Below are 132249 nucleotides of genomic sequence, written 5' to 3' on the forward strand. Positions count from 1 at the left end.
AGATGAACGAGAAAATGCAGTCATTTTTCCCATAAAGAAACTGTGTTAAAGTCGTCTGTGGCTTTTCATGTATCAACAAGGGAACCAATCGCGAAATGGAAATTATTTTCAGAGAATGAACGTGACAGTGAATTTAATAAAATGCAATAAATCCCTTTTCCAACTTTGTTTCTGCAATGCACAGATTCTCGTTGTCCCAATGGTATTCTCGTTCCATTTGAGCAGAGAGAAACGGAAATGCCAGGATGATTTCAACCAATGCTCTTAAGCAGTGGTAAAGGTTAAATCATAAAGCGGATATTTCACGTAGGTGCAGTTTCTATGCATGACCATTTCGTCGGTCATGGTCACATTCAACCGAGCATGCCGGTACACGTTATCACCTCAAGGTTGATCTGAAATCCATTACAAATAGAGGCCAAGTACACATGGAATGTTCAAGGAAACAGGTCTTTGTACGTTTAAAAAAGTAATAACAAGCCTACCGTTCAGTGTATTGGTTAACATGTATTTTAGGGGGTGACAGTATCATATTCTGTAGTGAATTGCCAGAATAAATACAAACCTTTTCCAATTTGACATGATGGAGTTATATGGGCCTCTCTCAGCCAAACTCGATGATGACTAAAGCTAATTTCCATGTCAGCATTATATTATCTATGCAGTATGTATGCATGGTAATGGTTTGCAGTTCAAGTGTCAATTTAAAGAGCTGACGTAAAGGCTTCTATTTGTAGGAAACGTACTTTATACCCAGTTTAACCATTTATATTAAATGAGTTTTTTTTCTGTTAATGGTGCACATGATAACCTCATGTGATAGTGGACACAATGTGTTTTCTGAAAATCGTGAGCTCTGAATAAAGGAAAATGTTAATTAATATTTGTTTCTTTGGGGTTTTTGTTTCTCTTTTTGCTTTCTTTTAATGTAAACCCACATATCTCAAACGTTCACATAGGACATGATCCGATGCTCGCAGAACTGTTGTTGGACATCTCTGAAATTCCATTACTTGGACGGTTGACTTAGAATACAGGCAAAGAAGCGATTTCTATACACGCGTATGTGATGTAACTTATAGCGACGTACCTATGTGATATAGCTAGGATATTGCGGAATGCCTATTTGATATAGTTGGAGTATTTCGCTGTGCCCATGTAATATAACTAGAATACTGCCGTATGAGTATGTTATACAGACACAGTATTATGTGATACAGCTACAATAGTACAACATATCTCTGTAGTGCCTGTTTAATATCGCTAGAGGATGGTGCATACCTGAGCTACATTGCTCCATGTCTGTGCCATGTGTCCAGACGCGATTATTGACAGACACCCGCCAAATAGCTGGAATATTGCTGAGTGTGGTGTAAAACAAAACTCGCTCATTCACTGTGTCATGTTGCTATAAAATTGTGGTACACATATGTAATATATGTAATAATGGCGACAGCAGCTTTAAGTCAGCATTGACCATTCAGCGTTCCTCTAACTAAGGTTTTCCTGACAATTTATAGTAATATGGATTTCAAATCGATTATTAAGAAAAAAACTGACATTTTGGCAGTTTGTTGATATCAATCAAATTATCCCTGCGTATAAGTAGGATGGACCTTGGAAAGTTAATGGAACATGTGGTCAGCTGCTTCTTCCATGCAACTGTAAAGTTGTAAAGAATGGAACTTTCAGAATGCCTTGTCTCCCTAGCATATCTCCTTACATCAAATGTTATTACTTCAGCTGAGATTTTACTGAGAGATTTAAGCGAACAAGTTTCACAAACATACATAGCAATTAGACCAAAGTGTAATGGCAGGATGCGGGAATCTTGAAAAGATATTGCTTGAAATAGTCTTTGTTCTTGGGGTTTCTTGTTTGCCAAGAGAAAACATCTTGGTGTTTATTCTGCAAATGGCTCGTGTTGGAGAGGTTGCATGAGGCGTCGTTCTTGCCGCTTCAAGTAATCGCCTCGAGCTCCACAACTGCAACAGAAATAGTAGCAGGTTGCAGAATCAGCAAGCACAGGACTTGAATAATCAGTGTTTGACTGAACTCTTAAAACCTGATATTAGCTCTATTCCAGCAAACACATTAGACACGATCTCTGGTGACTGCTTGGGATTATTGCTCTTCGAATCATATCGTTGTTACACATGCTACTTGATGACATTTTAGTACAGTTAAACATTATTTAAACGTTTTCATTCACTTCATATGGATATTCTGAGTCATGGAGAAATTTAAATCTCTTAAACACGAGGAGTGGATGTATGTGCAGATACCATGTAAACGACTCCTTTATGTTGTATAAGTCTGAACGTGGCAGGTGGATATTGCCTATTTCATACTGTGTCAGTATTTCCACTATACTGATTATATGACTGTGTAATTGAAAGAAAAGCACAACCGTTCATTATTACCAGATCAACTGAGCTAGCTCATGCAGATATTATGATGGTTGAAAGGGCAGTCTTTGTGTGAATATTGACCTTAAGGAATTAAATAGAGTTTATTTCACACTGCTATTGATTTTCACGAAAGAAATTATAATCTGTGTCAGATCAAGTAAGTCGTAAGAGAAAAAAATAAATATTATTAGAATACTCACACAAATCTGAGATGTATACAGGGTCCAATACATCTAGAAGCGTTTTATGCAACCTTACTGCAATACCACAGGGAATGCGATCTCTACTTTATCCCCACACAAGAGAGAACAAGTGTTCTATCAGGCACATCAGACACGCTTTTAGTCAATGTGATTATTTCAGGTTGACAAGCATCTGCCAAATGTCTAACTTTTATATTAAGTAATTTGGACAGCACGTTGGTATTGTAGCCATGTGAAGCAGCATCATGTTCTCAGCTACCCTATGCCTTCGCATGTTCTCAGCTACCCTATGCCTTCGCATGTTCTCAGCTACCCTATGCCTTCGAATCATGTCACATTACTTGAATGGAATGGAATCATGACATAAATGCTAACTACTTACTCCTAGAAGAATGCAACTTGTACATTTATGTTGATAAAGGTGTTATATTTACTTCGTTCAGTACGCCTGATATGAAGATATACCCAAATGTCTACCCTCTGATCGCTGGTAAATGCCTGACATTACGAAAAACGTAAAATCATTTTCCGATAGTGTCTTTCATGGGTAAATACGACATGTATATTGACAATAATCCATTGGACATTAACCAGGAATATATGTGAAACCATCACTTACGAATATATTTTCTCGCCCATTTCTGGTCTGACATTGAAACCTTCACGATCATTCAAATAAATTGCAAAGCTAAATGTGTTTACGATGTCCAAATCCGATTTTTAGTTTAGGTTTGTTGTGTGATAAACACATATGTACAAATCAATACTGACAACAGCTTCTATTAGTTTGTTTACTTATTAGACAGCTGGATGCATATTCAGATGAGCTACAGTGTCGAAGCACCATCGATCCGTCTCTAAATAACAATGACTAACATGGTTATAATACAAGCTTCTTTAAACTCCTGATTTTAATGGATTATCTGTTCATCTTAGATAAATGTTCAAAGTTCTTCTCCAATGGTGGGGATTTCTTTTCGAGACAGAGGCGATAGGATGAAGGTTCTTGCAAACTCGTAATGCCGTCATTGTAACTTTATACTGACTTGTAAATATACATTTTTTTGAGATTTAATTGCTGCCATTTTGTCTTCACTCTTTTCATGTGATGTATATACGATGAAGACTGTCCCCATAGATTTGGCGTTATTCTCCACTGCCTTTATTCAGTGAAGGCAGATAATCCGTGAAGGCAGATAATCCGTATTTTCTATGATTCGTTACTAATTCTCAAAGCACGACGAGTAGGTACCAACAAAACGGGTGCAGGAGTTCCTTGCTGCTCTTGGAGAATCAGCAAAATAGAAAAAAAAAACGGATGAGGTTTTCAGTTTCCCACACGAATTTCCTTCACAATTAATATTTTCACATTACGCTAAATATTGACGCAGCAGTTTCTGTAAACACGCGTTTAACATGATACTGTGGGTTTTGCATTTAGGTTTCTATTCCTATGTCAGACGTCATGAACGACATCAGACAGCGTTGTGCCTGCTCTGGTTTGGATATGTCTACACTAACCTCACGAAATAATAATAATATCTTACAAGGTTAATATTTAACAATTCGATGCGTTTAAAGACGTTATAAGAAATATGAACGACCTCATGATGCCGTGTTCATTAAATTGTAAAAGTGTGTTGTTTAATTGATCTTGTATACTACAACTGGCTGGGGATATACACACTATAGTCATATAAGAGCTGGTCGGACAAATCGGTGCGAGAATATACAGTACCTGCTTTGCGAGCTCACCTCATCATACATGAATACGTATACGTTTGCAACTTGTAGACTCCGCAGTTCTTAACAGTTCTCTAATGGCTTTAACATTTCCTTTAGAAAACAACGTTGTTGGTGTTCACTGTTTTTCAGACAGTGTGGTACAAATCAACATCAACTTCTTTCGTAATCACACTGATTTCGTTTTCCGAAAACACGATCACAGGAAATACGCATAGCTGGCACTTCCAGCAAACTGAAAACATGCAGTGACAACGATGTTGCTAGTGATCGACTGTACAACGGACACTCAAACAGTGAGGTTATTAAACGTCTTGTGTCAGCTCGGAAGTGGGCTGCCAACACAGAGTTGTGAACGTTGATTTATTCAAGCTGACAAACTCTCAACATAAAGATAGTTCAAAGTGTCTTTTTTGTCAATCTTTAAAGGAAATTTTGAAACAGATTTTGCGGTTACGTCTTCAAATATCAGACAAAATATATTTATTTCATTAGACAAACAGACTGGCCCATGATACAATCAGATGACAATGTATTTTGGGGATGCGCAGTTTAGCTTTGCAGCTCCACGTCCAGGAGTTTATCAATTGTAAATGGTATAGGTATAGGCCAGTATTGTGTATAACATCATCATTTTCGTTTTACAAAAGACATAAATAAGTAATGAGTATGTGGTTATTTAGTCAGCTTTGTTATATATTTAGTTCTAAGTTTTAAAGCATTACAAATTAAGAGTACATTGTAGCCTTTTTGTATATAATGCTCTCTTGTGGTTTTCCAAATAGAGCATGGTCTTTCGTTGTATTCAATTCCATTATATCTACCACATGCAACAGCAGTACTACAAATGACTGCATCTAAACCTTGAAGTGCACAAAGATATCTCAACACAAATATCTTTCAGCCATTTACAGTTTGAAACTCCTTATAAAACATACATTTAGCAGATTGACTGATTGGTGAATACCGTTGGCAAGATAAAAGTATTTAAATATGTAACAAACACAACTGGGGAAAATTCAGTTATTTTGATATGTATGTATGTACTTTGTTTGCATAGGAAATCCTCCCTCCCGATGTGTTTGCAAACAACATCATGCAGCTGTAATACTGCTGAAACAAACATCTCCTTATGATATAGTCACAGCTATCGATCTACATTTTGGTAGATATTGTTTGTGAATGTAGAAGGGTCTTTGCCGCTTCTATTTCAAATTAAATTTTTGTGGGTTTTGCCTTCTTCGATAGAAGGCAGCAATTCACACGACAGCTATCGGCAATGCAGTGGCTTCTTAGCAGTGGCTTCTTAAAAGACTTCAGGTTTCAAGGCGTCAGTAATCCCTTTAGAACGTGCTATGAATATGGAGGCGATTATCCATATATATACACACACATTCACACACACACACACACACACACACATACACACATATATATATGTGTGTGTGTGTATGTATGTATGTATGTATGTATGTATGCATGTATGTATGTATGTATGCATGTATGTATGTATGTATGTATGTATGTATGTATACACATTTTGCGACCACCAAGTGCAATCTCTATGTAATAGTGATTCATAATCATATGCTATTGACAATGGAAGAATCGATCTTGTGTATTCTAAAGTCAAAACATTCTAGTGTTCGTTTCCGGTTAAGTATTGCAGCAGGTAGAAATGCATGCTTCTCTGTGAGTTGAGAATGAAATCTGAGGAAACACTAATCCGTGGACAAGGGTAATCTACGATGTGAACTGCTAGGTGGGTTTGATGTGGATCAGTATAACAAGCGCACACTATTATAGCATGAATTTATTACATAAGAACAATAACATCTCCAACAGCAGATATTACTGCAAACGAACAGCTTTTGGCAATGAATCTTAAACTAAAACTGAATACCCAAAGAAGACCCTACGTAATTAAAGCTTAATCCTAAATTCATTTTCCTTTATTAAAATAACAATTCAAAAACACCCATAGAATAATGCCAGAAAAAGCGTTTTAACCACACATGTGGTTAATGTCTGTAGTTTTTGCTGCAGTGTAATTTAGGTATATAGGTTAATACCGGAAGATGATAGGGAAGAATGAGCGAGCCAACGGATATCTCAGCTTCGGGGCTGCTTTGACTATTATCTGCAGGATAGAAACGTTCGAGGCATTGTAATTTTTCCATATATCATCGGCAGCGGCAATCGGGAAATGGAAATAATTTGGAGGAAATGGTCGTGGGATTAAATTCGAGCACGTATAATACTTTTTAAGATTTCTTTTCCTACTTCGTCTCCCGGGCGAAATACAGGCTGTGGCACAAGAAGATGTATTTCTTTCTCAGCTTGAGTAGATTGAAAGTGCTCCATTCGTTTTCCACTCACAGTGTGGTTGAAAAACGAAGAGAAAGGTTTTAAGGTGTAGGTCTATATATTGGCAGTGTGCGCAATGATAATGCGACAAAGTCATAGTAAAGTATTACATAGTGGATAATACACGTAACGCTTGCAACCTTGTAAGTGAATTACAATGAACGTACCTCAAAGGACAGATATGTACCTCCATTTAAAAATACAAAGCCTAAACATCAACGCCATGTTGTTAAACGCAACACTATCTTGAAGCTTTTAAGAGATCATGGAAATAGGGATAGGATTTACAGAAACACATAATACCCGTGTGTCAGTGTAACCTTTAAATAAGCGAGGAAAGCTCCACGGTACAGCGCCACAAGAACCGAATTTATTTTGTTCCATTCTAGCTATTGGATCATAAATATCACATGTGTGCCTGCATTATAGACGTATGAATTTTTCATAAGCAACTTATTATCACTTCATGTTTCTTACAGGAGAAAAAGACAATCAGCGACTGCCTACACGTATGGCATACGTTTTCGGTTTCATAAAATATGTTGTTGCAGAAGAACAACACCGACGTAAGGTCGGTCATTCAGTGATCTCCTGACAAAGGATCTTTTTCAAAAGAATGCCGGAATGTGTGTGAGAATGTTACAAAACTAGACGCCCACCATCATGTTTTGGGACAAGGATGTTCAATGTCATGTGACTAACAACTAATTGTATTGAAATGTTTCAGAATAAAACGATATCTAAACTAAGTCTCATGCGATCATTCTCGAAATTACGTAGTAGTTATCGTGGCATATGTTGAATAGCGAAGTTCTTCATATATTGTAGATAAAAAAACATCACGAGAAAACAACCCAAATATCGGTGTATGTGCATGTTACTATTGAATTAGAAAGCTATAATAGAATGATCATATGAGTTGCACATTGCGACAAACCTCTGTTTAGTAGAGTACATGCCACATGACAAATGCGGCTCACAGCGACACATGTACGCCCGTCATCAAACTAAAAGACAGAGACGTCAACTACATCACAAGATTGCAGAGAAATCGGCAATTAATTGGGATTAAATCAGAGAATACTTCAGAGGGAATCTTAATATACAATGAGCCATTTCTTTCTACGGTTGTAAAGTAAGCCTGGTGGATGAACTTCTGTTGGTTTTTTTGTTGTTTTTTCTTTGTTTGTTTTGTTTTGTTTTATATTGGCGCACTTAACGCTAGCATGGAAATGAAAGAGGGTTCAAGAAAGGCAGAACACAAATAGCTTTGTGTGTCTTATGTGTGTATTAGTTGAATTCACTTATCAAAATGAAAATGTCCACAGTATTTTTAAATTTCCTCCTCTGAAACTTTTCAGTTACTGTACCTTTTTTTAGATTTGTAGAAAGCTCATCAAGGGCCTGAATGTGCTCAAGGACTACGTAAAGGAAGTCGCAATAGCCTAACAGATTCAGCACAAATAACTTGGTCGGCTATACCAGCGTAAACAGGTTCCCCGTGAATAAAGTGAATTCTCGGTAGACCGGAACCGCCACTAAGGTCCTCCATAATTCCTTCCAGAACATTTTTATTGCAAGTTATGACACATTACCACACTCACATGACTGCAGACAATTCCACTCTTCACCGTACTGGTACCGGATTGGTCGATGCTGGCGGCATCAGACAACAAACAAACGCTTGCCATTTTACTGCCAAACTTTGGTGTCGGTTCGTTCACTAGGACAGGCGAGCTCATGCTTTACCCCAGGATGTGGTGTGTTGTATTCATAAATGAAGATGATACATTTCTCTTTTGTGAGTGATAATTTGGAAATAGTGAGGACTTCAGGTGTGCACTCAGTCAGCATGTACCATTTTGTGATAGTGAGATGTATCGTGAAACAATGTAATTCAAATTCCATTGTTACCGTTATGGATTCAGCAAAGGGGGCAATGTAAACTGTAAATTGCTGAAGTTACTTCTTACCACAAATGTACATCCACACACCTCAAAGGTTTGTATGGGGTGGGGGTACTCAGTGACGTAGACAGGTGAGGCTTTTGACCTTGCAAAGACATATTTTTTTTCAGATGTATGTAATATAACTACAATCTAGCTGTATACATATGTGATATAGGTGGACGTTTGAGGTATACTTTTGTGAGATACCTACAATATTGATGTCTTCCTATATGGCTATGGCTATATATGACTAGAATATTAAATGCTTTATGCCTGTAGCTTTATACTGTTATATATAGCTTGAATTTTGCGGAATGCCCATGTAGTGTTGTATATCCATGTGGTATAGCTAGACTACTGCTGCCTGCTGAAGTCTTACTGTATACCTGGAATATTCGCATTGTCGTATGAGTATGCTACTTAGATACAGTATTGCTGTGTGATATTCCTTGAGTATTGCGGCACGTGTATGTTGTATAGTTAAAATATTGCTGTATACCCGTGTAATATACCTAGAATATTGCTGTATATTTATGGCATGGGTTAAAATATTGCAATATACGTATTTGTAATGTAGGTAGAATATTGCCGACTTCAGCTTAAAGCCAGCTTTGACCGTGCACTGTTCTTCAAACTAAGGTACCCGTGAAGGTCCGGGTTATTGGCGTTCAGTATCTCATGCTTGTCGTAACAGGCGACTAACGGGATCGGGAGGTTGAGTTAGCTGACTTCTTTGACACATGTCATCGGTTTCCAATTGCGCTGATCGATGCTCATGCTTTTGATCACTGGATTGTCTGATCCACGTTCGATATTTACAGACAGACATCAAATAGCTGGAATATTGCTAATTGCGACGTAGAACACACTCACTCAACTAAGGTTTTCTTCTAGCATATTCATTTCTAATCACTTGTTAAGGAAGAACTGACAATTCGGCATGTTGTTGACATCAATCAAATTAACCAATATGTACCATGGACCTTGGACAGTTAATGGAACATATGGTCAGCAGATTCTTCCGTGTTACCGTAAAGTTGTCAAGAACGAAGTCTTCGGAACTCATTGTCTCACATGCATATCTCCTTACCTCGAATATTTTTCACTTTAGCTGAGATTTCGCAGAAATATATTAGCGAACACGTTTCAGCAAACACAGATGACAGTTAGGCGAAAGTGCAAAGGTAGGATGCAGGAACCTTCGAAAGATATTGCGTGAAATATTCACTGTTCTTGAGGTTTCTAGTTTGCCAAGAGAAAATATCTTGGTGTTTATTCTACAAATGGCTAGTGTTGTAGATGTTGCATGAGACGTCGTTCTTACCGCTTTAAGTAATCGCCTTGAGCTCCACTCCTGCAACAGAAATAACAGCACACAGATTCGGCAAGCACAGGACCTGAAACTGATAATCTTGAAAACTGACATTAGTCCTATTTCAACAAACCCATTAGACGCGGCATTTAGCGTATCGCCCTATGAATCGTATCATTGTTGTACATGATATTTTAATGACATCTTTGTATAGTTCAACTTGTGAAACTGATATCAGTTACTGAAACATGAAAAGAGAACGTTTATATGTTGTTTACGCTTGAACTTTTGTCAAAATATGTGCTGACTATATTTCTGTGTAATTGAAAGAACAACACCATTTGCACCTGATCAACAGAGCTAGCTGATACAAAGGACATTATGAAGGTTGACCTTGTGGAAACATTGATGTCAAGGAATTAACCTGACTTTTTCCAGACTCATTAATTTTCATGAAACAGATGATCGGTATCAGATCTAGATACGCGCACGTTCAATCAACTTTAAATGCAAAACAATGTATTGATAAATTAAGTATAATTGGTCTTACGAGTGTCCTCAATGCAATCTGAACTGCGAACCATACAATTTGCTGCAATGCAACTGGAATAAGATCCCCACTTTATCTCGTACCATGTAATTACACTTGTTCTGTCAGACACAAAATACACGGTTAAAGAGCATATCAGTATGCCGGCATTACATGTTTTAATCACCTGTCATATGCATTACCAATATTGCAATCTGAATAGTGCATCATGAATGCAAAGGTATCAAACGTTTATCAATATCTAGCAAATGGGTATGATATAAGTTGTAGCATTATGATGAGGGTATACAGGGTTTTATGTGTCTCGTGTTAGATTTTAACTAATTTATTCTCCCTTGCACAGATTCTTACCCCGTTTGACGGTGTACAGCTGTGCCCCGGCATGGTAATTTGCTCAAGGTCATGCGAACAAATCAGAAATGGACATTCTTTTATGAGGTAGGATAACAACTTTTATCACATCAGTATACGTCAGTACGGGTATGGTAAGTACTGACAATACTGAGACCTACTGTGGGGTATGTTTCTCAATTTAATTGTGAAACTAGCAAAATGGTGTTTGAACTCGGAAGTAGATTTTGTCCTTTCTTTCTAAGAGTTCTGTGTCACTTATGGGAGACCATTCTTCCCTTTATTGAGGGGAAACTGGAGCTCTTCAATCTCTGACTTTGAAGGATATTTTGCTTTTTTTCCGATGAGTCTGATGACTTTTGCTACCGTGTATCAGTGGTAATTTTTCTGCTCCTCTCCATTTTGTGAATTTGACTTCAGATCTGATTTCAAGTGAGGTGAAAGTTGGTGGTCTTGACTCTCTCCGAGTTCCGGGGGTCGACTTGTTGATCGGTAATGATCTTGTATTGGCCAAAGTTGGTGCTGATCCAACTGTCACTGTTCCTCCGGAAAGTTAAGTACAGTATAGTACAGAATCTTTCGTAAACAAAAGAGGTTGGGTCATGTAAACATGATTACTAAATATCATGACAGATTGGAAAACAAACAGGTTATTTGTATTGCCACACTCGTCCAAGCTACTGATCGTACTAAAGACAATGCTGAGCCTTTTGACAACATTGATGATGGTGGAGTGTGGTGACCTTCGTGATAAAAGTTAAGAAATTCTGATGTGTTAGCTCACATTAATGAGGAACTATCACATATATCCCCTGGGTAGAAAGTACAAATGTCAGATTTGATTCATGAATTTTCTCACTTATTTCCTCGAATACCTGTTCGGACTGATGTTGTTAGCCATGATGTAGATGTAGGTGATGTTGTGTCTGTAAAACAACACCCATATCAAATGAATCCTGTGAAACGTAAAATTCTGCGGAAAGAAGTGAAATGCTGGACAACGACATTATTGAACCCAGTGACAGTCCGTGGAGTGCACCATGCGTTCTTGTGCCGAAGAGTTGTGGAGGTGGTTGGCGCTGACATGAAAGCTGTCAATGCACTCTCACCAACTGATTGATATCCAATTCCGAGAGTGGACAACTGCATTGGTCGCATTGGTCAAACTAAATAAATAAGTAAGTTTGACTTATTGAAGGGCTTATGGCATATTTCACTCACAGACCATGCAGAAGAAAATATTAGCATTCGCTACACCAACTGGACTGTATCAGTACAGATGTCCTTTGGTCTGAAGAACGCACCAGAGACTCGTCAACTATGTCACATCTGGTCTTGATAGTGTCGAAGCTTACATGAATGTTGTCATCAGTTACGACATGGAGTGGGAAGACCATCTGAAAGGAACCCATGCTTTCTTCAAAAGACTATCTGAAGCAAAATTGACTGTGAATCTAGCAAAGTGTCAATTGGGGAAGACATAAGTTGAAGTTTTATGTTATGTTGTTGGACTCTGCCAGGTACCGTCAGTTCATGGTAAGGTTGAAGCATTTGTACATTTTCCAGCACCTCAGTCTAGGAGAAAACTCTTGGTGATTCTTGGTAAGGCTGGCTATTATGAAAAGTTTTGTCAAAGTTTCCCAGATGTTCTATCAACACTTACCAACCTTTTGTGGAGAAAGGTAAAGTTCCACTGGGAGAGCAGTTGTCAGACTGCATTTGAAAAGTCAAAGCCATACTCATGAATTCTCCAGTATTGCAGGCACCGACTTTGGAGAAAGCAGTTAAGTAATAAATCGATGTAGGTGCAGGTGCTGTCCTGATCCAAGAGGGTGATTCAGGAATTGGACACCCAGTTTGTTATTTTTCCAGGAAGTTTGACAAGGGTCAAATAAATTAATCCACCACTGAGAAAGAGACACTACGTCTTTTGCTACTTTACAGTATTTTGAAGTGTACCTAGGTACCACTACTTTGTTGAAGTGTTCACCACCCCTTGACTTTTCTTTATAAAAACACGAATCAAACACTTTTGAGGTGGAGTTTGACCTTGCAAGGGTCCAGTCTTGTGACTGCACTCACTAAGGGCAAAGGCAATGTTTGTGCTGCTGTTATAAATGCATGATGACTTGATGATGCTGTATGTTTGTATCTGCATATGCATTTATAAATATCATGGTAATTCTGCAACACGTTTCTCATGTTATTCATATTATTACATGTCAGCTTATTTATGTTAGGTATCTTGCTATAATTGTAACAGAAAGTGTCTGTGAAACGTATGGGTCACCTTTTTATCATATATGTTCAATGGCAATAGTATTTAGTCGCAGACCCTCTTGATATTTCTCCACCTACCTGTCCGTGGCAATCTGTTGTTTACTTCCAGTTCGAATGTTCCAGGCTCTGTGTCATTATATATAAAGGATGTTTGATGCGTTGACGGAATCACACATGAACTTACACTCGAAATTACTGTAGCTGAGTACAGTTCTGTATACCGTAATCGTCTCTCTGTCAGAACAACAAGATTCACACTCCGTGCGTGACTGCTCACTATATGTAGTATTTCAGTAAAATGCCAAGATTCTGTTGATATTTGTTGACCCATTACCTAATACTTGTGACTCAATTGCATTGCACTTGAAATCTGTATTGTGATACATTGTAACTTGCTCATTGTTTGCTCAATATATTATTGAGTATTTTAGACTTGTCTGTGTTATATTTTGCTTGTTCAAAGGACATTCTCATACCTTTTGTGATGGGTATCTATTAACCGTAACAATAGCAGTACAAATAAACACTAACTGTTATTGAGATCGGAGATCGCACTTATTTCTCTTTTCGAAAACGAACTTGAATTACACGAAGAACCTTCTACTGCCTCGTTCTAAACTAGGAAATAAAACGAGCAAAGGTTTGGACTGCAGGCAACCTAAATGCATTATTCACGTAAATCCTTATGTAAACCAAGAAGCGTTTTCAACTAGTACCTAGTGGCGGGCATCATTAAACTCATGTAAGGTTTTCATTAATACTATCGCGTTAGAAAAAACCAGGGAGCACTCAGCATTATTCCAGCAATTTGGTAGCGGTCTATAAACAATCGATTTTGGACCAGACAATCCACTGATCAACTGCATGATCCTCGATCGAAGCAAAATCGGATACGATGTATTAGCGGGTGAGTCTGACCAGCAAGAGTGTGTGTTGTAATACTGATTTCAATGGGGCAACAGAGCCAAATCATCGCAAGCAACCCCGGGGTTATATTGTCTCCCTGAAACTCTCTAAAACTTGATGCAGTAAGTTAATATGAATCATGTTTTATCCCTTTCTGTGCAATGGCATGCGTATGTTATTGACCCTGAAGAAGCTAATAGTATTGTATAACCCTTTTGCTTTACTTTTATCAGGCGGCGTAAAACTAAACTCACTCACTCATTGTTGAATTGTTGAATTGACCGTGCTGTAATTGCTATGATTCGAGATTTAGAAATACAACATATATAATAACATATTTTGTAAAAAAAAATACACAGTCGCAAACTGATAAAATCGTATTTTGTAAACAAACACGGCGAGTCAGTTACCTCCAATCAACGTCGAGGACGCATAACAGGTATAATACAACCACTAAATTCCTTTCGCGTGTATGTGTTAAACACTGAATATGGTGACAGGGTAGTCCCAAAGTACAGATTGAAAGTGTTGCCGGAAACGATACTGAGTGAGTCGGCAAAGTTCCCACTTATGACGTACTGCAAGAAGATTATTTAACCTCCAGTCGAAAACAAAGCTCATGACAGCTTTGTTCCTGTTTTTGACCATGGCATTGAAAACATTTTGGCTGCGAACGAAAACTATTGTCGACTCGGACTCGGACTAGATTTAGAGTTATCGGTCTTGATAAGGACATTGACATGAGCCTAAACTAGGTCACGGCAAAATGTTGACAAACGTTCATAATTGTGCATCGTCTTTTTATCTTTTTTGTTTGTTTTTATTTTTAAAAAACGGGTTCACCATTCTTGCGTTTTATTTTTCCCTAGCAGATTTTCAGTGTTTTGTAAGTTAATGTCAGATAACATTGGCAGGGTTTTGTTGTTTTTACGATCTACCACTGAATATTAAAAATGTGAAAACCGTGTTAAAATGAGTTAAACTTCAAGAGTGTGTGTGGTTAATAAAACTGACATCAGTCGAATTTGGAAACTGTTGACTTGTTGTTTTTCATATCGTTTTCTACATCCTGCTATATCGTGGATCGAATGGGATTAAGTTTGAGCAGTCTGGTTTCATCCGAACGTTAAGGTAGCTGATTCAGTTATAAACACTTGCATCAGAAGATGCGAGTTTGAGTTCGTAGATACTGGTTTCTCGGTTTAATTACAGAGTGGGTACTACATATATTAACCTACGAGGTACGAGTGGTTACAGGAAAAATGTCCCAAGTGAAATTAACGTTCTTTGTCTCTAGTGAAATTAATGGTCACGTCTCTCGCTAAAGCTCGTGTCAGTGTAACAATAATTTCTCTCGGGACACACCTCCCGTAATGACTGGTACCTCGTGGGTTATTCTCTGAGTGGGTATTTGTTTGCTTGAGACGCAGATGACAAATACACCTTTCAGTGTGTCATTCCTTATCAGTTTCATTGGTGGTGTGGTAATTATAATATGCCGAGGATCTGGGTATGATTCCCTAGAATATGTGAAACCCATTTGCGGTGTCCTTCACCGTGATATTGCTGGATTGTTCGAAAATTGTGTAAAGACCAAACTCACTCACTTTGTGCATCATGTACTTTCTTCATTGTCGACAATCGGTGGGTATTGAACATGAAACAGCAGATTATGTGCATTCTGTCAACTGCTGAAAAAAAATCTGAACTCACTTACTGAACAAATAATATTCAAGGATACAAGGTCAGGATTATGAAAAACATTCACTTTCCTTTAAACTAACGATCTCTTAATTCGTAGTATATTATTTTCCAATCACTTATTAAGAAAGAACTGACAATGTTGTTGACATCAATCAAATTCATTCATATGTATAATTGCGAGTCAGTGTGTGGACAAATGTTAACCTGCTTTGCAAGCTGTCCTCATCCTACCTACGAATAACCTTTGCAAAGAACAATCTCTGCAGTTCCTAACGGTTCACGGTGACCTCATCATTTCCTTTTGAAGGTTTTCTCAGTTTGTCAGATAGAGAGGTACAAATAAACATTAACTTCTTTCGTGATCACACTGATTTCGTTTTCCGAAAATGCTGATCACCGGAAATACGCACAGCTGATACGTCCAACGCACTGAAAACAGTCAGTGACAACGGTGATCGACTGTATGACCGACATTCAAACAGTGGGATTATTGGACCTCTTTAGTCAGCTTTGAATTGTTCTGCCCACACATAGCTGTGAACGTTGATTTATTCAAGTTGGCAAATTTACAACGCAAAGCTAATTCAAGGCGTCATTTATTCAATATTTCAAAGGAATTGAGAAAACAGCTTTTTGCCTTGAACTGTTAAACCTTCACACAATATTCGCATATGAAAATAACATTTAGAAGCAACATTGGATGAAACACTTTCCAAACACCTTTTGGGATAATTCAAGTTAGTTTGATATCTATGCACGTGTTTCCCAAGCCCTACTTTAAAAATATATAAAAGAAACCTTCCCTTGGCCCAGTAAAAGACAAAAAGGAACAATTTATTGGCAAGCTTTTATAAAAAATGAAATAAAATAAAATAAAAATCAGCAAATTCTTGCCTTTTGGATGTTGTTGCTAACCATAATATTCTTTCCATGTAGAAATAAATTTTGACAATTTCTAGCGCAATTTCAGGTTTTGTAGCCGTTGTATTACAGGAGAAGACCTCTACTACCTTCTGAAAGAAGACGAGGAAAAGTTTGAACCGCAGGCAACCTAACTGCGTCGTGGAAGTGAAAACGTATGTAAACCAAGAAGCAGGTTCAACTGCTTAGAACCAGGTATCATTAAATCCATGTGATGTTATCATTAACACCATCGCGTTAAGTAAAACAATGGATTCAACGTACAAAGCCTGTCCTTCAATTTCTGTTTCATGTCAGTGGTATAGGCTCTATTATTGGTGGATTGTTATGTCAACCCCCAACTGGCCGTAACATAGAAGAAAAAAACCATATCCGCTACACTAATTAATAAGTCAACAGAGGCTCCGACTCTCAAGAGCCAACGATATGCATGTTGTAACACTGATTTCAAAGTAGCAACGGAGCCAAATCACATCAAGCTACCATCGGGGATGCTGCTTTTCTCAAAATAATTTTGATGCACGTTTTATGACATGCGCAGCAACCTTTGTTATTTTGTTTACTTATTAGACATGGCTACATATTCAGATGAGCTACAATATCGAAACACCATTAAACTCCTGATTTCATGGAATATCTGTTCATCTTAGAAAATGTTGAAAATCATTTTCAAAATGGTGGCGAGTTCCGTTCGAGACGAGGACTGCAGGATAAAGGATCTTGCAAACTCGTTATGTCATCAATGCAGCTTTAGATTGATTTGTAAATGAAGAGTTTTTAAGAATTAATATGACGGCTCCTGTTTCCATACGAATTTTCCTCGAATGAAACATTTTCACATTAACCTCGATGTTGCCTGGTGAAATTCGCACCAATTCCTGCAAACAACTTTTTACATGATCCTTTGGGCATTTCGGTTGGTACCTGGCAGAAGATAAAAAAGAAATTGAATTTCAATGGGAATAATTAAATGAGGACCTGTCGCTCACGAACATAGCAAGGCGAGGAGTGAGTAATGTTATATGGGAAAATATTGAAAAAGGATTGTTTGAGAACTTTATGTTGTTTGAATATTGGGAGCAAGAACCACTCATCTTATTTACTCTTAGTGCAGTCAAAAGGGTCTCGGTCGGAAAAAGAACTTGTTTGGGGGAAATGTCGATTATATATATGGGGTATGTCAAGAAAAACGAAGCTTTCAGGACTACGAACATATAATTTCAAGGACATTTTATTGGAGCTGAGGTCACCCCATGTGTGTTGTAATATAGCATTTTTTGCAAGTGCGATCACGTTTGTATCTGGCATAAAAGTGGTTCATGGTAAACTGTATTTCTTTTCTAAAAATTGGAACATAAGAGTGATATTATATTTCATTCAACATGACTTTGAAACCAGTTATGTAAGGACTGGTGATAGCATCATATAAGGTTTCATCTTCAGTAGAGCTTTCGAAACGTTTCATGAATGTTGAGGAATTTATCTATAATATATTTGACATGTCACTGATAAAAAATATGTTCAATGCAATTTCAAATATGAACTGGAAAATATTTTATGTGTACAATCGACTAGCTTTGCATATATTTTACACAGGTGCCTATGGTGGAGCAGGATACCTTCACCTTTTCGTGACATCTGGTGTCACCACTATTACATGCTGATTTATAAACGGTCTAGTCGATCATACACTCGACTCTGAACTTGTGCGACATTCCTTGTGGATGTGAGGAAATGCGTTGTTCGCCTATAAGGTGAATAATGTGAAACACTGGCATGGTTTGGCGTCTTTTGACGGGTAACACTGAAAATGCACATGCTTAGTTACTGTTTGATAATGATTCATAAGCATATGCTATTGACATTACCACCATCGCGTTAAGTAAAACAATGGATGCAACGTACAAGGCCTGTCCTTCAATTTCTGTTTCATGTCAGTGGTATAGGTTCTATTATTGGTGGATTGTTGACATTGGCAAACAACATCGCACAATGGACCTCAGAAGAGACTTCATATGGATGAATAAATGGATCTTGTTTTGTTTTTTATTTTTCACCAAAAGACGTTGTAGGATCGTATACATAAGAGGGGGGTGGTTTTGCTTATGGACCATGAAAGTCACATGTTATAAAGCATTTTGTGTTCTAATTTAACAGCTGGGGAGGTATGCTTCTCAGTGAGTTAAGAATGATATCTGATGGAACACCGATCCTCGGATAAAGGTAGTCTGTTGTGTATATCAACATGAACTGTTAAGAAACATGGGTACGGTGCAATATAACATGCACCCGTTGTCATTATGTGCACAGGTACACAAGTACAGGAACATCTCCGACAGCAGAAATTACTGAAAACGAGGGCGTTGGAAGTCCACATGTAAATAATTCGAAATTAATTTTCCTTTATTAGAGGACGTCTATGAAAGATAAAACAATAACCATTCAATAACACCAATAGAACAATGCCAGGAATAACTGTCATTACTACACATCGTGACGTCAATAGTTTTCCAACATTCGGTATTTTTCCAGTGTTATATAGGTATAGGTTAATACCGGAAGATGATAAGGAAGAATGTTTGAGCGAGCCAAAGAATATCTCTGCTTCGGGGCTGCTTTGACTTTGACGTATATAATACTTTTCTTTTCCTACTTCTCCTCTCGGCAACATTCAGGCCGAGGCACAAGATAATGTATTCCTTTCTCAGTGGAGTAGAGTAGATTGAAAGTGCATCGTTTGTTTTCCTCTCACGATGTGATTGAAAAACAAAAACAAGACGTGTTTTAATGTGTAGGTCTATGAAATAGTAGTGTACACAGCGAGAACGGTATAGTGGTTGCGACAACTTCATAGTAACGTATTGCTAAACGGATAATACAAGCAGGACAAATTGTATGGATAACAACTTCTTTATTGCGTGATAGCGACGTTTCGGTACAGATTCTTCTACCGTTGTCAAGCAGGAATGATGCATAAAATCCAGAACTTGTATATATATACTAATACAAACAATGGGATAACATAGTATACAAAGAAAACACAATTGATAACCGGAGCAACATAATGCCATAATTGGGGAAGCAGAAAGCTGGAGAAGCCAGTAGTAGACAAAGGATAGTGAATGGAAGCCAGACATGTACAAATAAAGGGGGGTTACAATGAAGGAGGATGAGATGTTTATACAATAGATTGGGCTTGGTAGAGGAGTGCATCATAAGCAGATGGAATGAAGTATCCTTGGTCACGGTTGATCTTGGGCTTGTGGCGTTTGATGTGAATGGCTTCGGTGAGTTTGCGTTTGGTGAAGTCCGTTTGGTTGTTGGCTAGGATTGTGATGTCAGACCACTCTATTTGATGATTAGGGTTTTCTTTGATGTGGTCCGAGATGGCTGATTTGCTGTCCGAGTTAGTAACAGAGGTGCGATGTTCTTTGACTCGGGTTTTGATGGGTTGTGATGTTTCACCAATGCCGGCTCTTGAAACAACAAGCTAACACTGACACAACCTTCTCAGCATCCCCTAGCCTCAACAACCTCCTCAATGCCAACGGAAGAAAACAACCCACTGTCAACAGCAACAACCCCAAATGTGTTATATATAAAATTAACTGTGATTGTGGTCAAAGCTACATTGGTGAAACATCACGACCCATCAAAACCCGAGTCAAAGAACATCGCACCTCTGTTACTAACTCGGACAGCAAATCAGCCATCTCGGACCACATCAAAGAAAACCCTAATCATCAAATAGAGTGGTCTGACATCACAATCCTAGCCAGCAACCAAACGGACTTCACCAAACGCAAACTCACCGAAGTTTGCAGTTGCAGTTGCTCACAATCGTTCTGTAGGAACATTCAGACGTAATCTACGACTGTCATCAAACTGTATAGGAATGTTCTAGAACAGAAAACTAAATCTTTCTTGTCAAGTGTCTCTTTGGAATGGGTTTTCATGATGGCTCTACTAATGATCCGGACATCACAAAACCATTTGTACATTTTTTGAGAATGACAAGGGATATACTACGTCAAAAAAGGCTTTATTCATTGAAATATTATGCGACACATCGCAAACGTACGGAGTGGCTGGACACATAGTTCGTGACATGGTAGCAAAGCGTCCTCATATCCTGCAGATTAGAAAACCACCACGAGAAAAAGAACTCATGTCGTTGTATGCACATGTTATATTGAATTAGAGAGCTTGAATGGAATGACCATTTGAAGTTGCACATTGAGAGATCACAAAGAACGAACCTTTCTTTGAAAGAAGACGGTTTGATGCATGCCACGTGACAACCGCTGCTCACAGCGACTTAGCACCTATGCCGTCATCAAACTAAAAAACTAAGAAATCGACGACACCACAAGGTTGTGGAGAAATCTGCCATTAATTGGGATTAAATAAGAGAACTCTACAGAGGGATTTTCAGAATACAATAGGCCATTGCTACGGTTGTGAAGTAGGCCTGGTTGATGAACTACTGCTTTTTATGCTGAAGCGTTAAACACTGTCATGGAAATGTCAGAGAGTTCAAGAAGAGGAGAATACAAACGCGACACATGCCTAGAGCACTATTGTTGCTTGTCGATAAGAACATATAGCTTTCATTTACAGTTGTATTTTTTTGGTGGAATCTTATTCCGTTATTAAAACGAAAATGCCCTCCGGTGGTCTAATGCTCATGTACCGTTTGATTGCGAATGTATTTCAGTCTCGTTTTGTTTGATCTGTGGAAAGGATTACCGAGGACTCTTCGTTGTGCGGGGATTATGACTATGTAACATATACCGCAAGAACACAGCCTAAGAGAGGCACTACAAAGTCGGAACAATAAATACTTTCCCTTTATTCTGCATGACTGGAGTGTCGGCACTACCTGTTGTTCACGACGTGCCACCCTTGTAATCCAGGAGGTTCAGCGGTTAAGTGTCAGCACTTGTTCGTTTGGGCATTTTGTCCTTGCGGGTCGATCTCAACTGGTTATCGTCCATAGGAATGTTACTGCAGTACAAAATCGGGACCAGTCATTCTGCCATTCATGCATGTACATTGTCACGGGCTTGTATTTCATGACAGAGCTACGCTCCATGCAGAAATTCTGACGTCGGTGTTGATGGGCTGGTCTTCCGGTTCACCAGGGTAGAACCTGATTAAACGCTTTGGGGTTGGGTTGGGTAGAAGGGTGCTACAGCAGATGAATTAACCTCTTTGCCAGAAGGTGGCCAAATATTCGTTGACCAATGGCGAATTCCACTTACAGTGTCCCTACAGTTTCTCCTATCTGTCAGGAGACACTGTGTTGCAGCAATGACATCCCTTGGACGCAACTCGCGTTAGTCACTTCATTTCCAGCGTTATCAGTGTCAAGTTGGAAAGTCAGGAAGCGCTGAGCATAATGGTTCCAATACCAGTATTCATTAATCCTAATCCTAATAAATACACATTGTCAAATACTTCCACTATAGGAATCAATTCAAAGAGTGTCACGTTTTTCTTTAGTTTGACCATGCAACGTCCTTTAAGGACCGCTATACCCCAAATACGTTTTCATCGCATTATTTCTTCCAATTACACATGAGCTGACTTAATTTAGGTTAAGCAGTTGACATGACAGAACTGCCAGAGAATTACTCCCATGTAGACATGGTTATGTGTTTACTTACAACGGTGTGAGTATATGAGTACAATGTATAACGGTATCAAGGTTACTTCTTAAACATTTCTAGTGTGGACAAAACTTAAATAAAACCTTTAGGAATCGTTCTGCTTACAGGGGGCATTGTCAACTGACTGTAAGGATCCACAGTTGTTAAGTTCTAAATGCCCCTGTTTCAGTTATTACTTTATGGCTCTGCTACATTTAATTCATGTTGTCCATGCTATTTTTATGCTTTAGAGAGAAAACATATGAATACATAAATGAAGACTAATCATTATTTGATAGAAGAAGCTGAACATCATGTATTAATGAACATGATGGGTTATTTTCCATTATTTTGACACGCAACCGAATCACGGCATCTGACAAATAAGAAAGAATATTTTGAACTTCGGTTGAGTGAAGACTGATTGTTGTGGATTCAAGCTGTCTTAACCCGATGACAGTTACTCCAGAGTCGAGAACAGACCGTTGAAATGTGGAGTTGGTATTCAGTAGGGCCCAGCTATATGCAAACTGGCATATTCAGAAGTTTCAGGGGTCAAGGGCTGTCTGGAATGTTCTCGAGTACAATAGGTTAAGTCATCATATATATGGACATTTCCAAAAAATTAAGAGATTAAAGGGCAAGCGTTTATCTGTATCAAGTTACTGTTCATCGAGACCAGCAGTTGTTCTGCGGAACATATTTTCACTTAGCTCAATATCCAACCTGGAACTATTTTGGAAGCTTTCCTACAGAAGGTGCGAGATTTGGGTTGGGTTTGTTGTATTTTAACGCCTCACTCTACTATATCCATTCCAGCTATACGGCGACAGCATGATCATCGATCTGCGTAATTGTGATAAGATGACATTTGTGAACCAAGTCAGCGAGCCTGACCACCTTTCCATTCCTTTAGTCGCCGCTTAAGACATCTTGAAGACCAATTCTACCCCGGATCAACATTGGCGTAGCTCCAAGATATTACCACTGACGTCATTATACTGCTTTGACTGTTATAGGATTTCCACTGCTGCTCTATAATGACAACTGCCTATGTAATTACCGAGTGTATATTTTATAACAGAGTTGTTATTTTTGAAACTGAATTCAACAGTTCCGAAAGTATCCTCAAACAGAGTATATGTGTTTCCGAATATAGCTTTTCTGGATTGTTTGGTGATTTATTTAGTCAGATTTGTTGGAAATATTGTGTATTACACTGGGTATAGATTCGTCTGTTTTAAATTGGTGTAATTATATTTTCGTGCATGTTTGAACTATTGAATGATGTATCAAATCACAAATGAACAAGATGTGCTAGTATCAAATATGCGTGAATGAAACACCAAGATTTTACTGACAATATAAATAATACATTCCTGCTAATAAATTCAACCTAAACATTATGTAGTACACTTTAATAGTCGATAATTCAAGGAATGTTTATGGATCTTCGGTTGTGTAATCCATTGTGTTCCAGTTGATTGTGGACGAGAGAAATTTTGTACGAACAAACATTATATTTATTTTGTGAAACTGTTTTCTCTTTCCAAAAACGTCATCAATTACGAAGAACATTTTGTGCTGATTTGTTCATGATTTGAAAAATTCTGTGAAATGAATTTATAATTATATAGAATCATCAATATGTTGATTTACATTGACATTAATGTACTGAATGTAAAACGGGAACTTTCTTAAACACATTGTTTGTGAACTTCTGGTCGAATGGCCTATACTTTCTAAATAAAACAATACATTTTCAGTAGAAAACCAACAAACAACACGGAAGCGTTATACGATAGGCTCTACATTCAGGAGAGATTTTCATTTGATTGTGAAAACAGTTGCGTGTTTCGATTTCTTTTGTCGAATTCATAACGATAGAAGATGACATCTTACATTGCATATCGTGTTCCATGGAGCCACGTGTCTTGTAGTGTTTTGTATAACCGTAGTACGTTCTTAAAATCTACTGTTTCTTTTTAATCTGGCTCAGATTTTGTTATTCCACACTATTTGTTGGACATCATCAGTATCCACGCGAACAAGACGTCAGCGATATTTATAGCAACCCCCGAGGTTACCACTTGCCGTATCCTCGTTAATTATTACGTGTGCATTTCACAGGGAGAGGAAAGAGAGGGCGAAATGGAGTCACTGGAATGGTGCTGTTATTTTATGCGCTAGTGCCAGTCAGTTTCTCCATAATCCTGTCGGCACCAATGAATCTCGTCCCAAGGATGGACTTTATGTTCCCCGATGAGAAGATTGGAGATAAGAGCAGAGAGATGTGCTAGTAAACGATTGTTCGCATAACATAACTCATACCTTGACAAACAAATCGAACGTTATTAAGTTGGAAATGTCCTCATTAAAACTGAGCAAATCAGGGTCGGCATTGTAATACGATAGCGACTTGCGCTGCGTTGTAGGATTTCGTAAAAACAATGCTAAGAGAAGATTACACACTGAATGAAATTCGTGTTGGAATGTGATACCATATAGTTTCAGGACAGTTTATTTGACGACTGCATCTTGTTGGAATTGGTAGAGACATCAATGTTTGTGTGCAACTAGTGATGTCGTATTCAGCCCCCACCACAATCAGGTATGGTATCCCTATAATTGCATGCTTTACATAAGACATAAATTACTTATCTTATTCCAAAAATTAGACTTGATATAAAACAGGACTAAGTTAAGTTATACCTATGATTAGAGACGATATATGATATAGAAATTCATGTTGTCAGAACTTTTTTTATTCATTTATATTTTGTGATATATCAATCCTTTCTTAGTAAAGTATATTACAAAATATATTTGATTTCGTAACAAAACTACTGCTTTCATTCAATACAATTATTATTTTCATGATTCATTAATTACCATGAAACACCTTTTAGACACAAGATTACCAGCTTGTTCCCAGCCACACCAAACCACCCCATGTAGTCTTATCTTACAATCCGTAGGTCAGTGTGTTTGAGACCCCTAGTCTTATCAGCCGCACCCTACGTCTGTTACTGTTTCTTCCATTCAGCCCTGTCTGTCAGCCATGATGCACGTGGGGATCCTGTGCGCTCTGTTGGCGATAGTCACGCCCACAGCTGCCTCCAACTCACAGAAGCGTAAGTGACGTCCAGCATGTTCAGGATTTACACGACCTCTTATGTTCTTGAGGTCAGCATTTCTGTCAGTCAAATTACTCTAGAGATCCATATGCTGATACATTTATAAATCAAACATATGCTCTTTTCCCCCAGCATCAGGAATTGTTACCACCGCGGACATACCATGGCTAGTGCACGCGGGGTACACGAGATGAGATATACTACCCATCAAGAGTTTAGACTCACTAGTGTACATGTAGCCACTTACTTCAGTCATTTGTTGTAAACTAAATCTTGCAAGGTATCCCATGCTGTTTAAAGTACTGTTTAGACATGAACTGGTGTATTGTAAAACAAATTCGTAATGTTGATTATTGCCACGTGTTCAATAAATGATGGAACTCAGTGAAAAGTGCTGAATTCTTAACAAACCATGACAGCAAAACGCAGCTGTTCACATGCACGATAACTGCACGTGCGTTTCAGACATTTGCTGCATATTCATCGTGCAATTCATCCGCGCAGCGTTTGTAGTTGGTTCCCTTAAGTTAGTGGAGAAATTCATACATGTAACCACATACATGTACAGTATAACATATGTCATATTTGTGATTTCACTTTCTCAGTAAAGTACAAATTCTAGTACTTTTTTTGGGTGAGTCCCATCCGGGATTCGAACCCTCACCCTCAGAGTCAGGCACCTAATCGCCAGCACACAAAGTCAGCCGCCTAACCCGCTCAGCCACCGCGACTTCCACAAAAATGAAAGTCGGACAACTGGTAGTCTAGACTGTGTACTTTGTGTACCCCTCTGATAAGTGTGAACTGGCACGGCTCCCACGACCGAAAGCTATGATTACACGATGCCATTTAGTAAGTGGTCAAATGCAACATATGTCATATTGGGATTTCACTTTCTCAGTAAAGGGTGCGGGTTCGAATCCCGGATGGGACTCAACCAAAAAAAGTTCTAGAATTTGTACTTTACTGAGAAAGTGAATGGTTCGAATATTGCATCTTGTTGTTTTTCCTGCAGGTGTTGTCTGAGTTAAGTCGCTGCGATGTAATTTGCCCTCTAAATATTCACAGGGACTACATTTTAAGGTTTTGTCAAAATGTATTTATTGGAAAGAGAGTCAAATGTTTTCGTAGCCATCGCTAGATTTTGCGGACCACACAAGAAAACAAATTTAGAGTTATCTCCCTTCCATCGATTTGCATTCGCAAAACATATGTAATTTCCGTGCATCATGCGTGATTCAATGTTATTCGAGATACAGAAGTACTATCACGAAGTGTCGAATGAGTTGCCATTGGCAGCGGGGAACATTGCAATCTACCTCGCCTGTAAGTGGTATACATTGAAAATAACAGAACAGCGCTCAGCCAATCACAAAACGAAATTTATGTGCGAGGTAAGATCAAGTTTGTTATCCGGCGTTTGAAATTATTTCACTGAATCGAAATCAAAATCATTATGTGTTCTGTCTTTCAAAGGGGTGGTTTCGTCAGTACGATATGGAATTTCAAATCTCTATGTACTTCTGGCGTAGCCCGTTGAAGAGCGCTTTATACTTCAAACATTATTGTGATTTAAAGGCTGAATTCAAATGCAAATAAACAATTTTCTTGTGTTATACATGCCCTTTGTCACAGCAAACAGAAACCATATCGCCGGGCCTGTTTTGTTTTTAGGGGTATTTATTAGGCCTCAGCGTGACACGTGGTCATCTGCATTCGAATTTCTCCATCTGGTTATTTTCACATATCCAAGAAAAGCAGTTTCTCTTCGGTCTGTTGTTAAAACACTGAAAGCATTCTCTCCAAAGGGAATTGACAGTTTTTACACCTTTTCCCCATTAAGAAAGCTTTGAAATACTTTTCCGGAGAAACATCGTTAACCCATCCTTTCTTAGTATTTATTTTGCCATAAGCACGTCGTTCCGCTGACTAATAGAACAGCCGGTTCACAGAGGGAAGATTTGGGGTTTGTTTAATCAGGTCTCGCTTGCACAAACGCCAGGCTAAAGACCACTCAGGGGATGATTATCGATATTTATCGACGTTACGGCGACCGGCGCTAATTAAATCCAACTGAGTACAGCAATTTAGTGGAAAAGGCCAATAACAATGTCATATGAGAAACCGAATACAAAATAGCGAAATTACATGTTGAGTGTCATTAATGTCAAATTATAGGTCGTGTTTTATAGAGGAACACAATATGAAAACATTACTCATTGATGAGTCCATAACGCTATTACAAAGGGCGCCTTCTCTGCATGCAAGAGATTCTGTGCACAATGCAGAGAAGGTTCTCAGTGATATGAACATTATTTTAATGAACGTGACTGCGTCCACTAGTCCCAACACTTGAATATTCCATGGCAGCAGAATAGGTCCCTAGTACGCCACGCTTGTCGTACAAGCTAACGTATGTTGAATGGATGTATGACCTTTCCTCCACAGTGACCCGACGGTGTAAATCGGGTACGCAAAGGGTACCTGTCTAGGGTTGATCATTTTCTGGGTGCCGTTATACATAGCTGCGGAGTTTATGAGTGATTGAGTTGAGATTTGCGCCGCACTCAGCAATATTCCAACTAAATTGTGGCGGTCTGTAAATAATCGAGTGTGCACCAGACAATCCAGTGACCAACAACATGAGCATCAATCTGCGCTATTGGGAACCGATGACATGTGTCAACCAAGTCAGCGAGCCTGACCTCCCGATCCCGTTAGTCGCCTAATGCGACAACCATTGTCGCCTTTTATGGCAAGCATGGGTTGCTGAAGGCCTATTCTACCCCGGACCCGTGTCGCGAAGTTTATGAAATAACGTTAATTCATAGTTGGATACATAGTGTGATGTCTAACAGCGCATGAAGTGTGATAGATTCATCTTGGCTGTTTGTGGCTTCAAACGAGTGGCGTCCATTAAATTGTCATAATCCTGTTATCAGACACTTGCCGGTTATCGTTCTTGGTTTATGTAAGAACCACGTGTCGATGACGGTTACAGAATGCTGCCAATCAGATCTTGACTTTCAAAGTGGCCGGTTAATATTCTTAGTTTGTGTAAGAACCACGTGTCGATGAGGACGACATAATTTCGCCAATCAGATCTCGAGTCAAACTGATCAGACATTACATCTGGCTTGCCAACGTAGTTGATGGTTGACTAACGTGCGCTTATGCCTCACCGATTGGGTCGCACAAAAGACCGACACCTATATGTTGTATTTAGAGAAGAATTCACGCCACGTGTTCAATGTATATGTGTGTGTTTGTGTGTCTGTGTGTCTGTGTGTCTGTGTGTGTAACTTCAGATAGAAACACAAGGATATATTTACGTTGGTGTTAGTGTTAAGGACACTTTTCAAAACAACTAAAAGATTTGAGTCATATTTGACAACTATGTATTATCAACCACTATGACATCATCCCGGAAGGTACAACCGCTACGATAATTACTGTCCAGCCATCGGTTTGTTTGACAAATGAGATGGAAGCACAGTTGTCAATAGGTTTGTTAAGATTTGCAATAATGCCCATACATATTACTTCCTGACACCTGTGTCCTGAATGCAATGCCTACAAACCAGCCATGTTTCAGGATCAAATGTGTGCTATGATGGTCTGGGATGTTTCGACACCAACCCGCCGTTCTTCAGCCTGCAACGACCCCTAAACTTCCTCCCGCAGTCCCCCCTGCACATCCATGTGCAGTTCCTCCTGTACACAAGGTTGAACCCCGTCAAGGCCCAGTATCTTACTGCAGGTAGTCCTCAGTCGGTGACGTCGTCACACTTTGATCCCAAGAAGCCCACCAAAATGATTACCCACGGGTTCATCGATACAGGGAAGGAACCATGGCTTCATGTAAGACATCCAATGCCTCAGATTTACATAAGCACAAGTAAATAACTGGAGAGATACACAGAAAACAATGAACATTACGTTAACTTGCTACGGAGATATAGCGAGTATATGCCTGATATGAGCCAGGAAAGACACGAGACAGATATGTTGTGCTTAGATGTGTTACTTTTGAAATGTTTTGTTCGTAGTTGCATCCTGTCGCCCACAATAATGTATGTATAATTTAAAAACATATATCATTATTTGCTTGTAAGATAAATGATATTCAGTTACGTAAATTACAACATTCCATGTCCTAGCAGAGTTCCTTGGCAACTTAGTTGGCATTAATGAGAAGGCACGCTATCAGATGGGTGATTAGGCGCCATATCCTGTTTCTTGTTTGTTTGAATGAGTGTCATCGTACTTAGTTGTGTGGATTGCTGATACTAGTAGCATCAAGATATGTCAGCTCCATCAGTGTGATGTTTAACAGGCCATCGCCATATTACATTGTGGTGGAGCAACCGACCAGAAGGGTGGAAAGGTTCGACAGTGAACTAACTTCCTGTGATACTTTTTATCTAGACAATGAAGGATGAGTTTCTGAAAAACAACGACTACAACGTCATCATCATCGACTGGGGCGGCGGTTCGGCTCCTCCGTACACTCAGGCCACAGCCAACACCAGGGTGGTAGGAGCGATCATTGCTCAGCTTATCACATACCTCAAAGTGAGTATTTCAGCTCTCCCGCTCATTCCCAATGACAATCTCACCTTTGCCAATATTTAACTGGAACATTGCTCCAAACTCCAAAATCCCTCAACATTCCCAAACATGAGTCACGTCAAATTAACCATGGAGTCAGAAACCAACAACCTGATCCCATTCCTAGACATCCTTGTATCCCGCACCCATTCCAACCAGTTTCAGATAACAGTATACCGGAAACCCACCCACACTAACCATTACGTCCACTATCAGTCCAACCACCCTCCACTTGTGAAGACAGGTATTGTCTCCACGCTTACTAGAAGAGCTAAGAACGTATGTATGTTTAATAAAGCTGCACGAGGAAATCAACCACCTGAGAGATGTTTTTGTCAACCATAATAATTACCCACCCCAGTTAGTGAACAGGACAATTTTTGCAGCAACTTTATCCCCATCTACTACTACACCTCCTCAACCTGATTGGGCTCTTATAAAGATTTCCATGTCATACATCGGCAAAACTTCCCACCAGATCAGCAGGCTCCTTAAGCAACAAGCAGGAATAGACACCACCTTTACTACCTCTGCCATCATCAACAACCTGGTACAGGCCAATGGAAGAAAACACCCGCAAGCCATCTACAAAACTGACTGCAATTGTGAGCACTCATACATAGGAGAAACATCCAGGCCTGTCTACACCAGAATCAAGAAACATCAGACATAAACCATCAAATCGGACCAGATATCAGTCATTTCAGATCATATAGCAGCCCATTCCGATCACCAGATCAAATGGACTGACCACACCATCCTATCAAAGAACCAATCAGACTTTACCAAAAGATACCGACCCCTGATTAACAGAGACCAAGGCTACCCCATCCCCACGACACTCTAGCCTCCTGTACAAACATCTACTCTTCCTACCTCACTGGCTTACTTAGTTATCATCACATTGTTAACTTGTATTCATACTAGGCTCTGGCTTCTATGTTTATCGTTGTATCAATTATTACCCCCTTTTTTGTTATCATCACTAGGTAATTTGTTTTCCGTTGTATATATATATATATATATATATATATATATATATATATATATATATATATATATATATATATATATCGCCTGTTCTCTCCCTGTATCATTTACACTTGAAAACGATACAAGATCCTGTATCGAAACGTCATGTTCTAGCAATAAAGACGTTGTCATCTACATACACGTATTCTATTTGACTTCTAACTTCTAAATATGCCTCTCAAACAAGTCATGAGTCACTCTGCTTCTCCCACCAGGGATCTCCTCCTAGACGACCCACTGTCCTCTCCCCTGCTTTCTACTCGCAGACATCTACTATTTTTGTGTTCACAAGAAGATTCTGGTCATGTGTAACATCTTAGGATCCATGTCATAGCATTTTACCTCATATCAACCATCACTGTAAACAGTTAAAAGGTTACCACGTTTAAACAGAATGCGATCACTCGACGGTTGCCCCCATACTGAATGAAGTCTCACACTCGTGAAATCACATCATGAATGTTTTGGAGCTAACTTTAATATTTACTACCGCCCTTCACAATGTTCAGTACTCCCCACCCACCCTCTCCCAGCGTGTCCATCTCACAGGAACATTCAGATGACAAGGCTAGCGTGCGGAATAATGATTCCTGATGACTCTGCATTAGTTCCCCTGTCAGTCCGTCTAGAAATGAAAGACGTATTCTATAATAATTCCATTGGAGTTTTTAAGCCATAATGCCAATTCCACGTGGTTTCTTATTATTCCACAGACCATATTTCGCCAATGTTAGGAACTGATGGGCCACCAGCAATCTGGCGACAGCAAAGATAGTATCTCTAAAACGCAATCACGTATATCATAAAATATTTACTGGACGTCAGAATCCCAGGATGACGCATTTTAAACCCTGTCATAGCTTTGGAGCAATTGCTGAACGATGTCAAACATGTTTTAGTAGATCCATCCATGTATCAATTTTTCAAGACAATTAACCGTGTTCCATGCTTGAAATGGCACGAGACTGGCAGTTTCCTGTAATCAGGCGTAAAAAATGGCTAATTCAAGTACAAAAAATATCCAATCGATGGATGTACACACGGAATTTCGTAATTAAGGCTTAGGCTTCTTTAATATTTTAGAATCTATTCCAGATAGAAATCGTTTCGGTTATCGTCTACACAAATCAAATTCCCTGGAACTAGTAATCTTCCTAACGTCTATATCCGCGGGAGAAGATTAAGTAACCTAGAGCCAGCAATGCTGCTTTATGTTCAATATAAGTCTTTGACTGCAACCGACAGAGTGGCAGGCATTTTAGGCATCTGCCATGGCCAAATAAAACAATTATTTCAACGATAGATGCGCCTGTGCTGATAATGGGATTATTGTTCAGTACAAAAAGGGTATGTCTAATATCAAGTTTTTATGTGATTTTCTAGGATGAGACCTCAGACACCAGATATTAGACTAACATTTAGTCACAGATACAAATTTGTCGTATTTAAACGTGTATATCACCAGAACGCAAAAGTACAACACAGATGGAGCCAAGAAGAACGGTTTATTTCCCAAGTTGAGGCAATCTGGTCTTGCCAAATCATTCAAAAGTTGTTGGATGTCTTTTTAATGTATTTTCTGTTGTAGACTTCAATATCAGTTTGGTCATTCCTACACTTAGTCGATTGTAATCGTGTTTTCTTACAAAAATGTTGTTTTTTTAATACTTCTAGTAACCACCACATCAACATTCTACAACCTATATTTATTAATTCAATTTCTAAACGTATACAGATAATGGACTCGAAGGATTATAAATATTTGTTTCTACGATGCAATAAGTTGTTTCAGTCTTAGAGTACGGTTTTGCACATAAGATAAGTTCATAAAACATCTGTACAACGTGTAGTGTACACGGTGTACCTCGCTAGCTGTACAGTACGGCAGTACGAGTATGATTCATGTACCCTGATTAGCGTTACATCACTGTTTGGTAGTATGGTATATGTCCAAATCACCGTTTGCCATAAAAAGATGTTCATGGTATATGGTGCGTGTTCACACCCATTCTCTTTGTATAGTTGTTGTCTAACAATCAGCAACCTGACGGGAACAAGATGTTGTTTGGAGTTTTATTCACCGAGTTTTTCTATAGTCATTCATTATTGCAGACCGAGGCGGGGGCTAAACCTGAAGACTTCCACATACTCGGGCACAGTCTTGGAGCTCACGTGGCAGGCTATGCAGGGGAGAGAATCCAGTACGTGGGCAGAATCACGGGTACGATGTCTCTGTCGGTCTTGACGATGTCACACAACGCTGCCTGCTGTCGGGTCAAATGGGGAACATTTCACGAGCTGGGACCGTGGGGAACTAGCAAGCAGAAAGGAGTCGTTAATCTGATTTCACTGCCAATGCCTTGTCAAGTTGTGACGTCAGTGTTGTGATGGTGGGGTCAATGAGAATCCACTATTGTAAATAATCACTTCGAATACATTTACATGCAATTCCTCGTTTTTCTAAAAGGGATCGCTTCAGCTATTTCAGCATTATCATCTGTTCAACATGTTTCGTGTGGTCTTTCCAAGGTGCAGGTTTAATTGAAAGCACAATGCAATTTAATATCTGAATATTTAAATATTGATAAGATCTTGCAGAGACAAAACGGTCGATTCAGCTAATTCCAAGTCAGTGTGCTAACTATATTAAACCCATTGACGTCACTCCGTTGACAGGATTGGATCCAGCTGATCCCTACTTCCAGAACACAGCCACCAAAGTGAGGCTCGACCCCACGGATGCCCTGTTTGTGGATGTCATCCACACCGACGGTGAATCCATTCTCAAACTGGGTAAGCTACACTGCTGAAATTCACACCCAACCCAACCTTCATCAGGGAGTGAGTTAGTGAGTGAGTTAAGCGCTCTTTGAACGATACTCTACTTATACTTTTGTTAGAATAATGTGTGAGGAAATGAATCTATATGCAGTGGCTAGTTCAGTCATTTTGATAGGGGAACAATGTCTTCGACTACAAACAGTGACTAGGCCCTTCATCTTGATACATTTAGAACTCTCCCATCCTGATGCGCTATCTTCCCTCTGAAACTTTGTACAGTGATTTGTACACTCAACAAAATACCGGTAAAAAATTCCTGATCTTAACTGCTTTTATCATCTTACAGTGACTATTCTGCACGTCTTGATTTAGTGTCTAGTTTCCTCGTTTTTACACAAGGACTAGTCCCATCACGTTACCACTGTCAACACAGTTGATGTTCTCGCCGCTACCTCTAAACACAGTGCCTTGTTCCTTTATATGATACACTGACTATCTTGGTTACGCTAAGAGTGTGAAATGGAGGGTCGATATCGTTTGTCGTTGTGATGCCCCGACATATGTTGCTGTATTTTATCATCAAATTTAGGATTTAGCGTAAATAACGATTCTATAAGGTATTAAGTATAACTTTTTGCATTCTCCTTCATCTGATAAAGGAAACCTATCAAAACTTGCCCATAAAATTGATTCCCACTTTAGCAAAACCTCAGAGCGTCACTACTATACTAGAGACATGATTCTATGCATGTTAACAGTGTGGATGGTTGCGATCATCAATGCGCGAATGATTATTGCTTAACGCCGGATGAGCAGTTTTGCAGCTATTCAGTACGATTTAGGATAATGACTTGCCAAGGCGAGTTAATACGAAATGTTGTGTACCTAGGAGTTATGAGTGTTTTACTTGAAGGCTATGGGATGCGGCAGCCGTGTGGACACGTTGACTATTTCCCTAATGGTGGAATGACACAGCCAGGTTGTGACAAAGGTCCCATCACTCAAATCAACATTGGTGGACTAGCGGAAGGTCGGGTTTTCTCTTGCACTTGTTCTGATATACTACCCTATGACATACGGCCTACCTTCTTGTATACTTAAGAAATACAGTTCGTTCTACCACCATGCATAGTGTAATAAAGCACACTTTCGTCCTGAACAACTGACATCCATCGTGACGTCGGTTACATTGCGAGTAATGCAAAAAAGTTCGATTACGAGGGGCCAGATGGAATGGCGCAGTGACGTCAACACATTGTGACGTAATACAAAAAGTGCACATTATCGTCTGATAAAGTATTGTCGGCGCCTTTGATCTTTCACTGAAGCATCTTAGAAAAGCCTATGACATATGACTTTCCTTCTTGCATACTGACTTTTTCGCCTTATGCAATGTTTCATCCTCCGTGTATACTCCCCTTTGGCATATTGCGATCATCGTCGTAACGTAAGTCAGATGTGACGTATAACCACGCTTCTTTATGCTAGCAGTCACCTGAAACATTACCAAGCGATTATGGAAACCCACATGACATGTTTTCAAACGGGTATACTTGAATACAGTAAAAAAAACGTACACCATTTACTTTCTAACAACAACATGAAGATTCAGGCTTTTACATACAACCATATGACGCGTACAGCTCTTGCATACGACCATGTAACGTCCCCCAGTCTCTCAGGAACACAACCACATAATATGAGATATTACTGTGATTGCTGAGCATTACGTACAGTTGGTGTATACATCATCTGAGCTACGTTCAGCTGTTTTCCCAAAATCATATTGGCGTGCTTTCGCCTTTGATTGTGTTAATGCTAATGGTCTGTAAAATGGATACAAGAAAATGGGGCATGTTTACACATCAAGAGGCACGCTGTCAGTATTAATTTCAGTATAGATTTACACACTATAATTCACAATTGCAAATGTACACCTCTTCATGGTTTATTCGACAGCACCGAACATGATCAAAGAATGAAGCCCATCTGTGTGAAATGTACAACAACTCTTGGTGGGTAGCTAAACATCCTACCCAGTTCCTTTGGGAGACATCATCAATCGTAGCTGTTGCTGCCACTTAGACAGGTGACCTTTCCAGGTCTAATGGATAATCTCTGAGACATTTGCATGTTGCAGGTGTGAAACAGTTCGTTGCCTGCAACCACCTCCGTTCATACGCGCTATTCACTGAATCCATCAACTCCAAGTGCCCATTTGAAGGCTTCAAATGTAACAGCTATGACGATTTCAATGTGAGTAGTTCGAGGTCAAACTAAAATGTTCTAGTAGTGTGTACTCCCAGCTTATTCAATTTCCACATAACAGGACGTTCATCACAGCTGATCCATATTACATTGCCGAGTACATTTTGCTTAACACAGCATGAGAATAATTTCGCCCACTGAAAGCTATAGATTTCTTGCTGGATGAATGCCAGTATATTCCTCCTCGTATGCTTCTCTAACCTTGTAGAAAGTGCACAATATGTGATGGTAGGTGGTCAAAACAATTAGAAATGTCAAACGATAAAAATAGGAATTACAGGTATAAACAATACGTTTGAAGTGGAATAAAAATTCCAAATGTTTCAGTGATTCTGTAATGACACCGCATTAGAATAAGATGTATTTGGTTCCTGTGATAGGGCGTCGAGCATTCACAAATCCTCACAAGTCATGGCTTCTAGAAGCCATAAGAACGTAATTCTAAAAGAACCTGCACATTCGTCAAGTGAAAAAAGCCAGGCACCATTCTAATTGACGTAATATATTCTTAACGCTCTCGGAAGGGAAGGATTCAAGGGAATGAATGTCGTTCAACACCCAATTTGGTCACGGTGACAACTTCAGTGTGGAATACATAATCCGTAACTGACATCAGAATCCTCGGGTCAGTGCGCCATCGGGTCACGAGGTCCATGGTCCTGGGTCAAACCTCGAAGAGCTTGACTCCCAGTAGTTTCGAACGCTTCGTCCCTGCTCCATACATAAGCCGATGTAACTCGTGTGGCTCCTTAGTCATGTGAACTCTTTGTGCCTTTGTTCCCCAACACAAAATGTGTCCCTGCTGGGAAGAGGAGTGGTCCTGTGATGGCACAAGCAGACACAAAACCTTGGTAAAAGTTCAACCTTGAAATACGGTCTCAGGTGTGTAAATGTTTGTTCATGGGGCAGGGAATACTGTAACTCAAAGTAACCATCCCCTGACATAGAGAGACATCATGGTAATTCAGAGGAAAAACGTAATAAGAACAGAACAGTTTTAAGGCATTTCCACCACTTAATCACTGTCCCTCGTGTAAACCGATTACCCTATCTTCCATGATGTCACAGCTACAGAGGTGTTCCACCGCTTACTCACTCACCCCCGTGTAAACCGATTACCCTACCACCCATGAAGTCACAGTTACAGAGGTGTTCCACCGCTTACTCACTCACCTCCGTGTAAACCGATTACCCTACCACCCATGAAGTCACAGTTACAGAGGTGTTCCACCACCTAATCACTCATCCCCGTGTAAACCGATTACCCTACCACCCATGAAGTCACAGTTACAGAGGTGTTCCAAAACTTAATCACTCACCTCCGTGTAAACCGATTACCCTACCACCCATGAAGTCACAGTTACAGAGGTGTTCCACCGCTTAATCACTCATCCCCGTGTAAACTGATTACCCGATCTCCCATGATGTCACAGTTACAGAGGTGTTCCAAAACTTAATCACTCATCCCCGTGTAAACTGATTACCCGATCTCCCATGATGTCACAGTTACAGAGGCGTTCCACCACCTAATCACTCATCCCCGTGTAAACTGATTACCCGATCTCCCATGATGTCACAGTTACAGAGGCGTTCCACCACCTAATCACTCATCCCCGTGTAAACGCATTACCCGATCTCCCATGATGTCACAGTTACAGAGGTGTTCCACCACTTAATCACTCATCCCCGTGTAAACTCATTACCCGATCTCCCATGATGTCACAGTTACAGAGGTGTTCCACCACCTAATCACTCATCCCCGTGTAAACTGATTACCCGATCTCCCATGATGTCACAGTTACAGAGGTGTTCCAAAACTTAATCACTCACCTCCGTGTAAACCGATTACCCTATCTTCCATGATGTCACAGTTACAGAGGTGTTCCACCACTTAATCACTCATCCCCGTGTAAACTGATTACCCGATCTCCCATGATGTCACAGTTACAGAGGTGTTCCAAAACTTAATCACTCATCCCCGTGTAAACTGATTACCCGATCTCCCATGATGTCACAGTTACAGAGGTGCTCCACCACCGAATCACTCATCCCCGTGTAAACTGATTACCCGATCTCCCATGATGTCACAGTTACAGAGGCGTTCCACCACCTAATCACTCATCCCCGTGTAAACGCATTACCCGATCTCCCATGATGTCACAGTTACAGAGGTGTTCCACCACTTAATCACTCATCCCCGTGTAAACTCATTACCCGATCTCCCATGATGTCACAGTTACAGAGGTGTTCCACCACCTAATCACTCATCCCCGTGTAAACTCATTACCCGATCTCCCATGATGTCACAGTTACAGAGGTGTTCCACCACCTAATCACTCACCCCCGTGTAAACTGATTACCCGATCTCCCATGATGTCACAGTTACAGAGGTGTTCCACCACCTAATCACTCATCCCCGTGTAAACTGATTACCCGATCTCCCATGATGTCACAGTTACAGAGGTGTTCCACCACCTAATCACTCATCCCCGTGTAAATTCATTACCCGATCTCCCATGATGTCACAGTTACAGAGGTGTTGAGATGAAATGGGTATTTACAAGATTTATGTAGAAGGACGCTTTGTTGAGTATTTCTTGCGGATTGTTTAAGTCCGAATTTAGTGTTTTTTTATCGTGCTAATCCAATCTGATATCTTGATGGAGCGTAAGGCGGATACCCCTTTCAGATATTGCATCCTGAAACGGAATAGACCAGTCCTTAATGATATGTTCTTTCTGAGAATATGTACCATAATATTTCAACGTCTGTTTTATCCGACAGGGGGTCCAACCACCGGCTAATCCACTCTCTGGGCAGTCGCTCTATCTATAACACCACGTTGGAAACACTTGCCCTTCTCTAAATACGTAATCACAGAAAGGTCGATGTCACCTCTTAAAATACCCATGTCACCAGCAGTTGTTATACAACAAACACATGTGATTCTGGTAATTTCCAGGAACAAATGTATGGATATCGATGCCAGTCACAACCATATGGATATCGATGCCAGTCACAACCATATGGTTATCCATGACAGTCAAAACCATATGGATATCGAACTCTCCAAGTGAGGCGCCACTCGTTTTCACCACGTTTCCAGAATCTCACATGCAAAGAGATTGGACGAAAAGGTTTGGTCCTTGTTGTGACCAAGGTTCCTGCTGGCTATGCCATGTCTTTATACCTTCCATTATCTCTCAGAAATGAGTTCCCATTAGTCTAGGTGCTTATTCGTGTCTCTATTTGTCATTAACGGTCGGTTCAATGCCATTTTCCTAGACGACTGGCTCATTTCCTTCTTAACTATAATAAGATAGTTACATATTCTCAAAAGAACAGGGTATCATCAAATCACATATATTGTCTGTGAGTAATTAGTGGTCGTACGAAATTGCTACAAGTGATGGAACCAAACCTTTAACTCTAAAACACGCTTAATATTAACGTAGGGGGTATTCTTGATTTTGACACTTCAGTCAAATGTTGTGAAATCACTCCGACCCACATTACAACGTGACTGACACCAAGAGCCATTTGTTTTGTTCAGACTGGTAGACCTCAGCAGGGGGTAGACAATGTATCTCCGTCCGTGAGGGTGCATATTTTGAAACATACCTTTCGGAACATTTCTGCTGACACAAAATGGAAGGATCAGCCCCTTAAGTCTTAACACAGAGTGCGATAGATTAATCAGAGTACATGCTTTCAAAATCGGTTCCAATCAGATTGCCTTTGGGTTGTGTCAGGTTCGCGTTTCTGACCAGACAATCAGAAATCGTCTGCATGCTGAGCGACCGCGTGTCGTAGAACCAGTTACCAGTCGATACACCCTGCTTAGAAATAAGATATTGGGGAAACCAGTGGCGTTGCGGGTAGTGGTTTCAGATTAGTCGTGATTCTCGATGAACTTTATAACTGGGTGTCCTAACGAAAGTCATGCTCACCTCGAGACGAAATGACTAAGGAGGAAGGTTGGTCTGTAATGATACGGACCTATTCCATGACCGCCAGTACGCTCAAAAGTGTGGCGGTCTGGTACGGAATTGATATTATATCAATCACATTGTGCGTTACAGAACTTCACCGAATAAACGCAAAAAAGACACGTGACAGGTGTAACCAGTGAGCCAGATACATTGTGAATCATTTTACGACCTCATCAAACAGGGGCAGTCTGAGACGTCTTGGTTAAGGTGTTAGCCAAGGCCATGCTGCCTACACATCGCAACAGAATATAGAAGTACGATGTTATTGAAGTATGAAATTCAAATTCAATTGTAAATACCATTTTCTTATGAAACAAGGAATTGGAATTCACTGTAACCAAAGTTGATTGTGATGTCTATAATTACTTTCACAGGAGAAACTATCAGATCGACAGAAAAGTTGGTCATTGTCTGAATCGGTTAATGAAACTCATGTTTCAGTGTGGCATGCTACGTTCATTTTGGAGAACAGATTCCACCAATGTTATTTGTGCATGTCACGTCTACCTCCAGCAGACAGACAGCACCAGAATCACATGTCCAGCCATGAGACCTTACCTTTCCTCCTTACATCACGATATGTGATATTATAACGTAGCCCTGATGATCACCTCTCGCCTTAGCCTGATGGGGAGTTCACTGCAGTAAAATCGAATAGGGCTCTCGCAGATTGTCACAGCGAGGTCTTGCACACCAAGCCACGTATTTACGGATGTTTAACAATCGCAGAGGCATCATATGATTCAATATTTGAGTCCTCTCAAACGTTAATTCTTGGCACACACACGTCGACTTTTATGGATATTTGCACCTTAAATAGACCGAGAACAGTGTTGATTCTTTCTCGTCCATCCATTTCTACTGATTATATCTTTAAGCAAAAATATTTTCTTTTTAGGAGAGTGTATGACACTCTTCATGAAGTTTAAGACATGTATATGGATGTGTTCTTAAAAAGGCCAAAGACGGCTTCGTAGGCTTTGGTAGCAATACAGACAGATTAAGGTCTGTTGAATATTATGCCGGTATCTGGGTAAACCGCTATAAGATTCTGTGAAGGGAAGAGTAAGTTATTCCCTGTCTATCAATCGCCCAATGCACCGTTGCGTACTTGTCGTTTTGAATGAAAGCAAGTGATAAATCCACGCCTATGAAACCTATATTTGAGGATTTCTAACTTTCATCAGTATTTCTTTATTTGCAACCATGTGAATACATATGGATGTGAAAATAATACGAAACCTATTTCCATATCTACCAACCACATTTTCAGTATGTGTTCCAACGAATAACAATTTGTGGCACTTTACAGAACGGCAGATGCATACCTTGTAGCGGGAATGGGTGTGGCTATATGGGTTTCCATGCCGACCGTGTAAAGCCAACCGGTCACCAGACCTTGGTGAAGTACTTCCTCAAGACTAGTGGAGACGGGCCGTTCTGCCGTGAGTAGATTTCACATTCCACTGAGGTCCGCTCGTTAGCACATTCACTACCTTCAGCTAGTGATGATGATGATGATGATGATGATGATGATGATGATCAGTCACAATTCCGCAAGGTACCATCCTGTTATGTCGAAATGATTAAATGCTTTGACATGATAATCATATGATGACATTGATTTTGTGCACTGAAAGTGTGGAATTAACGTATGACGGTAGGCAGTATAACTTTATGCTGTAAAATAAAATGCAAAAAATAATTCATCGTATCAGTGTTTCCGGTCCATCATCTGACTATTTAGTTTACTAAATACCTTTAGGTAAATGCTGAGGGATGGGTGCTACCGGCAGAGCAGGACATGCTTACCTGGACATGCCAACACAAGACTTTTAGACATTCATTTATTGATAAAAATTCAGCAATATTTTTTTCCAGTGGAATCTATCAATACGCACGTTTTTAAGAACGAGGCTTAACTGAAAAAATAGGCAAAACATATTTACATTATCACACGAAATGAGATCGTTTCCATCTGCCCGCCTTATCAAAAGCATGTCATGTTCGGATAGTAATACAAGATCGCTTCCTAATCTCACGAAGGGTGGACGAACATTCCATTTTGAGCTCGCATCATATGTTCCAGTGTATGTGCTTGTCATTGTGATGTATGGTTCTTTGGGGGTAGGAAACACTCACTTACCCGTTAACATCATCATCTGATAGTGACTGTTTACAAATATATCATGAGCCATTGTTACAAAATGTTCCTCATTTATTGATTGTGTGGGACTACTGCGTTAAGAATGGTGTAGCGGCTCGTGTGGTGTAGTTGACCGGTGCGTCTTGTTGTCTGCTCTGACAGTGAAAACACAAGAAACGGAGCTAAGCCGTAAGCATTGAATGTCCGCTTCATTAATCCTATGCTGAAATTCCCACAGGCTACCATTACCAAGTAAAACTGTCTTTCGGCAAGCCTACCGCTGCGAGGACAGAGCAAGGCAACCTGTTCGTAACACTTACCGGAAGTCAGGGACAGAGCGGAGAGATTCAACTGACCAGCAGGTACGTCCAAGATAACATGTACTGTTATATAATAAGTTACGGTAACATCAAATGTATTTAGGTAAAGCTTTCACATATCTCAATAAACGGTCAGAACAAAGAATGATTCTGGTACACTGTTACTACTCTGATTCCCACGACTTTAAGAAACGTTGCGAATATATGCTTTCAATATATGTTTTTGCTTTCTTCTAAAAGGGGAGCTATTAACAAGGTTCATGAAAAATATACCTCTTGCACTTATGTATACTGTTTGACACTTTTTCCCCCAAGCGATATAGACTTGATCCCAGGCCACACGTTCACTTTCGTTGTGACGTCAGAGACAAACCTCGGCGACATCTCGCGGATTACCGTCCGTTGGACAAGCCCCTTGACTGGAATCCGCTTGGCCTGCGAAATCCATATATCTTCGTGGACAATGGTGTCATTGCTAGTGGCGAAGACGCTAAGTCGTGAGTAGGATAAAATAATAGATTATGGTAAACGTGACCTTTCTTTGATTTTCCGAACACCTTGTAAACACAATCACATTGTGGTATTCGGCCATACTTGAGAAGAGTTAAGCTTGAAAATGATAACATGCCCCTCAATAAATAATGATAAATGCATGTGTACATTAGAAGTATGGAAGATGACAACATTCCTTGTTGTGGCTCTACAATATATGTAACACCCTGATACCACTCACTCTACCATGTATATGTAACAGTGTGATGCCAGTGGACAAAGACTGATTTCTGAGTCGCAAACCTTGAACATTCTGAAAGAAATCACGAGTGTGCTTCCATGTATCTATGATTACATTTTTTGACATTTCCATTACAACAGGAAATTACACTTTCTGTGTTTACATGAAGTTATCATCTTTATTAATAATTCATATTGTCGTTAGGGAATATCAACCTATCCCTGTGTAATCATGTAACCGTATTCTAGGGGGTTATTTGTGTTGTTTTACTGCAATAAGTATCCCTCAAAAATATTTTACAAATGTTTAGTGTTTTCTTACAAACAAGCGATTACTATATCATGGTAAATATCAAACTGCATTCTGACATTTTGTTACGGGATGTGGAGTAGCATTTTGTCCTTTGCTCCATAAAAGTATTATCTATGCAACAAGTGGTTATTCATACCGTTATTGATCCTAGCATCGATACCCACATGTCCTCACTCACTCACTCACTCACTCACCCACACTCGTTTCGTTACAGAGTACACATCTGCGGCCACAATATGCCCGTCCCAAACAACACCCCAAAACAGCTCAGTCAACTATGTTGATCTCTGCCTTCTCTGTTTGGCATCAATGTTTGAAATGAAATGGAATAATAACAAGTGTTGTACTTGGTTGTACTGTTTTGTTATTAAAGTCGGTTTCGAGTCGAATCAGGATTGATTATACCTAATGTCTGTACGACATGGTCACAGATGTCATGCAGTGGCTTTAGGGTGGTGGTGTAGCTTGGTGATTAAAGTGTATACGTGTCAATCTGGAAACAGGGGTTCGGGTCCTAAAATGTGTGAAGCACATTGCATATTACTCGGATACCGTTGAAACCATACTCAATCACCAACAAATGTTTTGTTGAACCATGGTTTCTCTTCACTAACACCTTACTTACAGTGATCCAATCTAGATAGATAGTGGGAACCATCGACATTGCCAGATGAAGATTCATTAGAAGCAGTTATTCATTATTCATGAAAAGTTGTGTAATTGAAAAAAATATTGCTGAGACGTTAAATAATATATGTGTGTTTCTTTGAAATTATTTCTGTAATATAATGTTTTAAAATTAACTTCTTATTCATGTTATAGTATCCGTCCAGATATCCTTTCATCAATTCCTGCTCTTATTTTTAATACAGAAGTTTATATCCATGTACATACTGTCAAAATAAGAGAATGTACAGGTTTCGAATGATTTCCTTTCACGACACTCAGTTTGGTGGAGTGGAGTGTCTCCTGAAAACACTGTGGCTAAATAATATTATTTGAGTCTTAGCACAAAAACCTCCACTGAAGAACAATTATGCCTGACAAATATGTATATATTTTGTGATCACCCTGGTTTGGACGGCTATCTGATACGTGATACTACTTTTGTCTGCCCCCACAGTGGCGATATCCGCGCTGAAACCACACGGGAACCATCCTAGAAGGATAATTGTACGGCGCAAGGGTGATAAGTGTTTGTATGTGTGCCCTAGGTCACAATCCAACTCCACAGAGACAGATACGAGACAGAAATTAAAGCAATCAGATAAATATTCATGAGACATGTCTCTTACACAACAGATAAGTGGACGTTTCTCGGGGTTTCGTGATACTGCCTCCAGTAGTTTGGCGCCGCTGGGGTCTGTCCTCGACATGTCGTCTTACTAATCTTTATGCACAAATATCTGTGTAATGACAATCGAAGATTCCTTGGTTATAGTGTAAACCAAGCATTTAATCAATTCATCATTACATTGCATGATATTGCTCTGTCAAGGTTTACTTTAGATACTCCCAAAGCGCGTTCCGTACAACTGTTATATTTACTACACGTTTCTACATACGAGTGTATGTGTGTATATATCAGCACGTGGTCTTGTTTGTGACATCCGTCTTGACCGGCGCTTTGTCTGGCAGTGTCTGTCCTCTAAGACAAGCAAGGTACCTGAAGAATAAAAGCATAACCGTCATAAAGCATAACCGTCATAAAGCATAACCGTCATAAAGCCATTGGGTTAGTTCATGATCAAGAAACAGATGTATTACATTTCACAGCCCGTCAAATGACCTTTGACATCATTTCTGTCTACCAGTTTAACAACGTTTTAAATTCATATCTGCAGAGGAAAGTGCATTTTATGCCCGACCTGAAAATTCTTAAAAAGAATTATTTCCTTGTTTCACAAACGTCTCCACACAGGAAGATATCTTTCTTTGGTTTGATGAGCGCTCGCTGTAACCCCAAGACACACATATGTGGAAAGATTTCATTAACCTTTATTTCATAAAGGTTTCTGTATAAACTTAATGTAATGTAAAATAGTGTAATGTACTGATCGTGAGGATACTTACGAGTAGCCATTTTCACCGGAAGTAACCTTTACACTTTTGAGTTCAAATGTATCCTCTCCGTCGCCGAACCAGAATCCGGAGTGTTTGATGTATTTAACCTCCACAGCAGAAACGTCTCCTATCTCATTCTTGGCGACAACAATGTGCAATACTGTTGATTTCGGGGTCAACTTGATATCCCTACAACAAATAGTTTAGTTTATCTAAACCTTCACCCCACTCCAGGTCGAGATGTAATTGAAAATGAAAAATTTGTATTTACTGTTATCATCCATGATAACAGTAAATACTAATTTTTCATTTTCAATTTTCAAGTTCCAACACTTTGGTTTGCTGCAGGAAGGGCGGGAGATTCATGTATATGCTTATTGGTGTACATGTATATTGGTCTAGACATTTCTCGAATAGGAAGCTTTTTAAGAAACTCTCCTCGTGTACATGAGTGTTTTTCACCTTTCCGTCCAAGTCCTAGATAGAAATGCGATTCACAAACAATGAGGTTGGCATACCCACTGTGAATTCAACAAGGCCAACGACGATCACATGCATACAGACGCCTTTGTTCACGAAATACAGAAAACATGGTTGACGAAATACATGCAGCATTGTTGACTAATTCACAAACCAGTGCTGAAGTAATAATTGTTTTCTCAACTCAAAGTGAATTTTATGAAGAGGGGCGACAAATATATGTCCACATCCCAAAGAGACCAAGAGCACCCCGAACACTCTGTGAATAACGATGTTCAATGTAATATTTTAGAGAAACCTCATTATTCTTCAAGGTAACGGTGAAATCACATGAATAAATACATCATGGGCTTGGCGCACAGCAAGGCTGAGGTGTCTCTGAAACTTCCTAACTAATGAGAGTCAGGACAAAGGATGGTTCGGCGTTGTATTATTTAGTGTAGAGTAAATGTGGCCGGCGCTGATGACTTGGTTAGTTACCCCGTGACGGCGATGAACCCGCTGGTTCCCCAATGACCGACCAGATTGAGTATTAGCTGCCCCTGAGTCTCCTTTACGTCATCCCCGGCCTTCAGCTCCACGCCGTAGTGATAGCCTGTTGTACACGATGACTGGTTATAGAAGAGACGTGTTATTGGAGACAAAGCAGTTTACGGCGTACCGGGAACAGTGATGTATTTTAAGCCACTATAGGCAGTGAGCTCACCATAAAACGGAGGCATAGCAGTAAATGGATCAGGTACAGAATTCTTAGCGACGCAGCTATAAGCGCTCATAAAATACCACGTTGAGAGTTATCTACCTTTATATATTGACACTAACACTAATAGACTGACAACCTGAGAGGTGAGTGAGTGAGTGAGTTTAGTTTTACGCCACACTCAGCAATATTCCGACTATATGGCAGCAGTCTGTAAATAATCGAGTTTGGACCAGACAATCCAGTGATCAATAACATGAGCATCGACGTGCACAATTTGGAACCGACGACATGTGTCAACCACCCGATCCCATTAGTCGCCTTTTAAGCGTAGCCGGATGTTTTAGGCCTTCAGCAACCCATGCTTGCCATAAAGTCCGGCTATGCTTGTCGTAAGAGGCGACTATATATATATATATATATATATATATATATATATATATATTGACCAGACAATGGACTGACCACAAAACGGCGACGTTCCACCGGTGTCCAGGAACATGCTTCCACGGGCAGAAAACTGGTCTGCATAATAACCAAACTGGGTGCAACCTCGGGTTCCGCACTTCAGACACAGGCCATTTTTAAAGGTATTCTGTAAAGGTACGCTCTCATTGAAACCTCAAAAGTGAAAGCATACGTTTCTGAGGAATTCTGAAAATAATGGTGTAAAATTGATTTATGTTTCAAGAAAACGTGATCTTTTGTTGCAGGTAATTAATTTTTGGATGTTTGAAGCATACCGTGAAAGTATTTATACAGTAATATCACTTTGAACACATTATCTGTGGTATCACAAAGTATGAGTAGATACATAGTCCATGCAGGGGTAGGCTGTGAACGGGCAGGAAGTGGAGATGGACTCTATGTAATAGTCAGTGGCTCGGACGTTGCTGCAACCTAGCCTGCTGTTTTCGTCTGAAACATGAACGATAAGGTTTTGTTTTGGTATCAATAGATCTTTCCTTTTCTGCTTTCGAGACCAGCCTGAACACATTTACACATGGGACCTTGTGGACTGGAGACTGATTTCAGTACCATGTCTTGGTCCCGGTGACAGCTAGACAGTTGCTGTGTAATTATAATATATTTTGCTAGATTAAGAATTGCAAACTATGGAAGAATGAGTGATGCTAAAATACAAATAAGGAAATTTGACTTCAGTTATTTGACGTTTACATTTCGTTTCGCTTTCTTTTGCCTTTCAGCATATTGCCAGATATTTCAACATCACCTGTAACGTTGAATGGCTATAATGAGTATATCTGGATTACAGATTATGATAGTGTTACGCTGAAGACTGTATTAATACACCCTATACCTTATACCTCATACAGGACCACACATATTTTCACTGATATAATTCCTCAAACGTGTACGTGTCTGTTTTCGGGTTTAACCGATTATCAAATACCTTTGTCTGTCAACATTTGCCCCAGTGCAGCCAGTGCTGTAGTCGGACATCCGGGCTGTACCTTGCCGCCATTCACATAGAAATCTACGTCACCCAAAGCTAATTTCTGACCTAGGAAGCCGCCATTTGTATGGGTGACGTCAACAAATATGGCGTCCGCCTTGTCCAACTTTAGAATATCTGGTGCATGATCATAATTGGGTCCCGTGGGATCCAGCCCTAGCAAAATGAAAATGTCACTGTTTACATCTTCATCATTCAAGATATCGACAGCACGAAAAGTGTTTGTTGCCTACAGGACTTGAAAATAATGTAGTCGTGTATGTGTAAATCGTATATCTTGGTATTATTTACACACTCTTGGGTAATTCATGTATGTTTATTATGAACTATATGGAATGCTCTCCCATTTGATCTCTAATCAACTTCAACGCTAAGCTGTTTCTAGAATCATCTTAAGACCTACCTCAGTCCACATGTATATATATGAAATCTGTTAACGCTGTGAGCACACCTTTGTGTGGAGTTTAGCGCAATACAAGAACCCATATTAATAATATTATTATTTTTAATAATTATCGTTGTCTAGCACATATTGTTCTGTGTATTTATGAGGACTGTAACGATAAATTGTGTACCCATTGGTACGAGAGGTGATGCACCTTCGACGCCCACCATAGACACAGACTCGTAACAATAAAATGTTATGTTCTGGCATTTTAACAGGAATATACGTTTTAAAAAAGTCAAACACGAGCTGAAGTTAAAGACGAAACAGCCTACACTATTGACTACCTTTTGGTGAATATACCGAAATGACATCACTCCATGCATCGTCTCCCGTCCCAGAGAAATGCAAACAAGAAAGATTTGAGAGCTACGCATTTTATACAAAGTGAGCCACAATTAACCCTTGTTATCAATTAACCTCAGTTGTTATCAGTTAATCCTTTTACCGCTTATTCTCGCAATGACGCCGCTCATCAGCCAACCAGTATAACCCGCTATGTGAGCACCTAAACCATGTCCAATCAGATGAACGTCCTTCGTCTTAAGCCCCGCCTCTGCCAGCATTTCTAACACGAGTTTTAGCTGTATTCCAACCAATCTTGTGTTAGCAACAGCCTGGTCGTAATCTCCCGCAACTGCACCTTGTCTCCAGTCGACTATGATAACATTCATATCGCCCTAAAAGAAGAAAACTTTGTGTTGAGAACAAATAGATGATGTATTCCAACCACTTATTACAATATCGTTGAAAGGACTTCACGGAGTCTCAAATGCAATGCTTCTTTAAGACTCCCTTTAATGCTCGAAAATTACTGACTTTACAATTTTGCATGTATAGTGTAAATGTTATTTTTTTACCTTTCGTAAGAGAGCATCTTTGCAGTTTTGGACCCATGACGAGTTTCCTCCTCTTTTGTAACCGTGAATTATTATTTTGGTCAGCTTCGCATGGTCAAACCTTGAGCTCGTGACACTGTCCCGGTCGGTGTAGTTGAGATTCTCGTGGTAACCGTTACCAAAACTTCCACGTGTGTATAACCAGAAACCAGTCCCTATAACTTCCGGTGCAACAGGAAGTGCCAAATTTGCTATGTTAAATGGCGGAATGTTATCGAAGCACCCAACATGCGGATAACATACTGTTGTATTCGTGCGCGGATCTGGGGTTGTTGTTGTCGTCGGTGTTGCTGTTTGAGCCGGAACTGTGTTTTTTGGCGAATTCGTTGTCTGTGTCAAAGTGGTTTCCTTTGTCGAAGAGGGTATCTGTATAAACCGTGTTGTCTGTGTGGACAGAGTTGGCGATGTCGCTGCGCTGAATATGACTGAAAGGTGATGTTACAAATTAACATTACACATGACATTACAAATGCTGTTGAATATTAAATGCAAACTATCAAGAACTCTGGCATTAAAAGAAATCGCTTAACAATTAGAGACCAAATACATTCGTAGACTTTTATGAAGGCCTTAAATCCTAGCGTTGAAAGACTTTTTGCACACGTTATCTATAAGCCCTCACTGTGATTAGGTGTGAATCGGTGAGGACAGGCCTACCTGAAGATGTCGCTAGTTGTAGTACAACCACGCTCCACATGTTGCTCAGGTCAACACAGCTCAGGGGCTTATTTGTAATCACAGGTCACTTCTAATTACTTCTGTCTGATAGCAGATAAAGCTATATATACAGAAAGAAGAAACTATCGGTGTCTCTGTCTGATAAGATAACCTACATTATTAACCATACACTTGAAAAACAACCACAACTGTCTTTAAATAGCGAATATGTTCAAAGAATGCAAACCAATATCAAATAAACGAATTACTAGTACTCAAATATTACCATACATATTTGGACACAAAACCAGGGTTACTGTGTCGTGTTTTATACAGAGATGGCAATGTTTAATACTTTGTCGAGCTTACTATTTCCGGTGTCTTACACATGGAAGAGGTTATTCAGTGGGCTGACTGCACCAGTGTTACTAAGCTAGAAGAAGGGTTGCTGTTGTGAATCTTCTTTTGAAGAGCTGACACCAACAGTCCAACCCTCAACCACCATCTTCATTCCAAACTAGCTGAAGTGATTTTAGGTTCAGAGTATTCTCAGTGTGACTAAGATCGGGTATCACAAGACAGTGTTCCCCATTTGCGTAAATGAATGCCCATGATGCCAATCACTGGATTGTCTGAATCAGATTCAGTTTTTCACAAACTGTGGTCATGTAGTTGGAAAATGACCGATAGCGGAGTTAAACAACAATTTCAGTTCTCCGCGAGTGTTCAAGCTACCAACCTACGCAAAGTATGTAGAAGCGCTAGTAAAATATATGCCTCTACTCATCCGGCTTCTTTTGAGTCAACCTGCTAATTGCCTATGCCAATGGCATGAGCCAGTTTTATTTGCGTCTTGTCTCCAAAACCCTACCAGTGAGCGATAGAAATTCACAATGAAGATGTTCCTTCTTTAACTGTCACAGTGTAACGAGGTTTTTTAAAAAAAAATTATATAATCTAGATCACTCTGTAATAGTCGTAAAAGTAACTGATGGTGTAAATATACTTTGCTTCCGAAAGTATTTTGATGACTATAGACAAGGAAAAATCAAGATGACTTGTCCTTCGATGCACATGTATTGTGAATGGGATTTATGCACATCAGGGCAGAAATTTAATCTGCGGATGGGAAAATTGAGACAAGAAAACGTTTCAGGTTGAAATGAAAGTTCCAAGATTGGGCAAACACGTACAGCCAAAGCATAAGATATCACCATTTTAGTTTTGTCTGAAATATTCTCGTCGGATGACCATAGTCAGACATTTCAAGACTTCCTGTTGCATTGCCGAAACAAGTTTCCAATGCCATCATGAGTGAGTGAGCTTTAGTCCAGCAATATCACGACAGGGACTACCAAAAATGAACTTCACACATTGCACCCATGTGGGATGACGGCGAGGGGTTAACACTTTAACCTCTAAGCTATCCTGTAGCAGGAGCTGATTGGTGCACGTCGTATCAGGATCAGTTAAAACGGTTTGGTGTATTCCTCCATCAACATGTCTATCTTGTCCTACGGTGTGAAACAATAGTCCAGATATATCACGACGGGTCAGTGTCAAGTGTAGAGTCGGAGGAAATCAGATCAATACTGATAATCTAAAAACTGAATAAACAAATATGGAATTCGAACCAAACATAAGCGGATCCTGGAGCGAATCCGCACATCGAATCTCAGGAGTTTTTCATGAGGGGCAAATATCGTTCATTCACAGGGGTGTACTCTCCAAGCTAAAGAAACTATAAATGAATATTTTATTGTTTTGAATATCAATAGTTTAGGCGAATTTGAATGGACTGTTTACAGCAATTTGATCCTAGCTACATGGAACAGGGTGATATAAATCCGCCAGCTGCTGCTGATGCTGCTTTACAATACTTCCCCAAAACTGGGAATAGCGATCTCCAAAGGCCAAGTGGTATCACCAACGGTAAATCCAACGTTACACGTTGAGGCAAAGCGTTAAGCGAAACTTACAAACTATACAAATACAATTCGGAAGACATTTTCAACTAAAATATTGCTCCTTTATTTCCATTCGAAGATAAAGAAGCACAATGTTCAGCAGGATGACTTCCCGGACACAGCAGCCTTGACAGCAACGTTCTGTTGCAGGAGACGATTCCCCAAGCAGACCAGGTAGCTAAAGCAAAACATCGTGTTGAAAACATCACGTTGTAAACACTTACTGAACATACTGTGAATCATTGTAACATGTATCAAAAAACGTAATGGCCGAATTAGAGAGTTTGACCAGGATTTGATCTTTAACAAATTGCGAACTGCATGGACAGGACACTGCCTCCGTGGTCGGTAGGATGGAGTTAGTGAGTGAGTGATTAAATGCTGCTTTGAATAGTTATTTCACACGTTGTAGGGAACCCCGAAGTGATTCAGTTCTCAAGCGTTTTCCACTTTGCTGAAACTCACAAATTGCTGTATGTCGCTGACAATGAAACGTAAAGCTACAACAGGATTCCAACCCAGGAATATAGGTTTCACTACAAAGGGATGACAGGAAGTTGTGAACAGCAACCCTAAAGAAGACTGGGTTTCCTTGAGGATATTACTTAGTTCCCAAATGGGAAGGACGGTGATTCGATCCATGGCTACGTCATACCGAAATATAGTAAATAATGGTACTTGTTTTTTCCCTGTCTAGCCCTCCGCATAAAGCGAATAAAGCACACAGTCAGCCAATCATCTAATGCTGTAAGTTAGGGTTCAAGTGTCATTTGGTACCCTTTTTTTAGAACATTTACACTAATAATGCCAGGTTCTAATCAAAACGAGGACAATATTATTCTAGTTTTGAGTATACTTTCTGCCTTATCTCACCTTGACCCATTTTCTCCAGAGACGATCTTGATTTCACCCAAAGCAAAGACATCCTCTCCACCACCAAGCCAGAACCCTGTGAACTTGATGTACTTCACTTCTATGGAAGTTATGTCCCCTACCTCGACAGGGGAGACAACCACCCGGGATACTGTAGATTTGGGTTTCAAAGTTTCGTCCCTACAAAGGAATAAATAAAGTTGTCTGTAGTGAAAACAAAACTTTCGAATGTCGTTAACAGATAAATTCTGGTGTATCAAAATGACTAAACCAGCAGCGTTCTCTGACCCTGTGACTGTGATGAAGCCGCTATCTCCCCACTGTCCGATCAGCCTGATAGCCAACTTCCCCTTCGTCTCCTTAATGCCATCAGGAGACGTCAGCTGTACGCCATAGTTGAAACCTACAACAGACGAGGAGCAAGACCACTACATCCCGATGGTGAGCGAATGTGTCCACCAAACAAACACGCATGAATATTCGCACAGACACACCGAAAAACCAGTGAATGTATGGGAAAGGTAAACACATTAGTCTGATACCAATCTTCGAGTGAATTATCTACTTTCACGTCCAAGTGAATACCGGTATTTTGAATGTTCAATAAATGTGTTTGTTTTCGAATTGTAAATTATACGACTGATTTTTACCAGAATACCTTTAGGGCTGATTTTAACCCAGCTTACTTGGTGTAGTTTTTCCTAATGTCCACGTGAAATACCATGATCTTTTACGCAGTAAATTGACATGCACGCGTCATGACTCAACTAAAGGGGGACAACGCAGCACAAATTACGTCCAGGAAAGTAAGTACAAGTACCACAAAGAGGCGCCTTTGCTCTAGTATTGAAGTACAATGAGCCTCGGGCATTGTAGTCGCTGGCGTGGAACCCGTATTGCGAACAACCTTGCTTCCCGCAAGTCAAGCACCGGCCACTGTTGAAAGTATCCTGTAAAACCAATAACGACTGAACCTCAACATTCATCACTTCTCTTCATGTGCCTGTTTGTTGAATGAAACGCAAGGAATTACAAGCTACATGTAGCACTGGCGCATATTTCCAAGCGACTAAATGAATCTCAAACACAGCAACAGTGTAGTTCTCACTGGTGTAACACTCAGGTTATTATCTCATTGGGACATACAATAACACCACAAGCTTCTTCTAGAATTAGGGGGTCAATATTGTCAACGATCTTGTTCAGAGGAGCAAACAATTAAGTCCACACGTATCAAACAAGAAAAGCAGTAAAACCCCACGCTGTACGCACAAAACATGCTTACATAGTTTGAGCAGGGGTAGGCTGTGAAGGGACAAGTGGTCAGCAGGGACTCAGCGTAAAGAAAGTGAGACCGACCGTGACTGCAGGCCACATCTATAACACAAACGTTGTAACATGCAGGACTCTGTAACCATGAACCATCATCAGTCACTCTGAATCGACAATCTTAATAAATATGAAAACTCGATTGAGATAATGCGACCAAAAAGAAGTTCACGAGAGTTTTCATTTCTACACTTGAGAAAATACAGGGTGACTTTTCAGCACCTGAAATAAACAATTTTCCTTGTGTATTTTCGCAGATGCAAATATGGCATCGGTGGATGGGATAGTGGCAATTGATTGAGGTTGGTGTAAAATAAGATGATTCAAATACACAAATAAATTCCCAATACTATTTTGATACCTCCGCCTCCGAAGAGAGACTGAAGAGTCCCTGAGAAGGAACTTGACGGACACCCGGGCTGGTTCTTGCCACCGTTCACATAAAAGTCCACGTCCCCAGAGGGCGTCGTGATGCCTAAAGTACCGGCATTTGAGTGAGTCACGTCAACAAACACTGCATCAGTCTTATCCAGTCGAACCGCTATTGGTACATCTTTGAAGTTGGGTCCGGCCGGATCCAATCCTGAAATATTGTATCCACAGTCCTTCATATACAGACATCCAAATATTGTTCTCATGGACATTGTTAAGTTTATTCACATTAATGATGGTCCTCCTATCGAACCACATGCAATATCTTTGCATCAGAAATACATCTGACATTTGACTGAACAAAGCCCCAAATGATCCAAGCTCCCATATCCATGAGAATTTGTTAGTGCAAACGTCAGTAAATCCTGACCCACCAAATACATGCAAAGGCTTGTGACCTGCTCACCTGATAAGGAACATATGGCACATATGAAACACAGGAGTGCAGGGTACACCTAAAAACATTATTTGCATGGGACGTCATTTTGTCACTGATGCGTCAGTTTTTGAGAATGTCGTGCTCAATTCCATTATAAGTGTTTTCCAATACTGTATTTCGAAAGCTGAATGACAATTCTTGCTTTTGTTTTTTGTTTAACGCCGTACTTAGCGGTGTTTCAGCAATGTAGCGTAAGAGACAAGCCAATGTTCATCAACATGAGCATCGATCTACACAACGTGGATACGACGTAAGCGAGTCTGACCACCCGATCCTCTTACGTCGAGAACGGATTGCTGCAATTTTGACCAGGATCTCTCGCCTTCAAAGTTATCTTGATCAACAAACAATTTCTAAGTAAGAAATGTCTTAGACTTTCATATCTTGATAAATCTGGATACAGTCACTTCCCCGAATCTGCCAAGTCGGTAACAAGATATGAACCCTGATTCGTGAACATACACCTATCTTTTTCATCCGGACTGTCTACTGGTCAACAACGTACCGCTGATTCGGGCAATTTTGCCGCCCAATCGTCTTCCTGTGTACCCGGAAACATGGGCTCCCAAACTGTGACCAATCAAGTGAACATCGTCCAATCTAAGCCCTGCGCCTATGAGAAGATCAATCAGAGCCTTCAGCTGGGCGCCAACCAATCGTGTGTTGGCGACGGCATGTGCGTAATCCGGAAATGCCGCCCCAATTTCCCAGTCGACAATCAAAACGTTAAAGTTACCCTGAAAGGAGTAATCATATTAGTAAGACTTACTCAGAAATACAAGTATTCACATGTCTGTTTTTCATCTGTCTGAGGAGCTACATTTGATTAGTGATAGGTTAAAATGAGAGGAATAGCAATTATCTGAAAATTCCCTAACGTTTTGATTTTAAGGATTACAACTTTTGTCAAACCTGCACCTTTTGAGAAATTCACTGAACCTTGGATTTTTTTATTTTATGCAACTATGAAAGTGTTTTCTTACGTGCAGATCTAGCTATAATCAGTTTGATCAATCACTATACGACTAACCTGGCCCACACATCTTTCTTTTACTTAAATTGCATTTATGTATGCATGGCGTTTGGACGTTGTAAAAGTAATTTGAGTGTTCAAAAATATTTTAAATTCCGAAAATACCGTTTTTCTGAAAGTGTAGTACGCTAGTACTGACCTAGAGCCGATTTCTGTAGCCTGCTTACTAATAGTATGTACAGTTTCAAAGCGTTCAGTCTGTTGTGTTATTCCAGATTTGCAATGAAATAAACTAGAGTGGGCAAAAAAAGGTGAACACGCTTATTATGATGGATAAAAAGAAATACGTTCATTGTAAATCGCCTTTCATCTGTAAAAATCACTTGGTGTCAATTTCGTACCAGCCAGCGACGTACAGTCTTTGCCTACTGTAACATACGACGACGATGTCCCTGGTTTCCACGCAGGTGACGCCGAACTGTGATACCTGCTGCACGTAGACGTCATAGCACGGTACGTGACTGTCCTATAACCGTTGCCGACGTTTCCGTTGCCGTGGTGCCCGGTACTGCACATGAAGAGTGCGCAGATGGTCGTGGGGTCGTCACGTGTGGTCTGCCTGATCGTGGCCTGTGTTGGGTGCTACCAGTCTGCCTGATCGTGGCCTGTCTTAGGTGCTACCAGTCTGCCTGATCGTGGCCTGTGTTGGGTGCTACCAGTCTGCCTGATCGTGGCCTGTCTTAGGTGCTACCAGTCTGCCTGATCGTGGCCTGTGTTGGGTGCTACCAGTCTGCCTGATCGCGGCCTGTCTTGGGTGCTACCAGTCTGTCTGATCGTGGCCTGTGTTGGGTGCTACCAGTCTGCCTGATCGTGGCCTGTCTTGGGTGCTACCAGTCTGCCTGTAACGCTGGAGCAGCTTGATGATGTTCGTTCGTTGCCCTTGCAATATACATATGGCTGTTGTTGGCCATCTGCCTCATACCTATGGCCCTCTTTCTCTCAGTTGCGCTGTTAGCCGGGGCATAATTTTGCCAAAACGTCAAAATAAAAAGTGTTCACTTTCTTTTGCCCACTAGTTTATAAAGGTTGAATGTCACCACAAACCACTTTCAGAAATGCATCCTTCATCAACTGTACCCAACTTGTATTGCCACCGTTAGCGAAGCCATGTACAATTATTTTAGTCAGTTTCTGAGGTTCAAACTGTGACGCTGTAACACTAGATGGATCGGTGTAGTTGAGTTCGTCATAGTCTTCGGGACCAGTACTTTTACGTGTGTATAGCATGAACCCAGTTCCTAGCGCTTCCGGTGTTATCGGAAGTACTGATGCTGCGTTGTCGAATGGCGGAGAGTTGCTGAAGCATCCGACAACTGGATAACAGACTGTTTTGTTGTCTGATGCGCCGATCCTGTCACTGATAACTGTGGAATGAAAATGGTCAGATACTGTGTCAGCGGGAGTGGATGAGATACTGGATCGGCGGGAGTGGGTAAGATACTGGATCAGCAGGATTGGGTCACATGCTGGGTCAGCGAAATGTGTGAGATACTGGGTCGGCGAAGTGGGTGAGATACTAGTTCAGCGGGAGTGGGTGAGATACTGGGTCAGCGGAAATGTGTCAGATACTGGGTCAGCAAAGTGGGTGAGATACAGGGCTAGCGGGAGTGGGTGAGATACAGCTGAAATAGGTCAGATACAACTCAATACAGCCGAAGTGAGTCAGATACAGCTAGATTTGGTCAGATACAGCTGGAGTGGGTCAGATATTGGGTCAGCGGGAGAGGGTCAGATACAGCTGAAGTGGGTCAGATACAGCGGGAGTAGGTAGATACAGCTGCAGTGAGTCATATACAGCTTCAGTGGGTCATATACAGCTGGAGTGGGTCAGGTACAGCTGGATTGGGTCAGATACAGCTTGAGTGGGTCAGGTACAGCTGGATTGGGTCAGATACAGCTTGAGTGGGTCAGGTACAGCTGGATTGGCTCAGATACAGTTGGAGTGGATCAGATACAGCTGGATTGGCTCAGATACAGTTGGAGTGGATCAGATACAGCTGGAGTGGCTCAGATACTAGGTCAGCTGGAGTGGGTCAGATGGAGCTGGAGTAGGTCAGATACAGCTGAAGTTCGTCAGATACAGCTGGATTTGGTCAAATACAACTGGAGTGGGTCAGATACAGCTGGAGTGGGTCAGATACAGCTGGAGTGGATCAGATACAGCGGAAGAGGGTCAGATACAGCTATAGTGAGTCATATACAGCTGAAGTGGGTCAGATGCAGCTGGAGTGGGTCAGGTACAGCTGGATTGGGTCAGATACAGCGGGACTAGGAGAGATACTGGGTCAGCGGGCGTGAGTCAGATAAAGTAGGAATAGGTGAGATACGGCTGAAGTTCGTCAGATACAACTGGAGTGGATCAGATACAGCAGGAGTAGGTCAGATACAGCTGGAATGGGTCATATACAGCTGATGTGGGTCAGATGCAGCTGGAGTGGGTCAGGTACAGCTGGATTGGGTCAGATACAGCGGGACTAGGCGAGATACTGGGTCAGCGGGCGTGAGTCAGATAAATAGGTGAGGAATAGGTGAGATACGGCTGAAGTTCGTCAGATGCAACTGGAATGGATCAGATACAGCAGGAGTGGGTCCGATAGAGCGGGAGTAGGTCAGATACACCTGGAGTGGGTCATATACAGCTTCAGTGGGTCGGATACAGCTGGATTGGGTCAGATACAGCTGGAGTCGGTCAGATACTGGGTCAGAAGCAGCTGCAGTAGGTCAGATACAGCTGAAGTTCGTGAGATACAGCTGGATTTGGTCAGATACAGCTGGGGTTGGTCATATGCAGTGGAAGTGGGTCAGATACAGCTGCAGTAGGTCAGATACAGCTGAAGTTCGTCAGATACAGCTGGATTTGGTCAGATACAGCTGGGGTTGGTCAGATGCAGTCGAAGAGGGTCAGATACAGCAGGAGTAGGTCAGATACAGCGGGCGTGGGTCAGATACAACTGGAGTAGGTCAGATACAGCTGCAGTGAGTCATATACAGCTGAAACGGGTCAGATGCAGGTGGAGTGGGTTAGGTACAGCTGAATTGGGTCAGATACAGCGGGAGTAGGTGAGATACTGGGTCAGCGGGCGTGGGTCAGATAAAGCAGGAATAGGTGAGATACGGCTGAAGTTCGTCAGACACAACTGGAGTGGATCAGATACAGCAGGAGTGGGTCAGATACACCTGGGGAGTGGATCAGATACAGCAGGAGTCGGTCATATACTGGGTCAGCGGGAATGGGTCAGATACAACTGGAGTGGATCAGATACAGCGGGAGTCGGTCATATATTGGGTCAGCGGGAATGGGTAAGATACAACTGGCGTGGATCAGATACAGCAGGAGTGGATCAGATACAGCGGGAGTGGGTCATATACTGGGTCAGCGGGAATGGGTAAGATACAGCTGATGTGGGTCAGACACAGCGAGAGTGGGTCAGATACAGCGGGAATGGGCCAGATACACCTGGAGAGGGTCAGGTACAGCTGGAGTGGGTCAGATACACCTGGAGAGGGTCAGGTACAGCTGGAGTGGGTCAGATACACCTGGAGAGGGTCAGGTACAGCTGGAGTGGGTCAGATACACCTGGAGAGGGTCAGGTACAGCTGGAGTGGGTCAGATACACCTGGAGAGGGTCAGGTACAGCTGGAGTGGGTCAGATACACCTGGAGAGGGTCAGGTACAGCTGGAGTGGGTCAGATAAAGCCGGATGTCAAGGATGTAAACCATCGTGATAAATATTCAAATATTTTGGATGATCCCACGAAGGTGTTGCATGTGTCAATTACATTTAAACAATGAAGTGAAATCATTTTGAAACTGAGACGGATTCTGCTGGTGGTGATAAGATCATTGGACTTAAGTAGTGAGCGCAGATTGATGCTTATGCTGTTGATCACTGGATGGATTGTCTGTTCCAGACTCGGTTTATTTACAGACCACCGTCATATTGCTGGGTGCGGTGTAAAATTAAAGTCACTCACAGGACGTTCTCACTGTGGGTCTGCCAAATGGACCATTCTTCTGGACGGATTGGTTATGTAACTGCAGAATGATCCCTGTATACGCTAACCTTCTAATTGGAATTGGGTCGTGTTTCAACGGGAATCATATTTTGTTCAAAATGAGTTCAGGATGAGCTTCGACAATGCTCAGAGATTGGGATTCTTTCAAGTTCATGAGCTCATACAGTTTCATACCATCTTCCACTCATAGACTTTTCTGTGTTTGCCCTTATCAGTGATAGTCTTCGTCCAACTTAGCCAAGCATATGATGTTTTGTCGCCAATGAGACCATGTTTGGTGCGTGAGAGGTTTGGAAATAAAGGAAGACGACAAAGTCTTTCACCAATGTTTCGGGGGCGAACTTCAGAATATATTGCTAAACCTTTCGTTACACGAAGACCGACACCAAGTTATGGCTTTTATACCATGGGATTCTGTCAAAGTCTTTGTCATCATTGTTTGTTTTGACATATTAAAGCTCATATACTATATGACTTTTTGAAATCATAACATCATCGATAAATCCAGAGGGGCGTTGTCAAGTGATTGTGTGGAAAGCTCTGGTCACGTGACTGATGGAGGACGGTCATCTGAGAGTGTTTTAAAGAGATACCACTACAAGAGTTAAAGCGTATGTATCTGTGACAAACCTAACACCACCTGCGTTGTTTGTGGATGACACGAACTGAGAATACATACTATTTTGAATGGAGGATCACTATACAGCAGGTCCTCAGCATTTGGAAGGCAGCAGGGCAGCGTATCTTGGCACCTACCTAGCAATGCGCAAAGAGTCAGCCCAGCCTCAAAACACCTCATGGCGGCGACAGCAGAAGTCCAAAAGTCAAACGTCTTGAACAATCTAACGCGACACGTCTAGCTCCGCACTAGAACGTTACCAGCAAACCCTTATCTTGCTGGGTTTTTTTTCCTGACATGGATGTATTCAGATAACAGGTTAAGATCCGGTATATTCTGTTTTACATTGAGCGAATAATGGAATCGCTACACACTGCACAGATTAGTTACTGTGTTACTATACACAGCACCAGTGCAAATCGATCCTATATCAAATATGTTACTTTTCTTTGTATTCTCGTGGTTTAAAGCCCTGTTGTTATTTCAAGATATAGGTACGACATGTAATAGTAATGCAAGAATAGATTCTAATTTCATTCCGGTTGTAGTAACACTGTAATAACAGGCGTGACGTAATTTGTTAGTCACACATCACATATAACGCTGTGAATAACTGATGACGTAATATCACAATCAGTCAGAAAAATGTCAGTTTTAAGATAAATAATTTATTTCAACAGGTCGTCCTGGAGGTGATGGTGGTCCGAGCTTCTGTGTTGGATTGCACCCCTTTCCCTCCATAGCAAAACAAATAACTGGAACAGACGAAACTCCATTCAAACATTTTGAATAGATAATGACGTTTACCGTCCTAAACAGTCCACGGATTCGGAGTGGAACAGTCATATTTCTCTATTTGGAGCAACTGGTGTAACAGACGGGTCTCGACAATGGTTCGGTAGATATTTCTTGTGTTTTCGTGTGTCCAGGTAGATATTTCAACAGAACTGTGACAAGGATCGATTCCGCCATTCTTCCGTTAGTCCAGAGTGTATCCCAGCACCTTGATCTCGAGGATATTAGGACTGCTTTTCAGATTCTTGTTTTGGATCCGTTTACTACACTGATACCTACCAGTCCACGACCTCCAACTTAATATGGAGTGGGTGAAGTTTCGCCTCTTCTAGCGATATTCAGCAATATCATGTCGGGAGGCACCTGAACATTCTACCCATGTGGGACTCGAACTCCGGTCTTCGGCGTGACGAGTGAAAGCTTTAACCACTACGCCACCCCATCGCCCGTTCAACTTAATGAACTCCTATTACTTGATACAGGCAAATGGACAGGATGACTTTCTCCTTTGTACGAAAAATGGTGTTTATGTTTAGAGTTGCAAATCGTGTTCTCGGAATTTCCAATGTTCATTTAACAAGTCTTCAATGATGCCAAAGAATCGAAAGAGTTATGAAGTTAAAATGCATCATACTTCATCATACTGTTAGAAAATATGTACCCCTGCTCCCCACTATACACCATCCTCTCCAACCAGTATTAAATGATGACTTGACCTTAACATTACCTGTCACCATTCTCCCCCGATGTAACTTTAATCCTCTCCACTTTAAGCGTGTCCTCGCCTCCTCCCAGCCAGAAACCAGTGTGTTTCACATATTTAAACACTACAGATTTCAAATCGCCAACCTCCACGGGGGAGACAATCACGTCTTGAACCTCAGTACCTGCTTTCACCGCATCGTCTCTGTAATTAAGTTTGTTATAGACTGACTGATTATATACAGGTAGACCATCTAGGTAGACATATCATTGACAGCTGAATTATTTTTAAGATACTGAACATGGTTTAACTCTGAGATAAAAGATACTAAACCAGTATAATGACTGCAAGTCTTTTCTCTAAAGTGTTTGTATGACTAGTGACAACTGCAGTTACCCAGTGACTGGGACGAAATTGCTGGTACCCCATGAGCCTTCCATCTTGACATAAAGTCGACCCTTCGTATCCTTGGTAGAACTTGTTTTTATTTCAACGCCATAGTGGTATCCTAAAACATTACATAAATGTGATGATAATTAATATAATTATTCCACATGGTGTTTTATTTGTGATAATTTTATTTCCAATTTCCATATATACGTGACCACTCTCACACTCTTCATTTCAACTGACAAAGTGAGGGAGGGAGTGAGGGAGTTAATGTTCATTGTCACATCGGCAATATTGCAGTCATAACGTGACGAGGTCAATTTCATTTGTATCAATATCAAATCAATAAATTTAGAACGTAAATGTCATCAAAGGACAACGTAATACTGGACTATCACAGCTGTTTGTTTAAAACTACCATAAAAATAAATAATTGGCGACAACAGTACGAAACAAAAGTCCTACTATAGGTCACCAACAACTGGCGATTGATCACCATACTGGGGACCATGGGGACTTACAGTACCTTCGCCCCTAGCTTGGTTGACATCATTCCTTCCGTTGCTGGCGATTGTAGTCAAATTGAGCCATAATTATCACAACCAATCTACGCTGAAAATACTGGTAAGTTTTAAATTTACTCTGAAAGTTTCGGGACGTATCCTGTCAGGAGGCAACTCTAAAAGAGTTTGTTTAGTCATGTGACTTACCGCAATATGGCGCCTTGCCTCCTGTGTTGAGGTACATCTTACCGCGGGCGTAATATTGGTCAGCGTAATAGCCGAGCTGGGAACAGCCAGTGGAACCGCACGTCAGGCACTTTCCCTTCTTGAAGTCATCCTGACACACAGAGGGCAAACAGTATGCTTACGGTACAATGGTTACAATGACCATACGTAATAGTTATGGTAAGGTGGTGACAATGATCAGACAGTATAGATATGGAATGGTCGGATTGGTAATCCTTTACAGTTAAGGTATGTTGTTGACATCAGGTGAAATACAACCAAATAATGCCTTATTGAACTAACCATGCATTGTGCCAGCATGTGATTTTGTTTCCGGCAATGATCACTCACTTGCAGTTCAAAATAGATACTTTTGGGGCCATGTTCTTATCCAAGGAACGACATAAATATGCGTTCCGGAAACCGCTGGATTATCACCGATTTTGGTCCATTCCAATAATGTAACAACTGTTTGGCTTTTGTGTCCAGTACTTGCTTCTGTATATAGGTCTTTGGCGTAATATATTAAATCAGAGCTGGCCATGGAATAACATCTCTGTAACTGTCACAGCCACAGTACAGCTTGAAACACGAATAGTTTGATTCAGATATTGTTTGGAATAGAGCCCTTGACTTTGATTGACGAGTGAAAACCCGACGACTAACAGATGCATACTATTATTAGATATTTGTATAGCGCACATATCGATGCAACTATTGTTTGCTCAGGGCGCTGGTATTTGTTTCCCCTCGATCATTGGATGTCCGTCTCAGCGTCAAATCGTATTATCAATCTCAACTCACTGGGGAGTATACAACTCTTGCTGCCACCAGGCGCACCGAGTTTATTGTGGCTCTCTCATCCTAACGAGGTACCCAATTCATAGATGGGTGGACTGGGACATATAGTCACAGTGCTTTGTCCAAGTGTACTGCACGTTGCTGTACCCGCACCTAGGTGTATGCACATATTCTTGTGGCCACCATCTGGTCATATACCAAAGGATTCGTGGGTTCTTTTACGTGCACAGGGATGTGTACTGCACACTTACAGTTGTGAGAAAACGGAAAGTGTCTGCACACAAAGTTGACTCCAGGTCACAGGTGGGCTCGATCACGACACCTCAACCTCGCTGGATCACTAGCCTGGCGCTGTAGCCAGCTTACCCACCGCGCCCCGAATACTGGACTTAGGAAGTCAAGGATACCATACAGGATATCTTGACAAACTGAGTCTGTTATCTCTGCATGTATATCTAATGCAGCTGCTTAAGCCTACACTCAGTTGCGCGCTTCTCTCTATGATTGTGTTTGCAGAGCACAAATGATGTTCCTATAGTTGATCATGCATATGATGTAATTTATCACAAGGGATTACATACGTCTAGAGTAACAGACACATGGTTAGTTCACAGGCATGCCTTTAACAGTCAATGGGTGCTGTCTGGAAACTGTGACTATGCATTTTGTGTACCTGCAGTTTGAAACTAGAGACGTCACGTGTTAACCATGTGTTGTGTTGTTAGATAAAGGTATAGATGCACCGGACATGGCTTATCTCGTAGTCAGACATTTACTACATTTTTTGAAGACGTTAAATTGTGAAAATATTGACGCAAGTTTCCTGTCACATATGACGCTATATCATAACTGATCATGATGTTAGCATTATTGCACGCAGATACATAATACTGATAACAAACATGTAAAACAGACTCAGAAATGTGAAGAAACACATCCCTGAGTCTGTACATCTTGATGTACAGTATTATGAGACTAATGCTTCTATAGAAGGAGCAAAACGTTTTAAACTGGTATTAAGAGATAGCGATAAGTATTCAGCACTTGTCATAAAACAAAATATGTGCTTATTGTAAATAAATAGCTGGGAGATGCTATGTAACGAGCACTGACGCTACCCATAGAGTGATATAATTATGTGTAGCCAGGGTACTCACGTAGCTGGGACAGGGGTATGATGTGAAGGGACAGGGGGAGGACATGGACTCCAGGTAGAGCTGGTGGGACCGCCCGTGGCTGCATGCTACCTCTTCTCCGATGGCTACACACAAGGCAGGCGGGAAGTATTAGACGTCTGATCCATTCAGCAATTTAAGCGATGGATATGTCATTCTAATGTATATGTTTCTAACCTTCAGCTCGTTCAAAGATATGCTGGTCATGATTTTGGCCAATACGATGTCATGAGCATACTTTCTTTCATCGGACCAATACCGGTTGTGCAAACCATAACATACATACAAGGTATAAGATGTGTAAAGTGACTATTGCCACTATTATTCAAATTCCTAGTACTTACATCCCCCTTTTCCAAATATACTGCTCAGAGCACCAGATATGGCCCCCTTACATCCAGGTTGTGATTTACCGCCATTAACAAAGAAATCAACGTGTCCGGAAGATTCCATTAAGCCGAACCCTCCCAAAAGAACAGAATCGCCGTTTGTATGGATGACGTCCACGAAGAGAGCGTCACCTTTGTCGAGCCGAACAACGTCAGGAAGATTCTCAAAGCTGGGCTCAGCCGGATCCAAACCTGAGAAACACATTGTCATTCAAGTTAATATAATCATTAACAATGCAGCTCTTGTACACGTGCTTTACTTTTGCTTTCCCATTTAGGCTAAATGTGTCAGGCTACTGGTGAGACAGAACACGCTTGACCCTTTCGCGAATACCTGATGTAATCACTGATTTCCATTTATCCACTCATGTGGTTTTCACCCCACGTATGCTTCTTCATACCTGTTTCAGTGTATGATCGAGATTTTTGTTCACTGATTTTGATGAACAAGTTTTCTTCAAGTTTGTGTTTCTCAATTCGATAAGTGGTTCTGAGGCTGCTGACATCCCGTGTTTATTTACTCCACTTACCACTGATCCTTCCGATTTTTCCCTTCATGAGAAAGCCAGCGTACCCCGACGTATGAGCCCCCAGACTGTGTCCGACCAGGTGAAGCTCCTGTAGCTTCAGACCACGGGCTACCAGTTTACTTACGACAACTTTAATCTGCGTAGCAACGAGTCGTGTGTTGGCCACGGCCTGGTCGTAGTTGGGGAACTCTGCACCTTTCTTCCAGTCCACCGTTATTACGTTGAAGTCACCCTGATAATGGAACACTAGTGTGTTTGAATGCATTAGTGAATACAATAACGAGGAACATGATTAATGTATAATATTTATTGATATAAGGTTTGACCCTCGCACTGTGTATCGCTATGAGATTCCCTCTAGGTTAGAGGTTAAATTAATCACTAAAATCACACGGATGTTTAAAGGATATCGTGTTTTCAGACCTATACCCGGCACATTTTTTAGATGGCTCAGCTTAATTGCTGGAATGTCTGCTCCAGACTTGCTCCTTGTATCACCACCGTCTTACAGCTGGAATATGCCGAGTGCAGTGTTAAATTACCCACAAAGAAACATGGATACAGTGAAATAAAACAACTATTATCCTAAAAGTAACTAATAATAGGTTTACTCAAATGACACACCAGATATGATGAACGTTGTTTTATACCGAGAACAGACATAGGGGAGGTTATGTTTTTAAATGACTTCACTTACAAGTCTGAGGAATTCATCCTTCATCTCAACCACCCATGTTGCTGATGCATCCTGGCTGAATCCGTGAGTTATAAACTTCGTTGGTTTTGTTTCATCAAAATCAAAAGATGTAAAAGTCGAGATATTCCTATAATCCAGAACGTGTTTGTTTTTTAAATTCTTCCTCGTGAAAAGCCAGAACTTCGTGTTGATGACATCCGGTGAATATGGAAGGTCAAAGCCGGCATTGTCAAAAGGTGGAAAATTATCAAAACATCCGAGATATTGAAAACATTCGGTCTTATTCTCCCTCGGAACTGATACAGGCTTATTCGTTGTTTGTGATTTTGTAGTTTGTGTGGTCGTAGATTGCATCTTCTGAGTGGTCGTTGACGTTGCACCGGTAGGAGCTTCTATGGAGACTTTTACATCTTCTGACGTTGTTGGGATTTTTTGTGCGGTTGACGCTTCTATGGTGACCTTAGTGGTTGACACCGTTGATGATCCACCGGTCGGAGACTGCACTGCTATTGATGGTCTAACATTGGTGACCTTAGTGGTTGACACCGTTGATGATCCACCGGTCGGAGACTGCACTGCTATTGATGGTCTAGCATTGGTGACCTTAGTGGTTGACACCATTGATGATCCACCGGTCGGAAACTGCACTGCTATTGATGGTCTACCACTAATAACCTTAGTGGTTGACATCGTGGATGGTCCATCCGTCGGATACTGTACTGCTATTGATGGTCTAACACTGGTGACCAGAAAATGATCTGTTGACTGTAAACGTGATCCTGCCAAAGACACGTGACTTGGTACTGTAATAGTTTCTGTTGATGTCTTTAAAATGGGTAATGTTATAGACTTTGGTGTTGATCTTACTGATTTCTTGGATACAAATGTCTTAGCCCCAGTTCCAGTATGTCCTGAGAATGGAGTGACACTGGTTGCCTGTGAGGGGCTACCTATTGATGGTTCTGCTGATGGCCCCGTTGATGTTTTAAGACTGGATATCAGCGTTGTATCATTTGTTACTGTGGTTCCTGCTGAAGGGTTTATACTTGTCATCGACGAGGGGTCACCTGTTCCAATAAGTCCAGAGGAAGGATTAAGGTTGGATATCGATGTAGGAACGTGTGTTCCTATGGGTCCTATAGGCATTGGTGTAGGGGCATCTGGTCCCATAGGTACAGAGGAGGGATTAAGATTGGATATCGGTGTAGGAACGTGTGTTCCTATGGGTCCTGTAGGCACTGGTGTAGGGGCACCTGTTCCTATAGGTCCGGAGAAGGGATTAAGATTGGATATCGGTGTAGGAACGTGTGTTCCAATGGGTCCTGCTGACGGGTTTGGTTTAGGCTCGGGTGTGGAAGCACCTGCTCCAGGAGGTGGTGAAGGAACAGTGTTGGTTGCCTGTTTAGGGATACCTGCGGAAACATCGCCCACTGTCAGAAGAGCGACACCTGAACAGGGATAGACCGAGGCATTAGTGAATAGTAACCTTCCATATTTAAATGTTTATGACAAGAACATACATATCTGAGAGTCAGTTGTGCGATTGTACAAGAAGTACAAAACAATGGATAATATCCTGGTAAATTCTCTTAAGAAAAACAAGCTGTTGTGTGATTTGCACATAAATGAGAAAGGTTTACAGACGGGAAAAAAGAAAATACATTCATTCTGTAGATCTGATGTATTAAAACACATTTGGGCCAGGGAAACTACTGAAAGCCCCTATTTCTTAGAGAAATCTGCTGTAGGTATATTCTTTAGAAATTCCTAACACCCTCATATCTGTAGTCAAAAGAGAGAACAACATGGCGTCAAAGCAGCGGGATAGCCCGTAAATTCATATACGATGGCAAGATATATTTTACCTTCGTTTCCTATGGTTCGTGGAAAGTATGTCTGAATCATAACGTCGTTCACTTGAAAATATTGTTTCAGATTTATCTCTCAGCTTTCAAGAACGACAAAACACTTCTCCTCAGGTTTTGTGAGATATATAATCGTCAGATGAGCTTTGGCTAGAAACTACTGTCTCTGATCTATAATCAAATCCATTGAAAAGATCTATGTCCAAGATCTAATATTGAGATTAAAATTTCGAGCATGAATACACGGCATGTAGTTGTTGATCTTTAGAAAAATGTTTCTGCTTCTATTTTCGGCCACTGTCGTCTGCTCTGTCTCAATAAATCTGTATCGCTTTGAACGCTAACAGTTACGTAATAATCTTGTTATATTTGAAAGGTTTTGGTGTTACTAATATGTTATTAAAATAATAATGCTGTTATTAATATCAAATGTGAGTGCACCTTGTCGTGGGCAGGTATTTACAAACAGAGAAATGTACGAGTCGTATGAAAGCACATAAAGTACCTGGTGTTTCATAATCGTCAGGTCTGCTTGGCCATGATCATCATCAATGTATCACATTGGTATGAAAACAGACAAGAGATGCTTTACTGTTTCAGCTGATTTATCCAAAACGACTTGGTCAAGTTTGTATACTCGGATGTATCTTGGATTCTGTAGAGATACCTGTCCCCTAGAATTATTTAAAAGTAACATTCCCATGAAACCCTGTAAATATTCCTGTCCGTATTACGGATGGACGTCGGTGTTAAAACTACAAGCATGGCGATGTCAGTAATAACAGAAGAGAGCTACACGATCATGTGACCCGAGAAGGTCCGGGGTAGAATAGACCTTCAGCAACCCATGCCTGCAAGTCAACTACTCTTGTCGTAAGAGGCGACTAACGGGATCGGGTGGCCAGGCTCGTTGACCTGGTTGGCACATCTCATCGGTTCCCAATTGCGCAGATAGATGTTCTTGCTGTTGATCACTGGATTCGATTATTTACCGACCGCCACCATATAGCTAAAATATTGCTTAGTACGGCGTAAAACTATACTCACTCATTCACAACACTATGATGTGGCTTATGATACTGTCTTTGTAGCAATACTTGACATCCACAGGTAATGTCTTCGAAAATATCATTACAGAGAACGATTTCTCCTCATTTCATATTTACATTATGATGGAAAATCACACGCTGATGGTTTCTAATGGGAATAAAGTGGTCCTGAACAGCAAATGAAAACTTTCTATTTTCAGGCCAGCTAACTTCATCTACACGAAGGAAACTGTAGGGTTGTTTTCAGCCTTCCCTTGACAAACTGAGCTTGTGCTAGACAGGATACTTAGTCTGGTTGAGAGTCATTATTGTCAAGAACCATCAACAACGTCAATATTGACACTATATCCTTCGCTAGTTTTGGTATGCTTCTGAACAGTGACATTACATCATGATGAAACTTGGTTTAAATCAATACCAATGATAACAATCTATTCAGGAAGGTCCCATTGTGGTGGAATATATTGTCGAATATGATTCTTTGCGTGAGGGTGCCAGTGCCTGAATGTTGTATTTGTCGAGCCAAAGGGCCATACCAATATCATGGCGAAATGGACTCGACATAGAGAAAGTATAGATCGTCTTTCACTGAACCACAAGAATAAGAAATACCTGGACAAGAAGTAGGTTTTACTATTAACAGCAACAAGACATCCAGTTAAACGAAAACCAATGTCTCGATTCACAAAGCATTCATAACGCTTCGACCTGTCATAACTCTACAATTGTCCATATGCTTACATGTTGATCAAGACCCTGGTCACCCACCAACGCTATCAACTACTGGCAGCAACATCCTGCTTTATCAAAGACCTTGTCACTCACAAGCCCACCGTTAAAACGGCTTTCAATACTGTCGGTCATCTCTAAGCAAAGTTCACTATTTACATCACCAAGGCAGCACCTACCAGCAAGTAACACCTCCCAAAGCATCATTGCTCTGGCTGAAACTGATTCCTGAGTATCCTAACTGTATCAGCTTGTCAGCTCGACCTCCAGGGACCACAACACCTGTTGGAATGGCCGCGAGGTGTGATCTGTCCTGAGGTCAGAGAAGACTATGACCACCGATAACAACAACACATACTTCTTCTAACAGTAACCCTGATCCTGGACAAACTCAGTGCAGCTTGAATCACTCAGGAGAGGTATATCGCGTGTTGAATGCAATAAATGCATGTCAGAAAGAAATCGCTCTGTACTTACCACAGCACAGGTCGAACGACAGCATGAGAACTATGCACTCACAGAATATCAAAGTCAGCAGGCACTTAATGATGTTAAACAACAGGGTGGGGTATTTTAGTCTGATAAGGGAACGTCTGATAGGCATTCAGCTTTGATCTGCGTTCATTTTAATCGTTTAGTTGTCAATGTTCCCATGATTTTTAATTTGAAAGTGACTGTGATTACTTTGGATCAAGACGCATTTTGTTGCTGTACATTCAACTCACACTCTCAGAGCCAGACACTTAATTGCCAGCACGGACAATGTGTGAAGCCCAGTTTTGGTGTCCCCCGCGCTGACATAGCAATATTGCTACTCCAAATGACGTATTCCATATGACTGATACTTACATTATAACTACCTTCGGCTTTACAATCAGTTGTATTAGCACGCCAAGTGCGTATTCAAGCAAAAGAAATTCAGTGATAAATATAATTTGTTAACTTGACAGACAATGATCCCGCAAACAACAACCTTTAGATTGAGTTTCAACACTTCCATGTGCCACTGACACGTATTTCTGAGGATCTGGATGTGATTCTTGGTGGGTACAGTGGACTCGTACCTCGACCTCAGTTTAATGGCATGAATACTGCAGTCATAGGCTAACAAACACTCAATTACTTTTCAAGTATCTGAACGGCATTTAGAAGTGATACACATAAAAGCAAGAAATCAAGGATGTCAACTTATATTGTTACTCCTTCATCAGATGATCGCGTTCTTCAGAAAAAGAAGTTGACATAACAAAATTGCCATTACTGCATTTTGTTGATGGTGGTGAGTGTGGGACGTAGGGGTAGAGCAGGACATGCTAACCCTGGTATCACCACTAGACCTACAAGACCCGTGTTTACAATGCCGATTGTGCACCTCCTTCGTTCATATTCTCAGTTGCTGTTTGAAGTATTCAAACACTGACACGGACGGATATCAATTTATTCACAAGTTTTTCTATTGGTAATTCTTGAATGGGCTTCTACATTATGCATAACTGTTTGCCCATCAAAGCAAAAGAGGTAGCTGAAATAGATAAATGCATAAAATGATTACAAAAATCAACACCCAATTGGTCGAGAACAATTTATCATTGGATACCTTTAAAAACTGTTATCGAAAAGAATTGAAAAATCGAGAAGAATATTGTTTGGACGCTTTTGCATTTTGCATTTCTCAAAACGGATTAATTTACTGAAGCAATATGATAACATTAAACAACGCTCCATTCAATACGTCCCACATTGCCTCCATAACGTCAACAATTGTTAGGTTGAATTTCCTAAAAATTCTTTGTTTGTTGTTATTAGTCTCATTAGTTTGAAAATGTTGAGGTCTAACTAGCCTTCGTTTATGGATAAGGTGGCGTAGCAAACAAACACAAATAACAGGAGTTTACAACCTGTCGCCATTTTCTCCTGATGTGACCTTGACCTTTTCAAGAGTCATCGAATCTTCTGTGTTTGTAAACCAAAACCCGGTATGTTTCACATATTTGAACACCAGTGATGTCAAATCGCCGACCTCTTCTAAGGACACAACCACTTTCAATATGTTACTTTGGGCTGCCATGGCATCATCCCTGACATAGACCAAAGACAAATGTAAACTGACCAATGTATATGTCATCAACGTTTTAGCATAGTATATAATGTACCACGCATAACTAGCAAAAGTTTATCTTGTTTTTTAAAAAGCACCACGGTAACGTCAAATCACATTTGTACTTGATTTTTGAATTGCTAGGCTATACATTTATGCCTATACGTAAACGCTAGAGCTGAATGTCTACTCCAGAGACATCATATGCGTCCTGCCCTCGCCATTGCAGGTGGCACTCACTGTGAGGAAAAGGTTCATTCACATGTTTGTATATATGTATTACAGATTGGTTCTAGAGTATTATAAATACCCGCGCTGGGGCAAAATCCTATTGAAATAGCTGTGTTATTACTGGCCCTCTTTCGTTTCGGACGATTTTACGTCAATCGCCATACACATATACAAAATGTTGGCAAGAAACAAAGTTGCAAAGACATTTATTATCAAGCATGGTATCATTGCCTTTTCCAAATTCTTGTCGTTCTATTCAACCATACAGACTGACTATTTTCTCGAAAATATCGTGTAACTATCACTTCAAAAGATTTACGAAGATGTTGACAAAACGTCGTTTGCAATGTTTTATTGTTAGTTCGTATAAATACTCCCCAAACTATGAACGTTTTGTGATTCTAGATGTGTGACGGAACCAGAAGATACATTCAGTATTACATTAGAAAAAACTACTATCGTGTTAGAAACTAGCCTGAATTTTATTGTAATAACTATCACGTTCAACTGTTTATTTAATTGATAGAATCTTGACACTTTGTATCTTTCTTTAAAAATGTCTGTACATCAACCGAAACAAAAATTTCTCTGAACACCTTATTACATCTGTTGATGTAATATGATCTATATTTTCAAAGTTGAACATTTGCTCGGTTTTGGCTAAATGTTTCCGATCTCTTGGAAACCTGTATGTAAGAGATGGTATGTATGAGATCAGGTGATGATGATGATGATGATGATGATGATGATTTCACATGTACTTCATGTCTTTATGTTAGGAGGTTATACGTATATGTTTCTATACAAAGAATACTTGTTTCATTCCTATTCATAGAAATATAAAAGGGAAACTATTCAACAACATAGTTTGCTTTTAGAATATAGTTTTACGACAGTTTGTTGCGAAATGTAAATAACGGCGCTACTCTGTAGTATTCAGAGCCTCATCTTGGACGGAATCTTTATGGTGGCAATGGATGAGGATCTGAATGGATAAAAAGATGGATAAATGGAGGGGGTGAGTGAGTATCTGGAAGATCAGAGTATTGAAAGTTGGATGGATGGATAGATGTCGGTCCGGTTGGAAAGTTGATGAATTGGTGGATGGCTGATAAATCGCTCAGTTAGTAGATGAATCTGTTGATGGATTTGCTTGGTGGATCAAGGATGGATCATATGTAGGGGAGATCACTCACCCAGTGACTGCTATGAGGTTGCTGTCCCCCCAGCTGCCCACCATTTTGATGAACAAGCGTCCTGTCGTTTGCTTCATTGCCCCCGTCTCTATTTCAATCAAGTAGTGGTAGCCTGGGAAACATTAACGACCGGTGTATTTGTTCTAAGTATTACGCCTCTTGTACCAATTGTTGGAGGTGTTTCAATGCTCTAAAAGAGCGAAGCAAAGAACGGTTTTAAGGCTTCACGTTATATGATAGTAAGTATATGTAGAACACTTATCGGAAACTATATGTAGGATACATCGGAAAACGTTTCTGCCAACATTCAGCCCCAACAATGACAAGTTACATATTGCTGAGGCCCTGCATTCTATCCGATGTGTTGTTTTTTCTGCTCTAATCTTCGCGTTTGAAATAGGGAGTCACATGGTAATATCCTATTAATCTATCACCACTAGACTTACCACAATATGGCGCCTTGCTACCTGTGTTGAGGTACATCTTACCGCGGGCCCTATACTGGTCGGAGTAATAGCCGAGCTGGGAACAGCCAGTCGATCCGCACGTCAGGCACTTTCCCTTCTTGAAGTCATCCTAGTGCAAAATGGACACGCGATATAGTGTAGGTATGGTGGTGACAATGACGTTATGTTTTGGCTGTCATAACGGACAGTTAAGTTCTGTCACAGTGGACAGACAGACGAGTTTGGGTATGTCGGTTACAATGGACAAGCAATATAGCGATAGCGATCTCAGTGGAGAGGAATGTAGTTTTTTACAGTTGAACCCAGTGAAACCATTCATCACTACCGATGCAAAATAAATGAATTAGGAAATGCCTGCTATCATTCGTATATTTGCTACTTGTGTTCATTTAATGAGTCATTAACAACAGTGTTTTTCAAATAGTCAGTAGCATTGTACATGCGCATAATGAATGAAGACATGAAGACGACATTTACAATACAGAAACAGGATGCAAATATCTGTTGTAGGACTCGTGGCATCTGCACCACGATGTGTTAGCTGTAGAGGCGGGTACTCACGTAGCTGGGACAGGGGTATGATGTGAAGGGACATGGGGAGGACATGGACTCCAGGTAGAGTTGGTGGGAGCGCCCGTGGCTGCAAGATATTGTCTTCGCCACGCCTAGTAACAAAAGACGTAACCGTTCTATGTTAGGAATCAACATCAAAACTACTTCTGGGCAAATGATTTGATTCATTTTTATATACTAGTACATGTTCATATTCAGTATTAGTTTTGATATACTATTATTTCATTAATTTATAATTTCAGTGCAGAACACCAATGAATTACTGAAACAAAGGATCTTTACTAAAATCCTTCCAACCCACCCATCTTCTTTCTTTCACATCAGGACAGATATATGATAATTATTTAACCACTGAATTAGCAGACTGTTAGATTGAAGCTAAACTTTAAACATTGTTCTACTTTTGAGAAATATAACATAATAGCTCTCTGTGGAGAGAGGTATAACAAATATATTTCAAAACTTCTTTTGTAAACTAATTCCAGCGATCTCTTGAACATGCTGTAAGATCTGCAACTTGCAAAACTTAATTTGTTTATAACCATGTATTCTCATACACTGACCTCCTCCACCGAAGATTCCGCTCAGTAAACCAGAAACTCCATCTTTACATCCGGGTTGTGCTTTCCCACCATTGACATAGAAGTCAACGTGACCAGATATCTCCATTAATCCGGCACCACCCGACAATAGCGGAGCGCCATTTGTGTGAATAACGTCAACAAAAACGGCATCAGTTTTGTCGAGACGAAGAACGTCGGGCAGGTTCTCGTAGCTGGGCTCCGCAGGATCCAATCCTGGCAATCAAGAGGGAAATGAAACATATATGATCTTACGTACTAGCATCTACTACAGGTGGAAATGGATTGAAGAAGAAGGACGCACGTACCACTAATCCTCCCGACTTTTCCCTTCATGAGGAAGCCAGCGTACCCCGACGTATGTGCCCCCAGACTGTGTCCGAGTAGGTGAAGGTCCTGTAGCTTCAGACCGCGACTCAAAAGCATATCTACGACTACTCTAATCTGCGTCGCAACGAGTCGTGTGTTGGCCACGGCTTGGTCGTAGTTGGGAAACTCTGCACCCTTCTTCCAGTCCACCGTTATTACGTTGAAGTCACCCTGTAAATACAGTAGTGACAAGTAGATAATCGAAGCTTATGCGTTACATGTCGCACGAAATATCATATTGTTAATAATGTACGAAGCACATTACTGAGTATCCGACAGTAGAGATGCATATGCTTTCACCTGGTGAGATTACGGGTCATTGCGGACAGGCTTTTGCAGAGTAAGAAACTTCTTCGCATCGAGTAGGTTAAAGGATTATTTCAGCCATGTATTAGTTATGACATGTGTTTCGTTAGAGGATACTTGCTTCAGAACCCTTGTAATAGATACAATAAATACCACGCAAAAAGACTGATGTTGTTGAAATATTAGTCGACAAAGGGAAAGTTATTCTTCAGGTCATTTAGTTTTGTGGACAGGTTATGTTTCTTCTGCCAATATAAACAGATCTAAATATGATCTGTAAGTAAAAACGAGTAGGTTTCCACTGATTTCTTTCAGGAAAGCGCAATAATGATCTGTTAATCGAGACCCCAACGTTAACGTTTTGACAGTGTCGATTAAACAGTCCAGATAGTCACTAGTCTGTGTCTACGCGACTTTTCACTGACATTATTTCAAAATTGTCATCATAACCGAAACAAAACTTAAGTCTATGGAACTTCACACGAAATAAGCAATTTGGGGGCAGTCATTCTACTTACAAGCCTCAGAAGCTCGTCCTTCATCTTCACCACCCATTCAACAGTTGCAGTCTGAGAAAACCCGTGAGTAATTATCTTCAACGGTTTAGACGCATTTACAGATGCAAATGTGGAGATATTTTGATATTGTAAGGTGTGCTTGGTGGTAGGATTAGCCCTTGTAAACAGCCAAAACTTGGTTCCGACAACCTCTGGCGGGTCTGGTACGTCATATCCAGCGTTGTCAAAAGGTGGATGGTTGTCAAAACATCCTAAATACTTGTAGCAAACGGTTTTATTTTTATACGCATCAGGCACTGGAGTAGTTGAGTGTGGCCTAAGGCTGGTCGATGAGTTGGATTTTGTGGCGGACGATGAGGTAGACGTTGATGTCGACGAGTTAGATTTTGTTATAGATGCTGAGGTAGATGCAGCGGTCGTAGATATATGGGTAGTAGTTTCTGTTGGTGAAGACGATGTGGTTGACAATGAAGATGTTGATGATGATGAAGACGTACGGGTAGGTGCGAGCGTAGGAGCCGTCGTTTGAGATGCAGTTATAACCGTCCAGTGTGTTGCAGGATCTGTTGTAGGAACTGTTGCAGCTGTAGAAGTAGAAGTCGCGTTGTTGACACCGCTGCTGCTGACGACAACAAAACCTGCGCATGAACACATTCCGTTATTGATAACAGTAACTAGACACAGAATCAGTAAAGGTTATCTTTTCAACAATATCGTTACCCATGTTTACCCATGTTTATCGGTTACAAAAACAATATTTTGGACAATTGTAAAAAAATTCACATGCCTGAGTCAATGAGCTATTGGAATTAAAGTGGAAGGTGTAGATAGGGATATGGCGTGTATTTTTCAGCATTATTAGATCTTATCTGAGTGACCTATAAATACTCAAACGTCACACAAGTGGATGGTGACGTTGTCACGTGGACTTCACGTCCCAGACAGTCCTTCACTCACATAGATATCGCCCGTTCGCTAAAAACTTAGCCTCTGGAGTATAACCTCATTGATTATGGCATTTTGTTATTGTTACTACAGACCGATGCTTCATGGTCGAAGTGACGTGTTCTTCGAACAGGAATAAAACTTTCAAAGAACAGGTACAGGCGAAAGTACATGGTATTTTATTTGTACCTATTAAATTCCATAAACATAACATGAAACAATGTTCAATATTAGGAGGTTTCCGCTTGCGAGAATCTGGAGAGGTCATGTTCAGTTTAACTTGGAAACAGGCGACAGTATTAAAAGTATTGTTTCACAAGAATAGAATATATGGCAAACTTAGATCAACCTTAACTTTGCATCGCTCACACGAAAGTCGGATTTGGGTTGGTTTCTCCTCCTCTGTCACTGAATCATATATACACAAGAAATTTCTGAAATATTTATACGAAACGGACCTGAAAATATATCAGACAATTATAAATGAAATGGAGAAGAAACCTACGAAAACATGATATTTCCACTTGCCCTCCTGCAGACAGGTGTTTCCTTGTTTAAAAATTCGGCGACAAACGTGTGTGCCCGCACAGTCTGGGGGCTATGAACCTTGACGAAGAAAGTCACTTGAAATGACATATTAAACTCACCATTGCTTTGAGACATTTACAACGCTAGGTCACACCACAACATGACATTAAAGGGGTGTTTTTAAATATTTTACTTTACTGTCTACGTGGTTTAGCAACTGTTCAATTTACAGGATCAGTTATAAACAACCTTTGTATACATTCCTAACCTACTTTAGCATATGGTATTACATACATTGCTTGCAAACAGATAAGCTCTGAGAAAAGCCTGGCTGGCACCAGTTGTCTCCTCAAGCCCACCATAAGCTGACTATACTAGTAGTGTTGCAGTGGCAATAAATGATAAAACTTTTGAAGTTATACCCATAAACATCATTCTTGAATTATAACCGACATAACAAATGTCACAGTCACAGACATATGTGCCGAAACAGAGTCATCAAATTATTAAAAAATTAATTAAACACGACTAAGCACGTATCATATCTTGTGACAAGGCAACTCAGCTGCATACTAATCACGGAATCTGTTGGTAGTTCGTGATTGTAATAAGAAACAATTTTTCAAGTCAAGATACGTTTGGCATGATACACTCCAGGCCTGTGTACCTACTTGTAACGTAAATCAGCCACAACAACGTCATGACGGCGAATGGTTCCTGGAATCGCTTTACGATATTACTAGCGCATAGAAAACGGATAGCAACTGGTCGGTCAATGACAGCTACTGAATGTTTACATTAAGCCATAAAGTAGGAAAGCGCTGTAAAGTTTTCATCTGGGGCGCAGACATAAGATAAGACATTATCACAGACGTGGGTCAAGCCAATCCCTGAAATTCTTCATGACCTCTGCATCGTTACCACTTTTGTCAAGAAGCATATATATATATATATATATATATATATAGAGAGAGAGAGAGAGAGAGAGAGAGAGAGAGAGAGAGAGAGAGAGAGACGGAAGGAATTTAAACTTGGAAAATGAAAGAATAAAAAGGCAAAAGCCACCAGGCTAAAATATGCATGTTTCAATAGGGCGCACGTTTCTGTTCGTTATAATATTTTCAAATTTGTTGCGGCAGTGGGGGCAACTGTTCAGGTACTTGTACCGAATGTTGGTAAACATCGAGTGTTGTCGGCATCCTCGTGTATACAGAATTTGATTTATGTGTTGTGCAGTCTCCACGTGCACGGCTGTGACTAGAAGATAATACGAGTGAGCAACCCGGATGTAGACGTCCTAGGTTAAGGTGGGAACTATATCTTGGGTAATCGTGGCCGAATGGTCTGCAGGAGAACGATCACAAAGTCGAGATATGATGCTCTGATGAATGTTGGAATGTCGGGAAACTGTAGACTACGGCTCCTCAGCTTCAAGGCGATATATGGCGATCCTTCGATTGGCGACACTCACTCATGGCATGGTGATTTTCTTTTTTCCAGGCAAAAAACGAATGGCAAACTTTAACACAATGCGTACGTTTGCCTTTTTTATAGTGACCGTTACCTCATGCTTTTTTCCGCGTAATTACACGTCCATTTACCTTAGCGTATTTTTTGGTGACGTCTCAAAATCAGCGCTCCAGCTTAGAACATTATTGCTTTTCCGGATTTTGCATGCATCTTTTGAAAAAATTTACATATACAGATTTCTGATTTCAGATTACTAGACTTATATTCGTATGCTCCCAGTACTTGTATTACATGTAGTCATTCTACTCCTATAAAGTATCTTTTAGTGGTTCTTCTTATTATTTTGTTTATCGTGCGAAGTTATTTACGGATTTTTCAAATTACGTATCGTTTTCTCACCCTGGAAAATCTATATTACCAGCTGTTACTTTTTCTGATTTTCTCCTTCCGAAGATGTAGTTTGAACCTAAACAAATTCTATTTCACAACAGAGTCTTCTAGCACTGAGCAGCCCATATTTTTCCTACAGTGATAACCTACTTTCACAATGTGTCGTCCTACTCATTGGCGACCTGCTTTCTGATGCTTGCGCCTATTACAGATAAGTCCCGGGTTGAAATAAAACAGAAGTGCTAACATCACAGTAATAGGGAAATGCTGGGTTCCCTTCCTCCTTGTAACATAGCAAAATGTGGCTTCCTAAGCGAATTATCCAGTCTGAGAAATTTTACGTCTCGCGTTTCTTACGACAGGACAAAATGAACTAACTAGATGATGGAGAAGATGTGGAAGTGTTTTTGTTTTCTTTGTGTGTATTGTCGTTGTTGTGGTGGTGGTGTTTATTATTATTTTTATATTTCATATGTTTTGAGTTTTGGACTTTTTTGTTTGTTTTGTTATTGGGTTTTTGTTGTTGTTTTGGTTGGGTTTTTTGTTGTTGTTGTTTTGTATGTTTTCTTTGTTTTATTGTGTTTAAGATGTTGATGCTGTTCTCTCTGTTCCTATATGTCATCTTGTGTCTGTTTTAGAAAGCTTTGTGGGTCCCGTTTAACCAAGCAAAGAACACAGACAATTTAATTAAATAACTGATATTCAATAATATATATTGAATAATCAATGAGCAAGATTACAATGAATGGCAGTACAGATTTCTAATACAATACCATTCAGTCTCAAATTTACAATGTTGTGTCACAAATCTAAAATCTGAAATATTAACTAAATGTCTACATTAACCACAGTCTTGATTCTTGTCGATGTGCTGATTGAAAATTGTTGACGCCTGGTGAAAGTATGTAGACTAGGTGTCCTAATTCGAGGGGTCCAAAGTAGCAGTAGTTCCTGAACAACCATTCCTTATATGCCCATTACACACTTCACAGCATAAGCCAAGCGTCATTACGACCATTTAAATCACACGACGACCATGTGGAATTTACTGGAATCCCAAAGTCATCAGCCGGAAGCAACAACAATAACAAAGAGGAGATAACTCTAACTTATTACACTTGACTCTCTTAACAAACAACTGAAATTACAGAGCCCAAGTTCAAGATGTGGGTCAAAATCCAGTGATTTAAACTTTTGTAACCTTTAATAATAACTGTAAGTTAATTCATGTGACATTTAATCAACAAAATCACAACACTGTGCTGAAAAAGCAAATTCAGAACACAAACAATAAAAACACAATCTTATGAATTTATTAGTGCCAAGAAAACTCTGTAGTGATATACAAAAGTACACACCCAGTGCTATTTTCCAGCAACAAAGTGAAACTTTGGAAATAGTTTTGATTGTGACTTACTATCACGACCAATGATTCCTCACCCAGATAAACGACAGCCTCACAAACCCATTGTTGGCAATGGGTGATAATAACATTCCAATGGTACAAATATAACAACGGAATTTAAAACGGTAACATGTTCCAAGTGTTTCTAGAATCTGAGAAAACGGGAAGGCAAATATAGGTAAAATTTGTAATATGCATGTTTAAGGTACACATTTCTTATATATATGAATATGCTTTTGTAACGACTTTTAAGTGCAAATACGCTTTCATGGGTTGAGAACTATTTTCATTTATTCATTCATTCATTCATTCATTCATTTCGGTCTGTTTGAGAGTTGAACCCAATGTAGATGCCATAATATGAGTTGGTCGCTTTGAAGAGTTAAAAATGGACCATGTGTGTATTTGCACAATCAATGCATAGTCAAAGTATACACTACACTAACAATCACTGTTCAAAGGTTTTACTCACATGTGAAAGATACGTCATGAACACTAAATATATAACATGTGAGTAAAAACTTTGAACGGTCATTATTAGTGTAGTATAAACTTTGACTATGCATTATATATAAATATATGTATGATTATCTCACCTAGCTGTGAGTTATCAAATAATGTTCATGATAAAATTACCCCCATACACACAGGAGAGCCAGTTGGACAAATAATCAGTATTAATTGACAATACTCAGTGTAATTTTCCCATCAAATTATAGATATGTGAAAGTACATCTCACTTCCTTCAATGTATTCCGCCGTTGTCCTACCCGAATATGTACGTCTTTTTGATGCTTAATATGCAAGCTGATCTATATCACAGCATCAGCAGTGCTAAACGTCACTTACTGACACGCACATAGTGCAGGACTACAGACACACAAGTACTATATCTACATGTCGCCATATTTGAATGAAAGGACACATGATTACATTTCACTTTTGGTGTAACAGCATACAGTACAATTCTTGAAGTAGGGGTCAAAGCTTGCAAGTTGAGTGCTGTAGGTATTTCTGGATCTTATCAAACCTACTTCATATTGCCTGATCAGATAGTGTTCAAGTCACCTGGTCAAAGGTTGCCTAATTAGAATCAATATTTGATGCAGGTATATTTCCCTAGGGGCTGCCAGTACGATTGCGGGAGCCAAACATGCAACCGCAGGGGAATATTGGATGAAAAATCAATGACGTTCTCAATGCTGATTGGTTGAATAGTCCCATGGTGATAGACATCTGATAAAGGCCTCAAACAGTGCTACCTGGCTAAGCAGAACAACCGTAAATAATGTATCGTCAATAGCCAGAATTTAATTACAGGTACACAGTCGCCCAAGTTTATCAATTATTGATCGTTTCTTAGATCTGACTCGCCTTTTCTAAAGCTATCGGGTTAATTTGCGTCGTTTCCTTTCCACAACCAACACGTAACAACTACCTACTGGAAATGTAATTCTCAGACCATAGCTCCACTTGGCGTACGCAAGTCGCCACTGACTTAACTATGGCGACCTTAGTCCCTGTGTTCGCTTTTTTCCTGATTCCACTTGTCAGTGGAACTCATCTCACCAACAAAATTTTCAAATGGAACATCACCGAACCTGTTGGATACATTTCTATTGGTAAGCGCCTCGACGGACATTGGTTCTACCAGGGGTACAAGAAAGACGTCTCTCTGTGCGCCTACCAGTGTCTCCGACAACCGCAATGTCTTTCCTTCAACTACGAAAAGGACACTGACAAATGCATCCTCAACAGAAAGAACCACACAACTGTCCCCTTGACCGACGCCGCATCCAACTATGTCAGTTACCATGCACGGGAAGAGTACAGCATTGACCGTGTAAGTTCCCTATGATATTACGAGGACCTGTTCAATACGGGTTACAATTGATTTTCAGTAATCTATGCTTGTCACAAGAGGCGGCTTTTGAGACTGACTTGGTTGACAAACGTCATTGTATCCCAATTGCGTAGTTCGATGCTCATGCTGCTGATCACTGGAATGTCTGATCCAGACTTGAATATACATACAAGCCGTCGCCAAATAGCTTAGATATTGCCGAGTGTAGCGTCAAACTAAACTCACTCATTCATTAATATTATAAGGTAATGGTACATGTTATCTTGTCGATGGAACACAGGCAGTCCTTTCGTGGCAAAATGTGTGTAAACTATTAAGCTAAGCATGATACCCGGTCAGATATAGACTTAATATATTAAGTGTGTCTCCATATAGTCAGTCTGAAGCATCGAAGTAAATTGGAGCTGAGAGGATCCATGTTCATGATTTTAATCACTGTATTGCTTTATACAGACAAGTGCAATACCATGTTCCTATAATGGTAGATCAGACACTAAAATCATGTTTTCCTATTGCAGTACCATGTTCCAATCTTTAAAACTGCTGGCACGGTGCATAATTTGTCATCCAGTTAAAAAGAGTTAGTGAGTGGGGTTTGAGACCGTTTTAAGCAATATTCCAGCAATGGGCTTCAAGCATGTACTAAATCTTACCCGAAATGGGTTTCACACATGTACATACGTGGAGAATCTAATCCAGACTGTGGGCGCAACAAGCGAACGCTTAAACCACCTGGCTACTCCACCACCCCTCGTCTAAAAGACATGACTGTTAGGCCAAATTGGCTTCCGTCTTTGACTGAAAATATGCAGTTCCTATTCATTACGTCTTGTATGTTACACTGAAAATGTATTCTTTAATGATTGTACGATAGAAATGTATTTCGCTGCAGGTCCTGTGGTAATAATACTCTTGAAAATGTATTCTTTAATGATTGTTCGACAGAAATGTATTTCGCTGCAGGTTCTGTGGTAATAATATTCTTGAAATTGTTAGGGTTTTCATGCTGGGTTATGCTGCGTGTGTGTATATGAACTTTGGTGGGTTATTAGGTAACTGACTGTTAGCTATGTGTCACGACACTTGCAACTACATGTCTATTACAAAAAACTAATTATGGATATGGAAAGGTGTTAATTCATCGTTTCTATTTGATCATAACAATTGGGAATTAGGTCAATCAAGAAATACCCTGATTTTGTTTCTACTTCAGGCCAGCAGGCGTTTAGCACTACCATGATAAATGGAATTATTTCTAAAAACAACCACAACGGGAACACCCTAGAAATTACATATTTAAGCGTGGTGAGGTCATTTATATTCTAAGGTAAATTCAAACTTTAGTGTGCTTAATGGGCACTTTAAACGACACGTTAGAACATGCAGCGAAGTAACCAATAGTGAAGTAACTGATTCAATATTCATTGAGTTCGCTCTTTTAGACAATGTTTCATTTCACTCAAACTCAACGAATATTGGTGGCTTCAGTGGATGTTGCAACATCTCGTTTAATCAAGCACACAAAAAGTTGCATTTACCTTAGACTATAAATGGCCTCATCACTATTAAGTTTGTATATGGTTTTCAAATTTAGGGCGTTCCCATACCTTTTGTTTGTAGTTTGTGTTCATACTCTCTTTATGCTGAAGAATTTACAGTCTATGTAATGTTAAATAATCTATAATGAAGGTGGTCCGATTTCACAAGGTTCTTGTGTGCATGTCTAGGAAGCGTTAGGTCCGTGTGCCGATGATGTCTGCCACAGCCATGGACGATGTTTGGAGACTAAGACGACCGACGACCAGCTCGTGGCAGTCTGTGTGTGTAATAAGGGCTGGGGAGGCGCCGATTGTAGCACAACAAGTAAGATTCCTCTCTGATTCATCCTGAAGATCACATGCTGGTACCAAATGCTGGTATCTGGAACTCGACTGTTTGGTCCACTTAGGTAGAACGTAACATGTTGCAAACGTGCCCAAAGCTTTGTAAAATCTGATGATAAACAAAAATTATGTGAATTAAAATGTCGAGAGCAGATAATTTGTTTAACGGTTTCAGGACAATATTTATGAAAGAAACGCCGCACTTTAGTCATCCTCTTTTCTTTGAGATTCTCTTGTTTTGACGGCTTTTCACAAGATGGGAGTATACGGGGTTTTTTTCAAATATTTCAGTTATGCTTGCACACGCTTTTAAATACTACGGGAATATATGGAATAAACGCTCATGTTTTGTGATATGTAATGGAGAAAGTGTAATGTGTTACTGTACTGTTTGCAGAGGCCGAGCCTCAGTGGGGGGCGTGGCAGGACTGGGACGACTGTTCCGTCACCTGTGACCAGGGCTGGCGTTTGCGCAGGAGGAACTGCGAGGATGGCACCTCTGGGCAAACCTTGAGCCCCCTTGAGTGCTATGGTCGTGACATTGAGTATGGATCATGTCAGCTACAGGCTTGTCCGCGTAAGCTAGTCTATCATAGATACAATATAAACGTGTTATATTCCAAACCTCAATATGTCATTGTAATTTATCACTTAATAACAGAATACCCGCTTTTCATTAACTTTGTTTCCTCTAATTCATATTTTACAGCCATATTAAGATAATAAGGACATATTGATACAGTTCAACCTTTTTATCAACGGCTTCATTGTAGTTAAGCGGTGCTCCCTTGATTCTGACGTAAGAGTTGTTCCTGGTCAATACAAATCAATCAATAATTGTCACTTTAACTTGTCTGCCTCATTCCCAGGGTGGGATTCCTGGGGGGCATGGGGTAACTGCACCACCTACCAGACCTGTGGTCGTGGATACAAGGTACGCAACCGCTCTTGCAACAACGGAGGGACGCCTGGCGTTGACCGCTACTGTTTGGGCCCTACAAATGAAACAACTGTCTGCTACAGCATGAACTGTCAAAGTAAGTCAACATGGCAGAGAACTGAACGTATACCATCCATATGTTGTCTCCTGGTGTTTTCTAATGGCTTTGATAAATAAACAGGTCCTATACGTCTTCGCGGAGGTTCCGCCTACGGGGAAGGTCGGGTGGAAATCTTCAATGACGAAGTTCGTCAGTGGGGTAAGATCTGCGGAGATCAGTGGACACAAGGAATGGCTGACCTGGTGTGTAAACATCTAGGAATGCCTGGAGCCCATGATGGTAAGCTTTTGTCTTCATCAAAAACTGTCTTGTAAACAAATTTCATGAATGAATATAAGCATAGATGAATGTTGATTATGAGTCAGTGTGGATATTTTTTGAGTGTGAGGTCCTACTGAAAAGCAAAAGAAACGCAGCTCTGGTTTTGTTTTCAAATAGAAGACATACTCATGGACGTTTGATTTTATGAGGTTTCATTTTTTGTAAAATTGCATTCTGTTACTGTTCATCGGTGATGTGAAAAGTGGCGAGACCTATTCCACAGGTTATTATATCGTTGATTAATGTGACTGGTTTTATTATAGTTATATTTGAGTTTTAATCACACTGTGTTATTCAAATGTAATGTTGGACTTTGTATCAGCTACCCAAGACAACCGGTTCGGCGCTGGTGATGTGATGTATGGGATCACAAGCCTTTCTTGTCATGGAGGGGAGAGAACAGTACAGATGTGTGAACGGAACCCCTGGTCCCTCACTTCGTCATGTCCGGTGTCGACAGATCCGGCAGGGGTCATGTGTAAAGGTAGGTTGGCCAGTCGTCACGCGGTTAGTAGTCAATAACATAGATGGTTCTTGATTCCTTACCATGTTATCTCATGTGTAATGTAACAATAATATAACCTTGTCTAGAATATTCTGTATGCATCCGCGATGAAGTGCCGGTCAACAAAGCAGAAAAGGAGGTAAATGTAACAAAACCTATTATACAACAAAGCAAACATAAATTATGAAGCATTTACTTTTCAGTCAATGGAGTTTGGTCCCTGTGGGGTGAATGGGGAGAATGTTCTGTAACCTGTGAATCCGGTATCCAACAGCGCACGCGCGCTTGTAACCATCCGCCTGCATTGCATGGAGGGAAAGATTGTGTGGGCGAGGCGGTACAGACGAAGCCGTGCACTCTCGACATGTGTCCAGGTAAGTGTGTTCTTCATAACCTACCCTACACGTATGATGTTCTTTGTGAATAATGAAGCGAGTAACCCGTATAATACCTCGACAACCTCCCTGTAGAACTGCATGGCTACCCTCGACGATCATACTCCGTGCCCTCCTCGTCGTCCTCCTCCTTGTCTACCTCCCGGCCCTCCTCTTCCCTGCAACTGACTCGTGAACCGTCAAACACAATGACGTAATGATATTCAAATCTTTTTCAAGTTGTTTGTGACGAAAACCAGACCAATTCAAGACAATTTATTAAATTTTCAACTAATAAGGAAGGCAATGATTTGCCACATAGCATGTGGAAGTCTGATTGAAGCATGTAATCATGGCGATGAGGCATCCTGCTGTCCGGATTCGCTATATCAGGTACAGTGTTTTATTTTGTAATTGTAGTTTGTCATAGGAATGAGTACGTAGAATAGGCCGCGTGGCTATTGCTACATTTTGAACGTTCACGCCAGTTGATACCTTCCCATTTTTGCCCAACGTTTCCAAGATGCATTATCAATCAGTACCATCATTCACAAAATAATTATATCAATAGCGGTAAGAACAGAGACAATGCATATGTGTATGTACATGTAATTGATTTGTTAACATAAGCGTGAAGTTTTTTATGTTGTTTAATGTCATGTTCTTATGATGTGTTTCTCATACAATCCCCACTGTGGTCTCACCTTGTCTCACCTTGTCTCTTCAGTCACATGATCACGCATCTGTTAGACCTGCGCACGTCATCCTCTTCAGCACTGTATTCTCTAGTCGTGTAGGCAACACACCAACAGAGACACATGTAGCATCATTGTTTCTAGGCAACGGTACATGGCAAGAATGGGGCATGTGGGGGCCGTGTGACTGCGAGCTTGGTGAACAGGTGCGTGAACGTGACTGCGTCAACGCTACCGACGTTTGCACTGGCAACGCCACAGACGTTCAGGCATGTGGTGAAGGGATGTGCACGACAGGAACTGGTACGGAGTCGGTCACTACCGAGCTGACCACGACACAGGAAATCACCACTCCATAACATGCACTGCAATAGGATATGATCGCCAATAGTTGCTGCATAGATTAAAATAGCGCAATTAGTTAAGCCTTGCAAACTATGACAAGAAGCAATTATGCTTCACATTTTTATTTGCTAGTCGTGAAACCTTATTGTACATTGATGTTTCATGACTATAAGCGAACTTTCAGTTGCAACAATATCAGACCATATAATTTCATCTCAAGAGAGATGTCACAAGGTCCAGTGACCATGGATCTGACATCTGTCAAATCAAAATCATGATACTGCAAAGCAGTACTCTCATTCTGGTCACGTATATCATATATATTTGTACAGAGCGAGATTTGCCATTAATTACGAATATTTAAGTTATCCCACTGCTTTTCATCCTGAAGCACAGAGAGAGTAGGAAGACATGAAGGACATATCTTTCTGGTAAACATAAAACCGCCACGAATTCCTGGGCCATGGATGGTATGGACACCTCTATCACCAGGATATAAACTGAGACTCAAGTCTGTTTCACTAAATCAATACTCTTTTACCAAGAAGTGTTGAAACCAGGAGGAGAGTTCTATGGATATACGACTTCTTTATTACCAATATTACCGTTTCGGTGTAGCTACTAGCACAAGCAAGCTGAAACTGCCAATGCATTTGTTATGCAACAATCTTATATTGCCTCAGTCTAATTTAAGTCAAACATATCCATAGTTTTCTGCTAGTATGTTACGTTATGTCAGTTCATTGCCCGAAGGAGTTAACATTATCTCAAGAGATGTTGTCCCGGTACGCTATTTGGGGGACTGGGGGCTGGGGGCTGGGGGCTGGAGGAGCAGTGAAATTCGAATTAATAGGTTAATCCTTTTCTCTACGCATCCAAGCCCTGTTCCCGCTACAGTGTGACGATGGGATGTTTAACGTGTCTTCAAATATTCCCTTAGATGTAGGATCAGTAAAGCATCACCATAGTTTGGCAACGTCATGGAGGTTATAGGCGTTCCTTGGTTATTATGGCGCCATGTGGCCCTGCGTTATCCTGTTGAAATATCACCCATAGTTGCTTCTGTTGTAATATGGTGGTTCCTGTTGACAAACCTTATGCCCGAGTCCTTGAGTTGTCGAGGACGTATTTTACGACCAGTCATTTTCATAACAAATCGCGACTTAAAACATGTTTATTGGAGTCTGAACTAAACCATCCCGGACTACCTACGAGTTTCAAGCTTTACCACTGTAGTAATTGTTATTTTCACTGAGTTCGTGCATCGTGTACGTGTGATGTTCAGGGGACACGACGAACACGCTTTGGTCTCGCCTCTGTCTGTACTTTCAAAATATCGACGCGCACTTTCCAGTGTGCACTTCTTTTGGTACATAATCATTGAAGCGACATCATTTGAATCAAATGATTTGAATGGATCTACATTAAGGAGACACACTTTAAGCAAAGGATGTTGTTCTGTCTATCATTGTACTTCACTGGATACATGACAGACACATCAAGCCTATTACACAGCTTCTATCAAGGCATGCATGAAGTAACCAATATAACAGGAAATCTTTGCAAATTTTCACTGTCAAAATGTGAAGCTTTCTCTTATTCCAGAAACGTAACACACTAAGCTGCGTCTTTTACCTGTCGTGTCAAGAACCCAACCCTAAACTCTGCATATTGGAAAAAAACCCGCATTATTTTGTCAACATTTTAAACATCGTTGTCTAATTCCAAAGATCGAGAAGACAGTTTTATTACTATGGGCCCCCATGATTGTGTAATCGTCCAGTCAGCTGTTTCAATCTTCGTTTGAAACCTATGATTGACTCACAAATCAGTAATCATCACATTCATGGTACACTATCATGGAACAATATCGTCAATTTACTCTGGGCAAAATGCTGAACTCCAGTGGGAAATATTAAGAAACGGTATATTTTTCTTGGGAGTATTTACAGGTATGTTTTCAGAAATGTGCTTTAGTTGAAGTCTTAACTCTTGCCAAAAAAAGAAGGAAAAGTAGACAGAAGGAAATGCAGCTACGTTGAGGTTGATACCTGAATTATATATCGCCTTTAAAGATTAAAATCAGATCAATATGGAGGTGCTAACGTAGGTTTGCAAGACAAAACACAGTGGTGGTTTAAAACCTCATCGATTCCATATTTGTTTGCTGAAATTTTCTAGGTTATTTTGTTGATAACTGAAAGTTTGCTTAATGGTTGTAAAACATGAACTGTTTAGTATGTTTGTGACAAATACATGTAACAGAATTTACTATTGGCGTTCATTAACAACAACAGAATGACGTCACAAATGTAACTTCACGCAATCATCGCATGAAGCATGATCACCAGCATGTCACGTGTTTGAAGCACCAGGATGGGGAACACCAGTCAGAAACATGTGTCAGGTCACGTGATCACGATGGTTATTGCTACACTAGTGGACGGTGTGTGGGAAACCTGGGCTGCTTGGTCGGAGTGTTCCACTTCGTGTGGTATGGGGTCGCAGTGGAGGGAGAGGACTTGTCATGGACCATTCTATCATGGGAAGGAGTGCCAGGGAGAGAGGAGACAAACTCAGGAATGCAAGATCAGGGAGTGCCCAGGTAGGCTTCAACATTGGTAGATGAGTCTTGCGGTGGCAGTTCAACGTCTTTATCATATCATGTCATGGACGGTCAACAGATCAGTGAATCGATGAGCACTCATTACCTCGGGATTGATATTCGGAGATGGTATGGTCTCGAAGCACTTGGAGTTTTTTCATATTTTTCATCTGACCCCCTCGTCGATGTATCCCTCAAGTTATAGCACTTGAGGTGACTCATCACCTGAAATGACTCTGATAAAGATGTTGAACTATGCAGTTTGAATGAAGTAATACAATTAGTTAGAAGAGTTCCATTCCACATGCGAATTGGGCGTGATGACTGTCATAGGACTATAAGAGTTCCTTCAGCCATAACGTCAAAACTGCTTTCTGGAATGAAGCCCTGAACAATAAGGTCCTAAACTGTTACTGTAACGGAAGAAAGGTACTACAGGGTGTAGAGGTCTTGGTAGCATAGTGGCAGTGTTTGGTTGCTGCTATCCATATTGTAACCGGCCCGTGTCCGTGACGTGGCCAACGATGTTGCTTTCAGTGGACGGCGTGTGGAATGGCTGGGAGACATGGGGTGACTGCTCCAACATCTGTGGGGGCGGGATGCGATCTCGGACACGCACCTGTGAAGGCCCCTTCTTTCAGGGAGCCCCTTGCCCCGGGGAAGCGAGTCACACAGAGGAATGCAACACGTTCGAGTGCCCAGGTATGTGCCCTGGAGTTGCTTCCTGACCAAGGCTTTCAATAGGACGTACCGGCAGTGTGGTAGTCATATGGCAACTATATATTAATGCTGTGCTAATTACTTCGTTTGTATACAAATAGGGAGAGTTAAAAGGATAAATACTTCTGTAAATTTCACCGATGTATCCTGTAAATATTAATATTAACTGTAAATAGTTTTTAAAAATAATCGGAAATATAGACTAATAATTCTTATATCATTATCATATGTATGAGCCTATTCCGTATTCTGTCTTGAATTGTTATGTCTAATATCTATGCTATTTCACAAGTAACTTGTTACTAACTTGTGTTTAGATAAAGTAGTTATGCATGTGAGAATAGTTTAGTTTAGTGCCATGTTTCAAGCAAGCCTCGGGTAGACTATCGCACTCTGTAGTTGCTGGTAGTTTTAGTATACTACTATACTAACGCGCCTCCATGCCTTTAGCGAATCGAAGCTGCTTTTCTGTCTCCTAGGACAGTGTTTCCGCTTACACATAGCTCTGAGATAACACGCTTGCAACATTGTGTTGTCTACTAACGCTGCTGCGCGTGCAGGAGGTCTTGGTTTTGCAAGAATCCAAACCTGCTTCGTGCTGCTACGGACTTATATTACCAGGCTGTAATATAGTATATATTACCAGACTGTGATATAGTATATATTACCAGACTGTGATATAGTATATATTACCAGACTGTGATATATGTCCGTGATACTGCCTGACTAACATCTGCCTTAACTCTAACTAGGAGATACGACATTGCTCTTGTCGATGATGATCTAGCTGTAGTGGCATTATCGTCTAATTCCACCTGCCATAGAATAGTTCCATCAGTCACAGCAGCGCTAGTGAAACTAGTGGCTGTTCTATAATCTCCGCGTCCCCCTCATACAGTGGATGGTTCTTGGCTGCCGTGGCATGATTGGCGGGATTGCAGTGTCACGTGTGGTGGAGGTCTACAGATCAGAAAACGGGACTGTCTCAAACCTAAATTTGGCGGCAGTAACTGTGAAGGAGAGAGTCAGCAGACAAGACAATGTAGTACACAGGAATGCCCAGGTGAGATACCGCTTTTGATCACGTGGCCACGTCACGTGACATTCAAGGGAAGACAACTATTTGTATATTTGCCTTGAACATGTCAACTATGAGCAGTTGGGCGATCAGGTTCTGTTTTTACAAGAGATTTGTTTGGTAACCGGCACGGTCACATCTCCCCAGACTCAATGCAATGCAGTTGTCAAGCATGTTTAATGTATTCCGGTGTAAGTGCACATAATTAGTATTTTACTTTACATCATATGAATATCTTGTGCATATTTCAGGAAGAATGTTGGATTTCGAAATAATCAACTATGTTGTTGATGAATGCTTAATGCCATAAATGCTTTTCCATAACTGATCTATCGGCGGCATATTCAAAGTAAGAAATATTGTTTGTTTATTTCTTCATAAATGCCCGTAACGTGGTATCATGTTACAAATTTACGTTCCTGGTTTCATGGACTTGCCGTGTAGGACATCCAACAGGTCCATTTAACTGATCTTGGAACGGAGGATACGGTTTCTACACGACATGCAGTTTTGATGTATTAAACTAAATTATTGCCTTGCAGTTGACGCTTACTGGTTGCCATGGGAACAGTGGGGAGAATGCGATACGACCTGTGGTGGTGGTAATCAGCGGCGCTTGCGCACTTGTCAAGAAGGTTTGAATGGCGGTCGCAAGTGTACTGGCCCATCGGAAGACTTTCAGACTTGCAACACGCACGCGTGCCCAGGTATAGCTTCCGCTTTGATTTACTGTCTTCCTTCCTGCGGAACAGATGGTTTCCTTTTTTCAATTTGTGTCGCTGCTGTGAAACGCGCAAGTATCTCTCGCGTGTGCAGTGTTGTTCTTTTCCACAGCCAACACAAAGGAAACAAGCCATCAATTTCATATACACAAGATTCATTTCATGCCTTCCTGTTTTGGTTTTGAAGAAACCTTTCTTCAGAAACGTCTTCCCGAAGCTGTTGTAAATGTTTTGCGTTTTGTTTAATATATGGATTTGTTTACTATTTCAGGAAACAATACGAAGCTTGTTCTTGGTGAGTGCTCTACTCCTGCGCGTGTACTGGTCATAGTCTGTAACTGGGCAATCGGTTGTTCTAAAAACCAGTCTCCGTTCGCGAAGGCAAAAATGCTTAGCGCGCACTGCTGCAGTAATGATGCTTCAAGTATTGTTTGGTTTTCATCTCTGTCAAGATTATATCAGCTGTATTATCCCGTTTGTTATTACAGTTGATGGCGAAGAAATAATGATGGTGCTGGGTAGGTGGTCGCCACACAACACAGTACGCCAAACCAGTCGACGAGCACCTGTTCTCAATATCAAAATCAGTTTTTGAATAATAAATTTGAAACTATACACTCACATAAGAATACATGTTTCTAGTGTAATGTTTTCTTAACTTGGTCATATAATATAAAATGTCAGTGTGAAAGAGAAGCTGAATAAGTACATCGTTATAGAATAATCGACAATATATTCACTGTATTAGACATGCATTATTAACCAAATGAAACTTGTAGATGTGGAAGTAAGGTTTTCAAACATTTCCAGATTTTGCCATTTCAGTCTCTTCGTATCCAATCTAATATGCTTAGTCTTTGTGCTGTCCGCATCATGGAAATAATTGGCTTCCAGGTGTATCAGTTTCACTTAGAAACAAGATCGTTTGTCTCAACTATACAAAATCAAAGAACCTGAAGTGGGGACCAACCAGATATTTTTTCAATAGAATGGTAAATTGCCAGTCAATCACTAAAACGTTTTGGAATTTCCTAAACGGTATGGGAGTTTTCCCCACTGGTTACACATGCAATATATACAACAGCATTAGTTGTTGAAACAAGCGTCACTCCAGAAAATGGTGCCTGAAATTTGGAAATCGGAAGCCTGTTATTGCTATGTCCGAATCCATCCCACGCTGAACGATCATAGAGGTCAATTAAAGACCAATGGTCAGTGGTCTGTGTTGCCTCTCACTATGCCCGTCAAACGTGAAGGTAAAATCTTTCTTCTTATGATATGGCAGATATGCGCCCAGAGTGAGTTAGTGTGTGGCTTATTGTCGCAGTAAACCTTATTTTATGACATTAGTGGGAAGTCTAGAGTAAGGCATGTGGCTAAAACTTGCGGTGTTAACAAATCAAGAATTATAATCAGATCTATAATTTAAACCCAGTTTCACAGTCGGCAACTCTATACACTGGATACACTTTGCAGCTGTAGATCGCCGGCCAACAGTACTGAAATTATCCAGGCCATTGCAAATTGAAGCAAGGGCACAACGTAATTCCATTCCGCTCAGCATTGATATTGTACCCACTATGGTGTAGGTTCCTTTAGAAGACACGAGAACATGCAATATTAACCCCATAGAAGGTGATTACTGAGATATAAAAATCAACTGACTAGTGCAAGGCAAGGTTCTGTAATATTACACATGACTTCTGCAAATCCTGCTGGTGTGTTTCTACATTTGTATTTATACAAGATTGTTAGCCGGCAAAGCATGTATAGACCCTCTGACCTATGTGACACTAAGATAGATCAGTACATTTTATTCAAGTGAACTGCATATGCGCGTGAACAACAGTGTCGATGCCTTTTTCAGAGCTACTGGTATTTTACCTTCACTCTATGTCACAGGTGGCTTTATGTATCAGCAAACTAAATGTCTGACACCTAACCCTTTTTTCCTGAGGCTGTATGAACAGATATAATCTTAAACATTACATCCTGTTGAAACTTTATAAATATCATGTATACAAAGTACACATATGTCAAAACCTACTGTAAAGTTAATGTTGCAACTGTAGAGCAATGAAGATTCAAGATATGGCAACTAAAATTTGTTTAGAAATAGTTACTTCTTATTGACTTTAATATGAACACTGAGCATCAAAAGACCTTGGTATGGAGTCTGGATTGCCCATTGCTGTTTACGTAAATCATTTTTCTCAGTACTGTACTTTACAGTAGAGTAAAAAGTATATACTGTAGTGCGTTGCGCACAAGGCGGTTCGCTCTTTTGAGGTGGCTATATTTATTTCCCTTTCAGTTGATGGTGAATGGCAGGAGTTGGGTGAGTTACCTCCCCTCTCCCTGAGGGTGATGGGTCTTTTCCACTGCGTCCCACGCACTGCGCATCCCAGCAAAGTTTGTTTCAGATTTGAGGGTGTGAATTTCATACACATGCATCTAGTCAATCAGTCGCTGATCACATCAAAGTTCGCCACTCTAACATCCGAACTATTTACAAGGAAGGACATCTTCATCTTATGCAATGCGAGGTACTTATTTAACATTATTTTGGTAGCTTTATCCCACTCCGATTGTATGCTTTTGTTTTCGCACATACCTCTTGTGAAAATAAACGCATAAGGGAAAGAAGGGAATCTTTATATACCATCAAGTCAGCGCCATCGCGAAGCGATCATCATCACGATGAGTCAACTCTTTTGCTTTCTTTCAGTATTCTGCATTTATGCAGGGAATCCTATTCTTCTTGTCGAGGTGTACCACCAAGCTTCATATGTCTTTCTTTGCATGTTGTGGTCAGAGGCTGATACTTCTGCAGATTCACAAGTTTTTGTTTTACAGGCATACTAAAGACCAAGGTGCGTGGTCTCAGTTGCCGAACTCAGTGCAGTGCTGTAGTTTCCCGCGCTGGGAGGTCAAGGTCACTAATGCATACATATTTGTCCATGTTTATTATGTTTACCTTGGAACAGTGACACCAGTGTAGATGGCCTATCCAAGGTAAACTATAAATAACAGACCTGATTCAAGACAAAACCGTACATTTATATGTTTAACAGAAATACGTTTTCGGGACATAATGTAAAAGCAAATGATGTATGATGTCAAAAATCCTCTGTTCTGGTATGAGGTCCCTAAATCCCCTGTATGCAAGGTGACCTGGCTTCGCTGTCCCTCACACAGAACCTCTTGCTCACATCTCCAGTGTCTTTTTCCCCACAGTGGATGGCGTGTGGCGAGAATGGAACGAGTGGTCCGCATGTTCACGCAGGTGTGATACTGGCACGCAGACACGCAATCGCACGTGTGACGGGCCGTATTTCGGCGGAAGCGACTGTGTGGGGCCGACATCGGACTTGCGTAACTGTAACACCCATACTTGTGCAGGTCAGTGTTCAGCATCCACTCCCTCTGTCGGTCTCCAACTTTTTCTTCCTCCTCATCCTTCCTCATGCTTCATTCGTAGATGCTTACTGTCACCCGTGTTTGTAGTGTTTGCATAGTCGTTTCCTTCATGTGCACATCTCACTGGCAGGGCAAGGATTTCTTCTGACTGCCATACATTTCAACCTTTACATGTTCCTGTATACCGTCCTAGTCTCCGTCCCTCCTCTTGTCCGTGACAATCTCTGACTTGATGGCGCATCGTATCATTGAGTTACTCTCATGCGCTTTCTCAACAAGCTTGGTGAGGGTGCGTAATTATATTGGATTTCAAGGGCGATCTTGCAGCTCGGACATTCTTTCAAGGTAAGCATTATTCTTTTCTGTCCCTCAGATTCTTGCGCAATAACTTGCTTTCGCCCTATCAATCTTTTCTCAAAGAATATCCCTGATCTTCAAACCTGCTTACTTCCTATTCATTGATCTGCCTCTAACTCAGTGAACTCTGATAATACCTATTTGCAATCAAATCTATGCGGTGCATTAATCAATAATTATTTTGAGGAAGGACATATTCAGACTGTCATGTGTTAGCACAGCAGAAATTGTAATCGGCCTATACATATTAGAAATAGTAAGTAACCGTGATAAAATCTTCACCCAAACTAGTGTTTTTTCATGTTTTCAGTTGATGGAGTGTGGAAACACTGGTCAGACTGGTCAATGTGCCCAGTCACGTGTGGCGGAGGTACTTCCCAAAGAACAAGGTCATGCGATGGCCCATATTTTGGTGGTATAAATTGCAACGGACATTGGAGAGAAGGGCAACCGTGTGGAGAAGAGCCTTGCCCTAGTATGTGCACTAGTCTCACTCGTATGTTGTATCTTTCAGTGATATTGCATGTTCTGTCTGGTCAGAGGAGGTTCATACAAGGAACTACGTTCATACTTGGCTTTACGCTTCTTTTCTCCACTTTCCTTGAGAGCTGCTAACACAACTTCCGTTGTGGGAATGGCTGTCAATCATGGACTGTGCATGCCTCGTTTCCTTTATTCTTAATGGGAATAGAAGGTTTCAGAACATGCTGACGGAAAGCTGCAATTTTCATAACTCATCTTTCAGTTGATGGGGTTTGGGAAACCTGGTCTAAATGGTCATCATGCCCAGTCACATGTGGCGGAAGTACGTCACGGAGATCAAGGTCATGTGATGGTCCTCGGTTTGGCGGGAAAAACTGCAGTGCTCCCTGGCTTGAAGAACAACCCTGTGGAACTGGTCCATGCCCGAGTATGTCTCATCATAGTTCTTCTTAGAAAACAAATCCATGTTCATCTTTATCGTAATACATCAAGATGTTCAGTGGTTTCTAGATTTAATTAGATGTATCAGTATGGAGATCGCTACTTTGCAACCCGTTTTATTGCTTACTTGCCCTAGTCCAGTTTGTCCTGTCACTTGTGGCTGCTCACTTCAGAAAGAGCTAGATCATGTTAGAGGCCGTATTTTAACGGCACAATCTGCACGTTTCTCAGGAGTGAAGACAGATCATGTGGAGCTTGACCCAAGTCCCAGTATATTGACTGCTCATCTAGAGTGTAGCTTTACCAATGCTGCATGCAAGTGTTAAAAACGTGTGACGTCACACGCGGGCACACGATGTTTTGCAGTTTATATCTTAAAGGAACTGTTATTTTCTCGCTTCTTTGGGCTGTTTTCTATAGTTGAGGCCAACTTCTAGATCGTGACATTTAACCAATTTTGGAAATACACCATTCTGTGAAAGCAGTGAACGATTGTTGCCTTTGTACTTTCGATAAATAGAATGGTCTCACCAAGATAATCATAACTGCAAGATTGCTCATCATAAATGTCATGTCTCGGACAATGTATCACCAGTAAATTGTTAATGGATACCTGGAAAATGGCAGCTAACATTTCCTTGCTGCATTCAGTATTTGTTGCAAAGATTCAATGTATTTCAGTTGATGGGGTTTGGGAGCCCTGGTCACAATGGTCTGTTTGCCCCGTCAGTTGTGGTGGAAGTACATCACAAAGGTCAAGGCTTTGTTTTGGTCCACACTTCGGTGGTACAAACTGCAGTGCTCCCTGGACAGAGGCTAAGCCATGTGGGACAGACTACTGCCCTAGTATGTTTGCACCTAAAACCCATTCTCGTTTTCCTCATCCTTTGCATGAAGTCTTCCATTTGTATTTCCTCTGTTTTTGCCATCTATCCTGTCTGGAGGCCGTGTAAGCATGTGCAATATTTCTCGTGTTACTAATGCATGTTATCAATCAGCCTATTTACCACGAATGTCACTTTCATAATATGGCATCCCATGCAAAGTCTACCTTGCATCTATATCTTAAGACTCTGTAATCCCCTCCTTAACTCTTGCATAATTTGAATACATTTGGAACTTTGCGCATAACTTATTTGCTCACTAGAACCGTCAGAAAACATACAGTTTGGTGAGTTGATGTCAGTGCCTCTTGTCCAATCAACACACTGTAGTTAATACATAATTTCCTAAACGAAAGATATTTCACCGCGATTTAATTTAATTCCTTATGTTCACAAATACCCCATGGACAGGAGTTAGTGAGTGAGTTTAGTTTTACGCCGCACTCAGCAATATTCCACCAATATGGCGGTGGTCTGTAAATAATCGAGTCTGTACCACACAATCCAGTGATCAACAACATGAGCATCGATCTGCGCAATTGGGAACCAATGACATGTGTCAACCATGTCAGCGAGCCTGACCACCCGATCCCGTTAGTCGCCTCTTACGACAAGCATAGTCACCTTCTTATGGCAAGCATGGGTTGCTTAAGGCTATTCTACCCCAGGACCTTCACGGGTCCCTTGGGCAGGACTGTAAATAAACTGAAAATAGCATTATATTACTTTAAAGAATAAGAAAAGGAAATTTCCACTCCTGCGTACATTAACATGGCATATATTTGTCTTTGGTTTCATACTTTGACTCTTCCTCACAGGAAGCCAAATAGCCATACGAAGGCTGCCTTGTATTGGTTGTAATCATCACAGAACTATGTAAATTGTGGAATATTCAGATTAATTAATTTAGAATGGTCAGTTGCCACAAACCCCACCTGAACATATTAAGAGACGGAAGAAAGCAAAATACACAAATAAACGTTGTACATATCCAACATGATGTGAGCTGCAGATCTTTGCGTATCTATTTCTTCTATTTTCCAGCATGTCTTTGAATGTTGCTTGCCTTATTTATTCTTGGAACGACTATGTCTCAACGTATAATAATGATGGCAAGAGAAGGAATCTAGAAGGAATATCTGACGTCAAGTGCATAGATATCGGACAGTAATGTGCAAAATAGTGGTTACTATGTTTGCAATAAACCACAGGCAAACTGTAGCGTTCATAGGGTTGCGCATAAATTACATAAATGTCATAAATTACTTGCTGCGGGGTTTTTATCCTTCGGTAGATAACAAAACTTTGACAGGTTTGTTCCTGTGTGTGACCATGATATGGAAAACATGTTGACTGCGAAAGAAAACTGCTCTCGAATAGGACTCGGACTAAATTTCTAGTTATCGTTCCTGACAAGGACACTGACGAGGCGAACCATAATTTGGTGACAGTCCGTGTCGGCAAAATGTTGACAGATGTTCATAACTGCTTGTCGTTTTCATAATTTGTCGTATTCCTAAAAACGGGTTTACCACTCCTTCTTTGAATTGTTCCTTTGCAGATTTTCACAGTTTTATGTTAAGTTAAGGTTAAAATAAATTGACAGGTTTGATAGTAAACTTAATTATCAAATATGAGGTTAGAATACTGAGAGCAAAACCCTGTGAGGGAATGTGTGTCTACCTTTGATGGCGGCGGTATTCTATTTCAAAATTACAAACAAGTTTCCAGAAAAAGGCGAGGTAAGGGCGTTGCAAACCTTGGCTCACATCGCTCGCATATAGGAAGACAGGTCTTTTTTCCTCTCTGTTGCTCACGTCTCTTTTGCGCTACAGTTTGCTTGTGCATTAATTTACTGTTGGGATGAAACGATGAGCATGGTTTCTGATTGGTTTGCCTGGATCAGTCTCAGTTGACAAACCTTTCTGAAAAAAAAACAGATTATCAATGACTGACTATGGTACATGCATATCCCTACACAAATTGATCATTATTTGTTGGTAATATCTTTACCGGGTCGTGACAAGATATTCCTACAGAATATACATTGTCCATATCTGTTATACATTTCATATACTTCCAGTTGATGGCGAATGGACCACATGGTCAAACTGGGGCTTATGCAACGTCACTTGTGGAGGTGGAAGCCAGTCCCGTTCTCGAACTTGCATTGAACCAAAGTTCGGTGGTAAAGACTGTGAAGGAGATGACATTCAGTGGATGGGCTGCAATGACATACAGTGTCCAAGTAAGTCATCACAACACAAACTATATTTGTTTCACGGAGTAGGTCATGCTGAGTTGGTTGAAAGATTTCATATACTCTGCGGAAAGGTGATTTAGATGAATACCTCATGCTTTATATACATACAGCTCGTTGAATACTCCGGATGACAGAAAAGAAAGCTTAGGAGTATCTGAGAATTAGCCTTGCATGGCTGGATCTTGTCAGAAAGATGCACGGCATGGCAGAGCAGAAAGGTTAAGCTCCCTTCCAAAGTCTGTTACAAGACACTCACCATGATGAAAGGCACCAGAGTAGGCCATGTGTCTTCTCCCATTTGTTGTTATGCCATAATGCTGGGATCAGTGTGCTCCCTGGATCTCATGACAATGAGTATCGCGAGCGTTCTCCTGGACGTCTTTAACCATTGCCTGGAACAAACTTTGACTCAATTCTGAACAGTGTACAATATTGATTCCGAAGTGTCCCAGACGATTTAAGCTGTATCGTTGACGTAGGATGTGGACGACCGAGAGATGGACTTTAGATAACGTCCTCAAGAAGGTGACATTGTATTTCGATGGAACCAACTGAACGCGATTTCCAGTAAGCTGTGGTACTGTGTGTCTGAGGCTTCATTCCGTGCCAGCACACACTATGCGTTAAAAGTACAACACTGAAGCAAATCACGTGAAGGAAGTTACATTATATTAAGAATCACCAGATGCCATCGTGTAGGACACTAATCCTGACATGTACTGAATCTAAAATGCCACAAGACAGACACGCAAATAAACAGATTAGGAATGGTTCACTGAAACTGTATTGTACTTGACATTTAGTTGATGGAGTGTTCCAAACATGGGAAGAGTGGGGCGCTTGCAGTGTAACGTGCGGTGGAGGAGAAAAAGTGCGAAAGCGGAAGTGTACAGGTCCTTTTTATGGAGGCAGGGACTGTACTGGACCATGGGAGGACCAAACCTCGTGCGGCACTGCGTCATGCCCGGGTATCAACAAATAATAACAAATATACGTTTTTTCCTCTTCAATAACACCCCCTTGTAACACACCCCCTTTTAAATCTTCACACATCCCTCCTCATGCCAGCCATCATGTCACTTTCATTATGCCAAAAATCATATCTCTTCATAACTTTTTTTGAGATTTTTCAACATAAGATGTAAGTATAATTTTACTTCCTACTATATGAACTTTTTTGCATGCCAAGTTAACCACATTTCGTGTGAACCCTGACACTAGGTGTTGTGCTAACTGTTTTTTCTCCTACTAACCTTGCAGTGCTTTGGTGGTTTGCTTTGCTTTCATCCTTGCCCTGTCGAGCCAAGACTTTTGAGGCACAGCTTGATCCGCCCTGTACACAGGTGGGGTTACAGCACATTCTCCCTCACAATCGTGTTTCTATGTAAAGTGTGGATTTCCTTTGCAACTTTCATCAGGTGAAATAATGTCATTTGTCTGTGATGTTTTATATTTGAGTTATCATTCAACTCTTAGGATGAGATCTGCTATCAAACTCGAGGCTCTGTTAAGTTATTACTAGAAACGATACACGATCATGATATACTTTTCTTAAGGAGTAGCTCCTTTCGGGCGATAGTAAAAGTGAACGAGATTAGATCTGCCTTAAGCCGTGCAGTAATAGGAATGAGTGTCAAGATAATGTAGAAAGAAACGCAGGCTGAGAACAAAGATGATGACTTCTCTGATACCTAAATTTAGCTTTGAACAATGCTCACTAGAGTGTGTACCTCTGCAGATGTAATTGATGAGCCTCATAGCGATGTTTCAAAGCTTGCCTATTATTCAGTTTATTGGACAGGTAACGTCTGTTACAGTTCTGGTGACAACAGGTGTGCGACATATTTCATGTGATTGGTTTTGCCGTTGCAATACCAAGCAAAGTGTTTAGATGCCGAATACGAGAAGTCGTCGCCTTTTGCTTGATGAGGACTCAGGGTTGATTTCGCATGTGTAACATTTGAACAAGCCGTGCTGGGTTTATTTGTTGTAATATGACTGGGATAATATCAGATCCCTCTGAAAATAAACATTGGAGTCAGAAATATTTACAACATGGATATTGCTGTAAGATATGATTCCCTACACCAAAATTCATGGATTTGAAGAGAAAACTGATCCCATTTGTATTCCAGTAGTACTATATAATTCTAAACGATCACTATCATCACCATTCCATACTATTGACAGTTGATGGTACTTGGTTGTCCTGGGGCGCGTTCTCAGAATGTGACCAAACGTGCGGAGGTGGTCTCCGAAGCCGCAAACGTGACTGTGACGGACCATTCTTTGGCGGGGCAGACTGCAGTGGTAGCGAGGAGGAACAAGAAGTATGCAACGAACAAAACTGCCCAGGTTCGAATCTTGCTGAGCTAATTCTTGTTACAGATTTATTTATTTCACGGAGAGAACTTGCAGGTTATGGTTTAACTTTCTAACCTGTGTTCGTGTTGTCGTTTATCTGTCACATATTTGTCAACATGTTTCGTGACGAATGAAAGTTGAAACAATAGGGTAATCCGAAATCTGCACAGAGAAGAACGATGTGTAAAACCCAATAACAACAAAGAAATGCGTTAATAGAGCTGTTCAGACCAGTCACTTAATCTCAATCTGCATATAGTCACTAGTACACTACTGCCCTCTTCTCAATCGGAAAAGAAACAGTGTAAATCTATAGCACCACTGCACTTCTCCAGAAGGAATGACACTACCACCTAGCAATATCGACACTGTTCCATGTGTTCCAGTTGATGGCGAGTGGAAGAACTGGGAGATTTGGGGAACCTGCAGCACTACATGTGGCGGAGGAATACAGTGGCGTGACCGGGGGTGTATTGGGCCATTTTGGGGTGGTCAGGACTGTTTGGGAAACTCTAAAGAGTCCCGTGACTGCAACACCCAGAGCTGTCCGGGTCAGTTGGAGTTCTCTCCCCTCTTTCGGACAGTGTACACTGCATGTTGATCATTACCTAAACCTCCATTGTTTGCATGCTAATGAATGACCGATCATATGAGCAGGATGCATGACATGGGAGATAACTGTGTAGAGCAGCTAGCTGTTATGGCAGCCTGCAGGTAAGAAAATAGTCTCAATGTTTATCCCTGTCGCGGCTTCCCGCTTCATCCCAGCGTAAGTGTCATGACTCGGCTCTGACTCTTTCTCATCTTCTTTCTCAAGCAAAGCAATGGCCTAGCAGCACAGGTCGCAAGAATTATGCATTAATGTTCCTTATTGAAGTAATTATATAACATGCTTTGCTTGAGAAAGTCTAAGTTCCTGTTATTAGCATTCCTCTAGTATCCTTGCCCTGACCTCCTTCCTCGCAACTGCATCACTGCTTGTTTACGTCTAGGCTCACGAAATAGTTCCAGTAATTGCTTGATATACAAGAATCCTCCACAATAACTTAATGTCACAGTTTCACTTCAGTCCAGCAGACACGTAGCGTGATGAGCAATGTCGTATCTCATTTCTGCTTCACTAGAGGATGGGTACTTCAACGATTGGGCTCAATGGAGTCTCTGTGACGTCACATGCGGCGGAGGGATACGCTGGAGAAATAGAACGTGTAATGGTCCGTTCTATGGCGGTGCCGACTGTGATGGTGCGCGGAACGAAAGCGAGGCTTGTAACGATCACTACTGCCCAGGTACCAGTTGGCCATGTGACAGCACATGACGATGGTTTTCTGCGCCGAGCGGTCGTTAGATCAGGTCACGTGACTCCTGATATTAGCGATCTACGTCGAAGCGTAGTAATATTTGTTGAATGCAAGTGTTCTTTTTTGTTGGTGATGTCCTCTAGTAGAGATGTGACGTCTTGTAAATACAGAATAGATCTCACGATATGAAGTAGTAAAGTAACATAGTACACTTCACAGAGTGAAATGGTAAAATTCACTCTGTGATGTTAGTCCATTCTTAAGTTTCGCATCTTGAGAAAGTATAATTATAAAAACACCATACCTTTTTTGAGATTCTGATTCTGATTTACGGTAAATCACAATTGTCCCTATTCATTTCAAAATACTACTTCTTGTTACCTGAGATTCAGGTTCGAAGCTGCTTCTTTCTTTCTTCAGTTGATGGCGTCTTCAACAATTGGTCAGACTGGGGTACATGCAGTGCCACATGTGGAGGTGGTAATAAACTGCGACAGCGCACCTGCCATGGGCCATTCTTCGGCGGTAAAGGTTGCGTTGGTCCACGTGAAGACACAGCGTCGTGCAACCAACATAACTGCCCTGGTAGGTGTTGCATTCTTTTGTCCGAGGACAGAAATGAATATCAAAGTATTATTTGCATTGTTTAATACGACTTGCAGAGATAGATTTTATGAGAATTACCAACTTGTTTACCTTATTCAGCTTCCATACTTTAAGGAATATGATAGTAAAACTAAACCTAATTTAGTTTAATATTACTCACAGATATTACTTTGATGATGTTTTGTACTAACGCTTTTTCATTCCTCTTACATGTGCGTAACTGTGGTAGATAGTTCGTAACCATAATATCTGTGTGTGCTCTTGATATTGTGTTCCGATAACGAGATAGCTATGTCTTTCACGCGTGTTTAACAGTGTTTGCCTGTTTAGCTGAGCTCCGGCGACTAACGTGCATTATCACATAACCATTCCAAACATTTAGCCGTCACATCATTTGCTGCACGTGCAAAATGATATTTTAATTATAATTATTCATGAAAATAGTCAGCTTTTGACCTTTCATTCCCAAGGTACTAAGCTTTAAGTAAATAAATTTCTTCCATGCAAGTTGATGGCATGTGGGAATCATGGCTCCCATGGAGCGCATGCTCAGAGAGCTGTGGCGGAGGTATACAAGAAAGGGAAAGGGAATGCCAAGGTCCGCTTCACGCCGGAAAAGAGTGTGAAGGAGCGCAGATTGAGTCACGAGACTGTAACAATCATACCTGTCCGGGTCAGTCGCCCGTGGCCAGCGGAAGAACGACATCAATCTTATTATTCCTGTCCATCCGTTTTATCCGAAGTCATCAATATCACATTATTTGAAGTTCAATACTTAGTCGCATTATAGCTTCCAAGACACGCCTCCTTGCACGTGTTGACTTATATAACTGCCTATCACGTGTGTTGTAAATGAGGACTTGGCGGAAACCTTGCCACGCCAGTCACGTGATCAATGTATTTGTCACTTTTTCATATTTGCATCACATACTACCAATCACAACGATGCATTGAGCACCACCACATCATCTATAATCACGATTTCCATTTATAACATTTTAAATTATGATCAATGCTTTCAGCGAGTATTAAATTTTTTTCTGGTGTTTAATATGTTTTTTTTTAAATTAACAAACAAATGTATATGGACAGTCTAACTTCGTTCTCTTAAGCACCGTAGTGAAGCCATTAACTTACATTTCGCTTTTTAGTAATTTAAACTAATATTCTCTTCTGTAATGATTGTTGCTTATACAATTAGCACTTTCTTAATATCATCTGAAGTAGAGACAATTTTGTTGCTACTGATTCTTGAAGCATGTTAAATTCTTCTTACCTACTAACCAATGACTCCTTGAAAACATCTTGATGCCGGCCGATGTGAAGAAAGTGGTCCATCTGAAGGGTGTTTCTGTGTTTGACGTTATATAAAGCTAAAGCTGGTGGTTTCAGTGGACGGGATATGGGCGGAGTGGGCCAAGTGGAGCACGTGCACGCTCACGTGCGGAGGGGGGCACCAGTGGAGGACAAGGAACTGCATCGGACCGTTTGATGGTGGTAAAGAATGTCCAGGTCCTCGCAATGTCACTCAAGCTTGCAGTACCCATAACTGTCCCAGTAAGTAGAGCTTTGCTTTTGTCTCTATATCTGATAAATGTTATGAATACGAATTAATTCAATTTTGCTAAGTTGAATACTGCACATAAAATATTTCCTGTCAAACTTGTGTTCATGTGTGGTTATGTACGAGCATGTCTTAATGTGAACGTGCGTGTGTGTCAGTTTAGACCTGCTATGATCTTTTGAAGAACAGCTAGGGTTGGCATATCAGGTCCTGAAAACATTCAGCCTTATAGATTCCAGTGAAATAACAAGAAAGGCGTTGATCAAAACACGTTTTACGTAAGTGGTGCCTCAACGGTGGATAAAGCGTTGATCAAAGCACGTTTTACATAAATGGTGCGTTTACAGTGGATTCAAATATTGCTTTAGTGTTGGTCGAAATACTGGGTAAAGTATTAAAGACCAAGTTAGTCTGTACCTCCAACGGCCAATAGGTAGCCATGCTCACCGGCATACCTACCTACATGGAACACTCATGTGCAGCAGCCGCATTCCGAACTATTTTCAGTTGATGGCGTCTACGGCGAATGGTCCTTATGGGGAGCATGCAGTGACACGTGTGGCGGAGGCACACAAGATAGGACTAGGCCGTGCACCGCCCCTAAATATGGCGGTGTCGACTGCTTAGGCCCAGCAGTTGACACCATGGCCTGTAACACCAATCACTGCCCTGGTCAGTCCCCTCACTGCATGACATCATCAATAGCCATTAACCCATGCTCATTTAACCCATCACCACATTGCATGTCACTTCATCATGAACCGAATCCCGGTTTACCCTCTCACAATACAGCTTTGCCAGCACAGTTTTTTATAGGACATTAGGGTCAAATATTTCCACCCTCTCTAGAAGGACCATTGCAGAACTTGGGTTTATGAGACATTCCTCCCTTTTCTCAGAGTGCATGCATAAATATTTTTGAACGCATGACTGTATAGATTTGGGATGTAGAGAACATGCTCAGGTAACCCTATACGATATGATCATCGTCTTGATCTTTGATCATATAAGTTATCTAACCTGCATGAAATGTAAGTATAGAATGCCTCCTCCGACTTCCTTCCATGACTCTTTCATCTCTCCCACTTCCTTTCCCTTGACCGAGCCTTGGCCATGAGAGGCTTCAGAATCCGTTCTTCCTGAAGACAAACTCAAAGTCTTTTCACCTGCGCTACTGTTCCAGCGTCGTTCACTACATCTTTCAGTTCTTGTCTGTGTATCGCAACTATTGCAGCGCAAAGGATGAGAATACTGAGAACGTAATTAAAGGGGCACTGATGACTAGCGAATAATGCTGCTCGCCAACGGTATAATTACGAAACCAAACTGCAAATTGGTCAGCGCCCGCTCCCTCGACGTGACGGGCAAAGGGACTGGGCTCCTGTCCATATTAGCAGAATTTCTCCACCTATACAGTCAGGAGGCTGGATGCCCATCATATGCCATTATTTAAAAATATCCATAGTATTCCTTGTCTGATCGTAACAAAATATCCCAGCAGTGTATTTTGTTTCTGATACTTGGATGGTATAGTGACTAATCCAATTTGATCCTATTTCTGTGTTTTTAACCTTTAACATTTAATCATGTTACGTGAACATATGATGTATACAGGCACGTAGCAAGCCATTTATTTAAGTCTGAAAGATTGCCAAGGTTTATATTTAGGTAGTTTTGAGTGTTGGTTCAGCTGTCATAGCAAATATCATACGTAAATTTTGTTAGCTTTGGTAGCTACCCTGGTTTATTATTTATGATAATAAAAACAGACAGTTGATTTATTTGAATTCGTAAACTAAAAACGATGAGAAATCTGAAAATTTTCGTTAAAAAACTATTTACCCAAGTACACAGCAATTACCTGTATGTATTCCTTATGTAATGAAGTTTCGTTGGTATTCTCAAAACAGTTTCGGCCCATAAGTGATTTCAGGCTGCATGCGACACAGAGATTACATCTTCCTTGCTGGAACTCGCGTCTGATGGTGTAAACATACTCGTGTTATTTGTTATCATTCTCTGGATGGTCAGTTAATAAATTTATAACAGGTATGTAATTAGTAGTAACACCACTTCGGTTACCCAACAAAAGGTTCCCATTTGGCATTTCTCCTGTCTGGAGTAAATACTCAACATTATGAATTAAGGTCTGCAATGGCAAATTGTATTATATTTATATGAACTTGTATTCTCATGTACCACCGTTGTTGGTGTTGAGTAATAAATTGAATTGAATTATGTTATGTAATATGTGTATGTAAGTGATGCAAGAGAGTTTAGCAGCTGAGTTACAAAAACAAACATCGATCAAAGGATTAACCGACAACACACTGATTGATTAATTACTTTTATCTTCTAGCGGATTTGTCAAAAGGCAGTGTGTGTAGATGTACTAATTTATACTGACTACACCCTGTCGCGAGTGTAAAAACAACATCCTCCCTTCAAAGAATTAACCACCCTTGCGTTGATTGATTGATTGCTCATTATTTGTTAACTAAATTACTTAGAATGGCGGACATCATACAATTAGTTGCCAGGTGTGCTATCTTGGGTGACCAATGAGAGGTTTATCAGCTTTTCACCAATGTGAAAGACGTGAAACGATGTGTTACTTTTTCACTAATTAGACACACGACACAAATTAGACACACGACACAGAGCAGGATTATTTACGAGCTGCAAATGAATGGAATGCGATTTCTTACATGTGGATATTGATGGATACATTCCTGAACAAGGTAGTAGCCTGACATTGTTGCTATAAAATTAGTCTGTTTTACATTCATTATTTGCATTTTGTTTTAATTTATTTGTTGTAGCATTCAGCAGAATCTATATGACAGAAACACACACTAGATCGCGTTTGTGTGCGAAATAGGATCCACATTGGCAATCTATACAATGTATAAATGTTGCTGTCATGTTAGAAATTTACTGTAAGTATGAGTAGACCGTGTGTTCTTTAGTTAATTTTCAAACTCATACAAACATGAAAATAATTATTTAGAGTTATAAGACAAAATATAAAGAAGTCTTCGTTAATCTTCCGCCCTAATAGGTTTTTTGGGCCATTTCTACCACTGGAAGATGATTAACCTTCAAAGTGTTTCATTTGTTTTCATAATACATTTGTAATAAAGTAAAAATGACTTCATCTTAGTTGATATGTCTATAAGTAAGCTATCAACTGCGCATATGGACTGCGTAGCAGAGGTCACGAACCAGTCACGAATTCTGGGACATCATCCAGGTACTCACGGGAGAAAAACAATAACAAACGTTTACACCAGTCCACGGAAATTGCTCCGCATCAGTGCCCCTTTAAGAGGAGAAATGAGTGAACAAATTGGGCGTGGACCAATAAGCCCAGAATGCGATCTTTGAGCATGCTTGAGCTTTTCTGTTTCAAAGGTTTAGTCTTGGCAACTAATCTTACTATTTCACCTTTAAATCAGAGAAAAACGTGCTTTATATCATTTTGATGATGCATTCTTTGACTCAGTGATTCTACTAACAATCCATTATTTGCCTTTTAGCTTAGTGCATTTCTTCAAATAGCTATTCATTGTTGAATCTTGTCACAAAACTGGCACCAATCTATATGGTTAGTACTTAACAGCATAACAAACCTATATGTGTGTATATAAATTACAATGCGTTTCTGTTCGGCTTAAAGGGTGTCTATCATGAAAGACATATCTTCAGTTTGAATGTTAACATTCATAACTATTCCAGATCTAGCACGAAATGAATGATTTCATTTCTATAGCAATATGTGAATACACAATGCCTTTTACAGCGTGATCGTATTTGGGTAAACACTGTTTCTCAATAAAGCACACTTGCAGGTTTTGGTTTGTGTCACATTTGAGAACTCTCAGACTTCAACGCTCAAAGTCAGTGATCTAACCCACCCAGCGAAAGCTGATTCCAAACGACATATGCTAGCCCAGATGGGACCCGTTCCCAAAACCTTGTAGAATCTGTACTTTACTGAGAAAGTGTACATCCAAAACGTGTCTTTTGAGCATGCTGAAGCCCTTCAGCTTGAAGGGTTTTCTGCCCTTACCATTTCTCTGATTTCACTTTCAAATCGGATCAAAGCGTGCATTTGTCTTTAGCTGATGCATACTTTGTCTCCATTCTTCTACTAACAACTGAAACCTTGCCTTTTAGACTAGTGCATTTCTTCAAATATTAATGCGTCTTTGAATATTTGCTGAATCACGACGGTATCACAACAAAACGTTGGTTAGAGATAGCAACAAGATAACACATTGTGCAATATTAAGTTATATATCGATGTTACAATGTTACAAATGTAATAAGCTTCAGTAAGTGTCCCGCGCAACTGCTATGCTCAGCGGAAAGGCAGTACTTCACAAGACGGCGGTCTGCACGCCTACCTACTTTTTCGAAGTGGCGTAATATGATTTTATAGAATTGTAAAAGAAAAAGTAAACATTTTTATCAATAAATAGCAAAGACGTTAATTTCCTATGAATATTGTAAAGGAGCCATATCGATGTATTATCAAGGTCAAAGAAATTGCCGCGCTTGGAGACATTTGCTCACGCCGCGGGGTTGGTGTTTTAGATGATGATCATGTGTTACAGTCGATGGCGTCTGGATGAACTGGAGTAAGTGGGGCGAGTGCAGTGCCACGTGCGGTGGGGGGTCAATGAAACGAACCCGCCTCTGTGACGCACCTAAATTCGGAGGGTCTGACTGTATGGGAGATGCCGAGGAACTGAAGTCATGTAACCCCAACCTGTGTCCAAGTAGGTGTTGTAGTCCATGAATGATTTCCACTGTTTGTCCTTTGTCATTATACCACATGTTACATTCGTCATTTGTTCTACTAACACTTGATACTCATACATGTAGCACACCTTGTTATCCCTGCCTGTAAGACATGTTGTTCTATCGTTTCCAGTGGAAAAGTGATATTATTTGTCTATTGCTCGTTGCCAATAACAGTTTCCAATCTATCGGGGGGGCTAGATGTGTATGGCTACTCTGTTATGAAGTGGCCATAACCCTCTACGAGAACCTATATGTGCATGTTCATTGTGTCTTATGACGCCCTTGTATACATATGAGTGTGCTACCCTGTGGAACACTATGGTATACATGCGTATGACATCTAGTGCAACACTGTAGAAAACATGTCATGTTGAATATATATGCATGGTGCCCTGAGGAGAGTCATACTTATGTGTGCATAGTACCTTAGGGAACTCATGTATACATGTGTATGGTGCCTTTAGGAACGCATGTGTATGGTGCCGTGAGAGGAAACTCATCTATACATCGGTATGGTGCCCTAAGAAACGTATCGGTATGGTGCCCTAAGGAAACTCATCTGTACATGTGTATGGTGCCTTATGGAACGCATGTGCATGGTACCCTAAGGAAACTCATCTATACATGTGCACGTGTACGGTGCCCTAAGGAAACTCATCTATGCATGTGTATGGTGTCTTAAGAAACGTGCCCTAAGAAAAACTCGCGTATACATGTGTATCCATTCTTACCTAGGAAATCTCGTGTATGCAAATGCACTATTAAAGCACATGAGTATGAATGCATATGGTGCCAAATGAAACAATGCGGTATGCAAGTGTATGGCGCCTTAAAGAAACTCATGTACACACGTGCATGGTGCCCTATGTAAACACATGTCTACTTAAGCATAGTAACTTGATGAGGAGACACACACGTGTGTAGAATGCCATATGGAACAATTGCGTATACATATGCAATATGAAACACATTTAGGCATGTGTGTGTGAAATGTCATACAGAATGCACTTGTGCAAGGTACCCTATGGCACTGTACTATACGTGCGTATATTATTCACGGACATGTTTTTATATCAGTGCACCTCTATAGAAGAAGGACACTTTAAATATTTTCAGTGCAATACTGATCCAAGTTGTATACATGTGTATGATAGACAATGCTAATGTACACTGCACTATAAGTCGGTGTGGCATCGTATGAAACCAGTAGCATCCATGTGCATAGCACAATGTGCATTGCCATGTGTTAGGGAACACATAGCTATACATCAATATGGCACGTTCTCGTATACAAGTGTATGTACCTAGCACTGCATCTACCGAGCATCTCTGTGAATGGTACCATATACTATGGAACAATATGCATGCGCGCGGCACTCGACGGAATATATCTGTACACATGTGCATGGTACCATATGAAACACTGAGGTGTACATTTATATGGTTACCTATGGTAAATGTATATGACCTCGTCTAGAATACTGAGGTATACATATACATGGTGCTGTGTGGAACCTCTAACATTCACGTGGATGGTGTCCTGTGAAACACACATGTGTATGTGCTTGATTCCACGCCTTTGGATGCATACAGCTCATAACATCCACGCCATGTCTGTTGATTTTTGTGGACACCTCGAGTACATGACCCCGATAAGCCTTCGTAACTTGTTGTACCACAGTATTGTACAAATTGTAGTCAAGTTGTGTTATGCTGTCAGCAACATGTTAGTCAGTGTGGACAATGTTCCAAGCTTCGTCCAAATCAATATATGTACGCCATGCTTGTAGTGCATTATAAACTACTCTTTGTGTTTTAGCCCATGGTGAATGTACGTGCTGATTCTAGTTGTAATATATGTCATATTTGGTAGCCTGCTCAGCCACCGCTGAGTGGAAGTCGCGGTGGCTGAGCAGGCTAGGCGGCTGACTTTGTGTGCTGGCGATTAGGTGCCTGACTCTGAGGGTGCGGGTTCGAATCCCGGATGGGACTCAACCGAAAAAAGTACTAGAATTTGTACTTTACTAAGAAAGTGAAATCCCAAATATGACATATGTTGCATTTGACCACTTTCTAAATGGCATCGTGTAATCGATTCTAGTTGTAGTTGATGATCTAGATCTTCTACATTTCAGATCACACCAGTATTTGTAGCCCGCCTGTAGAGGTAGCCCGGTGTAGCCGAATAGTGTTGACCTTAGCGCCACAGTAGTCGCTAGGACCATTTGGATTGACAAGCTATGCATAACATTAAATCGCTTGATTTGCCCCGTAACACCACTGCCCTTGACCTATATATGACCATGAAGCTGTCATGGCTGGTCTTGCCCTACATAGTACCCTAAGATGTATGGCAGTCATAGTTTGTCCACTGTCTGCACGTGTTGATTGTTTGTACTGCTGTGAAACACCGTCTGTCTGCACAAACCTCATGGCAAATAACAAATGCGATGATGGTACCTACACAATACCCCCGTTGATATTGTATCTGTGCCTTTGTGTCTTATCGTTTGTGCAATCCTTCCTAATGCATGCGCTTCCCCGGTGAAACATTGGTAACATGTAACTAAATTATCGAATGTTCAATGTTGTTCGTAGATCGAGGTCATCCGGTTACAGCCATATGTTCTTCTGAATAGGTACTGGATTTCCTCACTGATATTCTGATTGAATATACACATATGTATTTCTACGTTTTGTATAATTTCACTTTACGTTTGCGGTATTAAGTCGTCTTGTCCGTATAGTTCTGTTCTGGACCACAAATAACTAACCCTTCTCCATGTACCAGTTCCTGGAGACTGGTTCAACTGGGAACAATGGTCCTCGTGCTCTGTCACTTGCGGGGGTGGGACGAAGTCTCGCTCACGAAAATGTGATATGACGTCACACGGCAACTTGACCTCTCCGTGTGAAGGAGAAGATGGAGAAACCATTGACTGCCACACCTTCGCCTGCACACCCTTGGGTGAGTGTGTTCGGAAAGCTGCGTTATTTAATCGCCAGTATCCTGGCATTTTTAAAAGTTCATAAAACACAAGACAGGTCAAATCTCTAATTTGATACAATGGTCTTTTCTTTCAATTCCGAATTCGAATTAATAGATACCAGTGGCATATTTTAGGAACATTTCCCATAGTGTCAGGGACATCTTGTGTTCGTAACGTTCTACCTCAGATAATGAAGTAAAATTGACACACACATGATATAAATATGGCACAAGAACAAGTGTTGAAAAATAATATTGTCATCTTTTTTAAATATTTTACGGTCAAATACCAATTTTCATGCACAGCTCGCACGTGTTCTGAATGGGGTGTTCGTGGCTTGATGTCCAACACCATGGCGGACGTTGACCCGGACGAAGCGGAGGGCCTGCTGGAACCTGTTCGTGTTTACTGCGACATGACATCTGAGAATGGAGTTGGTGTCACAGTTATTGGTATAAACACAGACAATACTTACTATTATTACCTCGTGCAAAGCGATCTTTGAGCGAAGGTTAACGTCCACGCCGTAACAGTGACATACGACTGTGGTTCTAATGTTGTGTAGTCCTTCATCCCGATCTTCGAACACTATGGGCCATGAAGGCAGGTCCTTGGTCAAAGTGTTCCCTCTTTTCACCAAAGTGCAAGGTTCGATTTTATCTGAGTGGTTCAAGGTGTGAAGTTTCATTTCGGGTTACCCTATGCTGTACTACTTAAATATTGCCAAAAGTGGCTCATGGCCGTACACACTCACTCTCTAAACCATATAGTCTCTGTCACTCAGAATCCCAATACCATGAACAAATCAAGCTTAATGTGAGATGGTCAGGTCACGCAATGTTTTTCACAGGCCACGACTCGGAGGAGGAGGAAGAAGTCGTGGGCTACGAAGGGGCTGGCGAATATGTTCTGTCACTTAACTACAACGTCTCTCTGGACCACGCCATCGCCATCATCGATTCCAGTGAGAACTGCCGACAGTTTGTGCAATGGAAGTGCAAAGCCGCCCTGATTCACAACCCCAATGCCAATGGTATCATCACTACCGGATGGCGCAACAGAACTGGCGGAATTGCAGACTACTTTGGCGATGCCACTCCAGGAAGTGATATGTGCACTTGTGGCATGACCCAGTCGTGTGCAGACCCGACTTTGAAATGCAACTGCGACATCAATGACGACGTCTGGAGGGAGGACTCCGGCTACCTGTCCTACAAACCTGACCTGCCTGTCACGGAGTTCCTTGCGGGGGACACAGGTAAGAGTGCGCCTACACTTTGGTCATTAGCCTCCTGTCATTACATGTCTTAGTTATGTCATACGCTTTTGCTTATTCTATAAGACCAAGAAGTGAATAGTTCATGCCTATCACAATAACAATTATATTAAAATAGGGTTATTTCCGTATTGTGCCATTTTCTTTTCAAATCTTGAGAATTTCTCGAATCAAAACATATTATCAAAACATCGTAGCAGGGTTTAAGAATTTAAGGTAAAGTCCATCAATCATACTGAAGCCAAGTTTTTCAGTTTTGCCGCGAAACGATAATTTGGGAAGTGTAGTTTAAAAGAGGCAGGGTACTCGAAACACATGCATCTACCCTTTTTCGATGTGGTTTCTGTAACTGTACGTATGGGGCGTATGTCTTCATCCCATCACCCGTAGGCCAACTAAAGTGTATACGTAAAGTGTCCTCATAAAGCGGCCATCAACATACGTTGTTTCGTATTGGGTTTGGCAGAAAACCTCATTTGCTTAATGAGCTATCTGGCATAAATACGACTAAATGAAACAACAGTCGTATTTGAAAGTCATTAGACGGAGTGGCCGGCAGTCCGATTGTTGGTTCGAAGTGGATCAATATTGGTGAATGTGTATCAACACTAGATTACTGGAACCATAGAGCGGAGTATAAGAACTGAAAATCACATGTAATGTTTATACCAGTTTATTACCCACCCACATTTTAATGAGGAACAAATAATTCCTTTGCAATTTGGTCATTAATGTTTCAAAATACACCATGCCCGTAGTACACTAAAAAGGTTTGTACTATTTACCTTATAAATATTCCCACTGATCACACATTATATACATATCTTTAGAGACCGTGTGCCGTATGACAAATATAGCAGATTTACTCTTGTCTTTGAGTATATAACCCATTTTTATGTTTTCTCGATGTATCATGTGTCTAGCTGTGGTGGCCTTTGCGGTGCAGCCTGTGCTTTCTCAGTTGAAGACATTCAGGGCTAAAACTTTGAATTTGCTAGAAATACCAATTCCACGCCAGGTACAACATCGGTTCTGCTACAGAACTGCTTCGTCTAAAATGATTTGTCAAACCATTCAAAACTTATTTTACCTTTTGCATTGATCTTTTTGTTATTGCTGATATCGGTAATTCTCGGCTTCAAGACACGTTATACATTCAAACAGAACATAGTTTCAAATGGTAGGTATTGACACAATATGTATTATTAGAAAGCAATAATTCGAAAAAACATAGTTCATATTATTTAAATATGAATATGATTAATACATCCTTTGTCTTCCAGGATAATTTTGCGCTTACTTTCAGCAACGTGAGTGTGTGCGGTGTATGACTACGTGTTGTAGTAGTAGTAGTAGTTCTGAAGCGTGCATCCATGCTGAATTATACCGATCACCATACAAGACCCTGGAACACTAAACTATGTCCTGGAACGCTAAAGTCTGTCCTAGAACACTAAACAATGTCCTGGGACACTAAATTAAGTCCTCGAACACTGAACTCTGTCTGTAGACACTAACATATGTTCTGGAACACTAGCTTATGTCCTGGAACACCAAACTATCCCATGAACGCTAACCTATCCCCTGGAACACTAAACTATGTTCTGGAATACTGAAATATGTCCTGGAACACAAATTTCTATCCGGTGCGGTGTATGGCTACGTGTTGTTGTAGTAGTAGTTCTGAAGCGTGCATCCATGCAGAATTATACCGATCACCATACAAGACCCTGGAACACTAAACTATGTCCGTGAACACTAGACAATGTACGGGAACACTAATGTATGTCCTAGAACACTAAACTCCGTCCCGGAACACGAGATTATGTTCTGGAACACTAAACTATGTCCTGGAACACTAAACTATGTTCTGGAGCACTAAACTATGTTCTGGAGCACTAAACTATGACCCAGAAGACTAAACTTTATTTCATAATATACTTCGACATGTATGCTTGGCATTCCAATTTCTGTGATCAAAGTATATATGTTTCCCATTTAGTTGGTTAACATAATTTGTCGATTGCTTCTTACTATTCGACACATACCAATTACACTATTTGTCAAACTGCTTGGAGTAGTTATGGCTTAGATCAAAGTACCGCTTGCAGCATTAACATATAAATATACAACATGGACTCCCGAACCGGTAGTTGCAAATGAAAATGTTCTTTGAAAATGTTTTTATGTACACACGTAACATTCGGCTTCCCAAATGTATAAATACCAGCGTTTATGTGCTATACAATATCAACAAAGTTTGAGTGCGAACGGGTTTTCGCCGCTTCTAGCAATATTCGAGGAATTTCAGAAAGTGGCACAACAGAAATATCTGGGGCTATTGGTGTGACTATGCAAATGCCTAAACCGGTCACGCTAAGGAAACAATGCTGTTTCTTTCGGTGGCTTTTCAAACTAAGATGTGTATTACGTTTCCTATTTGCGACAGTGTTCAACTGTGATTTGTAACGATATGCATACAACTATCACTCAAACTTGGCAGTATGCTGCTATATATAGCAAAATACCCCATCAGTACTGCTTCTAACATAAGCCCTACTTTTCACCAACCCTGTTTGTATTATTTAAAAAAAGTTCTTCTGAATTGGTTTTCCCCATGCATCTCTCAAGTGTCCGTGGGTTGTTTGACAGCATCTGAGTGTCAATAGAAGCATACCCTACCTTCCCACCCGTAACATCGTCTCAAACACATGCAAAGCCAAGTCCATTGTTCACCTTCAAGTCAAAACAGGCAAATGATCATGAATAGGAGATCGATTTTTGACTGGCCCGTTCCATTACACATGTTCTTCTTCTTCTGCATCGAAGCATTTAAAGCTTCAATAAATCATTGAACGATGTCATCTGAGTCTTGTTACGCATTTCAAATCTTGGTGGAATAGGCATGCTGACTTTCACTTAAACGTTGTTAAATGTAAACACCATAGCTTGGAGCTGCAGGAATGTTCCTTCATAATGGTAAAAGCTCCCTTTAGACTTATCATACAGTCTCGTGTGTATCTTACTGAACTGACGTAAATGTGAACACGGCAGCATGTGCTCGGCGTCTGAGTAGGACATGGGAACCCTTCAAACTGTCGAGTTAGTTGGCCACATTAAGTACGTCGTATTGTGTGTACGTTAGCGTTACGCTTGTAACACAAGTGGAACCCATATAATACGTCATCCACTAAGAACCAATTATTTGTAGGCTTATAGTCGGATTGTTGGGCTTATACACTGCAACAACGAGCATGGTACATGTATGTCAACATCGAGTCTTGCCGAGCCATGTCAAGTGGAATCAAAACATATACTAGCTCTTCCTTTTAACATATATTTCGAATCAATGGTCTAGTTAATTAAATGTGAAAGTTTCATAAATTGTTTTGATATTTTCATAGGTGGATTGAACGAGGGAGGATATAAAACAATCGGACCTTTATTCTGTTGGGGCGTACTTACCTAGACACCGGCTGTCAGTTTCCCAGCCAATCAGCGATCAGAAGACAAAGAAAACATCACGTGACATAACCTCGGACCGCTCATAATCTAGGCTTCAATAACAATTCACATGATCACAATCACTTCTGGGTAATGGGCGCTCCGAGGCACAGTCACGTGATGTCCAAATTTTTGTATGATTAAATTTGTGAATTTGTATCAAAATCACAAGAAGTTCATAAATGTGTTTTCGCTAGGACAGCACGTGTAGTCCGTAGAATGCTATTTCAGATACGATATTGGTGAGTATATAGATGCGTTGAGAATAGCTCTAGGCGCAGTAGGTCTGATACAAATATGCCCTATTTCTTAGACTCCCTCATACAATGTTGCTTTTTTCGATATCCTCAGGCGCCGATGACGAGGCCGGATACGCAACAGTTGGCAGAATTCTTTGCACAGGGGTTGCAACCTGACATGCGCAGGCGATACTTCCGACTCAGATCAGTAAAGGGCATTTAGTTTTACGTTTTGCACAAACTTTAATTCATTCTTGCATGTTACACTCTCGCCTCAACTTCCTGCATGAAGATCATGATTATGCGCAGACGCGATGTGACAATGCATGTCTGTGGCGACTTTTCTGCTTCAATGGCATATATTCTTCTATAGGTGACGACGGAACCGAGGCGGGCGCCTTTAAGGTCGGCCCTGTGGAATGCTACGGGACTTCAGCGGATGTCAGCGATACCTAATCGACCATTCTTGATCTGTTTCTCTCTTTCTCCGCAGCTGACGCTCTTTGCTACATTTGAGTTAAAACTGTTTTCTAAACTAGATCTTATTTCGTTCCCTTTACGTGCTATTAATTTGGAATGGTGGCTGTCCAGTTGATAGGGACCATAGGGTTAAGATATGGAGTCTGCTTCTTGCAGAGCGGAAAGGATTGCAGTCTGCAAGACGAGAGATTCCATATGTTGTTGAAACATGTTGATTGTTGTTGCGATTTTGTTTTTGTTTCCGTAAAGTTTGTTGATCGTAATATATTGATGTTGCAAAGTGAAACAGCGTTTTTGTCTCTATGATTGTGTCCTGTCGTCGTATGCCATGCATTTCACATCATCCATTTGAGCATGCGTGAGGTGAATGGACGAACGATATGTTCACTCCAAGAGCACATTTTAAGTCTAAACAGAATAAATTGCATAGTCAGAGTATTTGAGTACTGAAGAATGTATGCGATTGGACAGTGAACTGCTCCGCCTAGAACATCTGCCTTCCTTATATACGAATATGAATATAAACGAATACGACAATGAAACCAAGTTGAGGGAGAAAACTTTGTGACATCATCGGCAACATCAGTGACCCGACCAGTTTCGTTGACAACGATAACATCTTAAACAGCACACCGGTTCACCCATCTATCAATATTATTGCTTTGTTTTGATCAGACATTGGCAGTGTGTTCCTTGTGTATTTGAGGGTTGGAAAGGTTCATAAAACATACAGCTAAAACACGATGAGTTGGAGTCGTTCATCACTATTGATCTACTACAAAATGACTTCACCAGAAGAACAAAAGCGATGGCCTTTGGCCTTTGAATGTTGTTGCAAACTAAATGTAGGATTATGTAACATATTTGTAAACGTGTAATCAGGTGGGTTTTAGTTCCTATTTGGTTAAGCTAGTCTATTGGAGCACTGATAAACGGTGTTTTACACTGCATATAATTCAACAATAAATGCATAAATGGGCACGCTGTAGTGCTCAACACAAGAGGTGTGAACGAATGTTTGACTTTAAAAGATTCTAATATGGATATATCTGGCTTTCTGTTAGACCAGCTGACATGTAGAAGCCCGTACAAGTAGGTTGGCTGGACATCAAGTCGTCACAACTGACCTTTACTATGATTAAATGTACGTACCAGTATGTAGATGTTCTTGTGTATAGCAATGCGAGTTTGGTCTTCTGAAAGTGTTTGGTACATTCACTAGTTGGGTTGTACGCATTGACATCAAGGGCACTGCATATCTGTCATATCTGTATAACTGCCAGACAAAGTGTTAAAATAACAACAAGTCAGTCTGAAGAACACATTGCTACGCCAATAATGTTCAAAGTGAACAAGAACTACCGAGTTGAGCCCATGAGTGACTTAAAGGGGCACTGATACGGAGCAATTTCCGTGGACTGGTGTAAACTTTTGTTATTGTTTTTCTCCCAGAAAATTAACGAAGACGTCTTTATATTTTGTCTTATAACCCTAATTAGTTTATTGTCATATTTGTATGACTTTGAACATTAACAAAAGAACACACAGTCTGCTTATACTTATAGTAAATTTCTAACATGACTGCAACATTTAAACAGTGTATAGACTGCCAATGTGGGTTCTATTTCACACACACTATTTCTGTCATATAGATTCTGCTGAATGCTACAACAAATAAATTAAAACAAAGTGCAAATTATGAATTTAAAACAGACTAATTTTATACCACCAATGTCACGCTACTACCTTGTTCAGGAATGTATCCATCAATATCCACATAAACGAACGATATTCCATTCATCTACAGCTGGTAAATAATCCTGCTCTCTGCCGTGTGTCTTACAACAGTCTAATTTGCGAAAAAGTGACACATCGTTTCAGGTCTTTCACATTGGTGAAAACCTGATAAACCTCTCATTGGTCACCCCATATAGCACACCTGGCAACTAACTGTATGATGTCCGCCATTCTATGTAATTTAGTAAATGAGCAATCAATCAATCTACGCAAGGGTTGTTAATTCTTTGTAGGGAGGATGTTGTTTTTACAGTCGCCCTTTATGACAGGGTGTAGTCACTATAGATTAGTAAATGTACACACATAAACACTGCCTTTTGACAAATCCGCTGTGGAAGTAATTAATCAATCAGTGTTTTATCAGTTAATCCTTTGATCGATGTTTGTTTTTGTAACTCAGCTGATAAGCCCTCTTGCATCACTTACATGCACATAACATCGTTGTTACATAAGAAATACATACAGGCATTTGCTGTGTACTTGAGTAAATATGTATAATCATTTTCTTTTCAGAAATGTTCAGATTTCTCTACCAATTCAAATTTATTAATTATGTGTTTTATTACCATAGATAATAAAGCAGGGGCGCAGCTACAAAAATGCACGTATGATTTTTGCTATGTCAGCTGGGTCAATCATCAAAACTATCTAAATATGAAGTTTTGCAATGTATCGGACTTACATGAAACAAATGGCTTGCTAGCTACGTGCCTGCAGACTATATATTTTTACGTGACATGATCGAGGTCAAAAACTCAGAAATTGGATCAGTCACTATACCATCCAGGCATCAGAAAAAAAACTACACAGCTGGGATATTTTATTACAAACAGACAAGGAATACCAGGGATAGATTCAAATAATGGCATTTGATGGTTATGTGATGGTCACTGTTTAGGGTGAAGAAATTCTGCTAATGCGGACAGGAGCTCAGTCCCCATGTCCGTCACGGTCGAAGGAGCGAGTGCTGACCAATCTGGAGCTTCGTTTCGTAATTAGACCGTTGGCGAGAAACATTATTCGCTCCGCATCAGCGTCCCTTTAAGTTCGATTTATGCATGGGAGAGTGTTTCAGAAGGTAAAACCATTGATATCTTCCCGACGTTCGTAAATACAACGTATGTTTTCTCTAGGCTAACACTTTTCATTACAAGTTTGTTGTAATGCAACAACTCTGTTCTGTGAATCCGATGCTAAGTAAGATATGGGGATAATATCGATGCCAAGGAGAAGTAAGAATAACCACAGCGATAAAATACTTTAATTTCTTTAGTAGTTTACAAGCGTACAGTGAAGTAGACGAATTGAGTGAGTGAGTTTAGTTTTACGCCGCACTCAGCAATATTCCACCCATATGGCGACGGTCTGTAAATAATCGAGTCTGGACCCGACAATCCAGTGACCAAAAACATGAGCATCGATCTGCGCAATAGGGAACCGATGACATGTGTGAACCAGGTCAGCGAGCCTGACCATCCGATCCCGTTAGTCGCCTCTTACGACAAGCATAGTCGCCTTTTATGGCAAGCATGGATTGCTGAAAGAAGTAGACGAAACACCAAGAATTGACAGCAGAGTTAAGAATACAAACTCACAAAACCAATCCCTCAACTGTATGTTAGAAAATCCCAAATTCAAGAATCGAGTGGGATATTTGTAATATATTAAATGTCAATCTTTATAACTAACAAAAGAGTGTTTCGCTAACGCGCAAACGAACCAAGAAAAATATGACAAAAGTTGACAAAAATGTTGACAAAAAAGTATTAATGATTCAGCATACCCGGAAACAGACTGGAAATGCTTCCTGATAACAACAGAAAGGCCGAATTCTTTGTATTCCTGCTTGAATGGTGTGGGGAACAGCATAACCATGGTTGACCGGAACAGGGCAGGAAATTCTATACCCAAGTCAAGTCAAGAACAAGTGTTGGTTCTCCCAGAAACATAGAGAGACAGAACAGCCTGATTTGCCATACACATAGATGGGGTGTTGAAGGTCTCAAATATGATCTGGGTCGTCTTTTCACGGTTAACCGTTTGGTTACGAGGAGGCCGTGTCATGAGTTTCTCCATGTCGTCATTTACCGTCTGACACATCATAAGCTACGGAATGCAGATGCATTTCATAGTTATAATACATTTTGCATCAAATGTTGAAGCTAAATGAACTTCTGGACTGATATTGATAGATGTACTTACCTGTCTTGGGAAGCAGACGAGGGAGTGGAATACAATTCTTGGGGCGTCGAATTACACGTACTAGTACCAGATCCATTGTCAGTAACCAACGATGCAATATCATCATCACATATTCCGACAGCAATATCGCGTTTACTTATCGCAAAGGAACTGAGCAACGTCTCATCCACTATTAAGCTATATTTACACGTCAATCGAGACAACAGAAACACTGGTATGGCGAGCGGTGAAATAACCTTATAAGGTAATGGCTATACAAGCTGTGGTGGACTTCACATATGGACAGAATTGTTTTAGTTATCTCTAAATTCATAGTATGCTGTGAGATTTCAGTACATGCATGTCTCATAACATCGTTCATGTGACATGAATATAAGACAATTCCCATTATTAAATTTTTATGTGTCTCAGTGGATTTTAATGAATAACAGACTGAGTTATTCATTAGTCGTACTTCGCTTGATAAACTGTTGTTTAGTATATGCACCACGTTTTGATATCAATCCTGTTGGGCTGATCACACGTCATACAACCGTTGTGGTACACCACAATCATGTGTAATTCTCGTGTATTCATTTAACCTGTGGTGTGAAACACTACCCATGTCTGTTTCATTGCAGAGTGGGCCATTTACTGAAGTGTGTTTCTCGGTATCTGTCAAGGTCACATGCTCACTCGGTATGTTTCTCTACCCTGTAGACAACGAAGTTGATATATATGTATATGGTAAAGTGACATGTTAAGAAAGCATTAGACTACTAGCAGTGAGAGTAATATATCTCAAATGCTCGAAGATTTTAGAAATTGTTCAGAAATATATTAAACTAACCTCCATAGTGAGAACCCCGTTAAACTACACCCGAATTTCGAAAGGAATCTAGCATCGATTTTCTGAACGTACACACTATCAATGACATGTTAAATCTTTCTTGCGGAAGAACTTTCCGCTCGTGGCAGTGCACCACACGACTGGAATCGACAGACACATATGTGAATTCAACTGCACCACAAACCCCAGCGTTTTCCGTATAATTGCATCTAAACGACATTACCCTATCGACATTTACACTTGAGAGAAAAAATAACACACCTGAAAACATAGTATATTCCTTGAAACTAGGAGACCCACCTCCCGAAAGCCTGAACTGCATGACTTCCGCTTTGGAAATAGCACTCGTTGCAAGAGTAATTTTGTTGCTTGCATTTACGCTGGAAGGATAAACAAAAAAAATTATGCAAGCCCAGTGGGGACCACATGTCATTCTGCGGTAAGTGAACATCATAAGAAATGTCAACATGAAATGGTTAAGATTCGAAACACTTTTCTAGTGAAGACTTTAGTTTCCCAGTAATTTTGTGGCACATTATGATGAGAAAACATACACACATCTCTAGGCAAACTATTTTATTGGAACTGCGTGTATGGTATGCATATACACAAGTGTACGTGAAAAGGCTAATGTAAATACAATAGTTCCAGGTATATTCAGAAAGTAACAGTAACAAAGCATGAAAAAAGTGTATATAGTGTCACTAAGCAGTTAAGGTACAGGAGTTACATTAATTTCAATCCATTCAGTGTTTCTTGCTTTCATATAGCTTGGGAGCATACTGGGGTCTCAAAACTTTGAGTGCACAATGGATCGACCGGTCTCAAAATATTCCTGTTTGCTAATGCTCACATCCTGGAAGTTGGACTTTGAAGCAAGCATGGCGCCCCCTAGCCAGGTGAAATATTCCCTCTCTGGGTGAGCTATGATATTTACAGTTGTCGCTGATGGAGCTAGGGCTGTCAGTTCAGTCTTCATCCTGTCAGCCATACCAGGGAACATGGTGCTGCCACCCGAGAGAACAACGTTGGCATATAACTCTTTGCGGATGCCAGAGTCACACTTCATGATTGAATTGTATGATGCCGTATGGATGCCTGGCTGATCGCTACCAATGAATGATGGCTGGAAGTGAACCTCTGGACATCGGATCCTCTCTTTATCCACCGTAATTAATTCCCCATTGGGAAGTTCGTAGCTCCTCTCCAAGGTGGTTGAAGATGCGAATTCCTGCTCATAGTTGAGGGCCACGTACAAATGACTACTCTTGATTTCATCCATGATCATTCGCTCGCTAGTAGTACTAAAAGAATGACCCCTTTCTGTAAGTATCTTCATCAAGAAGTCCGTCAGATCGTTACCACCGATGTCAACCCTGATGGTACCCGCAGTAACAACTCTACCGTCAACGATAGGGACAACATTGGTCACACCGGCCCCCGAGTCGACAACTAAGCCTGTGGTACGACCAGAAGCATGCAACGACAGAGCAGCCTGATTGGCCAAGTACAATGATGGGACGTTGAAGGTTTCAAACATAATCTGAGCCATCATTTCTCGGTTAGCTCCTGGGTTCAGTGGAGCCTCTGTCAAGAGCACGGGATGTTCTTCGGGGGTGACGTGGAGCTCGTTATCGAAAGTGTGACGCCAAAGTAGCTCCATGTCTTCCCAGTTTAAAACTATGCCGTGTGATACAGGGTAGTTTAGTCTGAGAATTCCTCGACGGCTAACTGCATCTCTACCAACAAAGGCGCTTCTCTGCGTACCGCTAAGAAATCCCTGAAAAAATCACACATTTTAATGGACTGCATAGTTATCACATGTGTAATTAAGTTTGGAAAAGTGACAAAACCCATTCCCATAACCAAGCTTCATTGTAAAATTCCAGTTCTCCCAATAAGCACGTGTTTATTATTGACCTTGAAACAGTGATAAAGTTTGTATTACACTCCAAACACATTTAAGTCAATTGTTAAAACTTATTAGCCGAATTCTATCGTTCTAATTTCTGTGTAAAACGTCCAACTCGAATGTATAACGACAACGAGATCATAGAAGAAGGGAAGATAGTTTTTTGCCCTTTGGGATTCCTTCTTTGCCCTTTACCCTAATTTCAGGGTATGATCTATGAGGGAGTTCAGCATTAGCCTTAAGTGTAGTTGTCATTTGAAATCGTCTTTGGCATCTTGTCATGCAAAACTATGTTTGTTTTTTCTTAAGTGGCAGTTTAGACGTTGGTATGATGTGGATGTAGATGCTCATCCTTTGCTTGATGAAAGTGTTAGTATCTACACCGAAACGTCGCATCCATTGCAAGAAAGAAGAATGTCCTTATGTTTGTTTTCTGAACAATATCCTGAATTTTACAACTGACTTCATATTTTCTGGGGTTTTTTTTCTTCTTCTTCTTGTTTTTGGTGTCGTTTGTTTGTTTGTTGTTTTTTATATACTGTTACCTGTGATAATGAAAGTTACTTACTGAAATCAGGAGGCATACCCCTGGCATGATTTATGGAAATGTATATAGGAATAAGAGAAGAATTATGTAGTGCGCATGTATACATTTACTACACTCTTCAAAAAAAGAAACGCAAATGAAATTCAAAAATGGTATTTACAATTTTGTATACATATGTAAACTCATATTTAGGGTTGTTTCTAGAATGTTTTAGAAGTTCAAACGCAACCAAAATGATTTTCAAAGGTTTTATCAATCGGGATTGTCATGATGTGCGTGCTGTTTCTCAAATGGAAAGCATGAGTACAGCATGTGACTATAAAAGACCCAAATGAATCTCACAATTTTATCCCCGATCATTGCAAGTACTGTACACCAAAATGGCACGTATCAACGCTGCCGAACGAAATCAGGCAGTTGCACGTTTGCAGGCTGGCGATTCAAAGAGTGAGGTGGCAAGGATCTTCAACGTTCATCCCTGCACAATAGCTCGATTTCGTCAAACAAATTCGGCAAATGACCGTCCAAGATCAGTAATAATAAATAAATAATAATAGTGGGTATTTGTAACTGCGCCTGTATCCGTGCATTCGATGCTCACTCAAGGCGTTACAAGGAAAGGTGAAATGTATATTTAACATATATATTACGTTACTAATAGTCAGAATTAAAAAAGGAAGAAAGATCTAGGAGAAGTCTATGGAGAAGTAATGGGTTTTCAGAAGGGACTTGAAAGAGTTCAGTGATTCGGCACATTTGATGTCAGCAGGCAGTAAATTCCAAATCAATGCAGCGGCGTAGGTAAAGGTCCTCTGACCATAGGAGACAAGTTTGACTTTGGGGACTGTAGGTAAATGCTGATTCTGGGATCTGAGACATCTTGCAGGGGTTTATAGTGTAAGACGTTCGGATAAGTACTCTGGAGCTTGACCGTGGAGACATTTATATACAAGACACAATATTTTGAAGTTCACACGGTACTTAACAGGAAGCCAGTGTAGGAAAATGAGTGATGAAGTGATGTGATCTCGCTTGGATTTTAGACATGCAGTACGGGCAGCAGCATTTTTAATTGTTTGGAGTTTGTGTAATTGCACAGAGTTCAATCCAGCATGGAGGCTATTACAATAGTCAAGTCTAGAAAGGACAAGAGATCCCACTAAGGCATGGGCACAGTCTGTGGTGATGTATCGGCGGATTGAGCTTATGATTCTGAGGTGGTGATGGCAGGCATTACGCAGATGGTTGATGTGGGTCTCTAGTGAAAGGTTAGAGTCTATGTACACTCCAATGTCCTTGGCAACAGAGCAGGGTTGAATGACAGAGGAGGCTACCTTGACACCAGAGACTGATACTCCACGCAGTTGCCTATGGCTGCCGGCTATCAATAGTTCTGTCTTACTGTCATTGAGTTGAAGCATCCTAGATGCCATCCATCTCTTTATGTCAGACACACAGTCGTCTACAATCTGCAGGTCTGTCAAAAGTGAGCTCCGTCTCAAGATGGTAGTGAGCTGGGTGTCATCTGCATATCCATAGTGGCTGCAACCGTGCTTGTTGATAACTGCTGGTAGCGAGTTCACATAAAGCAGGAATAGAATCGGCCCAGGGACACACCCTTGAGGAACTCCATGGGAAAACTCAAGTCTTGATGAAGTAACACCCTTAACTGACACTTCTTGGCTCCGACTACTCAGATATGACTGAAACCACCTCAAAGCAGTTCCTCTCACCCCAACTTGTTGTCTCAGGATTTCGGATACCTGTGCATGATCCACAGTGTCAAACGCTGCACTCAAATCAATTAAGACAAGGGCAACCATATTCCCGGAATCCAGAATATCTCTCAAGTCATTTACTAATCTTAGGAGAAGAGTTTCTGTGGAATGATGTGGACGATATGCCGACTGGAATCTATTCAGCAGATCATGTGATGAGAGGTGTTCCATCATCCTCTTTGCTACAGCCTTTTCAACAAGTTTTGAAGGAAATGGCAAATTTGACACAGGTCGATAGCTTTTCAGTTCTGAACAGTCCAATTTGTTGTTTTTAATCAGAGGCTTGACTATTGCATTTTTCAAGGATTGGGGAAATATGCCAGTTGAAATACTTGTGTTTATGATATCTGTGATGACCGGGAGTAGACAATCTAAATGATCCACGACAAGCTGTGCTGGTATAGGGTCAGAGGCACAGGTAGTCTTATTTGCTTGCAAGATAAGGGATCTAACATCCGAAAAAGAATAGGGTTGAAAATCAATCAGAGGTGATCCTTGGAACACAAATTGTTGGTTGTGCAGCTGATCGGTGACACAACAGGACAGACGTTGTCGGATATCCAGGATCTTCTCTTTAAAGAACTCATTAAATGACTCTGCGAGAGCAACAGGATCCGAAGTATCTGGAAGTATATCTTTACTCTTTTTGCCCTGAATAGAATTGGTTTGCCTTGGAGACTGGAGATTTTCAGTAAGACCTACAGTGCATAAATTTTGATAAACGATTTGTAAATAGATAACTATTTTAATATTGGCATGTTGATTAGCAGCTGATGTTTTACTGTCCTTCGTTGACAGGCTGTTTACTATATATATAAATTCCTCTTTTCAAGACTGTTCTCGTCACGATATGGCTACAAGATTGCCGATGTGACGTTAAATATTAACTCACTCAATCACTCTGATTAGCAGCTGAGATTATGGGTGAATGTCTCCTGAAGTATTGTAAATGTATTGTCTCCTGCAGGGGTAAGTCCCAAAGTAAACTAAACTTACCGAATTTTTATAACGGAGTGTTTTGGTGTTTGAAATCTACATTTAACTACAGTCAGAAACGGCTGAAGGGACCGTATAAATCATTTTAGGGGTCCATGCAGGTTGCCAAAGTATTACAGATCCCCAAGATCTCCAGTATGGTGATCTACCTTCGTTTTCATATCGTATTGTCTTCCATTATAGTGTATGGTTTTGGTTACTGCTAACCTCATATCTCTGTCTGTAATACACTAGTAATTTTACTTTTTATCGTAAACAGTTGGTAGTTTCTAATTATATACATTATGCTATGTTGCTGATTATTAATTATTGTTATGGCCGAAATAATTAATAATAATTATTATTATAATTCAGTACATCGACAGCATGAACAGTGTATTATTACCCCGGATAACCCAAGTTGCCTGTGAGGCACTAGAAGGTTATAGTCACATGACATATCCCACCGGGTACCCGTATTCTGCTGAGTGAACAGAGGCAAACCCCCTTTGCTAAGGTGAGATCATATGCATCACATGTGATACACCAACAGTTTGGTTCCTTTGGCCCATTTAATGAATTCAGTGAAACATTTACCTGGTACATGGCGCGGCCAACAACATTGTCGAAGATAGACCTGGGCTGTTTGCCACCAGCGAACCCGGCCTTACATAAAAGAGATCCGTTGTCAAGAACCACGGCAGTCATCTTCACAGAGAATAATGAGAACGAGTCGTTCTTTATCTCCTGCCGGCTGAATGGCTGTACGTTCATCCAGAAGCTATATTTATATGACGCAAAACAGGGACAAAACAAGGCAATATAGATGCACATCACTTACAGTCTTTTAATTGTTGTTCATGACTCTCATTGTATAAATGCATAATGTGTATTTATATTACTGTTCCAGTCATATGTAGAAAGGTGTATTATTAATGCGGCTGCTTTATGTCTGGTGTTCGTTTCATCTGAATTTTTTTTTTCTAATTGCATTTCCATCTTAATATTATGAATATAATTTCCTGTACGTATTCCTTAATTGAGGGGTTGTACAGTTTGAAATAACACATACGGTT

The 132249-nt window shown here is 40.6% G+C and overlaps 6 protein-coding genes and 1 pseudogene across 15 annotated transcripts in view; 2 read left to right on the plus strand and 5 right to left on the minus strand.

The window, feature by feature from the left end:
• Positions 1 to 25409: 25409 nt before the first annotated feature.
• Positions 25410 to 44069, plus strand: LOC137290680 (pancreatic triacylglycerol lipase-like; annotated as a pseudogene).
• Positions 44070 to 45100: 1031 nt separating this feature from the next.
• LOC137291534 (inactive pancreatic lipase-related protein 1-like) lies at positions 45101 to 50559 on the minus strand. Its single transcript, XM_067822901.1, has 9 exons — positions 50403 to 50559; positions 49707 to 50170; positions 49295 to 49526; positions 48339 to 48557; positions 47739 to 47842; positions 47390 to 47519; positions 46705 to 46819; positions 45754 to 45933; positions 45101 to 45346 (listed from the first exon to the last, which is right to left on the minus strand). Exons 1-9 carry the CDS (start codon positions 50440 to 50442, stop codon positions 45265 to 45267), a joined length of 1566 nt encoding a protein of 521 aa, XP_067679002.1. The 5' UTR covers positions 50443 to 50559; the 3' UTR covers positions 45101 to 45264.
• Positions 50560 to 52409: 1850 nt separating this feature from the next.
• LOC137290502 (pancreatic lipase-related protein 2-like) lies at positions 52410 to 61448 on the minus strand. Its single transcript, XM_067821482.1, has 9 exons — positions 61249 to 61448; positions 57520 to 57839; positions 55948 to 56179; positions 54933 to 55154; positions 54528 to 54619; positions 54063 to 54192; positions 53531 to 53645; positions 53243 to 53422; positions 52410 to 52547 (listed from the first exon to the last, which is right to left on the minus strand). The coding sequence occupies exons 1-9, from the start codon at positions 61289 to 61291 to the stop codon at positions 52466 to 52468; spliced, it is 1416 nt and encodes a 471-aa protein (XP_067677583.1). The 5' UTR covers positions 61292 to 61448; the 3' UTR covers positions 52410 to 52465.
• Positions 61449 to 61784: 336 nt separating this feature from the next.
• Positions 61785 to 65730, minus strand: LOC137292102 (pancreatic lipase-related protein 2-like). Its single transcript, XM_067823646.1, has 5 exons — positions 65686 to 65730; positions 63710 to 63839; positions 63006 to 63117; positions 62634 to 62813; positions 61785 to 61866 (listed from the first exon to the last, which is right to left on the minus strand). Exons 1-5 carry the CDS (start codon positions 65728 to 65730, stop codon positions 61785 to 61787), a joined length of 549 nt encoding a protein of 182 aa, XP_067679747.1.
• Positions 65731 to 72382: 6652 nt separating this feature from the next.
• On the minus strand, positions 72383 to 79599 carry LOC137291565 (pancreatic lipase-related protein 2-like). Its single transcript, XM_067822943.1, has 9 exons — positions 79446 to 79599; positions 77302 to 77939; positions 76417 to 76648; positions 76091 to 76324; positions 75516 to 75619; positions 74934 to 75063; positions 74488 to 74599; positions 72861 to 73040; positions 72383 to 72484 (listed from the first exon to the last, which is right to left on the minus strand). The coding sequence occupies exons 1-9, from the start codon at positions 79474 to 79476 to the stop codon at positions 72400 to 72402; spliced, it is 1746 nt and encodes a 581-aa protein (XP_067679044.1). The 5' UTR covers positions 79477 to 79599; the 3' UTR covers positions 72383 to 72399.
• Positions 79600 to 83462: 3863 nt separating this feature from the next.
• Positions 83463 to 121419, plus strand: LOC137291622 (A disintegrin and metalloproteinase with thrombospondin motifs adt-1-like). Of its 10 annotated transcripts, none has more exons than XM_067823021.1 (26): positions 83463 to 83882; positions 85631 to 85766; positions 86184 to 86363; positions 86656 to 86823; positions 86908 to 87066; positions 87431 to 87592; positions 87817 to 87987; positions 91468 to 91632; positions 92170 to 92334; positions 93251 to 93415; positions 93973 to 94137; positions 97390 to 97554; positions 101821 to 101985; positions 102804 to 102968; positions 104191 to 104355; positions 104751 to 104915; positions 105489 to 105653; positions 106086 to 106250; positions 106780 to 106944; positions 107664 to 107828; positions 108343 to 108507; positions 112455 to 112619; positions 115436 to 115612; positions 115940 to 116086; positions 116485 to 116892; positions 120315 to 121419. In XM_067823021.1, exons 1-26 carry the CDS (start codon positions 83544 to 83546, stop codon positions 120377 to 120379), a joined length of 4587 nt encoding a protein of 1528 aa, XP_067679122.1. In that variant the 5' UTR covers positions 83463 to 83543; the 3' UTR covers positions 120380 to 121419. The 10 variants fall into 10 exon arrangements, with proteins under 10 accessions (XP_067679122.1, XP_067679121.1, XP_067679120.1 ...); XM_067823020.1 differs by having other exon boundaries at positions 120766 to 121419; XM_067823019.1 differs by having other exon boundaries at positions 121027 to 121419.
• A 5332-nt stretch (positions 121420 to 126751) lies between these two features.
• Positions 126752 to 132249, minus strand: part of LOC137292103 (uncharacterized) — a 19017-nt gene continuing 13519 nt past the window's right edge. Inside the window, exons 3-4 of the mRNA XM_067823647.1 lie at positions 131771 to 131935; positions 126752 to 127741 (exon numbers count right to left, since the gene is read on the minus strand). Of these exons, the coding sequence (XP_067679748.1) occupies positions 126752 to 127741; positions 131771 to 131935 (1155 nt within the window). The remainder of the gene's footprint in view (positions 127742 to 131770; positions 131936 to 132249) is intronic.

The sequence above is a fragment of the Haliotis asinina genome, chromosome 7 (assembly GCF_037392515.1).
Source record: "Haliotis asinina isolate JCU_RB_2024 chromosome 7, JCU_Hal_asi_v2, whole genome shotgun sequence".
NCBI classification, from domain to species: domain Eukaryota; kingdom Metazoa; phylum Mollusca; class Gastropoda; order Lepetellida; family Haliotidae; genus Haliotis; species Haliotis asinina.

Bases quoted from the DNA above. Each gene is read 5' to 3' on its own strand.
- LOC137290502 (XM_067821482.1), bottom strand. From the start codon at position 61,291: ATGAGGTGTTTTGAGGCTGGGCTGACTCTTTGCGCATTGCTAG. The intron at 54,193-54,527 runs GTAAGCATGTTT...TTGGTTTTACAG, and splicing joins CCTACCCCTGCTCAAACTAT to GATACTTTCAACAGTGGCCG. The intron at 52,548-53,242 runs GTGAGATAAGGC...GTTTTGCTTTAG, and splicing joins TCTGGAGAAAATGGGTCAAG to CTACCTGGTCTGCTTGGGGA.
- LOC137291622 (XM_067823019.1), top strand. From the start codon at position 83,544: ATGGCGACCTTAGTCCCTGTGTTCGCTTTTTTCCTGATTCCACTTGTC. The intron at 91,633-92,169 runs GTAGGCTTCAAC...TGTTGCTTTCAG, and splicing joins CAAGATCAGGGAGTGCCCAG to TGGACGGCGTGTGGAATGGC. The intron at 104,356-104,750 runs GTTCGAATCTTG...CATGTGTTCCAG, and splicing joins CAACGAACAAAACTGCCCAG to TTGATGGCGAGTGGAAGAAC.
- LOC137291565 (XM_067822943.1), bottom strand. From the start codon at position 79,476: ATGACGTTGTTGTGGCTGATTTACGTTACAA. The intron at 76,325-76,416 runs GTACGTGCGTCC...CTTGATTGCCAG, and splicing joins AAAAGTCGGGAGGATTAGTG to GATTGGATCCTGCGGAGCCC. The intron at 75,064-75,515 runs GTGAGTACCCGC...ATTTTGCACTAG, and splicing joins CATACCCCTGTCCCAGCTAC to GATGACTTCAAGAAGGGAAA.
- LOC137292102 (XM_067823646.1), bottom strand. From the start codon at position 65,730: ATGTCCTCCCCCTGTCCCTTCACATCATACCCCTGTCCCAGCTAC. The intron at 62,814-63,005 runs GTAACTGCAGTT...ACTTAATTACAG, and splicing joins AATTTCGTCCCAGTCACTGG to AGACGATGCGGTGAAAGCAG. The intron at 61,867-62,633 runs GTAATGTTAAGG...CGTCTGTTCCAG, and splicing joins TCGGGGGAGAATGGTGACAG to TTATTTGTTTTGCTATGGAG.
- LOC137291534 (XM_067822901.1), bottom strand. From the start codon at position 50,442: ATGTGGAGCGTGGTTGTACTACAACTAGCGACATCTTCAG. The intron at 47,843-48,338 runs GTATTTGATAAT...TTCATGTTTCAG, and splicing joins GCAAATGTTGACAGACAAAG to ACGAAAACAGCAGGCTAGGT. The intron at 45,347-45,753 runs GTAAGTATCCTC...TTTATTCTTCAG, and splicing joins TCCGGTGAAAATGGCTACTC to GTACCTTGCTTGTCTTAGAG.